We start from the raw sequence: 144,179 nt of genomic DNA on the forward strand, positions 1-144,179 counted from the left end.
AGGACTTCACCAGACCCAGCCAGTACAGTTAATTTAGAAATAAAATATTTATTCTTTATTATCATTATTTGTTTATTGTCTACAAATTACTATTATCTCCAGTTTAGGAATATACATTTTAGGAGATACATCTTTCATGGAAAGCTTTCTACAATGGTCGCACCAGATGATAGTCGGCCACATAATATTTTCAACTTAAATCAAAGTTGTAAGGACTTACAATTAGACATCTAAACAAAAAAAGCTATCTAGCTACACAAGTAACATTATAATAAAAATATATATTTGTTGGACAAAATTGACCTATTACTGAGCTACAGAAACTAAACTGAGTGATCTGATACTTTGCGGAAAGTCAGAAACCATGTAAAAGCTGTATTTTGTTTGATTTAACTTACCCAGAGTGCATGCCAGTTGGATGTATGTGCCCATATTGTGTATCACTGTATTTAAAATTTGTCACAGCACACCAGGAAAAGTCCTTTGGGAGAGGCATGACTCTTTCTTGTGACTGCAGGCTTTAAGTAAGCCAGATCCTAGCTGACATTGGACGAATGTTGGTGTGTACTGTGTGTAGTATGTACCTAGATGAGTTGCCACCCAATGGCCAGGCACGTACAGCAGAGACAGATAACCCTTTTCACCTTTGCTATGTCCTGATAGCCTGCTTAAAAGTAGAATGTCTTGTCTTGTAATAACTTTGACAGGCACAAACTGTTATGCATTCAAATTTGGCCATAACCTACCAAACCTATAGAACAATCCGGGGCAGCTCACTAATCTCAGTCACCCGGGCAAGCAACACAAGTATTTTAAGGACTCGGTCTATTTGGTATCATGGAGTGAGTTCAGCATGAGGCTCACAGTTGTGTTAGGCTAAGCAGATTAACTCCGCGGCCTCATGCTAGACTTCTATGCGAGCTTGCTTTCCTGCCTCCATTGGTTGGGTCAATGGGAAGCGTGCCTGCAAGTGTGGACAAACACCCCAATGCAGCTGCTCGGGGAGGAGGTCTGCAAATGGCTCGATTCTGCAGAAGTTGTTTTCAGCTTGAAACCTAGGGTACAAAAAAAAAAGTGTTTTCGAGCCATCTGTTTCTCCTTATCTTGAAAGAATCATGTGACTGTCACTACCATTTGAAAACTATATATTATTTGAAACTGCTGAATAATACAGTACATAACACAATTTTTTTATCAGCCTTATGTTCTGTCAGCAGTGACTGTTACTTCTGTTTTCATTTTCATTTAAGGGTATACAACATTTTTGTCCAGTTGAATGGACACTTAGTTAACCAGTGACTAAAGCAAGGTGCACACGTACCAATAATTTAGTCTAATTCTAATGAAATCCAGCAAAGGCATGATTTTGGTATTTCTCTGAAAGATTATCTTGAGCAACTTTACTGTGTTGTGAAGAATGTCAAGATTGAGTTTTCCTCTACTATCAGCTCAGTGAACAGTCTTGGTCAATAATCGCAAATTTTAAACTTGTTCAACAAATACTAAATCCTTATGTGTTCTTTCAACACAGAGTTGGGCCAAACAACGGACTCAAATAATGATTGTGACTTGAAAGAGCAATAGCTATTTTATATTGCTTGCACACTTGTGTTTTGTGTCTCACATGTCATTCACAACAATCACAATGACAAGGAGGAAGTTATGCAAGTGTAATGTTGTTACCACATAAGCCAACAGTTAGCCTACCTTCTTCTAATATTATTACTACTACTACTACTACTACTACTACTACTACTACTACTACTACTACTACTATTACTATTTCTTCTTTGTATTTTTTGGCAGTATGAATGCCCTATGGCACCATGCTGCCATCACAGGTCAGTCTTGGTACTACAGTAGATCTTGTTTGCGGGGCGTGAGACTCGCGATTGTCCATGGAGATATTTTGAGTACACCACACACTATAAGAGCAGTAAACTAGAGCCTTATTTTTTTGATTATTTTTTTGACTTTATTTTTTTGAAAATAAAATGATGGATAAATGGCAACCAGCCATTAAATAAAGTTGTCTACATGATCTGCCCAAACAACACTTCTCTGCATTCACTACATCTTCAGCTGATGTGCAACTGTGAAACCATGAGCTCTTTCATTCTTCTCTTGCGGTAGGTGTTTGCCTCCCGACCCACCGCCCACCACGGCCCTCACCTGTGTGTTGCGGTGCTTCCCTTGTGAGCCGACCTGGGCCGGCAGTCCCTTCTTGCACCGCCCGCCAACCCCGCCCATGGTCAGAATGACGCGCTCCAAGACCTTCCAGGCCTACCTGCCGAGCTGCCACCGGACGTACAGCTGCATCCACTGCCGGGCGCACCTAGCCAACCATGACGAGCTCATCTCCAAGGTAACCGGCGGTTGGTGGCGGCACTTCATTGCATTGACTTCACTCATTTTACTTTTAGATTTAGTTACGGCAAAGTGCGGAGGTGCATTGCAATCACAATGAAGTTTTTTTTTTTTTTATATATATATTTTTTTAAATAGTTCCTCTTCCATTTTTCAGAATATATATATATATATTTTTTTAATCTAATTTTTCAAAATTTTCTTTTTCTGAATAGTTTTTTTTTTTTCTGTTTTTCAGAGCATTTACTTTCTGTTTTTTGGATTTTTTTCCCCCTGTTTTCTGAATAATTATTTCTGTTTTTCTGAAAACAATTTTTCCTGTTTTGTTTTAAAATATTTTTTCCCCTGTTTTTCTGATCCCCCCGTTTTTAGTAAAAAAAAAAAAAACACCAGCTTTTCACATCCCCCCCCCCGTTTTTGTTTTTTTTTTACCCAGTTTTTCATAATTCTTCTGTTTTTCATTACTGTTTCCCCTGTTTTTCTAATGTTTTATTTCCTGTTTTTCAGAATTTTTTTTCAAAATGTTTTTTTTTGTGTATTTTGGCATTTTTATTTATTTTATTTTTTTTGTCATTTGGGATGTTTTGTGTATTTTAAATATATTATTTTAAACGAAAATTGAAAGGAACATGTATTTTTTAAGTAAATCAGAAAAAAATCCGTAAAACAAGAAAAAGAAATATTTAAAAAAAAATAAAATAAAAAAATAAAAGGCCCCCAAAAGTGAATGCAACATGCTTCCGTAGAAAAGAACCTTGAGTTACAGATGTGCTTAATATATTCCAACTCAGATGGCTTCACTTTTACAGGCATTTAAAACAGTAACCATGTTTTAATATTTTTCAATATTTACATTATGATTATACAAGTGAATAGGCAGTTTTAGCCTCTCTACTGTATCTCCTGTGACTGGATTATGTTCTAAGATGGTTAGTGAGTTGTATTATGAATGAATCACTTTTACACGTGCAATGAAAACAGCATTCACCTAGCACACAAAAGACCTTCTGTTTCAGCGGATAAATGACCTGGAGCTGCACGTCTTTGATTGTTTTCATTAATACCTTCTGTGAGAGGCCATTCCAGGGAATTTAAAAAGGTGCATGTGTGTCGCAGCCTACTCATCTTGCTTTTTTCTTGCCTCTGCAGTCGTTCCAGGGCAGCCAGGGCAGAGCCTACCTGTTCAACTCAGTGTGAGTGTCCGTCTTTTGTTCTTTGTTCTCTCCATCTGTTTTCAATTGGCTTAACTTTGGCTGGTCGGAAATAAGCTCCTATGCACGCTACCCTCGGGAGACGAGCAATTTTCCATATGCTGTTATTTCGGGAAGGAAGTTTGCGATGCATATTGTTCCACCAGGTTGGCACATTGTTTTTGTTTTTCGACTGCGGTGTAGACGGCAAGCGTGCCTCCGGGGGCTGTCATTATCAGATGAATTTAGTCAGAAAATAAGGCTGTTCGAGTCAATGCTAGGCAGCCCAGTTCTCTTCTCTGAGAGTGAGTGGGTGGGATTCAGTGACTCACTCACTCTGTGCACATTACACTCTGTATGAAACTGAGCAAGTTAAACTCGCTCCTGTCTGTCTGTCTCTCTGTGAACCCATTCTTGTTCTTGCAGGGTGAACGTGGGGTGTGGTCCTGCAGAGGAGAGAGTTCTGCTCACAGGCCTGCACGCTGTAGCAGATATCTACTGTGAGAACTGCAAGACCACCCTGGGATGGAAATATGTGAGTGCCCTTGGCTTATTTTCAGTACTGCACGCAAACCGCTTCAAAGGTTGTGAGGTGATTAACAGCCACGTCCTAATTTTATTTGCACCTCCTATTATATTTGGACCACCTCCTCATTCGGAATCAGTCAAGCTGCAGGCAGGATTCAGTAATAAGCATCTTTATTTATCTTTGGGGGTGCTGTTCGGCAGGTTGGGAATAAAGTATGACATTTAACTTGAACACACTGATGGCCCTTTAAAAGACACCCCTGCTTTCATAAGAGATTACAACATTTAAAATTATGATTTTCGTATAAAAAAAAAAAAGAAAATTAACTGAAACTACAATTTTATGTTTACAAAACTAACTATAATTATAGTAAAAATGTCATTCGTTTTCGTCGTTGGTAATTAATTTAATGCATGAGCTTTTGGGGATGATTTTAAATGTGATTTTATGTAGATTTATTTTGATATTAACCGGAATAAGGATGACTGAAAATGTGTCACACAGAAGTGATGTCATTAGCAGCAGCCAATAGAAAAGCACCTTCAGATGGCGTCGCTTCCAAGTTTTTTTTTTTTTATATTGCGCACTAGTAATACATATTAAATAAATAAATAAATAAATATTACTGACTAACTAACCAAAACTAGGCATGTATTAAATAACTAAAATTAATACAAACTAACAAACCACCCTAACCTTTTCTTAACTGTCTGTGCCAGGACTGTCCACAAATGTGACATATGTGCCACAAATCACTATATCCAGTATATATTGTTTTTATTATTACTCTGATTGCTGTAGTAACTGGCAGTAGTAGAATCATTATGCCATCCATCCATCCATCCATCCATTTTCTTGACCGCTTATTCCTCACAAGGGGGTTGCTGGCGCCTATCTCAGCTGGCTCTGGGCAGTAGGCGGGGGACACCCTGGACTGGTTGCCAGCCAATCGCAGGGCACACAGAGACGAACAACCATCCACACTCACAAACACACCTAGGGACAATTTGGAGCGTCCAATTAACCTGCCATGCATGTCTTTGGAATGTGGGAGGAGACCGGAGTACCCGGAGAAGACCCACGCGGGCACGGGGAGAACATGCAAACTCCACCCAGGAAGGCCGGAGCCTGGACTCGAACCGGAGTCCTCAGAACTGGGAGGCGGACGTGCTAACCACTCGCCCACCGTGCCGCCCATATATAGTAATAATATAATATAAAATAATAATAGGAAAAAAAATCAAATTTTTTTTTTAAGAAGTGAAAATAGTTACTTTGCCTGGTAATGAATTACTTTTATTTCATTTTATTTTATTTATTTATACCCTTGTCGCTAATTGTTTCAGTTGTCGTGCTAGCTAGCTCCCTAGCTAGCGCCCATGGTGCTCGTTTTTCTGCTATGGAGCTAGCTAGCTAGCTAGCACCAGGGGCTAAAGCTAAACTGTGACAGGGTTTTTACTTTCTGAACCTGGATTTGCCACCTCTGGTTATGAAGTCATTCAGTTACTAACAGTTACTTTTTTGAGCAAGTAATAAGTAACTATAACGAATTACTTTTATAAAGTAACATTTCCAACAGTGAAAGTTAGTGGATTGAAACAGCAACCGAAACCAGTGTTCAAAACTGTGATCGATGAATAAATATTCCCAACTCTCACAGGTGTGCTGGAGCCTATTTGAGCTGACTACCTATGTATGACTAAATACAGTGGTACCTTGACTTCCAGTTCAGTTAATCAAAAATGTGAAAATGCAAATTTATTATCATTTGAATTTGTTATTAAAAAGTATTTTACATAAACATTCTAACTTTTTTATTTGACCACATCTACGAATAACCTGACTCATTAGTTTGTTTTAAAAATCAAATGATTGGTGAGAGAGGTCAGAGATACAATCAAACAAACAGTCAAACTACACATTTTTCGGTCCCATGTCAAGGCTATTTAATGGGCAACGCACGTTATCTGCCTTCATATATCAGCAAAGCTGATTGAGTGCAGTTGTCAGAGGTGAACCCTGTCAGCATGGAGGTGAGAATTTACACTGGAGCTTTCGTGAGCCTATTCCATGGTGGGGACCCGCACAAGCACACAATATCCTTGTTGTTCGGTGCCTGAGAGGGCTCCATTGACCGCCTGCCTGGGCCTCACCTCCAACTGTACCATTCCCATGATAAACATTTTCCTACATCAACCTTATGGGTGGTTATTTTTTCGACCGAGGTTCTATTCCTGTCCCGCCGACCCCACAAGGTGGAGAACACATGGCGGGTGTACACACACACATGAAATAGTACTTAATTGGGGGTTGGGGGCAATGACACACATATCAGTTGCAGCTGTGTCGATTTTCTGCTGTCATCAAAGTTCTGTAGAGAGGCCTTGACCCACTGCCCTTATATACCAGAAATCTGATCATGACACTCCAAATCCACACTGTCAAAAGACAAAACAAGGTAGACAGACTCCAGTCCACAGTGAGACATTTCCGCATCTGGTAACAAGATCTAACACAAGTATAGTATATCCTCGAATTGGAACTTTTGGTTGCCAAACTACAGTTTATTTAGTTTTAGTGTTTAAATGTGGGCTGCACGGTGACTGAGTGGTTAGCACGTTCGCCTCCCAGTTCTGAGGACTTAGGTTTGAGTCCAGGCTCCGGTCTTCCTGGGTGGAGTTTGCATGTTCTCCCCGTGCCTGCGTGGGTCTTCTCCGGGTACTCCGGTCTCCTCCCACATTCCAAAGACATGCATGGCAGGTTGATTGGGCGCTCCGAATTGTCCCTAGGTGTGCTTGTGAGTGTGGATGGTTGTTTGTCTCTGTGTGCCCTGCGATTGGCTGGCAACCAGTCTTGGGAGGAATAAGCAGTCAAGAAAATGGATGGATGTTTAAATGTGGTGGGGATTTGTGACATGGGACTGGATGAAAATGACGCCGGATTAGAAGGCAGCAGTCATTGTGCCTCAGTATAATCACATGACCGGCCACACTTAAGACACATGCTCCAAACTGGCCCCAATTTAAAGGGATACTTGACTCGTTGAACAATTTTCAGCAGTGAAATGTTCATATTTTGTCCATAATTATTTTGATTGCTTCATTATTTTTCATGTACAATTAATACCTTTCAAAGTAATTTTTGTACTTGCTGTTGACTGATGATGACATCACCTGTGCTAAGGAAGTCGGTAACGGCCAATCATGGCTCACCTGTTTTCTGGGCTTGGTCAGTAAACTGGGCCACAATTGGCCGCTTGAAAATGACTTGTTCAAGGCCATATGAATGGCGGCAAATGTTTGTAAACAATTTATCTTGGTCTCATGTTTTTTTTAATCACAAAAACCTACCTTTGAACAGGGGTGTGTATACTTTTTATAGTGCTATATCCTCCTGACTACCAGCTATTCAAATTTGTCCTCTGTAGTGGACCTTTTTAAACCTGAATATCTCCCATCCAGTGCATACGATTGAATTAACTCCCTTTGTGCTCTATAGAGGACATTCAGAGCTTTCCAATGATATCAAATGTGTAGGGGTGGGGCTTCCCTCAGTGCAAGCAATTTTCCGGGAAGAGGAAAAGTAAGTGTATCACACTTTTTATTGAACAAATGTAGGCTTTAAATGTTGTTCGCATGTTTTCTATAAGACTCTTAAGAACACGTTAAAGTATTGTTTGAATTATTTTAACTGTATTTGAGCCTAGCATTTAAGTTTTAAAAAATGTCCTCTGTAGTGGACATGGACACATCATAGCTTGAAAATATAAACAATTTTTTCAAAAATTTCTTTTGCAGTATTCCATTTACTTCACAAAAATTGGGGAATACCAAAAATAAACATGATTGGACAATATTTTTTTTTTCCTGGAAGTCAGGAGGATATAGAAATGTTCCTGTACTGTCTTTGAAAGCGAAATGTCATCCCTTCTGTCCTGTGCCGCACCCTCCAGGAACATGCCTTTGAGAGCAGTCAGAAGTATAAAGAGGGCAAGTTCATCATCGAGCTGGCCCACATGATCAAGGACAACGGCTGGGACTGAGCGACGACGAGCCCGCCAGGACATGAGCGCAGCGGAAGGGGAGAGGGTTGGGTGAATGGACGGGGAGGGCGGGCGGGGGAGGGTGTTAGGGGGTTGTAGTGGGTGAGTGTGTGACTTTGGTTTGGCTGATTTACCATTAACCTCTGTAAGTCCCTGCCCATTCCTCCCCTGCGACGCCTCTTGCACACACCGACACTCACGCATCAGGTCGCTGACATCCAAGCTGGGGAGCTGCGGCAGATGGCCTCTGACTGGCGGATGAGACGCGAGGTCTCCTTTTCTTACCGAAACCCGATTCCGTATCTTTACAGCGTTAGCACAGCACTTGAGCGCGCGCTAGTGTTCTAAAGCAGCTCCGGGGGAAACGCATCCAGCAGTCCGCCTCGCTCGGCTGTTCTGCCACCCACCGTAGCTAGCGATGACCTAAGATGATTATAGCAAATCGACATGATTGGGGCGGTGCCAGCTGGGCCGGTGACGAGGCTTGGCAGGGACGCCCGAGCACAACGGGGGATTGATGCTCACTAAAGACGGAGGGGGAGGGCGAGGGAAAGATCGTGTTCCAGTAATGCGGGAGCTTCGACGGCTTCTGGCTGGGACTCGGTCCAAACTCAGGGCGGCCATATTGAAAGATATAGCTCGACCGTCATCGGCTTCTCTTAGAACTTTGCCGGGTTTTTTTTGTGTGTAAGCACAGGAAAGGTCTCGGCTGGGCCCCAAAGTTTCAGTTGGATGGGGAGCGATCCTGAACTGTGAGCATGAGTTTGAGAAATGGCCAGAGTATGACGAGTTGAAGGGTTTATCGTGTTTCGGATTATTTTCATGACCACATTGAAGTCGACTGTGGATGCTAAAAAAGCTAATGATTCACATAGTGGTGTGCCGTGTCTGTGCAATCTCACTTTAGAGGAAATTACTTCCTTGACCTGGGCTGACTTTAGTGGCATGACTTGTGTTCATCCGCTTCACACACACACACACACATGTACTTGCTATGAATTCCCAGGGCAATGATCAGTATATCATGGCAAATAATTCAACTCGAGTTTTAATACCATGTTGTCTTTTTGTGTTCTCACACTCCAGTGACATTTACATGTTTTCTGTTGCTGTTTAACTGCTGTCACATTGAACTGGTCCTAATGCTCCATCATGAACATACCTGGCTACATGAAGCAGTTTTTCTAGAAAGATCCTCGTGTTATTCTCCATGTTCTTTTTTTCTTTTCTTTTCTGCTTGCGTCTGTCGCCCCGACTCGATATTCCACGCGCAAAAGCGGAGTTCTTATGCTACTCTGATGGAAATGTGCTTTTTTTCAAATGAGAGAATCCATTAGACTTTCCATCATGTGGAATGCACCACAAATATACAGTATGCATGAGCTAAAGTGCCAGTCGGCTTTGAGCCGCCGCTTCGTCCCAGCTGAGACGGTTACTGCCAATGGCACCGTTTCTGATCCATCTGCATCATGTCAAAAACGTAACAGACGTAAATGCAATCCAGATGTAGGGCAGTAGAACGTCTCATCTTCCCGTGCTAGTCTCTTTTGTTGATGCTTGTTCCAACCTCTCCAGTTAGCAGCAGTATATGGTCATATTCAAATCCATCACAACCAAAGAAAGCACCCATCAACATGAACCTGACCAAGCAAAAGGTCCTATTTTGCTCGGGGAACGTTGTGCAAAACGCGGGTGTGTATAGCTGAAAGCCAAGGCTGTTGATAATACTTGTTCGTCATATGTATTTTGCATCTTTTATTTTGTAAACAACAGATCTTAATATATGAATCTATTGTATTGACTGTCTTTGCCATGAGGATTACCATTCATGTCAAACTCCATGTTACAGAATGTAAATAATGTCAAAGTGTCATGTTTTATCGACAAACCCCCCACGATGATGAATGAATTTGATTTGGGTCTTGTCAGGCTTTCTCTCTGGTTGGCTGTACAAAATGAATTTTTTACCCAAAATGTTTCAATTTTAACGTCTTTTGTAAAGAGGGATGCTGATGTTGACTTCATGTTATTGGATCATCATCTAATAAAATGCACCTTGATATCTCTATCGACAACACTGTTTCTTCTCTTACTATACGCGGAAGTAAGAAGTAATTAGTTTTGCTCATGGGCTCCCCCTTAAGGTGTGATGTATAATTGAGTGTTAATGACTTTAACACACAAAGGCGTGCTCGTTCCTAGCTGCGCATGCGCACTTCGAGTGTTTGTAGCATGTAGCTAGCTTCATGTAGTGAGCTTCGGATTCGGCCATTCATCGTTGTAGCTCCACCGAGCTGACCGCGTACTTTGAAAATAGCTGAGACCGGCAAGAGGACATCCGTATGAAGCGAGGCCGGCTGCAGAGACTGATGAACATGATGATGAAGATGAGTTCGGACGTTAGCGACATTTAAGAGGCGTTTCCGAGCAGGAGTGCTAGTAGGATGGTCTTCCGCATGCGCAGTTTTTTAAATGTGACAAATGGATGTTTGGCCTCCACTTTTCGAGAACATAATTTAATCTCCCTTTTAAAGCATTTTAATGCTGGTACAACATCTCCAAATAAAGCCCCCCCCCCAACACACACACACACACCCACACACACACATTTTGGTGGAACCTAACCCTAACCCTTAACCCTAACCCTTAACCCTAACCCTGTCTACCCCCATTCTTTACCCTAACCTCAGCCATAACCCAATTCCAACCTAAACTCTAAAACCAAGTCTTGAAAAGTTACGAATAAACACTGTTTTTTGTCTACTTAATTTTCTAATGAATTGGTAATGTGGCGCAAGTGCCTGAGAAAAAGGGGGTTTTGTTTTCATTCGCGCATGCGCAAATAATACCCCGTGGCATTATGGTAAGGTATGCTAACTTTGTAGCATGTAGCCTACATGTATGTTCGAACATATTTGCGAGTATGTTCGAACGTATTTGCGAGTTTGTTTGAACCTATTTGCGAGTATGTTCGAACGTATTTGCGAGCATGTTTGAGTATGTTCGAACATACTCGCCAGTCGCCAGCCAAAAATGTTTACACCACATTGGCAGCTCTACGCTTCCGTAAGTATTCAACAGATGGGTTAAAACGCATGAATTTTGCGAATTCATATTCCAGTAATTCCATGAATGCAATATTATTCAGAATGCCATGTTTACAGTAGTGAGGGGTGGGGGCACATACAAGATATTGTCAAGAAAATGCTGATGCCATGAAGCCCTGTAAGGCTGAATTTGAAATGTGTCTAATAGAGGTGGGAATCTTGGGGCACCTCACGATTCGATTGCGATTACGATTCAGAGGCTACGATTCGATTATAAAACGATTATTGATTTCCCCCCCAGGCAGCAGAAAAAAAACAATGTATTTTGGTGCTTTTAATGTTTCGTACATTAGTTACAAAAATAGTACAAAAGTCCTCTCAGGCCTACATAAACTACTATTTCAGTATCAAGTTAACAGTTCAAAACAGTAAATAAAATACTCAAGTCCTCATTCTGTAACAACAGCTTTTAAGTATATTCAGTCTTCAACAGAATAAAACATAGCATTGAGCAAAAATATATTATTTTTATCCACTCAAAAGTGCATTGAGGTATAAATGAAAGACAATGTGAACTACTACTTCAATACAAATGCCTAAAAAAAAAAGTGCTTTCCTGCTTTTTAAGTTGTGTAAAGATGAACATGTACATTAAAGTTTCTCAGAGGTACAAAAAAAAAAAAAAAAAAAAACTCAAGTGCTTTTCTGCTTTTTAACTTGTGTAAACATGAACGTGTAAACATTAATGGGATCGTTCGGCTTTTTTAACATGAATCTCGATTTGATCCTCACCTCCCGTGTGTGCGATCAGCACTGACTTCTTTCTGACAGCGTTCGGTGACACCAGTTCTGGTTCGACGTTGGACGAGAAGAAAATAAAAAAGAAAATAGTCCAGCAAGCTGGCTGGGGTCTCGGAAATAAAGCGTTTTTCTTCTAAAAACTTTTGGTTTTCAAAAGCGTGATACATTTCCACCACAATACTCTTTTCTGAATAAAGTCAGACGCCATTACCGCCAGCCACTACTTTTCTGTTCGTTCGTTCGTATCACTGCGCGGCGCCCTGTAGAACGCTAACCGACGCACTGCAGCCAGCTAGCTGATACTTCCGCCTCAAGTTGTTTGCCTTTTCGGAGCAGGTCTGATGTCATGAAGAGGTGGGTTGGTCAGCTCAGCCATGCTTGTTGTTGTTTTGAATCTCGAGGCGTGAGTTGTGGATGTGTACTCTCGGTCCGTCCCAAAAAGCGTCCCGAAGACCGCGCGCTCCTGCGTTTCAGTTCCGCGTACTTTTCGCTCGTTTCGCTTCCCTTGGCATATTTATATAATCGGAATTTGGACGTTTGTGAATCGTTCTCGATTGTTCCACGGCCGAATCGTGAATAATCTAAGAATCGGAAATTTTGCACACCTCTAGTGTCTAATAAAGAAACCGTCCCATTCCTCAATGCTAATGCAGTCAAAGTTAGATTAGCCAACTGCGCTTCTGATTCTGAAAGCCATGCGCAGATTAGACTGACATGGCAGCACATACAAGTTGAAATCTAAATGGGTGGATACATCAAATGACAGCAGTGAAATGGGGTGGACTTAATCTGACAGAAGATTTGTCATTACAGAATACAGTTAGTGTGTCTTTTCACACTGACTGAACACATGGTTGTGGTTTGTGTGAACTAAGTGCAAAAGTCAACATTAGCACTCAGCTGTGACCCTTGAAGATGATGTTTCCGTGTCTCCATGGAAATGAGAACATCATGAGTTACTATCTGGGGACTTGGGGGGGAAACAACAGACGGCCTAGGTTGTGTTAGTGTACATGAGTGGGCTACTACACGCATATGTGTAGGAGGGCGATATAAGAGTCACACCTGTTAGTCACACGTGAATCAAATTTCATGTTACACTTGTGTGATTGTTCTGCCTCCCACTCCAGTGTCCTCCACACTCCCATTCAGATCCACTCACTTGCTGTGTTGTCTCCCTCCGCTGCATGTCCATCTACTGTAGCTATCTGTTTCCCTGTGTTGTTGTTGTTGTTGCTTCCAATGATTCTCCGGGGCTCTACGTCTCGTTCCGTCCGACTTGGCTAAACCGCCGCAAATCTCACTGCAGCAGATGGTGCAGTGTTTGCATCGGACCAGGTCTCCTAGCAACCCCATCTCTCTTTCTCTCTCGCTGTTTTTTTTTTTTTTTTTTTCAATGAGAAAGCACAGCAGAAGAGAGAGAGGAGTCATGCGCCGCCTGGATGTGCCATGCTCGCCCTGGCCCTGCATCGCACGCTGACCGGCCTGTTGAGGCCTATGTTGTTTACGTCTGCATGTAAAAATCCAGGGCAGGGGGCTGACTGTCTGGCTTGCCTAATGTGTATTGATTCAATGTGACGTGTAAGATGAGCAAAGCAGGACAGAGACAACACGTTCTCCTTTATCCTAAAGGGAAAAAAAGTCATTCGTAACCCGACGTGACCTACATTTTGACAAGTATGGTTGCGTCACGTGCTTTTTAAAGGAAGTCCCACATTTTATGGCACTTGAAGTGGCTGCATTTGGATGTTTATGGAAGTTATTTAATGTCTCTTTCATCACAGCAGGAGGAAACATTCCAGTGCCTTCTTAGCACCCCAGCACATCAGCATGTATGGACATGCAGTCTGCCCTGACTCAAGTAGGCTACTGTATAATAAATGATAAATATTAGTAGTCATCTGGGTCACTCTTCCGCACATATGCCTGCAAACACTTTTTGTCAGGTTATTATTTATTGCATAAATGTTAGGCATCTACTAGCTTAGCTGATTCAATTACCTTTTTTATTTGAGCACATCAGCTCGGTAGCCTAGTGGTTAGAATGTCAAAACACGACATTTTAATATTGCGTTTGTAGAAGATGAATCAGGCAGCAAAAGCCACCCTTTTATTCCCATTTCAGGAGGGGCCATTTTGCCACTTGCTCATTGCTCATGCTGTATTTGAGGGAGGTTGGGTGTCGGACCTTTTGATCTCCAACCAGGAAAAGTGCACTGGAAAGACCCTTTGAATTAGCATGTCCGAGTTATGGAGTCAGAAAACAAACTCTTCATCGATCTGCCTCAATCTGACTTCATGACAATGGCAACCCTCATGGAGACACAGAATGTGAATCACAAAACATCATTTGTAAGATTCTAAACATATATTTATCGGTTTATTTATTATTACATTAATTTAGTTGTTCGAAATAACTTCACGACAGTGACTCAAGATTTGTACCAACTGTGTGAATATATATATACCGTTTACTTTCTACATAAAGTTATTTGGTGAAATGTTTTCAACATAAGATATTCCTTTATTTACATAAATAAAAGAAATTATGAATGAAGGTTTGCTGGAGGTCAAAATAGGTTGTGATGAACCAGGACAACGAACAATTTATCGGAATCAGCCTTATTTTTGGTATTTACGTTTGCCTCGAACATTTTGAGGTCGGAACAGCGACAATCCGATTGGGATAATTCTGACTTCCCACCTTCCTCAAATGCAGCATAAGGTAACGGCCAATCACGGCTCACCTGATTTCTGAGTTTGTAAACTGAGCTGTGTTTGGTGAGCATCTGTGATGTCATTTTCAGTCAACAAGAAGTGGCAAAATGGCCACCTATGAGCTAGATTATAAACAGCTGTTTAATGCTTGTTTAGAGTAATGCTGCTGCATAGAAAGAAAAGTTTTGACTTGACTTCCCCTTTAATATTTGGACATGCCATACAAGCATCTATTTTTTTCTTTTTTTAAAGTTCACAAGTCGTTTTATCAATCATTCTACATAGAAGAAGAAACAGACTTTTAGCTAAGGAGCACAAGTTCATAACACAAGACTAAAATTACTTATTACTGTAGGGTAAATTCATCCCAAGAAATGATTCATAATTAATAATGTGATCTTCCTTGAACATAGCCTTCGATTGTGATCAAATTATCATATGACTTGCGCTGGTTGACTCACTTTTGTTTTGCAACCGAGGGAGAGACTGAAAATAGGTAAATTAACTTTCTCAGATAAATTATGAAACAGACTTCTCATCTACAGCCTATCTAAAAATAATTACATTATACAAGCTTCGTTTCGTAATGCTTGTGTCTCATTGAATACAGTGGTTATTATGTTTGTCGTAATCAATTTTCAGCATCTGCTATTCCTGTCAAATCTAATTATGTCATGGACGTAAGCGTGTCAAGTTGAACTTTCCGGCATAAGGCCAACTGCATCGCAAGCATCACCGCCTAGTTCAGTTTTGCCCAAATTTCACAACTAGTATCACCAACCAGTTCTGACACGAACCTCGGAAGGAATGAAAGCGGTTGCAGTGAATAGAAAATGTCGGATTACTTCCCAAGGAGTCATCACGAGCGAAGGCCTTTGAATGCGTCATTAAGTTGTCACTGCAGACCCTAACCTGACAAATCTGGCAGATAGACTGCGGACAGAAAAAAGAACCCCCCCAACTCTGCTGATGCGTGCAGGTACAAACAAACTACAAAAAGACAGCACTTTGCTTCCCCCAGAGGAAAACGATTCCTTTCATAGAAGAGATGGAGCTTTCATCCGCTGCAGGGCCTTCTATTGATTAGCAATGTCTGGAAATAGAGTTACTTGGGTGCACAAAATGAAAAACAGAAAAAAAAGAAAAAAAAAGAAACAAAGGTGGAGAACTGAAACCTGCTGCTAATTTACACCATAGAAAAAGTATGTGTCATGTGCAGAGAGAACATTAAAACAATCAATCAAGAGAAATTCAATCATTACGTTTGTTTTTCTTCCTACTTTAATCATGCAACCAATTGCAGCTGTAAGTATGACCAGCGTGAATTATGATGCTATAAAACATGATTTCAAACATGTGGCTCGTGGGCCAGAACGGACCTGAGGATAAAACTGCAATTTTTCAATTCCATTAACGGGTGTTGTCTGGCAAGCACTTAAATGACATTCTGAAACTGACTGTTACTCAGGATTTTGACATCTGATATGGATGTGCTTGTGATGGCGACAAGATGCCAAGTTTCAGGAGAAAAGTAAGCATATTTCATGTGAAATGCTGTGCATTTCTTTGAAAATAAAAACCTCTAGTAGAAATAGTTTAAAACACGGCATATTACAAAATATCAGTTAATTGCTCAAAAGTTCAAAAGAGGTTAGTTTGAGGGGAATCTGTAAAAAAAATATTTTCATGCACTACTTTGTATGGAAGCATTGGGAAAAAAACTCCTGTTTTTCTGAGTAATTTTTTTGGGGAACTTTTTTTTTTTTTTTTTTTTTTTTTTTATGTTTTTCTGATTTTTTTTTTCTGTTTCACTGAATATTTTTTTCTGTCATAAAAAACTATATATTCCAAATTGTTCCAAAAAACAGAAAAAAAAATATTCCAAAAAACAGAGCACCAACTTTTGTTTTTCGGAGTATTTTTTTTTTTTTTTTTTTTTTGGACCGCTGAACTCCAAGTAACTTGTTTCAGACCACTGACCTGTAAATATGACTGGATAGCCCATCGCCCATACATGCTAGTGCAATCCGTTTAAGTCACAGTGCGGCCATCTTGTTACTCCCACCTCACAAGCAGACTACTGTGTAAAGTTTTAAACTATACAGTATACATACAGATGAGACATATGCAGCTCGTAGGCAGTTAGTATAATGCCGGAGGCGGGGTGGGTGTTCCGTTTTTTTGTTTTTTTTTCCTTGTTAAAAAAAATAGTGACCGCCCGGCACAAACCCTCCACCCCACCTCCGGCCTTTTACTAACTGCCTACGAGCTGTAAATGTCTAATCTGTACGTATACTGTATAGTTTATAGTAATCTGATAGCGACGTGGGAGTAACAAGATGGCCGCCCTGTGACTTCAACGGCTTGCACTGGTGTGTATGGGCTAGAGGCTATCTAGTCATGTATACAGGTCAGTGGTCTGCAACAAGCCATTTGGAGTTTTGGAATATTTTTTTCCCCGTTTTTCGGAGGGTTTTTTTTTCGGAATTGTTTTTTTTTTTTTTTTTATTTATTTTTTTACAGAAAAAAATATTCAGTAAAACAGAAAAAAAATATTCAGAAAAACAGAACAAAATTACTCAAAAAAAAAAAAAAGCTCCCCAAAATTAGGCAATGGACATACTGGTCCGACCCACTTTGGCTCACATTCGGGTGAAAGTGGCCCATAAATTAAAATGAGTTTGACACCCCTGTGGACTGTGGTATAGGTTCTATCTGCTGTTTTAGTGTGCAGGTCAACTCATTCATACAGTCTTTTCACAAATATTTCTTGACCTATAGTACAACAGTGCAACTCCATTTAGCAGTTCGGAGCCCTGTGATCACAGCCAGTCTTCATCAACTGCCCCACTCAGTGATTAAGGGCCCCATTTATCAAATGGGATGTTTGCCTGTGATGTGATTGCATACAGCACCAGCACAGTATTCATTCAGGGCTGCTGTTGTGTCACATGGGTGATGTGGTGGGTGGTGCCTGGGAGAAAGACAAGCTGATCTATTTATAGTCTCTGCAGTCATAAGCTGGGCTGCCTAACAGCAGATCCCCTGGAAGAACCACTGAAATAAACAAACGGTTTCTGCTTCACTTTGGGTTTTAGGAGGTGAGGCAGCTGCTCATTCATATTTTATAGACGGGACTTTGAGCTGCTCTCACATACGCAGAATCAGAAGTCAGTTGCATTCAGGTCAAAATGTGACTCACTGACAAGTTAAGTCACACACAGTATGTTCTATCTGATAGTGTCAGAGTTCTTGTCTCGCACCTCTCCTGTGGATATCTAAAAACAACAATAATAATAATAATAATAATAATAATAATAATAATAATAATAGTAATTTTTAAACATTTTATTTATCAGATAATGCATTATTTAAATTATTAAAAATTTAGATTAGATATGCATAATTAAATATTCAAAAAATTTGGCAGAATCCAATTTTTTTTCCCAGACAAAAGGTAGATGAAAAAGCTTAAAATAAAAAAAAATAAAATAAAAAAAAAAAAAGTCCAAAAAGTGACCATACAGTCTTCAAAAAGGAAGACTTTTTTTTTTTTTTAACTAATTTAGTGTACACAAAATTGCAAAAAACAAGTGAGAAAATGTATTTTAAAAGTGGAAAAGAAAGCAGTAATAAAATGTGAAAAATTAACATATATCCATCCATCCATTTTCTTGACCGCTTATTCCTCACAAAGGTCGCGGGGGGTGCTGGCGCCTATCTCAGCTGACTCTGGGCAGTAGGCGGGGGACACCCTGGACTGGTTGGCATCCAATCGCAGGGGACACAGAGACAAACAACCATCCACACTCACACGCACACCTAGGGACAATTCGGAACATCCAATTAACCTGCCATGCATGTCTTTGGAATGTGGGAGGAGACCAGAGTACCCGGAGAAGACCCACGCAGGCAAGGGGAGAACATGCAAACTCCACCCAGGAAGGCCGGAGCCTGGACTCGAACCGGAGTCCTCAGAACTGGGAGGCGGACGTGCTATCCACTCAGTCACCGTGCAGGCCAAAATCACATATAATGTACACAAAATTGAAAACTCATCAAATTTATTTTAAAGGCAGAAAATGTGTTCAACACGTAATTATAAAATGTCCCAAAGCAAAAGAAATCCCCAAAATTGCCATCAAATGTCCACAAAATTGCCAAAAATGTCAGAAAATTGATAGCAAAAAAGGCAATAAAAGTTTTTTTTAAAAAAGAAGCCTTGAAATTTAAAAACTTCAGTAAATATATAGTTTAAAACAAAAACAAAGAAAGGCAGTTATGTCCAAAAAGGTATAAAACCGAAGTCTGATAAATTACAAAAAAAAAAAAAAAAGACAAAAGGTACAAGAAAATGTATTATATATGTGCATATTTTCTGTTATGGTGCAGCTCTTGGGCCCTCCGTACATTAGACTAACACTAACGCACTGTTTCGTTCATCACAATATTCAAAGGTTTTGCGGCTCCAGACAGATTTTTGGTTATTTATTAGGCCTAAAACGGCTCTTTTGACATTAAAGGTTGCTGACCTGATATAGAAAGTGAACACACCACTGTTCAAATACAAAGACCACAACCCACTGAATAACAGCCTATGAAGTAGACAAAGCAGATATTGAACCTGAAGCAAACATTGATGTAATCTCCCCAATGTTTTCTGATTACACAACACTTGAGCAACAGGAAGTCCACAAAGTTGATCTATGTCGCCAATAGAGCTGCATCTTGAGTTCCAAACAAAACAAGCACTTTAAATGAGTCGATGCTTTTAGTGGGAAACTAACTGCACCCCTAAAAAATCAATAAAGGTGCATTAGAATTCAATATTGGGCTACACTTTGATTTGGACGTCAACACAAAAGGCACTGTTGTACACGAATGCAAAATTCCAAAAAAACAGACACACCGGCAATTGTATTAACAAGTTGAAATATTTATTTTTAAAAACTGAAAAAATAAAAACAAACCCACCAACATAGTTTTAGTACACGATACAAAGACACATGTCAATGTCGCTATGCGAGTGAGTAGTTTCTTGAACTACAGTAGTGTGAGGCAGTTTGAAAGGCTGGCTGAGCTGGTACGACGTCGGACCCGAGACAGGTTAAGAAAGGACGTTTGGACAAAAAAAGACAAGCGTTCGTTACTGTTTCAGTTCATCTCCAAAAGATAGATGAATTCATCTCCGTCCATCCCGTTTTTAAAGTATTCCCTCTTGGAATTATTCTCAACAAGTATGTGGTGTGAAGTGACAGATGACCACAACTAAAGCAAGTATTAAACACAGAAACAACAGCACTGCAGTAGCACTTGATGTCATTTAACACTTTTTTTTTTTCCTTCTAAAAACTACAGCATCTGCTGCATGCATATGTTTAAGAATTACCAGCAAATACCGTTTGATCAACTGTGCCCAAATTAGGTTTTCGACACACAAAGATCATCCGTGGTCAGGAGCCTCCTGTTGAATGACAAAATGACATCTACTGCTTTGCATTTCGCTCTTCAAAAGAAATGGAGGCAGACAAATATTGATGCAGCCGAAGGTGTGATGGTGAAAGTTGCTCATTACACACTCTCCACTTACTAACCTGCACTTTCAAAAATGCATTAAAAGGACACCAAAGAAGTTCATGAAATAAAAAATTACCAGATGATGTTCCAATCTTAACAGATTAAACAATGCTGGACTTTGCTCTCCAACGTTACTGCAAGTTGTTGAAGCTCTAGTTTGGCAAAAAAAAAAAATTAAAAATTATTCTCCAGTAAGAGGCAGCTTTATGAAAACAAACATTTTGTTTACAGAATGAATCTCTGCAGACTTGCCGGACAGAAAACGCAGCAGAGCCCAATGAAGTTTAAATTTTTTTTAAAAAAAATCAGTTGCCTGCTACATTTGATGGTTTAGAATAAGGGTTGTGAGCCCCCATCCTGGCAGTTTGGAGCAATTTTCTACGGAAGCAACTATTTAAAAAAAAAAAGAAAAAAAAAAAGGTGGTTCAACATGATTTAACAGTCAGGTTTGTTACAAAGGTGAAAAGAAAGGCAGACAGTCCAGTGACACGTTATGGACTTAACAAGTAGTGACATCCGTCAAACTGACCTCTGCAGCTTGTTAGCGCACTCGATTACGAGTCCTGTTTTTTTGGGGGGGGTTTTCTCCCCCACTGATGTGATTTGTAGACTCAGATCTCATCCTTGCTGTTCCCAGACGTGGAACTTGTGCTCATCATGTCTTGAATGCAACTCCTCAGGTGAGTGTTCGTTTACAAATTTGGAGCAAGGAGCACAGATAATAAATAAGTGATAGGCTGCTCTATACACACACACTCTTTGAGGAGGAGGCGTGACGCTGTGAAGTCGGGTCGTCCTTCCATGCCAGCGTCGTTCCCGGTGGCTGAGCCCTTGGCGCCGTCTGCGTGGAAGACTCCAGACATGGATGTGAAGATGCGGAATTAGAGAGCAAGCACCGTTTCATTTGGCTTGATTAACAAACGAGCGGAAAAACTAGCGAGACAGAGATGGAGAAGAGTGTATAAATACAAGTTTCTTCCAGGCGAAGGCTATGACGGGGGTGGGGTCAACCTGAGCCTGCAGGGAAGGAGAAAACAGCAACGTTTAAGTTTCTTGCGCAATTTTGGAATTCAAACAAAAATGCACCTCTCAAGTTTGAACCGCCACAAAATCTGAAAAAAAATAATTTAAAGTTAAATTTTCAAATGAGTTTGACATAGTGCCCAAAGCATATTGCTAGCTACGACATGCTAGCCAAAGGCTGAGCTGTAGCTAGCGACTACAGCATGCATTTCCTGGCGCTTACCAAATATTGTTTTCCTAATGTGGGAACTTAATTCTTTACTAGCTGTCCACGACTCACCAGTTGAGAATCACTGGTTTAAAGAATGACAAGTAGTCACTATGCTGTTTGGTATCATGGTGATGAAGCAAATAAGCGAATTGTCTCTTATAAAGAAAATCATAGACATTAGCACATTAAAGGTAAAAGGCTACAAGCCCATCGAATGCTCCTTGGCCCAATTCATGTTGGGCAACACTGGCTCAGAAGTTCCACTGTGTAGTGTTCGGCCCTCACCCTCCTCGTCGGCCTCCCAGCCCTCCGCTACCCCCGCCAGCTCGTAGTGTTTCTTCCTCAGCTCCCCGAGACGCTCACGCTCCTTCTGCAGACGCGTCTCTAGCTCCAGCACCAGAACCTGTACAAACACAAACACATGCAAGGGGGAGGATAGACACACTCTTGTCTCAAAGTTTCCCCTAGCAAATAGAGGAAAACCAACAATCCTGAAAGGGTTATTTTTATGAGTCATGTACAGGATATTATGATCCGGCCAGTGTCAAACAGTGAACAAAGAAGTCTTTTTACATCATACAGCCTTAATTCATTTCTTAATTGGGCCTTTTCATATTTTTGTATTACAATTTCTAGAGTTTATCGGCAACCTTGTGACTGCCGAGTGCATAAATGCTCATCTAGAAAACAAATAAGAAATGAAGTAGACTATCAGCAGCTCACTGTATTTTAGAACCTTATTTACACAAGTTAGGTTACTGTAAACACGCTTAATGTACTCTGTCAATAGCAGTTCCCTTTTTAATGTTTGCGTGTGCATGCGTGACAAAGGTCCGGCTACTTTTGTTTTCCTTTCTCTTTATCCTTGTACACACTGCTTTGTGCTATTTGCCAAGCTTTAAGCTCAACTTCCTGTTGGATGAAAAACAATCAAGTGTCAAATGTGGAACAATGAGCGCATTCCTAAACAGGTCTGCTTATCGTTTGACTTTTTGCTCGGTGCATGCATGTTGCATATTGCTGCCAACCTGGGCGTCCATCTCTTGTCGCTTTATTTGTGTCAGCGTCATGCTGGAGAAGTCCATCGTATCTGGAGTGCAATCGGAAACAAAAAAGCCATCAATTGCTTGTATGCGACCAAAAATTAAAATGTCAAACTAATAGTTGTTGTCTGGATCTAAAAACAACCCTTGAGACGCTGAAATGTTCTTACCTTTGTCTTCAATTTGGGATTTCCCAGACTTTGTGGAGGCCACAACAGCAGCGGTAGCCTGGGTGACACCTCGAGATGCCTGCTGCAGGCGCTGCAAGTTGGCACTGTCTTTGTCCGCTTTAACCTGGGGAGGACAACATCAATAAACACGCAGCACATCTCGGATAGCGCCTCTTTTCATGATGAAAGACGACGGCTTTACATTTGACTGCACTCGTGACTCACCTTGGAAGCAGCGACGAGTTGCGCCGTGCTGGCCGCAATTTCACGGGAACACACCATCAGCTCCTCAAACTTCCCTTTGCCCTGCACCACAAGATCGGCCGCGTCCCTGAAATGACAATATAACAGTCAATTACATTTTAATCCTTCATATGAATAATCAAATGAGGTTACAAAATAACTCGAGAATTGTTCCTGTTGAGATCAGCGCTTAAGTCACTTAATTAGAAGATCATTTACTTACACCATGACAGTGGCGCCCCATCCAACCGCCTTAGAAGCAGAAATCAGGCCCTCTGTCCAACGGGAATTCTTGGCATAGAATTCCTTAGTGGATGCTGCACCCTGGTGGACAAAGAAGGAATTTTAACCAAATGAGGGAGGGAGGGGGGGGAAAGAAAAAGAAAAAAAAACTAACCACAGCTGCCAACTGGCTCTGGCCTTATGTTAAATTTGCTGCACTACTTTGTCGGCAAATGAATATTTGGCAATAATGAACGTTACGTTCTGCATCATTTAGTAAAATATCAGCCTCGAGGGCCAGAGTCCTGCAGGTTTTGGAGGTTTTTCCTCTTCCAACACAAGCTGATTCCAATCGACAAGATCATTATCAGGCTTATGCAGAACTTGCTGATCATATATCACCTGCGTTGGAGAAGGGAAACATCCAAAACCCGCAGGACTGCGGCCCTCAAGGACCAAGTTTGCCCACCCCTGATTTAGAGTTACACTTAAGGCACGGCTCGTTAAATTAGACTAAGCATCTTCATTAATGAGACTATAAGAAAAGTTCATTTGTTTCAATGGTTAAATTCAAAAACTAAAAAATTCCTTAAATACATTCAAATACACTTTTCAAAGGCCAATTTCTACCTATATTAAAACTAATTTGACTGTTTTTGATTAATTGTTCAAATTTATTGAGATGATGAATTTTAAGATTTTCTTTACGCTGTAAACTACAAAATAAAATGAGCAATATTTCACTCTGTCTGTGGTGAATCAACATAACTTGACATGATGAATTGGATTACTTAAACGATAATCCAATTTATTTAAATGTACCTGTATTTGCCTGCCATGTGTTACGGCATTTAAAAAAAAAAAAAGAAAAAAAAAAGGTTTGTTTTGTAGAAAGATCTTATAGTGCTTAGTTGTACAAAACTGGAAAAAAAAATCTAATTAAATTTGGATTCACACAAAAAAGCAACAATTTTTCAAAATTGTAACAATATGACTCGTGCATTTTATTCTCTTCCTATAAAATTACATTTTTCCGGCAGTTAACTAACGCTGGAAAAAATGTATGTTCAAAGACATATATTAGATATATATATTAGTTATTATATTACTGAGTTTAGTTTAAGGGATACTTCACTTATTTAAGCCATTATAGAAATAAAAAGTTAATATTTTGTCTATAATTAATTTGATACTTTCATTATTTTTCCAGGTACCTGGTGAATGTCACATGACCAAACCTAGAAAACAGGTGAGCTGTGATTGGTTACCTGAGCCCTTGTGATGTCATTTTCAGTCGACAGCAAGTTGCAAAATGTGTTTTTAGAGGTACTAATTGTATATGAAAAATAATGAAAATATCAAATTTATTATAGGCAAAATAGCAATGTTTGACTGCCAAAAATGGCTAAATAAGTAAAGTATCGCTTTAATTACTTGAATAGCAACTGGACTGGTAGGTCAACATGGGTGAGGTGAGTAAACAACTTCTACAATCAGTCTCCACTCGTCCAAACTGGAGACATAAAGACCAAGAGAACGTACCCTGCCACTCTCTACAATTTCCCTTTGCAGATCCTTGGAGGACAGAACAAGTGCCTTGATGGCCGTCATCAGATCCGTGCACGACGCTAAGATCCTGCAGGGGCCACAGGACACAAATTCAAAGTACAAGATGAGTGAAGAGAGCAAAAATTGCATATAGACAGTCTAAACAAACAACGGTTACTCATATTGTCTCCGACAAAAGCAAAAAAAACAAAACAGCTGGTTGTGTTACATACAGTATAGGGAGGAAGTTAATTAGTTAAATTCCCGCGTTGCAATGGCGTTTCTTAGTTGAAGGCAATACAATGCAATGCGGTCAAGTCTTTTGGGATGCTAAATGGTCATAGCAAAGACTGCTGTTGCTTATTTTTATTGGTTTAAGAAAGTCTGTGTTCTGGTAATAAGGGTATAAATAAATCTGAATGTGAAGTAGACGGTTGATTTTGTTACCTCTCATTGACCTCCATCTTGATGCCTGTATCAACTGCTCGAGACTTGTTGAGCATTTCCTGTTGGGGTGATGGAGCGGAGAATTTTCAAGTCAACACGACTGCAAAGTAAAACGATCAGTTCCCATACTAAAAGATGTGCATATTTGTTATGCGTAGCGACCATACTAAATATACAAACACATCCACACCTCTATCCTTGCTGCAGCAGATTCCACAGCTGCAGACGTGGCTGCCATTTCTTGTTCCACAAGATCTCCCAGCTCTCCTTGCTGCAGCTCCAGACCCCGAGGACGTAATTTCTGAATTCAAAATTGAAGACACCATAAGGCAAACTGTTCATTATTGTGGCCATCATTCAATAACGCCCAAGTGGACAACATTTCAACAGGTACCGACCTCTGCGGAGGCCATAATGGCTTGGAGAGCTTCTTTCAGTTTGCAGTTGTCTACTACTGTTATGTCCTCCTTCTTCTTCATGTGGCCCAGCAAAAGTAGAGCCTCAGCGCCACACGCTTTGACACTTTCTGAAAGAACTGTTACAGGGTGCTCATAAAAAACAAAACAATTTTACTGGATTTAGACTGATTTTGCAAGGCCCACAGTATATTGTGTTCTATTGCTATAAAAACATAGAACCTACCAAAAGAAAGATTAGAGTCTCTTCTTTCATCAGGAAAAAAAAAAAGTAGATTTGTATCCATTTCCGTTATGCAGCAATTAGCATTAGAATATAGCTAAGTGTCATCATTATTCACATTCCTGGTGAAAACACTGACAAAAACAACTTGTTGCAACATGGCCCAGGCTGATCTGTTATACTCTGCTGCCACCTGCTGGCTGTTTTTTTTGTAATAACTGCCATTGCTTTAAGCGACCTCTTCGGGTCAGAAGCTGCATCAAATCCTTCTGTATGCTCTTGCATTAAAAAACAAAACAAAAAAACAAAAACGTAAATATGTTTTTGGGAGTGAAGGACAAAGTATTAAGAACATGTAATCACATTTTTGGGCTGGAATGAGATAAATAATAACACAATAATATTAATTAATAATAATGCTGTCAACATATACTTCCACTTTTAACTAGGCTTCACACGATGAGAATATTTCGGTTATCTATATATATTTTTTTTAATTCGTTGATTGGTGATTGGCCGATCACCGATTCAATCACAAGATGGAGCAATATATCTATTGAAAAAACGTTTAAATTTACTCTTACAGAGGGATATGGACCGACTGGGCCCACAAATAGCAAAGACCCACATATAATTGACGTCAACTGAAATGCCTGGGAGGGGGGGAATATTCATCATAAAAATGCTGATAAACATTAAATATAACATGCAACGCCTTATTTTATGAAGCCGATCAACGCTTGATTGGGCAAATGAAGACATTACAGCCGATCAAATGCTAAATATCATCCGATTCCGATCAGGTCTGTGTAAAGTCTACAAGTACTTTTAATCTAATGATACAAGACATGATTTTTCTAAGGGTCAGCACATACCAAACCAAACAACAAACTGTGACCACAAAACCGAGATGCAAACTAACCCATGGATTAGGTGAACTGTTCCACCCCTTGTCGGGACATTTTTGTTTGGTGATGTATCATGAGTTTTTTTTTTCTAATGTAAAATAAGTGGCTTGTATAAATAAAGATTGGGAAACACAGCTTTTGAGGTGATGGACTACAAATAAGTAAGATGATAGTTTGATGGATAGGCATTTCTAAATATAACATAGTGACCTGGCAAAGCAACTCTAATATCAAAAGGACCTCACAACTACTTGTAGACTAATGTACTGTATATAATGTATCATAACAGGTCCAATAAATAAACATCTTACCATCAGCCTGCTCCACAGGCACCATGTGAGAGGTGGCACTGCCCTGAACAATGATGTCGCCCACTAGGTGGCCACACTGGGTCACCACTTTCAGCAACTGAGACACACCTGTACAATAATAATGGACCACAAAAAGAATTCATCACAATTGCGTATGGGCTTTACATACAGGAAGTATGCAATGCATTAACAGGCTGCATACCTGTATCATCAGCTAAAAAGGCGTCTCTGGCAGGATGGAGCTGCTCCACACAGTCTAAGGACGCTTGACATCTGGATGCCAGGTAGTCTGCAGCGGTAGGCATTATTGGACATTACTATCCACACACTGTCACACTAATGAGCACCTCACAGCGGAGGGATGCACAGCAACCTGCTGAGCTGGTGCAGCTGACGTGAGCTGGGTCATCGATCTGGGCCAGTGAGTCTTGGATGATTTTCTCCGCCTCTTCAACAGCTCCCTGCAAACTGGACCAGCGGGCTGCTACTAGCTGGCTCTCTAATGCCTGCTCCCTGCTCTCCTACAGACACACACGATATGCGTTCTCCAATTTATTACACAAATCTGATTTGAATCCCTTTTGCTTACAGAAGAAGCAAATGACAATGACATAATTCAAAACATTTTTTTAGAATAAATACTACATCTAAATACAATAGTGTTCCCTCATTTATCGCGGGTGTTACGTTGCAAAAATTAACCGTGTTTGTTTTTGTTTTTTTTAAATTCCTGTTAAATATATTTTTGTTTATTATATATGCTTGTTCATTTTGGTAGGATTTTTACTTTTTTCATTTACACCAATTTTTTTTCCATTAAAAGTATGTTGTTGTTTTTTTTTTTTTTGTTTTTTTTTACTTATACAGCACAGTATATATATATATATTTTTTTTTCATTTATTATTTGTTTTGGAATGATTTTTAGTTTATTATGAATGCTTTTTCATTCACATTTTTTTTTCTATTAAAATAAAAGATTTTTTAATTTAAGCACAGAAGTATAATTTTTTCATTTATTATGTTTTTTTTTGTTTTGGTATGATTTTTATTTTATTATGAATGCGTTTTCATTCATTATTTATGTCTTTTTACAGTCATTTTCTTCTATTAAAAGTATATATATTTTAAAGTATATATATTTTTTAATTTACTTATACAACACAGTATATATATTTTTTTCATTTATTATGTTTTTTCATTTTGTTATGATTTTTAGTTTATTACGAATGCTTTTTCATTCATTATTTGTTTTTTTTCATTTACAGTCATTTCATTCTATTAAAAGCATATATATCTTTTTTCATTTACTTATTATACAGCACAGTATATATTTTCTACCTCCGGAATGCAATGTTGTGGAGCAACGGGACAGACGCCGTTGGAAAGGTCTCGTCGAGATGAATCCGCGGATGCCCATATGTCCCCGGTCGGACGCAGGGTTCGAGAGATATGGCCGCACAAAGACCAAAAAAATAAATAAACCAAAAGCACGCTGTAAAATATCCACGAAACAGTGAGGCTGCGAAAGATGAACCCGCGATAAACGAGGGAACACTGTATTACAACAGTCATAGCAAACACACACACAAAAAAATACAATAAGCTGGGCCATGTAGATTTCATCTTCAAGTGTTTGACCTTTCACCTTGTCATTGAGCTGATTTTGCAGGCTTTCGGCTGCCTTCACGCCACTCTCCCTTTCACTCGCCAACGAACTTTGCACCCGCTCGAGCTCCTCCCCTTGAACGGCCAGCTCGGCTTCCACTTTGGACAAGGACTCGACGAGTGCCGCCTTCTGAGATTCCATGGCAGCTAGTTGAGTGCTGAGCGCCTCACTGGACTGCAAAACAAAGAAAAATAAATAATGTGTTACAGAACACAAACAAAATGGGACAATATGAGGTTGTGAACATGTTGTACTTTATGATACAAGTGCCCTCTCGACCTAAACACAGATTGTAACACCACTGCTTCTTTTTTTTTTTTTTATAGATTGTGGCTTGGCACATAGCCTCCATGGAGCGTTGAGTGGCGGACGGTTAAGTCAAATCAAAGAAAAAGTAGGAAGTTGTGGTTTGGAAACTTGGCAAAACAAACTATGACAACAGACTCAAGTTTCATCAGATCCTGCATGTTAAGCTTGTGTGTGTCTGAGGGGGCTTGTGAACTGGCTTTGTTGGAATAAGGTCATTAAAAAAAATATGAAAGTGAGTTACAGCATGAACAAATGGTCAGATGGTAGTAAGTGAAGAGTGGATGGGAAATAAAAAGTTGGCATAAGGGCACAACGTAATGAAAGCAAGGGTGGGTCTGTGGCAGTTACCTCACTCAGAAAATCTGGTTGGCGACAAATAGTAAGGTAAGTTACTGTTTGTTAGTCCCTTGTAGGCATTCATGCGTTTTTCCCTTTGTATTTTGTGACGCGAGGAAGGGTGGGGTGGTTTTAGGGTGCTCCACTTTAATGCTATTCTGTCTCTCTCTATATGTATGCGTGTTAATCCCACCATCCCCGATTGAATATTGACATACAGTATGTATGGGTTAGCATGCATTGCTTTAAAAGAGTCATTGCTTTAAAATGGAAAGGGCAGCATTTTTTGTTGTTGATATAATGATGAATAACACCAGACCTGTTGTGAGGAGGCCATGGTGGTCTTGAGGGAATCCAGCTCGGCCCTGCTGGACACCACCTCTCTCTTCAATTCTTCAACATGCTCCCGCTGCGCTCGTTCCTGGGTTAATAAAATGTCACTTTTCTAATAAAATGGCACACCTGATTATCTCTAATACATACAGTGGGAATCACTGCTGAAAATAAATTACACAAAACAATTTATGAACTTAAATAAAGAGTAAATAAATACAAAACAAGCAAAGTCAAGCTGACTTTGACGCCCACCTGTCTGTCTGCACAATCTTGGGCCGCCTTCACCTTGTCCTGCATCTCTTTCCTCACTGCGTCTATTTCATCCTGAGCTGCCCGAGCTAACGTCATCTGCCGGGTCACCTCCGCATTCTGCACAAACATACAAACATACACTTAGGGCAGTGGTTCTTAACTTGGGTTCAAACGAACCCCAGGCGTTCAGTGAGTCAGTCTCAGCGGTTCGGTGGAGGTCAAGACACACACCCAACACAAATGATTTGTGATGGTCCACAGATGATCACACTACATTGCTTGGCCTATCTGTGCTGCAGATAATTTGGTGCACTAACTAGTCGACTTGTGATGGTACATCGTGTGGTTTCTGTATTATTGTAATCCCTTCATACTAACTAAGTTGAGCAAAAACAAAAAAAGTGGTCGGACGAATAAGTGCAATATGAATTCACATGTATAACCGGAAGTATGGTGTTCTACAGGGTTCAATTTTGGGGCCTCTACTATTTTCATTGTATCTGCTGCCCCTGGGCTCCATCTTAAAAAAAAAAAAAACAGTGGTGTTTCTTTTAAAGTGCTCTCTTGAGTGATGGGAGTCTGCATCCTAACTGCATGATTTGCAATGCCAAGTTGAGCAATTTTATTCCAGCAGAACTATATGTCTAGCAAAACTAAAGGAATACTTCTTTAAGTTGCACAAAGATGGGGAATACAACAACGCTTTCTGAATTCAAGGGGAAGAGAGCTGGATTTGATAAAAATGCTTTTCTCCCTGTTCATTTTTTTCCCCAGCACGCCGGTCTTGAATTTGGAAGGCCAAAAAAAAAAAAAAGAAAAGAAAAAGAAAGACGTTTTATTTTTTAATCAAGAAAGGTTCGGTGAATGCGCATAGGAAACTGGCTGTGTTCAGAACCTTCAACAAGGTTTAGAACGACTGACAGACGGTGACACTGAAAGCGTTTTCAATATGAACAAAGGTGTTTTTCTCACCTTCCTCAGCAATTCGGCATGGCCTTGTACCAGCTCGCTGTACTTCTCCTTCAGCTTGGTATAGCGCTGCTCATTGGCCTGAGCTTTTTCTGTAAAACAACCGAGGATACAAAAAAGCAACAACAGCATTAGCCACCTTTCTGGATGGACCTTGACCTATTAATTTTACACGTGATAAACAAGTTACTGGTACATAATCCAATAGCTTTTTTTTTCTTTTCTTTTTTTCTTTTTATACAGAGTGCATGTACGTACACATAAAATGCACAGACTAATTATGTGTATTGGAACGCCTGTAAAAACAATAAATTAAGCACTTTATTTTTTTTTAGTTGTTCCAATTGTTTCCAGCTGAAATATTTTTACACTCAAAAGTGGTCTAACAAATTTATTTTTGTTTATGCCTTATTTTTCCATTTCTAGGTACTTTAGGCCTCTTTGGTCCAAAGAAATACTGTAGGTATTTGTCTAACTTTACATTTGTTTAAAAGGTGAATTGAAAAAATGTTTTATTTTTCAAAAATCTGCATCCATTTTGTCGACATACTGTAAAATTTTCACATATTTATTTTAATTGACAGGCCCCGAAATATAGTACATGCAAGAAAAGGAAATGGAATAACATGGAATTATTGTTGTGTACTAGGTGATACTATGCTCTCTGATATGAACTCTTTCCAACTGCCTCTTTTTTAATTTTTTTTTACACTATTTTGTTTCTTATTCAGAAACCTTCTTTGAGTGTGTAACATACTTCACAAGTACATTTTTCAACAGTTAGAAGCTATTTTGCTCCATTTAATATTTTCCTCCACACTATTGGGTAAAAAAAAACAAAAAAAAACTAAAGACAAAAAACCCTGATATATGAGAAAGCGGACTTACTCTCTATCTCTGTCAGACTCCGCTGCTCTTTCTCTGTGTCCTCCCTGACCCTCCTCAGGTCGTCAAGCTCAGCCTTCAAGAACTCGCTTTCCCCTGCTGCCTGCAGCCTCAAGTGGCTCTGTTCTGCTAGCTCTGCCTCCAGCTCATTGACACGGCCCCTCAAAGCCTGACATAATCGCCCACTCTGGCAGATGGAGAGAAGGGGGAGGAAAATAATGACATTACATTTGCTTGATCAAGGAAATTATGAGTAGATTCATTTATCGTGTACTTGGATTAAATTATGGATTGGGGAGGATTTTTACCTCCAGTCGGAATGATTCCAACTCGTCCTTAAGGGCCTGGATCTCCCTTGTCAGCTGTTCAATCAGTCGGTCTCTGGCGGATAGAGAAAGACGTGGCTGACAATCAAAAGCTCCAACCATATTTCTTTCGAAATTTGGGTTTTACATTGAGAACGCATTTATCATTAATTTACTTATTCACTCCCAGCCATTTTCACTTAAGCAGCCCTCTTTGTTTCCGGCTGTTTTGTATGATTTTGACTGATTTTGCAAGGCCCACAGAATATAAAATGCTATAAAAACATGGAACACACCAAAAGAAAGATTAGTCTCTGACTTGTGATATTCACATTCCTGGTAAAAACACTGACAAAAAGAGCTTGTTGCAACATGGCCCTGGCTGATCGCTTATACTCTGCTGCCACCTGCTGGCTGCAATAACTGCCAATGCTTTAAGCCACCTCTTCATGTCAGAAACGGCATCAGAGCCTTCTGTATACTCTTGCAGAAAAAAAACCCAAAAAAACAAAAAACAAAAAACAAACAAAAAAAACGTATAAACACATTTTTGGGAGGGAAGGACAAAGTGTTAAATAACGTTTTTGGGATTGAATGAGTTAATGTACCAAAGAGCTCCAGTCATCTGGAAAGAGTTAGTATTTGGATAAACATTATCTTATACTGTGCTAATGACAAGTGAGTAACCAAATGAAATGATATTTCCAATTTATATACAATTTCTTCAAGACATACTTTTCATCCTTGCGCATCCCATTCTGATTGTTGAAGTTGAAGGGGTCAATTGTAGCGGAGGTGCCAAACAGGTCATCAAATTTTGTCTCCACTGGCGCCTAAGAAGTTAAAACCACAAGATATGAAAAAGGTAAAGATCCAAATTAATTCATTTAAACACAAAAATAATTTCTTCAAACCTGGGATTTAAAAAAAAAATTTTTTTTTACTCCTTTTGATTGGCGACTGAACTAAAAAATAAAATGTGAATAAATTCTGCTATGTGGATAATCAATTTTCAGACTAAACATTTATATTAAATCTAGTTTTAAATTCTTATCTGAAAACAAAATTCAGAGCTGCTTGTTCAAACTGTGATTGATTACTTCAGTATCCAATGTTATTGTTCACTGCATAATTGTAAACTCTATTCAGCGATCTTAATTGAGACACTTGTCCTGTATGTACCGGAAGGACGGGGAGGTCCGTGTCCACCAGGTCATCAGTTTCCACCATGTGTTCCGATTCCGGGGAAGACGACTCGGCGGGGATCACGACCACAGGGCTGATGTGCTCCGACAGGGCAGATGCACGCAGGAAGTTTGGAGGATTCTGCGAGGAAACGTTTCATTCATTTAAAAGTAGTATTTTGCATTTGTATTATTCAAGAAAATGAAAGCTAATTGCACACTGCCATAGGCAAACATGAACATTTCACATTCCATGGCCACCTTAGAATAAATCTGGCACTTTTCAACAAAGACAAAAAAGAACAGGCTTTTTTTTCCTTTTCTTTTTTATAAATTTAAGTGAACTATCAATATAGACTTTCGGCTGAAAATTGATTAAAATCCTTGGCAATTTGATACTACCATAAGCATAGAGGGGTAAAATATGGATGTGTTTAATAGACTTTCTGGACAGACCTTTTAATTTATAAATCAGTCTGAGTGGGACTGAGTGACCCATTAGCGCCTACTGAATCCGTTTTTAACTATTCTATGCCTAAAATTAGAACAGTTTTGCAAGTCCATTTTGGGTCTATCATAAGAACAAAGGGACATTTCACTGTATTGTAGTAGTGCAATTGTCATGTTTTCAGCTAATGGAGAGATTTGGGTCAATCATCACCTCTGGCAACTGTGGGATTTGAATCAACCGCTTGAAGTACTGCAAGTTACTGGAGCGATAAAACAGACTCTTCAACCTGCAGTAAGACAAAATCAAGGAGTTGAAGAGTGACATTTGAACAGGGCAGTCAGCTCTTAGTTGTATGCAAGCAGTGACAATGTGACCAAAAAGGTTCGGCAACTTTGGGTTTAAGCAGCAGTGGCCATTCATACTTCTTAAACTGTTCCTGGAAGCGATCTCGGTGGCCTTGGAGGGTGTCTGCTGGAAGGCCTGCATTTGAAAATACAAAATAGACAACACATCAAACCTTCAAATCACAAATAAGATGACCTTCTTGTTGTCAGATTAGAAGACTTTCAGAAAATATGGGGAGAATTTAAAGGATATGATGCACAGGAAAGTTTGAATGTCATTAAAACATTCCACATTTTTCACAAACATCATATAGACTTTCATTCAGCTCACTGCAGCTTACACTCTGGTGGCAGATGGATTCATATTTTCTCATTTGTTCAAATCATGCTGTACAACATCACTTCCACATTTGCCTCTGTCCATGTGCATCAACTGACCTTGCTGGCTCTTTCACCAAATAAACATAATCTCATGTTTAGGGAGTTTGACAGACTTTGTGACGTTTCAGATTAAATCTTAAAACAATAACTACTTCTTTTATAGTGACTTTTTATTTTACTTTAAGTTAATCATATTTCTAAATCACCAAAATTGCTGTAAAAAGCATGAAATCAATAGAAATAAGTGAATGAATAAATTGAGTCTTTTTTTTTTTTAATTGATTGAGCAACAGAGTTGTGCGTCACTCACATGAGTGCAGCTTAAATAGCAGCTTGACAGTGTAGTCGTACAGGTGGCTGCAGTCCAAGATGACTTGGATAAGCGGAGCCAGACGACATTGGCCTGCTGCAGTCACTGACACCGACCGAGACATATCCAGCGAGCTGAATACTGGGAGAAAGGGACACGCACGCACACACACAGACACTGTTGTTCAGCGGCTCGAATTGATTTTACAATGCATGTCAGCTTTACAATTACTTGTTTATTAAATAAAATCCATTCATAGGCCATAGACAGCAATTGTTTTCATGTTAGTTACATCCCGAACTGTAAATGTTAACCCAAATCTGAAAAAGAATTTAGACATTCAGCGTTGTTTATGAGTTTCAATAAGACACACGTGGGCAACAAAACACATCTGAAAGTCACATGTTCCAATTCTTTTGCTCTCATAACAAATGGGTGGATTCAAGTACTCAAGACTTTTTTCTTTCTTTCATAAAGTAAGGGTCATTACATTATGCTACTTTTCGAAGGCTAATTTTCCAGGTATCCCTGTTTAGTCTGACTCATTACAGAGTCCCGCCTCTGTAAAAAGGTAGGAAAAAATAGTCTAAACGAGAGGCACCTGCAATGTCGACACTAACAGGTTTGTCACTCTCGCTCCCTCAATCGTTAAACCTCTCTTGCCCATGCCCTGAGAACTTTGCAGAAGTGTGGTTTCCTGACAGAATCAATATTATTTTATTTTTACAAAAACACAGACATATTTGGCTTGCCTCTTAAACACTGAATGATGAAACTCTTTGGAAATAGATCAGAAGTGAGAATGAAGGCTTGAGCTACACTACTGACTAAACTAAAATGGAGCAGCACAAGTTAAACACTAGAGCTGCAAGCAGCTATAAGGGCCCTCGCAGCCCGGGGCACTTTCGGATGCTTGCACGTTGGAGTACTGGAACGCTCGAAGCAGTATTTCTTTGAAAATGGCATAATAAACCTTTACATATGTGTGAATGCTCAATGAGTTTTGGTTAATGATAAGACCCTCAAAAATCAGCATACTTTTAAATTTTTGGCAATGAGTTTACCCAGTTGGCATTTTTTAAAGTGTATAATATACACATCAGCCTGATGTACATATATATACACACATTGTCGTTAGTTTTACTCATAGCACAATATTGCTTTTATTGTCCATAAAGGGCATCAAAAATAAATTAATTAAACTTGCATATGTATGGATAGGTCTCATGCCACTGAACATTTTGAGTGCTTGAAAGTGAAGAAATATTCATAATTTAGTTATCACACTTACAAAGAGTATCTATATTTTGGAAAAAATACCGTATGTTTTTTATTTCACCCCAAGAGCTGCATTAATAACTACACGGAGGCGCTTCAAGATGTTCTTGTGTTTCAAGTACAGGGGCCAGACATGGCCGTCAAAGAGGCCGGGGGGGTCTGGCACCGTGTAGTTCCACCGTGGCGCTGCATTCATAACCGACTATTGTCATTGAGAGACCTTCAGGTCATGACTATAACCATACAAGTGAAGTTTGGGATTTTTTTTTTTTTTTTTTTTTTTTAGCATGTAATGGGGAGTTATTAAGCATTTCCTCTTTCATGGTGAAGGAAATATGAAACACAAAATATGATGCCGCGCCCCCGTCATATAGTGTTTTGAAGACTCAAGATTTTCCCCCCGTTTTTGGCCCAGGTCTTGACTTGGCCAAGTTTGAAGTCAATCGGATGAAACATGTAAGAGGCTAAAAAAAGTGAATTGTATGAAATACTATGCACAGGATGCAGACTGAAGGCCATGATAAAAAAGAAAATTCGAATGTAATTTCCTTCGATTCATTTATGAGTGGACGAAAGCAGCTTTTGCACCATTTCCTCTCGCACACATCACATCCCAGCAGCCTATTTTTAGCCATGTCCATATACTGCGAGACACATGCACCTTCGATGACTCACCCCGACAACAACAAGAGTCTGTAACCACTCAATCAGACGCATCACTGGTCCGATGGTAAAAGTGTCTATTTTTGTACAGCATTAGAACTCTATCACTCAGCCCTCCTGTCTGGCCAAGTAGGAACTTTGCGCCCGAGTGAATGTGTGCTCACAGCCGATTTTCCCATCAGTCCAAAAGAGCTTACCACCAAGGAAGAGGTTGAGTTCACACTCCAGGTAATCAAACATCTCCACTGTTAACTGAAAGCTGGGGAGCAGACACAAAGAGAAGCACATTTCACACTTTAGCGTACACCAAATGATTCTGCTTTGCTATTTTTATGTAAAATATATGTATTACATACAACACATTTGGCTAAAACGAGGCCTGTGCAAGAATTGATAGTAACTCGCAAAATGAATGCAGAATCAGAAGTTTTGGATTCAAGTGAAAATCAATCGTTTACTCGATTAATTGATGGAATAATCAATTTTTAAAAACATTTCATAGTTGGCAGCACTAAAGTACAGTGTTTATATAAATTCTATGTCTGGCTTATAAGATTTGTCTGTCTTGCTGATTTGGAAAACAGACTTGAGGAAGTGGGGTAATTTAAATCCTGACTCATAGTTACAAATTTCAATATTTTTTGTGCATCTTTAAACACATCAGTAATTGTAGCACAACATATGCTATGCAGGCTCTGTGCCCATCTCAATAGAAAATAAACTTTAGTTCTCTGTTTCACTGGAGATGTTTTATCACTGTACAGTTGCGTTTGACAGTTTACATACCCTAGGGAGGTGGTTCTCAACCTTTTTTCAGTGGATGTACCTCCTGTGAAATATTTTATTTTTGTACCCCTTAACCAATGAAAAACAGTTTGGTTGAGGGGGAAAAAAAAACACAAGTTGTGCCATAGTTATCTGATATATTAAACTCTGGAACTTCGTTTAGTCCCTCTTGAACTATTTGGAAATCAAAAGACTAAAAAAAAAAAAAAAAAAAAAAAAAAAAAAAAACCCAAAAAAAACCTTAAAAGTAAAATAAAATAATTAACTTAATTACAAATAAAGATTTGTGCATAGAAAAACTCCCACCATTAAGTGTCCTCTTTTAAGACCTTAATAAAAATAAATCATTAAACTTAATTTTTTGGGTCGAGCCATTCGGGTTTGAGGAGACTGGGTGACAATGAAATTAAATAGCCTACTGAATAAAAAAATTATTTTATTAACTTGGATTTTAAGTATTTACAGTACATTAATGTAATAATTATTTTTAAAGTATAATAATACTGTTGCAATTGTTTTTATATTTTCACAGGTTGAAGTTGACATGAGTAGAGATGCGCATGTGAATTTTGGTGACGATTCATCGCATTTTTGTGTCATTTAGCAAAATCTAGCTTTTGTACAGTTGTGCGTATGCAAACTTTCAAGCACAACAGTATGTTGTAGTTTTGTAATGGCAAAAAATGCCACCCCTTACTGATTAATTGTAATAACATTCATTCAAATGGGGAACATTTGAACAAATCAAAAGTCAACTTGTGACTCCTGTCTTTCGGGGTCCAGGATGTAAATGAAGTGACAGCTTTGCCTTGCTTACAAGTTGTTGACGTCATTCTCTCCAGCCTCTTCAAGCTGTCTGTTTGACATCTGCAGGTTGCCGGGGAACCGAGGGTTCTGAATGAGAGGACAACACAAGAAAGGTGGAAGCTCAAATAACATGAGTGGCGCACGTGGTCTACCTATGATACAATATGTTGTACATGTTACTAATAGAATGACATTTATTTTGTTTAGATTACTGAAGTGATCATTCTATGTTACAAATTAAATCTCTCTGCAGCCTTTTGAGGTTGCTATACAGTACTGCATTTTAAAAAAAAAGAAAGAAAATCAGGCTATAATCAGGACTTTCTGTTTATGTACGACTTGCCATTAAAAGAACCTTCATTTAAGATGCTTGAGAAGCTATTAGCATCACAGCCGGAATGTTCTACGAGGACCCACCCATGCCCCCGCAGAGAAACGATGGCATAAAAAAAAAAAAAAAAAAAGAGACTTCAGGCACAGATAATAAGTGATGAGGGAGTCTCGCTGGGTTTTATAGGCCATGCCGACTCACTTTGATGTGAAACTCCATTTTGGTGATGAGCAGTTTGAGGTAGATGCTGCAGAGCTTCCCGTAGCCTTCACTCAGGTGACCCTGCAGGCACAAAAGACTGAATCGCAAACGGAGACATGGCCGAGGGTAGAGTATCTCGCCTGCTTTAGACCCGCATGTTGGCTGCTTAAGGAACACTGGGAAATTCGAGATGACACATTTGCCCGAGGCGGCGTTTAATTAAGATTCAAAGTGTGAGCAACTTCCTCTGGTGGAGCAGAACTACAACCATTAATAAAGACAAAAGCAGTCCATCCGCCTGCTTTACTGGAGGATCAGTTAACTTTGTAGCTGGTTAAGTTGGTTCTCATATACAAGAGCATATTTTCACTCTGAGAATGGGGACAAAGATAAATACTGTACTACAACTACACTCATTACTTCACCAGTCGGTGGTGATTACACAACAAGAAGAAGAGATTTTGTATTTCCCTTGAGCAACGTAATAAACACTGCAGAATAAAGTAGAACAGTATCATGCAAGATGATACAGTTCTGCCTATTCATGACAGATGATCACTGAAGTTGGATCAACACCAAACTGTACACCTTTATTTGGCTTAAATCTAGTAAGATTTCAAAGTCACAAATGGGGGAAAATAGCTCTAATAAAATGGAATAACTTCCTTCGTGGCCCATACAAACTCCCCTGAGCAAAATTTTGCAGTTAAATTGTAAAGTTAAGTTGGTAAGGTTACATTGGTTAAGTGGTTAATGAGTGAGACTGACACAGTAAATTCTGTAGAGTCAGTTTGACTCTATTTAGATAGGGACCAAATAGACTCAGTTTTAGAGTAATATTTACACTTGCAAGAGAGCAAAATAAAGAAATGGAAAAAAAACTAAAAATAAAAATCACTCAACGTAGGAACGAACTCACGACCTTCAGCTTGGGAGACAGCCGATCTACTCCCTGAGCCACGCAACTCCTGCTTTCTTGCTAGAATATCACTCATGTCAGCTGCAGCTGATTCCATGATTGCATGCATTCTTCTTAACTCCAACAGACCAAAAACGATCTTTGGTCTTTTGGAGAAAAGCAATCAGTAGGGGGAGCATAGCTCAGGTGGGGTAGTCTGGCAGTCTCCCAAGCTGAAGGTTGTGAGTTTGAACCTTAATCCTTGAGTAAGTTTTATTTATTTTTAAAATTTTTTATTTTACTCCCTTCCTAGTGTAAATGTTAGTTTACTCTAAAACTGAGTCTATTTAGTCCCTATCTAAATAGAGTCAAAATTTACTCCAATAGAGTCAAATTTACACTACAGAATTTACTGTGTAGTTAACAATGACAATGAAGATCTCTCTGGCAGAGCAAATGTACTTTATTTCTTATAATATCCCATACAGTAGCGGTATGTGGTGCTGGAGTCCTCAAATGCATCTTATTGATTTATTTTTTATTTTTTCAAATAACCCAACTCCCATTATTGATCAGAATGGCTGCATTGTTTTATTGGCTCAAAATCTCATTGTGAGCGTACTGTATAAGCCATAGCATGAGTCTCTGTGTGTGATGTGAGTACGGACACATGCTGCAGAGTCTGTCACTTTGCACATAAAGTACTAAATACTACAGTTAATTAGATTTTTGGAGTAGTCAGGTGAATTACACCCAAAAGGCATTCGGTTCTTCAACCTTTTACACGTTGCTCTTTTAGTCACAACCCAGGTAGAGTCAAGCACTCCAAACTGGACATATTTCTATTTACAGTATTTGTGGTTTCAGACTTTTCATTTACCTTTGAAAGGTCCCATTTGGCACCCAAGTGACTCAAGTATTTCCCCAATTCATGGTTGCTATGTGCCCACTCAATTCAGGAAAAATGACTGATGGTGACAATGCACAATGTCTAAAACAGTTGCCTATGTCAGAGTTGAGGATTAAACCACTTGAACTTGGATCAACTACCAAGCATTTGGAACCAGGATTGTGCTTTTTTTTTGGCGTACAGTATATCATGAAGGATGGCTTTGTCAACTTGAACGTCATTACGAATAACCAGTATTTTTCATGTGTTTCAGATGGCTTCTAATTGTGAAGATATATTAATAATTCTGATTCTAACGTAGGTTTTTTTTTTATCTTATTGTAGCATAAATTGAGATCCAGTTGGGTAATTGGCTTTGTGTGCTGCTCATTCCCCATCTATTTTGTTAATATTGAGTAAACGCACCATGCAAATTCCCAGTCATTTCTGACCAACCAAAATATCTTCTAAAAAGGGTATCCTGCTCATTTCCAACCAAAATTATCTTACCAACACAATTAAAGAATATCAAAGATCATAAAACAAGATTAAAAGCTAAAAGGGACCTTAAAAGATGCAAACAATTTCACATTCACAACACCGCCTATATTTTGATCATTTATTAATACTGATTTCATAAAGTCACCAGTATCTGCATGCTATTGTGTGAACAGACAGTCGTGTGTTCTTGCTTACCCACATCCTGCTCATATCCGTCAAATCAGCTTTACTCCTCATAGAGTCCTTTATCACCTGGAATGGTGGCAACAGCCAGAGGAAATTAAGAAAGAAAAAAAAAACAAGAGTTCATACAAATCAAAAGGGTGAGTATGGATAATTGGAGAGGGAATCGTGGGCAATGATAATTCAATTCTTAATTAAAAATGTAGTTGTGGAAAGTGATGCTGTCTTTACGTACGTTTGGATGTCCATCTCGTAGTAGTTTGTGGAAGACGTGACAGAACTTCCAGCAAAGGACCGCATTGCTGGAGAGAGGAAGCCGGTTGACCGCTGCCCAGAAAGTGTGGGCACCTTTCTCATGATGAGTCCCCAAAATGCAGGGTGACAATGTCAAGGACCAATAGCTTCAACTGCAGAGTCATTTCTCTAAAGCTTTGATTTCCAACCAAGAGATCATCAGGAGTGTTGCGGGAAATTGTCCAATCGCACTTAACGTGTCTGAAAATTATTATTTATTAATCACAGATATCTTAATTTCTCTATGAGATTTTGTAACAGGAAGAACAAGTATATGTTCTTCCATTAGATGCCGGTGCAATAAAATGGCTTCCTCCAGTTTTGTGTTCAAACAAACAAGCCTAGATTTCACTTTGCATAAATTAATAAATTTGTGAATAGATTATGCCATGATAATCATGGATTTCAGTATTTTAATGATAATAGATATACTGTATGACGGTGCCATGTATGAAGCGGCTGCTTTGGCTTATGATAGTTTTTCCTAACTAGGACTAAATAGCATCAAAATCAGTTGGGCCTGTAACAACAGCTCAGTCAAACATTGCTTAATCTGAGACCGGCAGTTTGTGTTGTCACTGCTTTTGGGTCAGTAAACAGTGAAGTGTGACAAATTCTAGTACTAATTGCTAGAGCTGAGTATCGATTCTCCGTTCCTCAATCGATTCGATTTCGATTCACAAGAGTTCAATTCAATCCGATATTGAGTAATTATGGAACATCATTTCTTCTTAAATATGAAGGACGTGATAAAACCCCCACAAACATCCAATTCCAAATTCAATTTTGCACAGGCAGTAACTGGTTAAATGATTAAGTACGGTAACATGTTACTTAAGTGTTACACAAACACTGACATCAGCAAAGATGAGATGAAAATATTGTCATAATTCCAATTCAATAAATGTAAATATATTTAAAAAAAAAGAAAAAAGAAAAAAAAAGATTCTGCTTGTCTTAAAGGCCCATGACGCAGGATTCTGAGTTTTTGCACATTTGCGACCCCTCTGGCGAATGGTGGAATGGATGCCAGGATCATAAGCATGACGTCATGCTCAGAGCAAAAGTTAAAGTTTCCGGCCTGACCGCGCCAACATTATTTCACTTTAGAGGAAAATAGGGGCAATCGTCATTGTGCCACAGTAGTGCCTCCTGTCCATTATACAATTCTTAAAACATGTGCGGGTGAAAAATATGATTATTTTAACACTTCAATTTGAGCCTTAAGTTGCATCATGCCCCTTTAAAAATGTAATTAATTCAGGTCTTTCGGAAATGTAAGTAAATACAGGTACTTTTAAATTCACATGAACAGTAAATTTCAAGAAAACAATAAGATACAAAAAAAATTGGCCTTTAAAATTCTATTTCTTATGAATTTACAGGAAAAAATATATATTAAAATAATCAATTCATAATTTTATGAATCAACATCAGGCTCAAAAAGGGAAAAAAAAAATCTATTCATTACTGATTATTCAATTTTTTTAAACCCAGCCCTACTACCATTGCGATGTTGGTCGGACTCAGTGACCCACTAAGCAGTAAATGTTTGTTTTACAGACTGCACTGACACAGTAACTGTGCTTAGCTGTTGGCTATTAACTGTACTGTATTTTTAAGATACAGTGATCTAAAAGTGTTTGAAATGCTATTAAAGTGTTTTGAGGTTATAGTTTGTGGTATTTTCATGGTTTAAACTATCAATATAGGCAATTATAATCACTTTTAGGGGAATGTCAATTATTCATAGGAATTCGTTATTCCGCTCAGTTAGTTTCCCCTGCAAATAGCGGGGGTCCACTCTACTGACTGATGATTGCAGTACTTGGTTCCCTGTTATTTGTTTGGGACACAACACAAACAAGAAAATAGTTCCTGGAAAAAATCCAAGAACTTTCATTTTGTCCATCTGTTCACCCAAACAGACAATAACGTTAGAATCTATTTCACTAACTTGAATCTTAAGAGGCTCTACATGACTGTAAAGGAAATACAGAACTGTGCCGACTGTCTCGCTTTCTATTTTGTATCCCATAGGATTAAATTAGCTTCAGCACAGATGAGGCTACCCTTAGTTACTTGTTTTGATCTTGCACTAACATAACCTCAACTGGAGAACACACGTCACATGGGAATGGCAATTTCACACGCAAAAACACACGCACTTATGTCTACAGACAAAATATGAGGATATTCCTGGCATGCTTCTCTTTGACAGCAACCTCCTGTGTGTTGATGGCCTTGTTGATGCTGACTGCCTGTAAGGAAGAGGAACGGAAATAAAAAATCAGCCAAGATATATATATATATATTTTTTCAAACATTTCAAAGTGTTTTATTTCACTACTTGACACACTTCACAAAAGTGTTTCCCCTTTTCAAGCTGCCCAGCGAATGAGAGCCAGTCAAGTTTGAGTGAAGGTGATTGACCTATTTTCTGTCCAGTTGGTATTCACGGGAGCAGCTGAGAGGCCCGACTGAGCTCTTCTCTTTATTTGATGATTATGGGAGGCTGACAGCAAACAGTCTAAACATATGAGACAGTTAACCCGACTCAATCGTACAGTAGTAGCTGTCTAAAATAAGATATAAGATCAAAAAACATTCAATTTAGTATGGTGAGCCCACACATATAATTCCATGCAAGTTTCTGGTCTCTCGACAAGATTTTTTTTTTTTAAAGACTGCAAAATGACAAGTGAAAATAAATCACAAATGGCATTCTGTCAATTTACATTTAGTTGGGGTCAGGAGAGCACGGGAGGCTTGTTTCATAATCTCGCTTCCCACAGATGTCCTGAGTCTGCCTGTGCCAGTATGCGAGCAGTCAGATCAGGAAGTTAACCACAATGATCACAAGTGGAGGAGCAAGCTCAGTACACCATCAGCTTATACACAAATACCTTCTATTACTACTTGAGATTTCATGTCTTTTGCATGTTTCAATTCTGAATACATGTTCATCTCCTATTTAAAATCCCGCTGCAACTGCTTCCCACAAGAGGATGACCCAGTTAGTCCACAGTGACACTTTGTACTTTGGGTTGAAAGAGAGGGGCAGCTGCCCAGGACTCCTTGAATTGGCTGAGGACGCTAGCTGGCATCAATAGTCAATTAGCTCCTCACATTGAAAGCGACTGACAAATCCGAGAGAGAGAGAGAGAGCGAGAGAGAGAGAGAGAGAGAGAGAGAGAGAGAGAGTGAGAGAGAGAGTGAGAGAGAGAGAGAGAGAGAGAGAGCGAGAGAGAGAGAGTGAGAGAGAGAGAGAGAGAGAGAGAGAGAGAGCGAGAGAGAGAGAGAGAGAGAGAGAGAGAGAGAGAGAGAGAGAGACAGTCAGAGGTAGGTCTGCTCGATTATGGAAAAAAATAATCACGAATATTTTGGTAATAATTGAAATCACGATTATTCAAAACGATTATTTTGTTTAAAACAAGAAAATATGTTCAAACATTTGAAAATATTAAGACAAATAAAACTAATATTAAATAAGCTCATTTTGGACCAAAGAGAATATAGAATAATAGATATTATTTATATTAACAAAAATTTGCAAGCGAGTTTTGACAGGGGTGGTTGGTGAAAGAACTTGTGTAGGCGTGCCTAAAAACAACTCAAAAACTAATATTATTAGGGCTGCAGCTAGGGATGCACGATAATATCGGTGGCTGATAAATATCGGGAATTATCGACCAATTTGATGTCAAACAGATAAACCAGATAATAGAGAAATCTTCCGATAATTATCGGCAATTTGATTTCATACAGAAAATAAAGAAATCCAGCAATAATTATAGTTGGTCCATCTATTGTGGTTGTGGCTCATGTCAATAAATTTCAGCTTCATGGTGCTTTACATACATTGAAACATTGTGCAAAGTTTATACAATGTTTCAATGTATTTGTTAGACTTATAGTAAGACTCTAAAGTATATTTGTATTTAAGTTAATTTTGCACTTTAAATTATTGGTTTATCGGTATCGGTTGAAAATAGCATTATTGTGCATCCGTAGTTGCAGCTATCAAATGTTTTGGTATTCGGATATCCTACTGAAAATTCTAGCAAATAATCAGGTATTTGGATAGAAATAAATACATACTGTATCTGTACAGTATATAGCCTACTTTCTTGGCTAAAGAACAAGTATAAATACAGAAGACAAAAAACACATTTGCATGCAATAACATTAACAACCAACTGGTTTTAATTTTTGTATAATCAACTAATCAACAAGCTTGTCAGCAAACTACTTTCCTCTGAAACAGTGAGATTTTGGACAAATCTCTCCCCATACATTTTATTCAATGGAACTAAAGTGACGCCAGGCCCACAACAGCGATTTTTGTCGGCTAAATAAATAGCACATTTGAGTAAGCCTGGTTTGTTAATAAGTGATCAGTAGGAACGGCAAATTAGTCAGGCTGTCAGCATCAAAGTGTGCACAGTCAATCAATACATTTCTGAACTGCTGATCCACACGAGGTCACAAGTACGTTGGAGCCTACAGCTGTCTACGGGCTGTAGTATTTACGCCTGAAAAGTAATCGGACGGCTGGAGCACTTTACCGTTGCGAGCTAGCGCGGCTAGCTTGCTGCTGTTAGCTAGCAGTAACCGCTAAACACTGGCAACAGGTGCCGTACAATACAATGCCAGCATAATTATGTCTTCGCGCTCTTACTTGGAGCTTGAACGTGACTGCAGGACTAAGTTGTGTTACTGACGTCTGGCCCAACAGTTTGGTGCATTTATATTGCCGTTGTTCACAAATTCCAAAAAGAGGAACATGACGTCAGCCCTTAGTACCAGCGATGACACGCTTCCGGGAACAACTTCAAAATAAATGCGTCACAATGCATTGATCTACATATACTACTTTGTAATATAAGGTTTATTTTGAAATTTGGTTTCTCACAGCCCCGTGTACTGTCACGCATACTGCCGTTAGCGTGACTAGGACTATCTCAACGGGTATCCAGGCAGAAATGACGAGGACTCGTTTCAGTCCAGTCAGAGGTGAGGTTTTTGGTGATGAAGAGAGAGGATATACTGTGGTTAACTTAGTTTATCTACATTCTTTTAAGACTCCAGCATGCCTTCATTTTTTTCCTTACACATTTGAAAAACTAACTCAAGAATTACAAAAATGATACAAATGACTTTCTAAGTGACGTCACATCTTTTACATTATTTTTTCAAATCACATTTGTAGAACCAACTGTTTAAGGCATGTTAACTTGGCTCTAGCAAGACTTGATTGAGCATAAAAAAGCAGGGCATTGATATGCTGTAGGCTAGCTGTACTGGGAGGAAGCATCTTCTGCCTACTTAAACAACTCAGTAGCCATCTTTTATAGGAATGCCACAGAATATTTTGTAGAATTTCAAAGGGATAGAAGTGTTTTCAGGTGCATGGCATGAAAATATATATATATAAAATATATAAAATATATAAAATATATATATATATATATATATATATATATATATATAGCACAGATTGGCACTACGTTTCTTACCAAGTGTGTCACCAAGCTACAGTAATTAATATCAAAAGTAGCAATAATTTACTGTATCTACATTATACCTTGTCTGCACAAAATAACATCATGAAGCGTAAAACAGACCACAAGTGTTACTTGTCATGGCAACAAAGCATGATGGGAAAGCCTCCTCCGATTACTGCTGCTGTGTGGCGATCATATAGTTTGCGTGAGTAGTTCACTGGAAGCGGTGTAAATAGGTTTCAAAATAAGAGCACAAACAGGAAATGGAGTGGACTGGAGCTGCCTTAATCTTGCTGTCTTAACATTTGCTAAATCTGCCTTGTTTAGTAGAAAATGTCTTACCCCAGATTTGTGATCAAATTCAGTCTATTTTAGACTGATATACTAATAAGGATTAAATTGTCCATCTTAATTAAAACATTGTGAAGTAATGTGGGCCGGTCTCGGCCCTGAAACTCCAGTCTGAAAATGAGTACCACTGACTGGAGGTGTGGACAATTGCCCTCCAGGTAAAGTCCAGAATCTAGATAAGTGGGAAGATAAATAACTGCAGTTAAGATGTTCAAAAGTCTCTTCTTTCCCTCAAAATCAGTCTATTGTGCAATTGTGATGACTGATTCAAACCATGGGAAATTGATATCCTCAAATACTAACAATGATTGTGGATAAACAACAGCTCACTGGAATATTTTAGTTGCTATTGAATCTTAAAAAAAACAAAAAAAACTACAATTTTAGTGACAGTGGCAAATTGAATAAAAATGAAAAGGAAAATTTGGCAATCCTAGATTTAGAACCATGTGATTAACAAATGTGGTTAGGCTCCAGTCCAGCTCACCTGCAACCCTAATGACAATAAGAGGTATACAAAATGAATGGATAAACAGTAGATGGATGATTATGAAGGTGCATGATGCATTCTTGAGTGATTCATATTGTGTAAATGCACAAATTAAATTATAGTGCTATAGAGGCAACCAATGAACTGCCTTGAGGTGAACTTGAGCTATACACATCTTCAACAAATGACACCAATTCTGACTTTTTCGAATCAGCTGTTTTGGATCTGGTAACAAACAAATGGTAGTCAAAAGGTTTTGCAAGTGCTCTGTCATGCTTCCTGTCTTGGCACACCCAGAACAGCCTATTTCCTGTTGAGCTTCTGCTGAAAAATACACTGCTCCACTTCCCAAGCTAAAAAGTGTGTTAAATCCCCCCAGACAGTGGCAGGATCAGCAGAGTGAAACACTGTATTCCTTCTATCCCTCTCACACTGCTTGCAGATGCTTCAGGTGGGTACCAAAGTATTAACTGAATATCATTAAATATACCATACAAAAAAGGGCGAATAGCTTTGCAAAACTGCACAAAGATTTGTTTCATAAAACATTGTATAAACAACATAAACATGGACATTGCTTTAAAAATGTCCTCTGTAAAACAACATGAGCAATTCTGTATCTCCTTTATACTACAATCAAATTAGACCAAAACTAAATTTGGCAGGCTGTCTTAAAATTAAAGCCATTCTTTTTAAAACATAACACACCCATCTCCCTGTTACAACATGCATGGCCATTAAAACCTCGCAGAATATGACTCTCAAAAACATGCGTCATCGTCAAAAGTTTACAACAGCAACTAAAAGAGTTACAAAAACATAAGAAAAATAAATAAATAGAAAAATCAATGTGTGACTGAGGTGCATTTCCAAATTCAACACCACTCCATTTAAAAGTCATTCCTCTGAACAAGAATCCACTGTGTTGCCTGTGTAAGGACCATTTTACTTGTTGCATCCGACACAAACATCCGTTCTTCTCGAACGTCACTCCACACCTCTTGAAAGGCTGCCACTGAGGAGAGGAAGGTAGTGGAAAAACCGTCAGCTTCACCAAACTGAATTGAGCTTGCAAAAACTCACCACTCTCTGTGGCCATTATTAACAGGAAAGTCTGTATACATCAGGAACTAACATGCTATGTTGATTTAGACCTTATCACAACGTAAATTCTAGCCTGGCTAACGTGAAGTCTGGAGGGAATTATCTACTGGGAGCTCACGTAACCCGTTTAAAAATCTGGCTATGCAGGGGCACAGTGGATTACAAATGTCTCTTAAAAGCCTATTAAAAAGGCATGAAAACATTTAAAGGAAGTCAAATGTGGGAAACAGAAGTTGAAGATAGAAGCATAAGCTAGTTAAAGATAGATAAACGTGCTGAAGGCCGGAATCCGGCATAATTAAACCCTTAAACCGACACCCCCATGGCATGTTTACAAGCCCCTCCTTACGGGATGTCTTTCCTCAGCCTCGAGTAAAGCCTCGGCTCTTAAAGCTCTACTACTGGGAGTACTGCTGATGTCATGTGGACACATCATAAAAACGAACATCTGTGCAGCTCAATGAAGCTGCTCAGGCCACTTTGTCAATGCACCCGCCACTCATCACGTGCGGCCATCCATCACAGACTCCCAGTGTGGGTGTGTCTTCCCGCAGGAAATGATTGGAATTATTTTGTGACCAATTACCACCCAGCAAGTGTGAAAGATATGATGTAACATCGATAAAACTAGTGCTGTGACTATCGAACATTTTTAGAATTGATTAATCAATCGATTAATCGACTAACCAGATTAATTTTAATTTTGCATTAAAGTGTATTACACAAGCATTTTTTTCCCTCTGGTAACTGTTGATTAACCAGCGATTGGTGTTTATTTTGGACTTCATATAGTGATTTCAAGAAGAAAAAAAAAAAGGGGGGGGGGGGGGGTGTTGATGTTACCGGGGTCGGTCATTGTTTTCCAAAATAAAAGCGGTTACAGTGTTCCCTCGTTTATCACGGATAGTAATGGAAATCAGCGCTATTTTTTATTTTTTTAATTCCTGTTAATTATATATATATTTTTTGTTTTTTTTTCCTGTTTTTGTATGATTTTTACTTTATTATAAATCCTTTTTCATTCATCATATGTTCTTTTTTTATTTACATTAATTTTTCCCATTAAAAGTATGCTTTTTGTTATTTACTTATAGTATATAGCACAGTATATATTTTGATTTAATATATATATATATTAGGGGTGCTAAAAAAAAATCGATTCGGCGATATATCGCGATACTACATCGCGCGATTCTCGAATCGATTCAATAATCGGCAGAATCGATTTTTTTATTTATTTTTTTTTTATTTATTTTTTTTATTTTTATTTTTATTTTTTATTTATTTATTTTTTTTTATTTTTTTTTTAGGATTCACACCTTGAGCATGGAAGAATGTTATATGAACGGCACATTAAGCCTTAATATTTTTATTTTAATGCTGTTCAAATGTGAAACAGATTGCAAACTGTTTGTGTACAGTGGCTCACGGTTATAAGCCTCAAGTTTTAGATAAATATATTCATACAAATCTTACAGTGTACATGTACAAATTTACTGATAGTATTTTCTAAATTTGAATGGAAAAAAATCGCAACAATCGACTTATAAATTCGTATCGGGATTAATCGGTATCGAATCGTGACCATTCGTATCGGGATTAATCGGTATCGAATCGAATCGTGACCTGTGAATCGTGATACGAATCGAATCGTCAGGTACTAGGCAATTCACACCCCTAATATATATGTTTTTTTTCATTTTGATATGATTTTTAGTTTATTATTATGAATGCTTTTTAATTCATCATGTTTTTCATTAAAAGTATGTTTTTTATTTATTTATTTATTTCAGTATACAGCACACTATACATTTTTAGCATTTATGTTTTTTTTTGTTTCGTATGATTGTTACAGTACTTTATTAAGAATGCTTTTTCATTCATGATGTATGGTTTCTTATTAATTTACAGTAGTTTTTTTCCCATTAAAAGTACTTTTTTTTTTTTTTTTTACTTGTTATACAGCACAGTATATATTCTCTATCTCCGGAAGGCAAAGTCGTGGAGCGATGTGGCAGACACCGTTGGAAAGGTCTCGTCGAGACGAAGCCGCGGGTGCCAGTATGTCCCCAGTCGGACAAAGGGTTCAAGAGACATGGCTGCGCAAAGACCAACAAATAAAAAATAACCCCCCCAAAAAAGCACGTTGTTAAAATAAATGAAAAAGCACGCTGTAAAAAAAAAAATAAAAAAAATAAAAAATCTGCTATAAATGAGAGAAGACTGCATTTGCAAATATTTTATTTTTGTTAACTTAGAAGATAATCAGTCATCTTTCATGAAGGACTCATTGGCAAACAATTACTGTTGATAGGCTGAAATCAGAGGATTTAGACAATTTTAAATAAAAGAAAAATGGCTCCAAACGATTACTCAATAGTTGTCGATTAATTTGATAATCGATTACTTGTTGATTTAACTTTAACAGCTCTAGATAAAACCTGTAATGAATTAGCACTTCTGTGAAAATACTATTCCGGAATACTAATGTGTAGGTTCACCAGCTGAGTTTGTTTAGGAAAAAAAACTCCCAACAGCCCATAGCAATTCACCGTCACGACATCAACAGCATGCATGGTGGGGAGCAAGGAAAGCCTGGTGGGCCGCTGGACTAATAAAATGCTGGGGTTAAGCCTGCCGTGATGATGGAGCTGCATTGGGCCCCGGTGAGTCGTGGCAGAGAAGGCTGAGAAAGTTCCTAAGACTGCAGGTGGATCACTACAAAGGGGAATACTTGTACTTCGGATATAAATCATTTGTGACACCAGTCCTGGAAACTTTCGGACTCTTCGTACTTGGTGTTGACTATATATTCATCCAAGTGAAGACATTGACCAATGTTCATGATTTTTCACAACAATTATGAACAATGATTTAATAGGAAGGAACAGATTAATATGAATATTACAGTGTGTCTCATTGTTGGTGAGCTATTTTTAGAGTAGGCCCACAGGTTACTCAGGTGGTCCTTAGGGGCTACCTGTTTCCCGAGGGCACCATGTTGATGACCCCCATGCCAAAACCAAACGGGAGTTGCGAACACAGCTTGTAGCATGTGCAACAACTATTTGTTGGGCTTGTTTTCATTCCACACCATCTCTAGACAAGCTCAACAAGCTCAACACAGATAATCACAAGGAACAACCTTGAGAATTGCAGTAGATTGACTAAACTCTTTCCCAATAACTACAATCGCCATCACAGGAGACGGGCGTGTTTCACACTTCATATTGTCACTAAAGGTTTAGCCCGCAAAACTATTTTTTTAATTAGCTATCAAATTAACCCCTTCGGACCATAGAAGATTACAGTTGAGTTGAAATTTGCACGTCTAAACATAATTTGGATGATGTCAACACTCCTGGTTCATGATTAGATCCGAGCTAACCAATCACAATCGCAAGTTGATTTCTATGACGTTCATGTTAAAAATGTTACATAAAATAAGCTTGGTAAGTTTGCATGTTACAGCCATACTATCCTGGCGTCCAATATAACAAAAACATGAAATAACCCCAAAATGTTTTTCCATGTTCTTATGTGGGAAAAAAACCAAACAAGTCAAAATCAGGTAAAGCAAAAATGCTGCCCAGCAGGAAAAAAATCATCAACAACAACAACGGGTCTGAAAGGCTTAAGCATGATGTTACTTTTCAAATTTGAACTCTTATCATCTGCTCAGCTACATTAGCAATAACCCTCTTTGACAAGGATAAAGAAGGTGTGTTCTAGGTGTATGTTCACCTCCCCCACTCCTACAAGTGCATATCCAAGACATGCTTCCAATGAAAGGCCGGTCTTGTTTCTTCCATGCACCTGCTCCAGTGTATTCGGACCACGGCCTACTTGTCTCCATCGCATCATTTACTGACACGAATCATGGAAGTCAGTCTTTTTTTGTGTGTGTGAATAGTGCACCACATCTTCAAATTACAATGCATTATTTTGTACGTAATAGCATGCTTTATTTTTCTTAAGCTTACACTAAAATGCTATTCTGAACTGCTGTAGGGAACTCAAAGAATTTGATTGCTTAATAAAGCCGCTATTTCTGCAGTAAAAATCTTGAATCTATCTGGTGTATCGTTGTGGAATATTTAAACCAGCACATACAGCATGATAGTTCTAGATTAGTCTTAAAACAAGTTAGAACTTGTCGGCACTTAAGGTGTTGATTTTCCTAATCACATACTGTACTCAAAATAAATCATTTGCTGTACTATTCTGTCCATTACTTTGTAGTTGTGACAGGATCGGTCCTCACATCAAAAGCTGGACACTTTAAGCAAATGTATTTGACTCTTTTCCCCAAAACAGTTCAATAAGCAAAAGAAGATCATAATAATGCGTTAATAACAAAGGTTGCTCTGTGCTGCTGTTTGGCTCATGATTGTAATGATGTGATGATTTTTGCAGTGGGTCAACCTTCCATGATAAACACCCCCATGCCTTTCCTCCCATAATCAAAATACAGTACACAACTTCTCATTGGGACATTTAGCCACACGTAGACAACAAGTCACTACTTGCAATGAAAATACCTTCTACGACTTCTTCCACACCAGCCCACCAACCCCTAAAACAACGCCGTTCTATTGCAGCTTATAATATCATGAAAATGCATGTAGGCTACCTTTGAGCACTTACAATTTTACTGAGATCCATGGTCCTTTCCCTCCCTACAGCGGTGGGCCGAAGATCCGCTGGCTTGATCCAAACGCGAGGAGCGGGGAGGCAACAAATGTGTTTGGGAGAAGAAGGGGGGAGGTGGAGGAGCGCGACGTTAGCTCAACATGTGTCCCGTTTTGGTATTAAAATGCCTCCCGGTCCCCACTTCCTTCCTTCCTTCCTTCGGCGTTCCTGCTCGCTCTCGCTCTCCGCGAGCTCCACGCAACATGCGACCGCGGAGAAACTGAAGTGTCCGCGACTGGAGGACCGCCGCTAAAACAAGCAAATTTCACATCCCGCTCGCCAACATGTCTCGACACAGCTTGCAGCGAGGCTCTTGTGTTAGCTTTATTTTGCAAATAGTCCGCTTCTATTTGAGACAATAGCAGCACAGGAGACTGCGGAGTAGGATGGCTCAAACCCGGAGGTTCTCAAACGGGGTTCCGGGGCCCACCAGGGGTCCTGCAAAGAATTGAGGGGGTGAGGGGACGGAGGGGGGTAAGTTTCCTTCCAAAACAAGCTTCCGGAGAAAGAATGATCCTCCTCCTCCTTACCTGTAGACTGTAAACTGTCCCAGAAAGATATACAACATCTCCTAATCCTCACAAAAATGTGAACTCAAAAGGCTGTTGTTGAGCATAAATGTGATTTCTGCACGCATTTTTTTTTTATTTTTTTTTTAAAGGCAGCCCAAAAGTATGAGGTCTGTAACGGGAATGTTAGCAGGGATGACATATCTGTCTGTGTGTTGGATGGTTGTTTGTGTAGAAGAACAAGCTTTGGGAACAAAAAACTCAATTCATAGCATCAATTTAGAGCAACTCTTGGTAACTGATGCCCCCATCTGGATTCTCTGAGATCCTCAACTTGGAAAAAATGCCATGGTATTTTTTCCCCAGGGCAAATAAGTGCGTAATCTCTGTTTGCTGGGCCTAACTGGTTTAATCAAAAGTCAAATGTAATGGCCAAGCACATTTTCAAACTCCATTTTAGCCTGGCCAACTCATAAAAATCCTGAATTTCCACATCATGATTGTTTTAAATAATGATTAAACTTTGAATACATTTTCAGGTTTGCTCACTAGTAAGCGTGCACATCCGCGCACCATACCAGTGCATCACACTCACACTCATTGTGGAAGTTACTTGTTTTATATACATTTTTACTACCCATCGGATGATCCATAGCATGTGGTGCACAGTATCTCTAAGCAACACAACATCAACACCACACTGGTTCAAGACAATGCAGCTTCTTTTCCACTGTCTCTCCTCACTTCCTGGTACGACGAGGGGCCTTCACCAAGGGCATTTCCACTGACCATTTTTGCCATATAAAGTACATGATCTGCTGAACCTCACAAGGTCAGTTTATCCATTAGACTTGATTTACTTATGCGTTTTCCTTACTTTTGGCTTTTTTTTTTTGCAAGACACAAACGGCCAAGCCTCAATAAGGGGTACACATTTGTTTGCTTAACACACCTGTTTGACAGTTCGATTCCCGATAGATGTTTTCCACAATTAGTCCTCATTTGATTAGTCGATAAATATGTTAAAATATTATTTAAAACATGCCTTTACAGACCTGCCAAATATGGCTTTCCTTATAACTGGTGACGTGGCTGTGTTCAGAATTAATTCAACCCATGTTAAATGGGAGTCAGCACACAACCTGCCACTATTTAAACACCTCTGATTAAGCCCCGAAAAGATCACATGTTCTAGTATTTTCCTGACACTTTTTGTTGTTTCTTTTGCTTTCTTGTCAAAGCCTGATGGTTTTGTTTTAACACTGACTGATTGCTATTTCAAACTGTTCATTACCCCCCCCCCCCCCCCCTCTCAGAGAAAAACAGCCCAAAATCCACCAAAACTGCCCCACTGTAGGTATGATATTCTTTTGGCGATAAGCAATGTTGTATGTGCCAGACATGATTTTCAGAATGAGGGCCAAAAGGTTCAACCTTGGTTTCATCGGATTGCAACACATTTTCCCACATTGGCTTGGGATATTTCAAGTATGTTTTTGCAAAATAGAGCCAGACTTGCATATTTTATTTTTAAGATTGGCTTCCATTTTGCCGCCAAACTCCGTAGCCTAGCCATATTAAAAAGGTGGGAGATTGTTTTCACATGGACAAAACAGTTGATATTTGCCAGTAGCCTAATTCTTGCAGCTACTTCAATGTTGCTGTCTGCCTTTTGGCAGTCTTAATGACCATTTTTTCCCCTCATCTTTTTATCAGTTTTGAAGGGATATCCAGTTCTTGTTAGGGTCTCAACATTGTGATATACTTTCTCCACTTGATAATGACTCTCTTCACTGTGTTACATATTTTATTTAATGTCTTGGAAATTTATATTTGAATGTGAATTTACCCTCTTGAAAAGTTTAATTATTTTTGTACTGAATTGTATAAGTTATAATTCTCATGATTGGACATTCTTGAAATGATTTATCATGGTCTAACTGTGGTCTACCAGGCATTTGCGCAGGGGTGTGTAGACTTTTAAAATACACTGTATATTCCTACACAGAGAGATGTTTTCCCTCAACTATCGCTCCCTATCAGCACTGAAGCAAAGTCCAACAATAGTGACAACAAATACTAAATAGTAACATGATTTTAACATTACAGTCAAAGGTATCAGGCAGAATCCACAGAAGGAAAAATAAGACAAGCTGTCCAAGAACATTATTGTTGATGTCAGTTTTTTTTTTTTAGATAGCATGATTCACAAGAAAGAAATAAAGAACAAATGAAAAGATGTCTTTGATAAAATCAAATAAAAATACTTAAACGCTTTTAGCCAGGCTGCCAAACCAAAATAGCATATGTTGTGCCTGCCTACAATAAACCCAGTGGATTGTGAAGTCCTCTGACAAACACTTGGCAGGAAGTAAACTATTCCAGTTAAATTCACCTTATCTGCAAATAGGTAATAGCAGAGTATTATGATGTGGTTGAGTACTGACAGTCCGTTTGGATATCAGCATAATAATAATAATAATAATAATAATAATAATAATAATAATAATAATAATAATAATAATAATCTTCTAAAGGGCAAATAACTGCTCATCCCAAAAACAATATCAGACAAAGCATCACAGTTTTCTTTTCTCTCTCTTTTTTTTTTTTTTTTTTTTAAATAAATAGATTAATTCATAACTGTCTACCAGTGGCTTACAAACTTTACCTTCAAAGAGATATATACAAAAAAATTGAAGGGATTACTTCACCATTTATTTATTTAACATGCTAAAATCAATTCATTAAAGGAAAAAACGGCTAAACAATTATATATTGTTATATAAATTTATTTAAAAAAGGCTTATAAAAAATAAAAATACAAAAATCTGCCAGTAAATAATAAGAAAAAAAGCTAAGGATTTTTCACAATTTTAAGCTGGCCAGCAGCCCACTACGATAGATCCAACTCTGCACTTAAGAACGACAGAATCCTACCTCTAAATTATAAGACAAAACGAGAGAATTCTGTGCTCGGCTGACCTTTGTGTATTATGTTACCAAATAATCTGCATTGGTTGAAAACAAGGATGTGAGAATCAAGTTCAGACTTTTTTTTTTTCTTAGTTGACACCTAGTGTATAAATTAAGTAAGTACAATGCCGGCAAATGACACGGGCCAGGTCAAATGTTAATATTTATATACATTATGTGCTGCTGCAAATAATTTCCAGGCCATAGCTTGGACACCGATGGTCTATATACTGACTGAACTGAAACTTCGACTGGACAGAACAGAGATGTAGTGTGACCTTTAACTCCTGTTACACATGAGGAAAACATTTGGGACAGGAGTAACTTTCTAGTTTTGTGCTTTACAGTAGTGTCAAGCACAGATGACAAGTACAAACAATAAGCAAGGCAAAGCCATTGTTACTGTCACCAGGGACTCATCAGCGCACTTTGTTGCACAAACTGACCTGCCACTGCCCAACGCTTTTATTCTGTGTCCAGTCAGTGCAATGAGGCCAACATCACTGCTTGCAGTTTCTGCTGTCTCAGTACATTTAGAGTTTGTTCTTTCACGCTCGCTTTCTGCGTGTACATGGGTTATCCATCTGTTACCTTACTGGATTTTGATTTACCGGACATAAACACACGAAGAGTCCAGAGTAGATATTAACTAATATGTGCAAAAATGTTCTTACTCTGCCCATCGTGCAGGTCTACAGCATGCAAAATCACATTCGGATTCATGATGTGCGTGCATCAGCCAATTTTCTCTCAGCACTGTGCATTATGTTAAAAAGTCGGAATTCACTCTAATTGATGGGGTCATGTCCATAATTTTAAATCTGCATAAACCACACCCACAAGAAATTAAACAACTCCTGAAATTGATGTCATTGTGTCAGAGAGGTAGAGGCAAGGAAAACAGCACTTTTACATTTTTGCGTTTCAAGAACCGAACAGGATTCTACTTTTGGCCAGAATATGACGTAGGATGCTAGTTAAGTTTAGCAATTTTCAACAACAAAATACTGTTGTTAAAACAGTGCAAGGTTTTGCCCACCAGAACTTGTTTGCTGCCAGCAACACGTGTGTCCGGAAATTCACTTTGACACCCTAAACTACCACGCTGAGAGAATGCGTGTTCAAAGAGCTAGAGATCAAAGAGATGACATTCATCAGTCACTTGCAGGTAGTTACTGTATTTATTTAATATCTTGCAATAAACTTGAGAAGATGATTTTTTTTTTTTTTTAAGTTTTACTTACATGTTCATATTTTGTCTTGTAAGTGTTAAATTGCAGATTAAATCAAGAAAGTTGGTGAACGGCTGAGAACTGTCCAATTCGTAGGTATTTAGTTATTTCACTACCAAATTTCCTGTTCAGTTACTATGATCGGTACGATTTTTAAATTAATGTAGTGTCATATGTACGCATTGTTGTGAATGAGAAATGAGAGTTATGTTGGGGATATGCTAGATATTTGGAGACCTAAAAATGTTGCTCCCATGGCCTCACAGCCATAACATAGCACCTTACTGTGCTAAAGAGGGAACGGTATGCAGATATCACAACCAGCCAAAGCACACATGCTTATTTACCACAGCAAGTGAGTAACTGCTTGAATAATGAGACTGAGGAGGCTGCTAGTCTAATTTTAAGGCCTTGATTTTGCAACACACAATGTGATGATGTCAGTTAGTGGTTCACACTGCGTACCCCAGCAGCAGAACTCATGTCCCAGAAGAATTTCCACAAGCTTTAATTATGGTTTATGTATCCAAAGATTACTACCTACACTAGTTCCCAAATAAAAAAATAGCTCATGGGGAAATCTACGAGTGACTATAGACAACTCCAGCAAAACAACAAACAAAGCAGTAACAACACATGCCTATACTTACAAACTCACAGACGCAATAGTAAATCCACACTGACCATAAAAATATGTCTGAGACAAACCTCTTTCCGGTTAACATCCAAATACTAAAGTGAAGAGTCAGCTGCCATAATGAGGCCAAACAGGTTGTTAAAATCATGCACTGTGCGCCATCTTGCCACCCTCATCCATTCTTATACCCCATGCGGACACTGGACACATAGTGACAGAGAGGACTTAAAGCACTCACTGGTAGTTTGCCCCGCTTAGTCTAAGTGACAGGAAAGTGGTTCCAAAATTGCACAATTTCATAAATAGCTGTATAAACAAACTTGTAGCCCGGCCGGTGTACAAATTCATAATATTGTATTTAAGTTAAATAAGAAAACAATTTGCTGCACGTCTCAAGTAAGTTTGAATATTTCTATCTTGAGAAAGATCAATCAAGTTAGTTAAGATTGTTAATGCAAATCAAACCATTTTACCTTTCTTTGCTAGAAAAGATAAACAATAACCAATTAATCTAACTTGTGTGACAAAACATGCAAGTCGAAAAGGAAATAGAAATGATTAACAAGGAGCCCAACTGACAGTCAGTCATGACACTGCCAATCCCAGTGTGGGCTTGCACACCAGACAAACAATGCAGAACAGTTTTGTATTTAAATTGATGGACACAAGCAGCTATTGTTCACTATTCTGTCATGTCAACTACAGTTCAAATGCCTATGCTGTATATCAAACAATAGTTGTGATTTGGACCTGTTAAAATTTGACTATGTTTCTTCCATGTAGAGAATTTGTAAGCAATGAGAAACTCTTCATAAAATCACCATGCTTCCTCCAATGGCAGGCAACGCAGAGCTCTAAACCACACAGATTTATTTGGTTTACAACAAAAGAGGTTAAATCGACTACACAACAGATTTAGGCGGCTTTAGAACAAAACAGATGGATTATCTCTTGTTGATCCTCTGCCAAGAAAAAAAGTGGATTCATTGATTCCTGCCATCACTTGACTCAGCTACCGAGTCAAAAATCAACCAGGAAGCAAAAAATTAAACATGCACATAGGACTGCAGGATTGGGGCCAAAATTATAATCATGATTATTTTTAATCAATATTTTTACCATGTTAGGATGAACATCTGTATTATTACAGCACTATTTTTCAAGAAACAATATATGCAGTTTCCACACAATGAATGGATTATCATTTTAGAATAAATTATTTTTGAAAATGCAATTCACCCAAGAATTTCAAATTGACAAAGAGTTAACTGAATAAACATGCTATTATCTTGTTTAACAGAACGTATCTGAAACATGTGCAGAAAATGGATGCTGATCCCTTTCGAAGAACAGGCTCCTCATCATAATATGCCTCATCCAATTTGTGTTGTACTTTCTTCTCTCACTATGACTCACAGGGTGCACTAGCTTTTTATTTAGGCATCTTGAAGTTTAAGTCAGCCCAAAAATGTTCTTTAAATATGTTCAATGAAGCCCGACTACTCTAAACACGGTATTCTGCTTAATATTTTATCTGTTGAGTATGAATTAAACGGCAATGTCCAGCCATTTTTATCCATCTCAGGAGGCGGCCATTTTGCCGCGGTCGACTGAAAATGACATCACAGTTGCTCAAGGCTCACATAATGACAAATCACGCCTCGGCTGTTTTCTGAAGCTGAACCGTGATTGGTCATTATTGAGAATATGTGCTTAGCATTGTATTTGTCGCACAGTCCCATGTTCTGGGTTCTTCAAACAGTAGTGAAAAACATGTATGTTAGGTTGACTCGAAGTCTGAGAACCGCCCACTGATGTGAATGTTCGTCTATACAGCATGAGCCCTGTTATTGGTGAGTGGTCAGTGCAGCGTGCATCCTGCCTCTCACCCAAAGTTGCGTGGATAGACTGCACCTCACCAATGACCCTAAACATGATACATGGTAGAAAATTAATGTATGGATATACTTCCAAGGAATATGACGTAGGAGCCTGACAGTGACCTAGTGACCATGCGCGGCTTGGAAGTTGGAACACACAATCCTTCTAATCCTGGCTGCTGCTGTCTTTCCTGAGAGAAGTGTGCAAGGGGGTTGTCAACTGCATGACACAGACTATACGCAGGCTAACTAGATAGCTGCTGTTCACATTCAAATGTAATGTCCATAATCGGGACAGCACCATCACAGCAGTTTGGCTGCCTTGATTCATTTGACCTACTTAACCCCCCCTGCCCCCTGTGCCTGGTATGCGCTATGCGGGAGATGGTAGGGTAAGAGGGGGACTGTCAGGCAGGAAACAGCAGGATCCATAACACAACAGCAGCATAATCATGCATGTTCAATGGGAGCATGCGTGATCAAGTCAGATCTTTGTTGTTGCTATGCATCTTCATCCCAACAGCACATGTTCATTCATTGCCCTTATAATAATGCAGGTCTGACTTGGCATGGATCCTTAGTGTAGTGAGGGTGGAAATTCATACACAAAGCTCCTGCATGGTTTGTATCCAGCTGGTAGGCTAAACAGTACAATTATCTGAATTCGAAAGGCCAATGACCTACATTTCAACAGCTCTTTTGTTGTGGGTACTCACTGGTATCTGCTGATCACACACAGTGACTGACAATGAACACAGCGCCGACATGCTTAGTGCAGAAAGTCTGCATAATGTCAATGTCACATATATAAAACATGGGGTCATTTTTGATATAGGTCCTCTCTCATTCAGACACGTTTGTTTTGCCTCTATTACTATACAACACATCTAGCTGCCATGAAAATATGTTGTTTGTTGTATTACATACCTGCCCTCTCTCAAAGTTTTCTTTCTCCAGCTCCAGACTGTTGGCGCCTCCGGTGCGTCGAATCACTTTAGGGATGGCGTTGGGTACTTGCTGCATGGAGTTTTTCACTCGATCCATCGTCTCGGGCTGACCAAACACGCCAAGAGAAAAACGATCGGTTAAGAAACTCGAGTTTAAAAACAAGAAAACTACATTAACTATGGCGGGGGGCAGTCCATTGCTGTACTGGACTCGTCGTTCCGTTCAACGGACCATTTGGCCTCTGTAAATAACACCCCCAGTCAATGACAGCAGCAGTTCAAGTACATCTCCACAGCAGTGAATGAATGCTTCTTCTACCTTGTTATTTCAAAATAAAAACATACATCCATCATTTCGCTTAAGTAAACACTCACTGTCCATTGTTTTACAGCTAGCACAAAAGTAGTGACTGCAATATGATACATGATCATAGCCAAAGAAAAATAAAATATAAATTTTCGTTCGATCGGGTCTATAGTTTAAATGATGCTATTTTAAAACGGTTTTATTTTGTTAGGCCAGACCGACAAAACGGAACTAGTGTGTGTATCCACCTTCTGGTAACTTAACAACTTCCCACATGCGCATTGCATTGCTGCCTGCAGCCAGTAACCCACATGTGTACGACCTCTGATCGCTTCAAAATAAAAAATAAAAAAAATAAATAAATAAATAAACCCAATGTAGATGTACTTATTAGTATACGGTGGAAAATTTAGAACTTTATAAATAAACTCCAAGGAGGCTTGTGTATTTATTGACCAGTGTCGCTCTTGGAATTTTTCCCCTCTAGCAACGGGCAAAAACTCCTCCCAGTCCAAGCGTTGGCAGCTACCAGCTGGAAGCACAACAATTCCCGCCCAAAGGCTCCTCTCATTGGTCAGTATCTTATGGTATCATCAGAATAACATAGTGGGACTGGGAGAGGCAAAAGGTGATGTTTAAACATCCATCCAACCATTTTCTGAACCGCTTACTCCTCACAAGGGTCGCGGGGGGTGCTGGAGCCTATTTCAGCTGGCTATGGGCAGGCAGGGTACACCCTGAACTGGTCGCCAGCCAATCGCAGTGTTTAAACAACAAAACAACATAAATATTTTTAGAACTACAAATGAAGTTGTTTTTTTTGGCCTTTGAAATAGGTAATCTCATCACTTCTCAAAATATCTTCATCACTTAAAGCTGCTTGCTCAATGTAACAATTTGGCCAAAAATATATCTTCCCAAAAAGCCTTTGAATTTGGCCATTTATGAGTTTCATTTTTCATCAACAGGTGGCAGTAGCGACGCAAAATTGCTTTTTCTGCGTTCAGTAGCTTTAAAGCTGTTCTTTGTAACAATTTGACCAAAAATATCTCTACAATTGCTTTTTTTTTTTATTTGACCATTTACTACTGAAACATCGTCTCAGTAGTAGATTAACACCTTAGCTGTTCACAATAGGTACTCCTCCTGCCAACAGTTTTGGTATGAATTTCCCACCCTGATGTGACATGGAGGAGTGGAACCGTGGAGGAGTGGAACCGTCACTTTCCTTTGGCACCGGTTGGCATTGGTTTGATCCTCTGCCTGGGAGACCCATGTGTGGCTTACATGAAGTAAGCTTGTGTGAGTGATTTAAAAAAAAGAAAACAAGTTGGCAGTAGTAATTCAAAATAGAAATTTCTGTGTTCCGTAACTTAAAATGCTTTGTCTACCAGAAAAATTGGCTAGATTCGTTGCCAGTAACATTGTATTTATATAATTTCGAATTTCCTGCCGAAGTTCCTGCTCGTAAAACGACTGCAGGAGGGTCGCCCCGAGTACCGATACCGTAAAGGCCCGGTCTGCCGTTTTCACTCAGGAAAAGGCGCTTTTTAAATACAGGATTTAAACAAACACACTACTTCTCAATTTATAGCTATGGGCTTCTCTTAATGTCTGGTGGTGATTTTTTCCTAAGCCCCCACCCCGTACCGCTGTTTACATATCAAACACAAAATGGCAAAATACAGGCTGGGGGGGTGGGGGTTTAGGAAAAAATCACCACCAGACACTAAGAGAAGCCCATAGCTGTAAATTGAGAAGTAGTTTGTTTGTTTAAATCCTGTTTTTAAAAAGCGCCTTTTCCTGAGTGAAAACGGCAGACCGGGCCTTAACAATAAGACTGGTATTGGCACCGATACTGATACCTGGTATCGGTAGTCGCCCATAGTTAGGATGGTACCGCCTCTGCCTCAATTTGAGCCAGGAAAAACCCTGCGACATTTCCACGTGTGCACGACAGTATTCTAGTTCGCATTGTACTGTACAGCACCACATATTGTGTCAGTTGTTGCCCACTTGGCATCCATTTCAACCTGATCATTCATTCTGGAAGGGGCCCCTTCTCAAGGTTTCTTATTTTTCCCCTGATGGGCTTTTTGGAGTTTTTCCTTGCCCTTTTGTGGTTAAGATCAGGAGGATCATTAATATTTGTCAATTTTGGGTTTTGAGACTCTTTTGCGATTGAGAGGTATAGAAATAAATTTGATATGACTTGACTTTGGGTTGTTTTTCTCCCCTCAATTGTTCTCAGGGTGAATCGTTAAGATGGGGTGTGCACACGTTTGTGCTCAAGTCCTGGTACAACTCACTTGGACAGGAGGTGGACATGAGTCAAGTTGTTGATTGGGATCATCGTTCCTTCTCCTTTCTGACATTTTCTCATCCTCAATCAATTGCATGCTCATTGATTGATTAGCTCGCCCTTAAAGACTTGGAATCTGTGAAATCCTCACAAAGTCAAAGCAAATGACATCATGTGAAGCAAATGGTTCTAAAACTCTGATGTCATTTCTGCCTGACATGTTGAAGCTTTGATGAGTTGGCTTGAACGCAGTTGACATGCTGCCGTTATTTGATGTTATTTTGATTTATTTACTCGGACAGGCTGTCGGGCTCCAGCACCCATGCGACCCTTGGTCGGAAAGTGGATGGATGCTTTATTGTTGCCAATTTGCCCTGCTCCTTCTCCTAGGCCCAGTAGAACACACGAACAGCATCATCAGTTCCTTTTGAAATGCGCGGTGTGTGGGTGTGTCCAGGGGACCTGAGGCGCTGGCGGTACAGTTCAAACGCTTCCCGACACCGGCCGCCGCATCATCCTCGCTTAGATTGTCTGCTGTACAGACGAGTCCAGTTAGCATGAGGGCTTCAGTACCCGCCACACTGCTCGTCATCTTGGACCTGTGTCTGAACAGTGCAGGTGAGCAAATATACAAAGACAATCACATTCTTAGGGAGAACATTTGCGACGTTCTGAGGAAAACCATACTTGGCGATTTCACAAGACCGTACTCTACGTTCTTCCAGCTCTGTCAAGGTGTCCAGGTGGCTGGGTAGAATCCGGTTTGTTCTGTTTCTAGTTTTCAAATTGCAGTGAAAATTGATTTGGTGTCGAGTACGCATGTAGCAACTACGGCTGTTCGATAAATCGATTTTGAACTGTAATCGCTTTTCTAGTTAAAACGGTTTTAAAAACGATCACATCAGCACTTTTGACTTTCAACCCCACACTATTTTTGGTTTATCTAAGCCACCGTAGTTTCCGTGTCATTTCCACTTCCTCCCAAGAGCGCGCAGTCTAAACAACAACAGCTCTGGCCACCCGCCCTCATACAACCTAACTGGAAAGTTTTTTTGTTTTTTCAAATCACCGTAACTTCTGAACCATTTGCACTAGCAACGTAATTCCAACGGCTTCTGAAAGCAAAAGTAGCGGAGCTTTACGCCGATACCAAATACGTTACGGCAGCTGGTGGATTACCATCGTATGGAGTAGGGCTGCACAATATATCGAAAAAATATCGATATCACGATTTTGGCCCTTGCAATATGCATATCGCTAAGGCATGCAATAAGTTTTATACAGAATTTTATGAATTTTATATGAATTTGACCGGTCAGATGTTAACTAAAATGTGCATCGCCATGCAATAGTTGAAAATTATCAAGACATAATTACAATTAATTAACCAAGATTACATGAAGGTTGCTTATTTTGTCGCATGAAAAATGTTGTTCTTTCATTAGATAATAAAAATGTAATTTCTTTAGGTACATGTTAAATATCGCAATAATATCGATATCGCTACGTTCGGCAAGTATATCGCATTTCGCATGTTTTTCCAATATCGTGCAACCCTAGTATGGAGGAGGGCTAATCGGTGTGTCAGATGAGAGTGAAGCAGAAGACAGGTAGTGATGCATGTTTTTCAAATCACCGAACTCCTGAACCGTGTCGGATTCTGAGACCGGAGGAACGGAGCTTTACTTGAGAGAAAAAGCCCAAAAAAAAACAAAAAACAAAAAAAAACAGGCAGTATCTAAAGGGTTTTTAATAAATCAGGCAAAAGTAGATGTGTAGTATGGAAATGGTATGGTTTCAACAAGACGGACAATACTTTTTGTCATTTTTTATTTTACAAAGAAATCATAATCGATATCGTAAAATCGGGTTTGAGAGAAAATAACCGGGATTTTCTTGATAGGCAAAATCGAACAGCCCTAGTAGCAACATTAAACGATCGCTTTGTGTTAGCATGTTGCTATGATGCCGCGATTCGGGGATGCGCCGAGGATTAGTAACAGTCGCTTGTCAGCTTGCGAGCAAGTGATGGTGAAAGACATTGCAGCAAAATCGGGCTCGCTTTGTGTTCTTGGCACTTTGAAGATTGAGAAGAGTTTCGTGGCCGCAAATGGTGCAGTGAAACCAGGTCTCATCCAATAGCGTCCATGGCCACTTCATAACCAAATGTAGAAGTGCATAAACGACAAAAACATTTGCATGTCTTCTAATGTACTCCTTGTAACTGCCCCACTTGTCCTAAGCCCACTCTCTCCTCCCACCTGCTGACCTTGACCAATTAGGAGCCAGTGGTGTGCGCAACTTCCACCAGTCAGATATATTGCTCCTCCCACGACCTTACCTGCAGAAATCCTGCCTAGGTTGCCAAGTTGCTAATAGGAACGCCACTGGCCAATGTGTTTGATGTTTTGTGAGTAAATGGCTTGTGAAAAAGTCTGAATAAAATTAATGACGTCAATTTGAAAAGTGCCCATGCAAACAAATGAGGGAATGAAATAAGACTGAAAGCATTGTCTTAGTGCAGTGGCAGCAGCACCCTCTGGTGGCTTATTGATGCGTGCCACTTGAACTAGACCTATTTTGGCCACGAGTGAAGCCCCCAAGCTCACAAGCAGTCGCAAAGACGTTCGCCAGATACTCACAAACCGTTTTTATGCTTGCAAACAGTATTCCTTGTCGCAAGCAAAATTTGAAAACAATTTGATCAATGTTTTAAATGGCATTCCGTCATTTTTTTTTTTTTAATTGTTTATCCCATCCCACCCCAGAGAACAAAGTATCAAGGCTTATCTTATTATTTATTGCACGACTGATTTCTGTTTCATGTACATCACTTTGTATACAGCAATGCTTGTTTTAAAGTTCTTTATAAATAAAGTTGAGTTCAACTTGAGTCATATTTCAATTACAAGATAAAGTTGTGATTTGAAACTAAAGTGGCGGTCCGTCAATTTGTCTGTAACTATGTTCACTCTACATGGCTCAATACCACCCCCACCAGGAGAGAGATGCCAATGTCATAAATAGACCGAGTTGTGGACTTAATATTTAAAACGTGAGGAACGTATATGTCACTATTGTAATAGTTTCTGATAACTAGACACAATACACTACGTTAAACGAAAAAAAAAAACAAAAAACAATATACACATAATTGTATGGCCGCCATAAACTTAACTTACCAGATGGCGCTCCTGCATGTCTGTCTTTTTGTTTTATTTTATTTTTAAGTATTATTTTTTACATTTTTCATCTGCTGAATATTTTCTGTATATCTGCTTCTAGATTCTACCCCCCAACGGGTGACTGCAGGGTTTATAGCTATAAAATACCACATAACGGTCTTAAGCCTGCTGTTGATACCCAATGCTCTAAAATCTAATGTTATTTTAAGCGTATTCTATGTTGTCACCTGTATGTGACAACGTACTGTAGGCCTACCTCCACTTTCCAGCTGGAAGAAGCAACGATAGCACAAAATCTGTATGTGGCTTTTATTCCTTTTAACTTTTAAGCTGAACATTTGCACTGTCAAATGTTCTTTCTTTTTAACTCTTTCATGTGAGCTGCTTTATGTGGGCTGTCCTTTCTGTACGTTTTTGGTCAAGGGAAATTTATTTTGGTGTTTTTTTTGTTTGTTTGTTTTTTTAAGATAGGGAGTTGAACAAACAGTGTGATACTTCTTTTAATACATTTCCTTTGAAATAATACGAATATAAAATGTATTTCAAATGTATTTCCAAAAATAGAGATATGTTTCAATTTTATTTTGGGCCATTCAATCGCACGTGTTAAACTAATATCAATCCAAGAAAATTATTTGTAATATAAATATTACAAATAAATATACCTATTTATGGCGCTACGCGAACTCAAATGTGACGCCATCACCACCGCCGCATTCTGATAATAAATGTGTGCCTCAATTCATCCATCCATTCTTACTACAAAAATATTGTGGGTCGTACAGTACAGTGAAATGCAGTACTGGCACATGCGAGAAAAGGGAGGGTGTTAAAGAGAGAGTTCATAAGAGATTCTCGCGAGACTACCACATTATAGACGAAGCGGGGGCAAGGCCTGAAGTTTTCTTCATGCATCATTAGATGATTCATATCAGCGTCAAGATGTCGGGACGTTCAGGCCGCGCTGAGACCCGTAGTCGCGCCAAGGACGACATTAAAAAGGTTCTGGCAGCAATCGAGAAAGTTCGCAAATGGTACGTCGGCTGTCTAGTTTACAATATGGAGGAAATGCTTCAGCGGACCGTCGGTCGTTAGCTGCTACGTCGCTCAACTAACTTCAGTCGGGAAAGTTAGATAATTGACATAGCTTGTAGCCAATCGGTGTCCCTGTTTGCGAAAAAGGGCGGGGCTGTCGGATTTTTTTTCCGCCAGGAGCTGTCAATATGGCTGCAGCTCTGCAAAACTAATTACGACTCGATCCAGTTGACGTTTTACAATGACAATAATAAGCACGATCATTTGTATATGACAGTGTGACATTCATTCTAGAGATACGTGCTTTATCTGAGTACACAGAAAACGTGGCCATCTATATCTGCCGAGGATCAAATTGAACCGATTACAGGAGATCAATGTTAGCTTTTGTCTAAATATAGTCAAACTACTTTAATCCCCAGGGAGAAGAAATGGGTGACTGTTGGCGACACATCCTTGCGCATATTCAAGTGGGTGCCCGTGACAGAAACAAAGCAGGTGCCGTTTCAATTATATATTATTTGAGGATTCCCTTTTATATATTATATGTGTGTTTGACTTGGTGTCATTTTTAATATCAGATCTATCGCACCAAATCTACTGGTGGAGAAACCAGAGGGTTAAAAGACGTGGTCCTTGAAAACACTAACTCTTTGCCAGATTTGACTGGTGAGTCTCATGGTGTGATGAGAAGTACAGTATGACCAAACATTATTTAATACACTGAGTGAATAATGTGCTCTTTACACCAGATGAAAACAGCAACCAGAGCTTTCTGTCTGATGTTTACCACCCTAAAATGGATAACAGCAGCAGCAACTCTAGCTCGCAGCAGGTCAGCCCTCCGCATACTTCCAGTCTCCGAACTGAAGACTCCCAACCACCAATGCTTGGACAGGAGAGCGTGGATGGTATGTTGATGACATTTTGACGTACGTGAAAGTGATGTTTGTTTTCTGGGATTTTCTTGATCTATATATTAGTATTACGCAAAAAACAGATTGATGACGATTATGTCCCCTAATGAATCCAGATCCAGTTCACTCTGGACAGGATGGAGCAGATGAGCCTCCAACTCTGATCAAGGAGGATCTTCTGTCATCAGGAAGTGCCAGACGAAGTGCCATACAAACACAGGTTTTATACCACTTTCCTCAAGCGGATTAAAAACAGCATTTTTCTCATTGACATTATGTAAAGGTGATGTTAAGTGTCTATTTTTTCCATTCAACAGGAAGAATTGGATGAATCAGGAGCACCTCCTTTAAAGAAGATTTGCACAAGAGAAAATACCGTTTTAAGATAGTTTTCTATGTGAAGATGTACACATAACCTGCCCACAGTTATTTTCACTTCAGCTAAATGTTGAACATTCAGGTTTTAAGGCTCTGTTGTTTGCTTCACGTGCACTCACCTTGCACTTCACTTGGTACACCTGCACAATCTAATCTGTTCTGTATCAGAGGTCCATCCACAGTTAGTAGTCAAGAAAAATATTTAAATTACTTTTATCCTTTTTTACATTTTAATTTTGACCGGCCAGTGTACTTCTATAATCTATGTATAGATATATTGTTTTTTTTTCTTTTTTCTAAATTGAATATACTTATATTAATTACCACAAGATAGTCTCTGTATACTGTCATATCTTGTTACCTGCACACAGAGCCAATGCATATATATGCAAAAATTGTTTGTCAAGTAAGAAGATTTTATGCAACAGTGTCCCACCCCTTAGTTTTAGTGCTTTATGCATGAGTACCTTCATAATTATGTGGAAGTGGGCAAGTATCTCTCCATCAAATACTCCCAATTTCCAAATTTTTGGCCCACAGCATAAATGGAATCTGCCTGGTTCTCACCAAAGGAGCTATGCTCATACATGCAGCGATCCACTCAAGGTAAAAGTGGTTAGATTAAAAGGAACCACAAATTACGGTATTTTGTTAGACCACATTTTTGATAGTTCAAGACCAGTAAGTGTTTGTATTGTTGATGTGAATTGAACATGCCGGAGTTGTAAAATGAAATGACTTCTGTAGAGGAGTTTCACAACATCTTTGTTTTGCTTGTCTGTCCATTTACTGAAACACAAAATGCAAATGTTAGTTTGAGAGGAGATAATAGCTGACTATGGTTTAATCCGAAAGTAATGTAGCCAGTCTCTGACTGGGCTCAGCGTATAATTATAGTGCGATAAGATCCTATATTACCCATCATGTCAAATTTACAGTATTAATTTACCATAATAGTACAGTATTATTGTGGTTTGCAGCAGTGTTCAGCTGAATTCCATCATAAAAAAGGCAATTGTGATATCTTGGTCATGTAAACTGCACGAGAATATTATTAGAGACACCTCTTTGTGATGAGTGCAGTTTTACACTGCAAATTCCAACCACTATAACCAGCAGTTGCTAAATATGTATTTGGCACTGTCAATAACGAAGCATTTTCTTTGTGAAAACAGAATTTTTGGTGTTAAGATTGTGCAACACCTAATATTGTAGTCGGTGAATGTACATACTACAGCTGTTATATTCATTAATACCATAAGTGACAACGCAACATTCCCTGCTAAACGTTCATATTTTTAAACTGATGAGTATGGACAGTGTGCTGTGTTTGGCATTTCCATATTGTAAAAGACATTTTTTGGAACCTATACCTGTAAGTGTGTCTTTATGCTGTTGACATCTGCCTTTGCATATTTACCAATGATTGTGTATTGCTGTTTTTAATTGCAGTACAGTTTGAAAATTAATTAAATGTGTAGCTTATGCTTTTAGACACAATAGTGATACCATGGATGAGCAGATTTTTTTTTTTTTAGCTATACAAAATTAAAATGCTTTCTTTAAAAAAAAAAATCATATTTATTTTCAATACTGCACTTGTTTATAATGGATGCAATAACCATAATAAACATTACGTTTTAATTTAAACTTAATTTGAATTTGTTCTTAATCAGCCACTGAGACAGTCACTGAATTTATGAATGCTTTGTGAGGCTGCCATTTTATGTAACAAATGTATTTTAATTGTATTCTTATTTCTAACACAAGAACAGTTAAAGTTAGATTAATACTGTATTGTGTTTTTGTGATAGTGATAAAATAATAGAATGATCGTCAAGTTTTCCTTGCAATGTTCCAAATGTTGGGCTGTTCTTGACTAACAATGACATTCAATGGCAGCCAATAGGACGCCACTTCAGGCCAGTTTGACGAGGCCGCCTCGCGAAGAGAGCCAATGGCTGCCAAGAGAGGGCGGGGCTGTGTTGTTACGCCGCTTGCTGCCGGGGAAACGAGTCGAGGGTGTGCGAAATAGTGCCGGTGTTCGAGAAACTCCCGCCATTTAGACACGGAATTAACCTCTTCCCGACATAATTTTCAAGAGCTACCAACATTGGGCTTTTTTTTTCTTCGTGAAACGAAGAAGGACTAGTAGGAAAGTAGAAGAACGACCGAGACCTCGGCTTGTACAGTCGAGTTAACCGAGTGAATTGTTCTTCGCGCCAGACCTCCTGCTGGACTGTGGGCTGTTGCCGCGAATTTGACTTCGGCTTGGATTGCATCCTGACAGGTCAACAGAGAAGATAAAAGTTCGCCAAATATCTCGACACAAGAATAAAACGCTTCTCTGTGTTTGGGGATGCCCTCGGAACCGCTATGGCGTCACCGCTGAAGCAGAGAAGAGGAATTCGATGAGGTGGCGAGGAAGAAGGGACACTGTTTTGTTTTGCAACGCAATAGCAAACCTGGCTAATAACTAGCCCGCTAGCTGCTGCACGTTGAGTTCCAGGCCTACCGGTGAAAACGTGATACATGCTACCAGGCGCTGGGATACAAGCTGACGTCATATTATTTTACACCAGAGTGTTAAAGTATTATTTTATTGCACAGCCGCCATTTGATTTACAATGGCGCCGCTTTTGGGCCGGAAGCCTTACCCATTAGCTAAGCCGTTAGCCGAGCCGCTAGGCCCAGGAGAGGAGGTCTACATCATCGAGCACACCAAGGAGGCCTTCAGGAACAAAGAGTATCCTCTAAACGAGATGCTGATAATCCGATCGACTTGGAACCGTACATCCGTAGCCTTTGGTCATCTGTCCCTTGACGGGGGTGTTACGCCACACATTCCCGTGTACTAATGTGCGCAGCTGCGTATAATGTTAATTTGTTATGATCTGACATTTTCTATCGTTTTAGCTGCTCACCGTGCACTGTTGGCAACGGTGTTAGCTTCTGTACACATTTGCTAAAAACAACAAATTACTAAAAGATGGATTTATCAGTTCAATTTAGGATATATTCCGAAAGCGTCCCTTTTCCTTAGCTTCTGTGAATGGTGTGTCAAAGATAATGGCGAACCCGGTGTTATGTCACCATCGCCCGTTCATATCAGTTAACGCAAAGTCTCAAGTGTGATTTGCAACCCTAAGTTACCACGAGAGGCGTAGAAATGATGACTGAAGATGGTTAAGAATACCTGCATGAAGGACACACGTTGCACTGTTACTTTCCCAGTTAAAATAGATTTTGGCACCGTCTCAGTGATGCTACAGTTGAGCACTTGTAATATTCACACGGTAAAACAATTATTGACAATTCAATGTCAGTCTGACAGACTTAAGTCAGAATTGTTCCTTTTAGGATTGTCATCGTATTTGTTTATAAATTGAACCCCACATTAATTGAAGTGTTTATGAAGTTCGCGCTTCTTTATTTTTATTTTGACTGATATGTTTTGTGACCACATAAATCCTAAATGGCTTATGTATAAAAAGGTTGTCCTTGACAAAATGTCAATAGTGAGTATGAGGCCCGCTTGAAGAGGTATGAAGAGCGCATCTGGACGTGCAAGAGCACTGGAAGCATTCAGCTGACACACAAAGAAGCATGGGAGGAGGAACAAGAAGTCACCGAATTGTAAGTATTGATTCTTGTGTGTGTGTTGTTTTTTGTTTGTTTGTTTGTTTGTTTGTTTGTTTTTAAGGTACCATTCTGTGTGGTAGTACCCATATGATCCATCCGGATTGTTCAAGCAGATGTCATAATGAAACCGTAATGTAAATGACTTGTATGCTGTGTTTCACTTCCTATCCACGCTCCAGTTATCTGTCATCCTAAAATCAATATTGTGGCAGTATTTCATAAGTGTGAAGACAAAGCCATACTCCCAGGCTAGTGAAGGTCATGGGGCTTTCAGCTGTGATGTGATTGGATAAAGCTGGCACTCCACCTCTTTCTATTTTGGAGGATGTGCGTGTGATTGAGTCATCTTAACACTGCTGTGGTCTTAGAAAAGATTGATTATTGCAATCAATGAAATGGAAATATAAAAAAAAAAACGACAAAATTCACAGTATGTCTGTCTACCCTGTCACAAGAACCACGTGCAGCAGATGTGTTATGACTTCTTCCGTAATTGTTGGGAAGTATTTTTTAAAAAATATATTTTAAGCCCCCAATTGTGCAAAAAATAGACTATTGTATATGCATTTGTTGAAAAACTGACTGAGGTGGTTGAAGGCCATAGTTTGTTTCAGAAGAGGCAAGTAAGTTGCTAAGTTTTATGGCTGTTTAAAGACACCCCACTACAGCGAATGTAGGATATACATTAATAGTTTAACTTAGGCGATGTTCAGAATAACGTACTGTAATTAAATCGCATTGCTTTTACAAACGAGGGACCAAAACAACCCCGCCACCCCTCATCCTTCATATTTAAAATCCGTTTTGTTTAATTAAACAGGAACTTTGGGCCAACGAAACTGATGTGGCAGTCACGCTGAGACGAGGAAAGTGTGCTAAACATCGAAGCATCTTATGTCATTGTGTTTGTATAAACATTACCTGGGTGTTCTCTGATATTGCACACTAATACAGGGTGGTCTAGGTTCACAGTATAAATTAAATATATTTTCTCTTGCTGTCAATATAGCATCAAAATGATTTGTAAGCTGTAATTATTTCAGTTTCACACTGTTCCATTGTTTCTGTAAATACATTTTGCTTCCACCTAGAGGCCAAATTCAGTATTGAGGGTAAGGTTGTAAAAAAAATGCCTACAATGTGATAGAAACACATAAGTTGATCAACAGTGTTTATGAAAATATTTCAATAAATGGTGCTTTTTCAAGAGCACCGTTTATATGTATGTAATGTGTGTAATAGTACATATCCTTTTATTTATTTATTTATTTTAAGTTTATTTCTAACTGCAGAAAGGATGTACTATTGTATCTGTACAGGCTTCAAGAGGAATATCCTTACTGGTTTGAGAAGCCCATCTTGGAGATGGTCCACCACAACACAGTGTCTTTAGACAAGCTGGTTGAAATGGCCTGGGTAGAAATCCTCACAAAGTATGCTGTTGGTGAAGAGTGTGACTTCACGGTCAGTTTAATCTGCAGTTATTTCTTGTCTATTTTGTAAGCTATTACCTCTTAAGCATTGGTTAGTATTCTATGCTTAATTACTATTTAATGCTTCCGTTTAAATTCAATAAAGAGATGTGTGATCAAAATCTTGATATTTGTTGTATCGTATGTTATTTTCCATAACACAAGATAATCTCAAACATTTTAATTCAGGTGAGCCAAGACAAAAGTTTACGAGTGAAGGTGGTAAAGACTCATCCCCTTGAGAACCCTGAGGGTGAAGCTGGAGAAAAGAAGCTTGATGGTGCCTGTGATTCTCCATCCAGTGACAAAGAAAATGCCAGTCAAGAAAACCAGAGGAAAGAACCTGCGCACAGGGAGGAGGAGAGCAGGAGAGAGAGTCTCAGTAAGTTTGTGCAATAACATCTTTTATTTTTTATTTTTTATTTTTTGGTTCATTGAAAAGCATTGCTTTTTAGATGTATTCCGCTGCGTTCAGTGTGTAAAAAAAGTGATTGTAGTAAATTAATGTGTGGTATTACATCCACATCCAAGAATTGCAGTGCATGATATACAGGTGGTTTTATGTTAATACTTGCCGCTTTAAATGTCACTGGAATTGTTTTCTTCTTTTTCAGGTGACAGAGCACGGCGTTCACCAAGAAAACTTCCCACTGCCATGAAAGAAGAAAAGAAGAAGTGGGTAATTCCCAAGTTCCTTCCTCATAAGTACGACGTCAAGCTCGTCAGTGAGGACAAGGTTTGTGTGTTTGTTGTTGTTGTTTTTTTTTCTTGAGATTTGTTTTAACTATGCAATAATTGACTCAAATTTATGTGGTATTTAAAATGTTTTGTTGCATACTTAAACACTAAATGAATACAAACCTTTCTGACCTGTCCCACAGGTAATCAGTGATGTACCAGCAGATAGTCTTTTCAGAACAGAGCGCCCGCCAACCAAAGAGATCATCCGTTACTTCATCAGACACTATGCACAGAGGCTGGGCCTGGGCGAGAGTGCACCTTGGGTGGTTGAAGATGAATTAGTGAAAAAGTTTAATCTGCCCAGTAAATTCAGTGACTTTCTTCTCGACCCACATAAGGTATGGCACTGGTCATTTCTTCTTTATATGGTTATGATTGTGAATGATATCAGCTCACACTCTTGTTTAACTAAAGTTTTTAGCTGAAAATCCTTCTGCCAAGCGCAAGAGTTTGACTTCTGAAGGTAAAGCTAGAAAGAGGCAGAAGATACCTGGTACGCCAGGAGAAACCTTGGGAAATGAAAAAGGGGAGAAGAAAGGAAAAAGCAAGAAAGATGCCCTCGGGAAGCCTCTTAGCCCTACCATCTGGGGCCATGTGCAGGTAAAAGATCAGTTGCATGCAAACATTGATACTGTGTAATCAGATAGTTGTGCTGTTTTTAAAGTTTAATGGACTTGTGTCTTTCCCCCCACCCCCACATAGAAAATAAAAATGAATGGTTCGCCATTAAAAGTAAAGAACTCTGGAACACCGAAGAAAGGCGAAGGTACAAGCTCAGGTCTTTCCAGTGCAAAATCTGTTAAAAAATCTGGCGACAAGAAGGATGGAAAGACACCTGGAAAAAATGGTGATAAGAATATTCTGAAAGCTTATAGAAAAGATGCAAAAGCAAGTGCCAAGTCACCAAAGATGAAGCAGATGACCCTGCTGCATCTCGCTAAGAGCCCTGCTGCAAGCAGCCCCAAAAAACGAGCCCGCAGTAGTAGCACAGGCACACCCAAACTAGGGAAGCCGTTACATCCAATGGCTCTCCACCTTCTTCGTTACTATAAGGAGAACAAGGGCAAAGAGGACAAAAAGAATTTCCTGTCTGTCCTCCTCTCAAAGGCTGCAAAGGCCTTGTCACCAGATGACCGTGACAGACTACCCGATGAGCTGAAAGAGCTGGTTGAGAAACGCTGGGAGAGATTAGAGCAAAAGAGACGCTGGGCGGCCATGAGCGAAGAGGAGAAGCAAGAAGAAATGAAGAAGCGGCGTAATGATCTCAAAGAAAAACTTCGAGAAAAAGCCAAAGAACGTCGCGAGAAGGAGATGCAACTCCGTCTTGAGCAGTCGCGCAGATACGAGGACCAGGAAATCAAAGGCGGCAAGGCTTTGCCGACATTTAAGCTTGTTGACATGCCTGAGGGGCTGCCCAACACCCTGTTTGGGGATGTTGCTATGGTTGTGGAATTCCTTCACTGCTACGCCGGCCTGCTAATGCCAGATGACAAATATCCCATCACATCTACTGCTCTGATGGAATCGTTGGCCGGAGTGCGCTCGGGTTTCCACTACCTGAACCGTGTGCTGATGGTGCTACTTCAAACGCTGCTGCAAGATGAACTCGCAGAGGGCTACAGTGAGCTTGATATCCCCTTATCTGAGATCCCCCTTACTTTGCACTCTGTATCAGAGCTGGCCAGGCTGTGTTTGCGTCCTTTTGATGCGCAAGGTGAGGAGAGTGTTCAGGGGTCTGTGGACCTGGCCATGAGTGGCTTCGATGATGTGGTGACCAGCGAGTTCCTGGAGAAGCTTGAAACTGTCGAGGTTTTTGAGCTTGACCCAGAAGAAAAAGTCAGCCTGCTGGTAGCACTGTGCCACCGCATTCTCATGACCTACTCGGTGGAAGACCATGTCGATGGCATGCAGCAACGAACCGCTGAACTGTGGAAGGAGCGCGTCGCAATGCTGAAAGAGGTCAATCGCAAGAAGGCCGAGAAGAAGAAGCAAAAAGAGGTTGAGGGCAAAGGTAATTTGTAAATTATTCTAAAATGTATCTTGTTTATTTTTTGTGCATTCAGTGAAAATATTGGTATTGCTTATGAAACATCACAATGTATTTTTTCATGGCTACAGATGAGAAGAAAAAAAAGGAAGATCCAAAGAAGGGGATCAAGAAAGAAGTAAAAGTAGAGCTGGTGGACTTGATCAGCTCCGTAAAGAGCAGGCAGCTGATGAGTATGCAGGCCAAGAGAGAAAGAGAGGAGTTGGACAAACAGAACAAAGGTGCTTCTTGCTTTCCTTGATTCCCTTTGAATCAGTCAAGTAGGCAATCATGATTGACTTTGGGGACTTATTTGTTTCTAAATTATTATCCCATAGAACGCATGGAAGTAGCAGCTGAAGAAGAACGACTACGCAGACAAAGAGTGACTGTGGAAAAGAATTTTCAAGAGGGTATAACAAAAGCCAAACTGGTCCTGCGTAGAACTCCTTTGGGTACAGACAGAAATCATAACAGGTCAGTGAAATTGTTCTAACCATAAAATAAAGGAGTGTCAATTAACTGAAAAAATAAAAAGGCAAAAAGATTAATACATGGTTGATTGTCCAGATATTGGTTTTTCTCTGATGTTATCCCTGGGCTGTACATCGAGAAAGGATGGGTGCATGACAGTATAGACTACAGCTGCACACCTCCTCTTGAGGAAAAAGCAACTGAGCCTGATGTGGACGATGAAGATGATGGTAAGATTGCTGTGACACAAAAAAGAAAACATTTTTCTAGTCATAAGTATGTGCAAGTGTTCATGTTATTTTTCCAATGAGAATTAGATAAAATGTTTTGAGATTATAAAACTTATTTGATCAAAATGTTTTTGTAGATGCAGATGATAATGGAAGTACTGATGGTACTAATAATGACGGAGCCCTGCTGGGGGCAACAACAGACGTCTGTATAGAAACTACATGTCCGAAGCAGGGGCAGAATCTCTGGTTCGTGTTTTACATTTAACTTTCTTTTTGCCTTTTGGTTTGAGTATTTTTACATTGTTTGCACAGCCAGATGTGCTTAGTAATCTCCTAATATTGCCAGGTTCATATGCGACACTCCTGCTGAACTAGAGGAATTGGTGGACAGTCTTCATCCTCATGGAGTAAGAGAAAGTGAACTGAAGGCAAAGATAGAAAGCAGGTGAACAAATGAATGCTCAAGATGGATAGTTACTAGGGGTGTTAAAAAAAATCGATTCGGCAATATATCGCGATATTACATTGCGCAATTCTTGAATTGATTCAATAGGCGGCCGAATCGGATTTTTAAACATCAATTTTTGATAGAAAAATATTCACCAAAACGTCTTAGGGTTCACACCTTAAGCATGAAATAATGTTATATGAATGGAACATTAAGCCTCAATATTTTATTTCAATGCTGTTCAAACATGAAACAGATTACAACCTGTATAAGACTGAAGTTTCAGATAAATAAATACATTTTCATACAAATCTTACACTGTACAAGTTTATTGATTAGTATTTTCTAAATTTGATTTAAAAAAATCGCAACAATCGACTTATAAATTCATATCGGGATTAATCGGTATTGAATCGAATCGTGACCTATGAATCGTGATACGAATCGAATCGTCAGGTACTAGGCAATTCACACCCCTAATAGTTACATATTTTATTTCTGTTTTGTTTGTCTCTGCCTTGGCCCATTTATATCCCTAATTTCTATATAAGTTCATGCCATTTACCATTTTAGATCGTAACGGAAAAGTAACAACAATTAAAAGTAAATATGTTTCACTTGTTCTTTTACAGTTACCAGGACATCCTACACTCCATCAATTTAACCCCAAAGGACAAAGTTGGTCTCGGAGTCCCTGATGAGGACACAGATCTTCTGAAATTTCTACAAGGTGATATTCAGGAAATCGCCTCACGCCTCCTAAAGGGTGGCTTGGGATACTTTGATGATGACATGGACATAGAAGATCAGGTGAGCAGGCTATCTGTGTCTTGTAACCTGCAACAGTTTGCACTGGCTTTTACTGAAGACTGACATAACTGTGTGCTGTCGTTTTTCTAATTTAGTGCAACACTCCATATTTCAACTCTAATGGAAAATGAATTTGTTTTCGTTGTGGTTGTCAAATTTTGCACAAACTGCCTGTTATCGATTTGTCTGTCTATTTCATTATCTGTACACAGCTGGAAAAAATTGATAACTTGAAAGAATTAGGCGAGTCGATCATCAGCATTCAGGCATGTGTGATTAAGAAGTTCTTGCAAGGATTCATGGCTCCCAAGCAGAAAATAAAGAAAAAGTCTGGCGGGGAAGAGAACAAAGTTGAAGAGGTGGATGAGGAAAAGAAAATGGCAGAGGAGGCCAAGGTGAGTGAAAAGAAGGAAGAAAAATATGAGTATGGATTAGAACACTCCCCAATTGACTGAACCTGGCTGTAGTTGTCAAGTGTCAACACCTGGCACGAGCATTGTCTTGTACTGCTGTTTGTTGTTGTACTACCCTACAATAAGTCAGGCTCATATGATGCCACAAAAAAAAACAGCAGTCAGTATGCACCGACACACACACGGGGCTGAATATACATTTTACATCAAAATTTATATAATGACTGTGAATTACATTTTGCACATATTAACTAGCAATGCACCAAAATTTCGGCTGTGGAAAATGGCAAAAAAAAAAAAAAAAAAAGTGTTTTCGCTTTTCGGCCAAAAGACAATTAAAACCGGGAAAACAAAACAAAGCAGGATACAAGTACAGTATAATACCAGGACTGGTCGAACCATTATTTTATTTCAAATGCATCTCCTCAGGTGGCAACAGCAATAGAGAAGTGGAGGACAGCTATCCGTGAGGCCCAAACCTTCTCCCGCATGCATGTGCTGCTGGGAATGTTGGATGCCTGCATAAAGTGGGACATGTCTGCAGAGAATGCCCGTTGCAAAGTTTGTCGGAAAAAAGGTAAAAACAATAACCGGTCTTTAAAAAATGTTTATTGTAAGTGTAAATTAGCAATGCAGCACATAACATTACAAAACTGAGTCAATTATTAAAGTGGTCTTATTTAAAAGATAAAACTTTGAATCCTGCTCAGGTGATGATGAGAAACTTATCCTCTGTGACGAATGCAACAAGGCCTTCCATCTTTTCTGCCTGAGACCAGTGCTGCACCGCATTCCCGAAGGCGAGTGGTTGTGCACGGCCTGTCAGCCCACAGTGGCCAGACGGGGCACTCGCTCGAGGTAAGTGTTCATTTCAGTGAGTAGTGACTAGTGCCACTTAAATGCAGCAGTGAAATTGTCAACAATAAAGTTGTGTTCTTCAGGAACTACAAACAAGACAGCGATGAAGAAGATGAGGATGAGGAGGAATCTGAAGAGGAAGACTCTGATGGTGAGGAAGATGATGAGGAAGAGTCTGAATACAAGGCCATGGGCCACAGCTGTGAGTATCGCAAAGAGAAACACTTTATCTTCGCTTTGTTCCAAACTGAGGAGGGATGTAACGATATCCAAACGTCACGATATGATATGAAGGTCACGATACAATAACTATCACGATATTGTGGGGAGGTTGGCGATACAAAAAAAGCTCACAATAATGTAAAAAAAAAAAAAGCTCATACTAAAAAAACCAAATACACAATACTGTGGTTTTATACAAACAACCTATAACCTCTAATAACACATCATTAATAACACTAATATTGAGGCACTTACTTATTATGCAAACGCATTGAGTTCCTCCACATATTGACTCTGTTCAAAAGCATATTACGTGCCCTTTCATATGACCATTAGTGTGGATTTGAATTATAAGGGACAAAATATGCCTTGTGAAAATTAAACTGCACTTAAAAAAAAAAAAAAGAAAAACTAGTCACCAGAGGGTGCTAGAACTGCACAAATAGAAAACAGCCTGACTTTTTTTTAAACAGATGTGCTGCTTTTAACATCGTGACATGATGATGATGATGATGATATATTGTGGCAGTTTTAATCTCGCGATATCACGATATTCGTGATATCGTTACATCCCTAAAACTGAGTGGACTAAAAAGGCAGCCATTTTTTTTTAACCCTTACCTTAGTACTTTTTTCCCTGCCATGTTGCGCTGTACAGAGCTGGATTGTCAATTGAATCTGTTTCCGTAGAGTTGCAAAACATCCCCCAGCACCAAAAAATAAGTTTTGTGAATTATTTTTTTATATATTTTTTTATTTATTTATTTTTTTTGGAGTAAAAGTTAGGAGAGACAACATTGAGTGGCACACAGTCTCCTTGCCCTCCTCCTCTATTTCACAGTGAACTAAGATGTTTTTTTTTCCATCCTAATATCAAGCAACTATTTACATGGCATAGTCAAAGAGATTACATCTCTGCAGTTTTTAATTATCTGCATCATTTTCTCAATAGTGTTTCATGTCATAATTGCCTCTTATTTTTGTTTGACAGTGAGGCCAAGAAAAAAAGCTAAGCAGTCTTCAGCCGTGCAGAAAAGTAAACACAAGAAGAAATCGTCCTCTACTAGTCAGAGTGGCAAGCAGAGGACTGGCCCCAGTCACCCTGCTGACATCGATGAATTGGTGCGAAAGCAGATCAATTCTAATACTCACTTTCACCTGAATTGTAGACACAGTCAAAATATTGGTGTGACGTTCTAAAAATGTTGCTGATGTGTAATTTCTGAAGGTGCGTAAGAGCTCCCAGACAGGAGTGCGCAGACAAACACTGGAGCTGGAGAAGTGTGAGGAAATCCTTAAAAAAGTGACTAAGTTCCGATACAGCTGGCCCTTCAGGTAAGTGGACATTATTAGATTCAATAAAAGGCAATAATGGAGACTTCATACCGACCTTGCTGTGTGTAATCTTGAATGCTCTTACTCCCCTCAGGGAACCCGTGTCCACAGAGGAAGCAGAGGATTATCTGGACATCATTTCGCAGCCCATGGATTTCCAGACCATGCAAAGCAAGTTCAGCCAAGGCTCGTATCGCCACGCCAGCGACTTCTTGGAGGACATGAAGCTGGTCTTCTCCAATGCTGAGGAGTATAATGAGCAGGGCAGCACCGTGCTCTCCTGCATGACGAAGACAGAGACAGTCTTCATGGAGCTGCTCCAGAAGATGCTACCCGGCCTCGGCTACTTGCGGCGACGCTCACGCAAGCGAGTCAGTCGAGCGCCTGCCTCGTCAGAGGAGGATGAAGAAGAAGAAGAAGAAGAGGAGGAGGACGAGGAAGAAGAAGAAGAGGAGGAGGAGGAAAATCAGACACCGCCACGGAAAAGAATTCAGAATGGCAAGTCAAACGCAAAGAAAAGCAGAAACAGACGGGGAGCACATGATGAGGAGAGTGAGGAGGAAGAGGACAGCGGCAAGCGGAGAAGTAAGAGGACCGCTTCCAAAGCAGCCGGGAAGGATTACAGGGAGCAGGATTGCGACAGTGAGCGCGACACTCGTAGAACTCGGCAGCGGCGGGGCCGGACGGAGACCGATGGTGAGAGCAGCGATGACGAAAGGCCAGGCCGGCAGCGACATTCCAAGAGACAGAAACACTCATGAAGCTTTTGATGTTGTCATCCTTTGATTTCTTCGTTCTTGTCAAAGTGATCAGACTCCTTTTCCATCAGCCAGCAGGGAATCAAACCTCACACAATGACTCTTTGTCTTATTGAATTTCTGTTCATATTTTTCAAAAAAGGATTTATATTTGTAACATACATTTATTGGTGTGTTTTATCTTTTCTTTGCCTTTTTTTGGGAAAAAAAAAAGGACATTCATTTAGAGAGGTCCTCACAGCCCTTCAACATTTTTTTTTTTATGCGTGCGTTCCTCTCAAATACCGCTGGAACGTAATCAGGCCGGACTTGATGTGAGAAGAGAAGCACATGAAGCCTTGTCACATTCTCGGGGCTTGTCAGTGGTGCACCTATTCCCCCCCCCCCCCCCCCCCCCCCCCCCCCTCTCCCGCTCCAAACAAGGGGAGACGACTAAGAGTACCATGTTAGGTGTTCATGCAGCTAAGACCCCCTATGCATACCATGAACACTTTAAATAATGTACAATGTGACGGATGACAAAATTGTAGGTATATCTGCAGGAGGCCCCTGTCAAATGCAAGTTTTGTACAGTAAACTTGGTTTCTTCAGTTGTCAGACCCTCTGGTCACATGCTGTGTTGTCCATTACTGCCATACTGAGAGTATTGAACCAGCAACCTGACCAATACGTGTCATCATTTGGATCTTTTGTTCTATAGTGGCCTGCCACTTTAAACAAAGCGGTACCTCAAGGTTCTGTCAAGTGCACTACTTTGTGTAAATTGTACCAAACAAACCAGCAGCTGCAGGACCACTTTGTTAAAGTTATGTGCATAAACATTTGTACAACAATAACTGTTTATCAATATGGGTATTTTTGAAGAGTTAATATTTTTTGCACATTTCATTTGGGTTTTGTAAGTCACGTCTGCATAAATGTTAAATCAGGGCGCCTCTACTTGTACAGAGAACTTTTTTTTTTTTTTTTTTTTTTTAAACTCATTTATCCTGGTAAAAATGGCCGATTTTGTCGTGCGGTTTTTGTAAAGAACACCTCAACAACGATTTACAATCAAAAAGCAGCTCCTCGGTGGATGTCTTCACTGAGTCACCAGGTGGCGCTCCTCTCCTATTTTCTACCGGACTCAGTGACAGATCTGCTTTGGGCAGACCTTTGTAGCCACTTTTTGTTCTTAACGTCATACAGGGAAGGAAAACTGTCTCACATCACTTGAATATTTTCCTGTGTAGGTTTTCTGTCACATGACCAGACTAGATGCTGGTCTGTAACCCGCCTATGTTCATTCTGTAAAGTATTTGTCGTGTTCTTTTCTCATGCCTTAATGTTTGGATGTTAGTTTCTGCTTTACTCCACAACCAATGAGTGAAATTGGACTGCCCTTCTCAAGATGAGACTTGACTGTATTTTACACACCCCTTTTCTATGTATATTTATAGTTTAGGCAGGTTTAAGGAGTAATTATGTGTAAAGGTTTTCCAATAAAGGCTTATGAGCAAGAGTTGTCCTTGTTTTGTATAGTTCCCATTCTGGTTATACTTTTTGCCAAATCATTTGTCAATTGCTGCTTATAGTGGGAGCATATTAATGATTATTTCAGCAAGATGAAAGAAGTTACCATATATGTTAATGTGGCTTTGTGCATGTTAACTTTTTTTTTTTAGGAGAAGATGACACTTTGGACATGCGTCCAGCTATAATTAATGAAACTTTGAGTCAGCAAGCCATCTGTATTTGTTAACAGGTGAATATGCTGCAAAGGATGAGTGAAAGGGAAATTCTTGGAAATTGACCTAATGGGTGATGCGGCTTCATCCCTCGAAAACCAGATTTCAATCAAGTTCCTTTCTATGGTGAAGACCGAATGGAGATGAAGCCTCCCAAAAAAATCATTTTCACTTGACTGAACTTAATTTCAGTAATTTTGCTTCGGTTTGAATCCTAATAGTGGACAAGGCACACGCAACTGTTTAAATGTGATTATCAATTAGTGAGGTCCAAAATTCAGTCTGTGTAATTTGTTAAAGAACAACCGTTGACATGTTCCAATTCATTGGAAGGCATGGACAGCAATGAGTGCAGTTTTCAGGTTTCTCTTTACAGAGAGAGAAAGAAAAAAAAAACAGGTTGTGCTCAGATTGACCTTTGAACTCTGCACAAACTGACAAGTGGGGTGAGCGGTTGTGGAGGGGCAAGTCACCCAGCAAATATTTACCTGAGGTCAAAGTCAGTCACGGGGGTGCGACTGGAGAGGAACAAGTGTGTGTTGGCTTGCCAGGCATGATGCCAAATGTATTGAAGTCCAATCTAGCTTCTTATATTTTGTGTATAATAGATACACAGCATAAAGTACACGACTGGCCACAACAGTATGACCACATGCCCACTCTAAAATTCAATACAACCATGGTATAAAAAAATGTATTTTCAAAGATAATGGCTCATTTTAATTGACCGAAGGTATGATAGACTGACTTGGTCAAGCACCAAGCTACACAGCTACAATAATAATAAAGAAATTGATTAATTCATAAAAATATGACATCTGTCATCTATTGTTGTGGCTGCTTGGTGTCTACAGTGGATGTAAAATATCTACACTCCCATGCCCTTTGTTTAAATGATAAATAAGACCAAAATATCATGTGACATACAACCTGTACAACGCAACTGAAAATAAAAATCTTTTACAGAGGGGAAGTAAAAATAAGCAAGTGCGCACAGCCGTTATAACTGGGGATGTGTTCAGAATTAACTAAGCACATTCATACTCAAGTCCAATTTAACCTCAGCTTGCAGGCATCTCTTATCTCTGTGGCTTCCGGCAGCAGACGTCACAAAGTTCTTATCTGCTATGATTCAGTTCAAGTTTACCCTATTTGGTTAATAAATCCATTAGGGGTGTTAAAAAAAAAATCGATTCGGCGATATATCGCGATACTACATCGCGCGATTCTCGAATCGATTCAATAATCGGCAGAATCGATTTTTTTTTTTTTTTTTTTTTTTTTTTTTTTTTTTAGGATTCACACCTTGAGCATGGAAGAATGTTATATGAACGGCACATTAAGCCTTAATATTTTTATTTTAATGCTGTTCAAATGTGAAACAGATTGCAAACTGTTTGTGTACAGTGGCTCACGGTTATAAGCCTCAAGTTTTAGATAAATATATTCATACAAATCTTACAGTGTACATGTACAAATTTACTGATAGTATTTTCTAAATTTGAATGGAAAAAAATCGCAACAATCGACTTATAAATTCGTATCGGGATTAATCGGTATCGAATCGTGACCATTCGTATCGGGATTAATCGGTATCGAATCGAATCGTGACCTGTGAATCGTGATACGAATCGAATCGTCAGGTACTAGGCAATTCACACCCCTAAAATCCATTATAGTGAAAATCTTTGGTCAACACTTTGTGATCTCTCTACAGTATGTGATCACCAGTGATGGACACTTTCTATCACGCCAATCTCATCATTAAACCAGAACATCCTTTTTTTTGTCTCTCTTTGAAATAACCACGCATGCGAAGAAATACAAATCAGGGTGACAATGTGGCCTTTTTGGTGCATCTTGACACCTGTCCCACCGATCCCATTTCAAAAAGCAACATTGAGAGTCAAGCTCCATGGAGCTGTGAGCGTAAATGTGATTTATGTCGTATCAAGGCGCACTTCAGACCGAGCTCAGTCAACAGCGTGCCAAAAAAAGAAGTCACACATTCCCTTACAGAGCTTAAAGGTGCCCTGAAAATCATGTGTCATCTTACATGACCGAGAAGTGAAATGCTCTAAATTTCTCTCCCTTTTGCTCGCAAGCGTGAGTTATTATTAATGCATTATGAAAAGAAAAAAAACTCAGTCTTCTCCCTCAATTTTCTCCACTGATGTGCTTCCTCTTGCTTTGATGATATAACCAAAATATGAGGGAAGAAAAGTGGGTGAGTGCAGAAACGGAGGAGTTCAGAGGATGCCATTTTCTCTCGGGAGTTTTCTTCCCAAAAGGGATCCGGCGCTCATCTGAAAGAAGTCTTCTCATAGACCGAACTCCCCCAAACAGAATATTTGCATATCAGTCATTTATCCTCTCAACCACACGCGTCAACAGTACGATGCACGCTCCTTGATATGCCATGTCTGGCCTCTCATCAAACAACTAGTGTATGTGTAAGGTATTGCTGTTCACATCTTCATCAGTCCTACTGAAACATGTTGATAAAATAAGCACATAAGCAAAAGGAACTGGGAGAATAAACCCAGTCACCCGAGGATTTCTTTGAACTCGGGGATCCAGATACGGTAGCGGAAACAATTGGATGAGCGTGCTGTGGGGGAGATGAAAGGCAGTCAGACTTGTCGATGTAATAAGTGGGATGAGGCCTTTTATGATTCATTCTAAGGCTTCATCTTCCTGCTCAGTCGAGCTCCAAAATATATCTCGCAATTCTTTGTAAAGCTTAGCAAAATGTAATTAACTTCCTCCAACGGTTGTGTGCTTCAGTTCCCTTTCACAACACGTGCCTCTCAGACAGATCACGCTGTTATTCTCTTTTATTCTATTATTTATTTATTTATTTTGTAATTAGGAAATATGGGCTATGGATGTTTGATGTAAGAGAAAGGAAAAATAAATAGGCCTCTGTAGCTTGAAGTCGATTAGCTTAGCATGATAAAAGTGAAGTGAAATATGGATCACTATATCCTCCTATCAGCTAGAACTAACTCAATAACAATCATGTAGTACATAGAGGACGAGGTCATATGATGACTGACATATGATATAAGGATTCATATTTGTAAATTTAAAGCTCTACACTAGTATATTTATGTTTAGTTAACAGACTTCTCTATTTCAATTTGTATTTCGGTGGATAAACTAGCTATAGTTTAGCTAGCTAAACTCATGTTTTGAAAGCTGCAGCTATTTTTTTTTTTTTTTTTTTTTTTTTAAGAGCTCAGAATTGTTCATTCGGTAGTCTTACCGATTCAACGTCTTGTCATCATTGCTCTTTTTTTTTTTTTTTTTTTTTTTTTTTTGTGTGTGTATGTGTGCGTGCGTTTGCGTGCGTTTGCGTGCGTGCGTTTGCGTGCGTGCGTGCGTTTGCGTGCGTGCGTGTGCGTGCGTGCAAATACGTATAAATTTATACTCATTCATTCACCTAAAACCTTATAAATATCCCATTACCCTTCGCCTTAACCAGGTACTTCAGAATCTTGCCAGAGTCGTGAGATTTAAATGGTCAGGAGACCAGAGAAAAGGTCAGAAAAAAAAAAGAAATAAAGAGAAAAGAAAGGTAAATCAAAGTGACATCCAGCACCGAACAAACACTTCCTGCCTTCCCCATGATTACAAAATCAAAGTCTTACGCCAACCCCGGAAGCCTCCAAATTCCAGCAAATTTAGCGAGATCTCAAGAGCCCAGAGGAAAAACTAAAGAGAGGAAGGAGGGAAGGATCGATAAGGCAGAGTGAGATCAATAGAAGCCAGTACATCCAATCCATCAAAGTGAAGTCCAGCACCAACAAGACCCCTCCTGCGTGGTTACAAAACCAGAGTCTTATGCCAACCCCAGAAATCTCATACTTCTAATAAATTAAGATCTCAAGTGACCAGAGGAAAAACTAAAGAGAGGAAGGAGGGAAGGATAGATAAAGCAAAGTGAGAACCACAGACACCAGCACCAACTGATTCAAGGGGCTGTGGGAGGGAGAGGGTACTTCTGTTGAGTTTCAGTAGATGCTGGTGCGACGGATCTGGCATGCATAAGGACCACCACCAAAGAAAGAAGCCGTCAACCGTGGTCCAGCAAAGCGAGCACCCCCCCCCGGAATCCCCAGGCCGCGGCAGCACCAAGGCCACCCCCAAGCCACCCGAGCGGACACCGGTCGGCGAGCCGACCCAGACACCCGGAACACCCCCGCCCCAGCCCCGGCCCACACCCCCGAGCCCAAGGCCGCAGAACGAGGCCCAGCGGGCCCCCACAGCGCCCCACCGGTCCCCAGCCCCCATCCCCCCACGACCCCCCCGCACCCCACCCAAACCCGACATCCACCACGACCCAGGCCCCACCACCCCCGACCCCCAAACCCCCGAACACACCCCGACCCCCAGCACCCAACCCCCCACCCACCCATACCTCCACCCCCCCCAAACAAGCCGCCCCCCCCCCGACGGCCGCCACCCCCCCCGCGAACCCGGCCCCCCGCGAGAACCCCCCACCCCCCCCGGAAACCGGCACCGGGCAGCAGCGCAGAGAGGGAAGATGTGCCCACCCCACCTCCAGCCGCGCGAGATTTGCACAGCGGCAGGAGGGGGGAAGCAGAGGAGGAAGCACCAGGGGAGAAGGCGGAACACCAGAACACCGAGCCCGGCGGGGAGAGGCCCCGGTCGTCACGCCAGAGTACTAGTGACACCTAACCCTGTTACTGAGTCCGCCAGCTCGCCGACTGGCGAGCTCTACCCTTACACCGTGAATGTGGCCCCACCCAGTGTATATACAAGTGTGTGCGTGTGGTGCATTAAAATTGGGAGCAGGTGAGTCGGAGCAGAGGGAAAAAATTTCCCCTACTCCGACACACCCGTATCCCCCCCAAAAAAATGAATATGTATATGTGTGGTGCATTAAAAAAGGGAATGGAGGGACAAAGTGGTGGGGCAGGGACACAAATGGGGGGGACCACAGCGCTGCCAGGCACTGCAGTCCATCCCCTCTGATGGCTCCCCGCCCCAACTCACCCCTCCCCTTGGACGTGAGGTGCATTAAAATTGGAGGGGAGTTGAAGGGTGAAGACGGTGTTTCCACCCTTCCCCACCCCACCAAGAAATGTGTTGTGTGCCCTATGTGTATATTTACAAAGTGTATAGTGCAAGCTAGTGAAGTGAGTAAGAGGAGCGACCAGCGGGGCCTCACCCAACCCGGCGGGTGTAGGTGGCACGCCCGCCCCCGAGCACCCCCACCCCCACCCGCCCCCCACCTCATCCACCCGGCACCACAATGGGCGGACAGCCAGCGCAGCAGGGCTACCGGACAGCCCACCGGCCACCGGAGCCCGCCCGGGGCGCCAGGAGTTATACCGGAGTGGGGCAGGCCCCAAACCCTCGCCCGGCCCCCGGAGCCCGACGCCCGGGCCGGGGAGGGAGCCCCAGGCCCAGGGAGAGGGAGGGGGAGGGGCCGCAGCTGCAGCTATTAATGCATTGAAAAAGTATATCACGGGCATCTGGCCAAAACCTCCTTTGTCACAATTTGCCACAGATGGCTGAGACAATTTCTCCTTCTTTATTTTATTTTGGCAGTCGACATTCAACTTCTGCGATTGGCTGGCAACTGACACGAAGCGAGGAGGTTGGACTCAGACGCAGAGTGACAGTTGGCCAACAAGGCTGCAGTTTTAATATATCGAAACTCAAAACACCTCTCAAAGAGGGAAAAAAGGCTGAACAAAAAGAGCTCCAAACTGGAGATACAAAAAGGGCACTCAAAAACAGGGACAACTAAAGGCGCTCCACAAGGGAGGAAAACAAGGGGCAAACAAAGGGCGCAAGACAAAGCAAGGCAAGACATCAAACTAGGACTGTGGATCAAGGACTGTGAGGACGCTTCCATGCACTGAGATGTGACACTTCGGCAACGGAGGGGAGAATGCAGGTGGCTTTTATGTCCGGGTTGATTGGGAGCAGGTGGAAACAATCATGGGCGTGGACCGGTGATTACTGTGCAGGAGGAAGGGCAAGTGACCTGAGGTGAGAGGGTGGTTAATGACTTCAAAATAAAACAGGAACCTGACTGTGAAATAAAAGCATGACCCGCCACTCTGGTGGCGGCGTGACAGCAACCAGTCCAGGGTGTACCCTGCCTATTGCCCAAAGCCAGCTGAGATAGGCTCCAGCACCCCCCTCGACCCTTGTGAGGAATGGGTGGTCCAGAAAATGGATGGATGGATGGACATTCAACTTAAGTGGGACAGCGATAACCCATACATGCAGTGTGTTAGTTCATGTTTATAATGTTAGCATAACAATTGCTAGCTAGCTTAAAAGGGATACTTCACTCATTGAGCCATTTTCAAAAGTAAAGAGTATGCCTATAATTAAAATGTGATAACTTCATTATTTTTCATTAACAATTAATACCTTTAAAAACTAGTTTCGCCACTTGCTGTCGACTGAATATGACATCACGTGTGCTGAGGCAGCTGGTAATAATCAATCATGGCTCATTTTGCTGGGCGAACCCAGAAAGCAGGTGAGCCGTGATTGGTCGTTACTGTCAGCACAGGTGATGTCATCTTCAGTCGACAAGTGGCAAAATAATTTTTTAAAGGTATTCATTTACATGAAAAATAATGCAGTTATCAAATTAATTCGGGACAACACATTAACTTTTGCCTGCTGAAAATGGCTCAATGAGTCAAGTATCCCTTTAATTTGAAATCACAGGTGATTTACTTGTACAGTGTAAGTTGAACTTTCGGGATGCTTCATCTCTATTTTGGTGTACATACTTTCGAGTAGTTACTGAACATACATGATGGCCTGCTGTTCTATCATCTCATGTTTCTTAACTCGTATAATGTGTATATGCCTTGTGAGGGGGCGTCTGCAATAAATAGATTAAAGTGTGCAATGGACCACTAACTACTCCTTTGCTGCTCCAGTGGGTGAGTCACTTGAAGAAGAAGAAAAAAAAAAAGCTGCAGCTGTCAGTGCTAACTTCAGTTCACTCTTAATTTTTGGTTGAGTGAAAAAAAGGGAGGTGTGAAAATGTTTACAGCATCAAAGCAAAGAAAGCAACAGAAACAAAAGGGCAACACATCATTACATAGATGTGCTTATTTAAATGGAAGTATGTGTGAGAAGCAGGCAGTGTGTGCGTGCGTGAAGGTGTGCTTGTGTCCTAATAGGAGGCCGTCACAGTGCTGCCGATAGCTCCATAAAGGAGCCTTTGAATGGCTGGCCTCTGCTAAATTCATAGCAGATGTGAGGGAAAGAATATCCAGCCGGGTTGAGTGGCCCTTCACTGTAAAGGCGACAGGCGTCCAATTCGGGGGAGGCAGACGGATGGCAGACGGGGCCCACAAACGGCATTCAGCTCTGGCCAGCGCGCCACTTTATTTACTCATATAGTGTGTTTATGTAATCGACTTCACATACAGGATTTATGCCACCTTTCTTGCCTCAGGCTGACGCTGTAGAAAAAGGGGTGGTGAAGGTGGGGGAGGTCTGGGTGCTTGTGGGAGACTGGCGCCTCAACGCCAATTAGCATGCTCTCACACAGAGTGTGGCCAGGTAACACAACATCACATCGAGCTCGGCAGAAGGGCACAAACACAAACACGCAGAACGTACATGTCATAGCACATACAAGGCAAGGGTTGTTTGTTGTTTTCATTGTTTGTATACAAATGGTTGGGCATCTGAGCTTCTCAACTGCTGACATCTATGGCACCAAGGTTATTTTAGTTAAAGACGCAACAATTTGCCCCAAAATATCTTTAATATCGCCTTTTTATTTGACCATTTCTGACTGAAACATCTTCTAATTAGTAGATTAAAACCTTAGCTATTCACAACGGGTACTTCTGCAAGGCTCTGGCCAATAGTTTTCAGACAGGATTCATGTTCAAATTTCCCACCCTCACTGTGCAGATGTGACGTCATATGCGCAATTGTGCATTCTGGACGTGAAGAAGGGTGTGTGCAGTTTCATTTTTCGTCAACAGTGGCTGTAGCAATTCAGAATTAAATTTTCTGTGTTCAGTAGCTTTAATGAAAACTAACAAAATCACTAAAACTAAAAAAACATTTCAACAAAATATAGTAAAAACAAAAATGCTTTGAACCCCCCCCCAAAACTACATTTTAGGTTTGCATATCGTACACAGTACAAACGGGTTTAATACTTCTCAACAGGAACTCAAGCCACAAATTCAATTTAAATGTTGAAAACCAGGCAAACGAGATGGAAAGCGAAACCATCCTTGCTTTATTTAAGATGTTTGGGTTGATGTTTTTATTTCTTTCATTTTTATTTTTTATTTTTTTTTAAATTTTACACAGAAGAAACTCACAAAACCCTAAACTCCAAAACTCATACTAAAACTAATACAAACTAAACTAAAATGAAGCATTGAAAAATTAAACTAATAAAAGCTAACAAGCACACTCTGAAAACTAAACCAATAATCCATCCATCCATTTTCTTGACCGCTTACTCATCACAAGGGTCTCGGGGTTGCTGGAGCCCCCAGCCGGCTTTGGGCAATAGGCGGGTTACACCTTGAACCAGTGCCAGCCAATCCAGGTAAACCAATAATAATAATAATAATAATAATAATAATAATAATAATAATAATAATAATAATAATAATAATAATAATAATAATAATAATAGTAAATCTTAAAACAAAATAAAAACTAACTGTAATGAAAATTCCTAAACTATTATAATCTACATTATAATTTAGTTGCAAAGTCAGGACCCTCTTTTGAAGAAGTAATGGGGAGAACATGCAAAGAGCACACAGGAAGTCCAGATGTTTGGAGCTCCCAATATCAGAACTGTGATGCAGACGCTAACCACTCACCCAGTGAAGTCCTTTATTCTATAAATTTAAGATATTCTAAAAATGTTGTTTTTGCACTCTCATTACAGGGTCCTTGTTAGCTTGAGTGATTTAATACGAGAAGGATATCCAGCATGATTGAGCAAATCTGTGGCAACCATGTGAAAGTTTGCGATGTGAACCACAACAGTGACAAATATGAAAACAATTCAAGGGAGTCCAAATATATTCTCAGTGTTGCAAAGATACGTTAAAAAAATAAATAAATAAAAATACTACACTGGGCTTCAGAGACACATTTACTGTACCCGAGCCAATCACAACTGATAGATGGGAGGTTTGGTTTTTACTACCTGTGTTGCTATAAACACAGAGTAGATACAGTGTTCTTTTTTTAGTGAAACATGATGACGGAATCCATGTGCCAGATCATAAATGTGGCCTAGTGCTTGTATCCTGAGGCAATACATAACATGAGCTCATTCGTGAACTACTGCTCTCACTGTAACCGCAATGCAGTATACAGTATTATAACACGAGGAAAAATTATTCTAAAGGGGATTCGTTTTTTGACACACATTTAGCACATTGCAATTGTACTCTGTGTTGGCTAAACTACTACACTTTTTATCTCAATGTGTCAAAGAATTTGATACAAAGTATCTTGTTTCTGATTAAAGACAGGGAAGAATGGCAGTGGGGTGTAAAATGTCAACACATTACAATTTTCTTGAATTTATTTGTTACATTTTGTCAAAATCATGTAATCTAACTGCAAAAACATATTTCACCTCAATCTTAAAGGGGAAGTCGACCCAGAAAATGGCTTCATAATGCTCTATGTGCCCCGACTAGTCTAAAATTGACATTCGGATTTATTATGTGCTTGTGGGCTTTCAATTAAGCAGTCCTTCTAAGAGGGCAGCCATTTTGACACTTGCTATCAACTGAAAATTATATCACAGTTCTTCAGGGCTCAGGTAACGACCAATCACGTCTCATCTTACAAACGTCACATGAACCAAACTCAGAAAACATATGAAACGTACTTGGTCGTTACTTCAACCCTGGGCATCAATGATGTCATTTTCAGTCAACAGTAAGTAGCAAAATAGCCGCCCCCGAGATGGATAAAAACGGCTGGATTTTGCTGCTTAATTCATATTCCACAAACACAATATTAATTGTTGGAATGCCATATTAAGAATAGTGAGAGTGCATACAACATAATGTCATAAACTTTCTGGGTCAAAATCAACTTTAACTAGTCAATATGTACATCAACAAAATGGCTGAAAAGGCAAACATGTTTTTTTAGTTTTTTTTTATTTTTTTTTTTACCAAAATAGTTGTTCGTTCAATGGTTGTTAGTTGTTGGGTTCAGTTCAGCTGTTTGTGCCGATAACACTTCTACAGCAAAGGGTACTTTGTATTTGCTTCCCCGCCACTGTGACCAGCTGAGACACATTTTTACAGATTTCCAATTATATAAGACCCAAGAGGACAAGCAGTTTGTAAAAGAGTGTGACGAGTGCCTGGCATGCATGTTTTTGTTTGAAGAGGGATCATTTCGACAACATCATCTGGATGTTAATTTGGTATCCAAAAGCGTGAAGGGAAAACCTTTTTTTCACTTGACAAATGTCGCATACTGAGCACCTAAAGGTACTCCCCGTATCTTATCTTCTGAATTCCTTTACTGTTTTTTTTTTCTGACTCATTTTCTCTTAACACTTTCGTTCTGCAGTCCATGCTCAGATGGCGCTCAGAGGAGAGACAAATCTGGAGGAGGTTGCCTGGCGGGCATCACTTTTCCCTTTTTAATTAAAACCGCACACCCAAATAAATGTAACACAGTCTCACACCCACTCAAATTCATCTTATGAAAAGAGCCCGCCAGGGTCTGAAGTTTGCCTTAGCGAGGATAAATATCTAAGTGGCAGCTTTCACTGTAAGGGAATCTACTCCTCCGTCCTTTTGTCGGATTAGCCGGGGTAAGGAAAACATGGGGATCGCGTTCCGTGCGTTTCCCACTCTCTGGCTGTTCAGCATAAACACCCAAAGCTCTTGGCTGTCCTCACATCCTCCTCCTCAGCTCCAGCGCCACTCTCCTCAGGGCTCGGGGTTCCAGCGTGGGGTTTGTTTTAGTAGCGCAGCCCCACATGAGTGTTTGGTTGTGTTGCGTGTCACGCCGTGTGAGTGTTTGATTATGTTGAGTGTTACATGGTACGTGCGTGCGTGTTAGCAGGGAGGTGAAGGTCGCTAAATCCTTCCTTGCTTTGTCCTCTGCTGCCCTGCTTGTTATGTTCTGGGGTTGGATGCCAAACACGCAGACACAAATAAGATTTTAACTATTTATTCACATCGAGAGGCGTAGAACAAACTTGGCTAGACGAGAAACAACGAGAGTTGCATAGAGGAACAGAGGTAATAATCCAACAAACACACACATTTCTCAGACAGGCTTAAACAGACAGTGAATCGATCTGATTGGTTGTGGCTCTAGACATGTGGGTAACAGGACTGACATGGAATTATCTGATTGGCTGTTGACTAGATAAAACGATTAAAGATTCATGACATCACATAGTTACATGCTGATAAAGATTCCTGACATCACATAGCGTATTACCGGTTGAAACTAGATGCCGATTACATCAGTTCAAAACAGACACTTGACCTCACGGTCATGACCCAAACATAACCCTTGCATGACCCTAGTCATGACAATTAACATAATCCTTACATGACCCTAGTCACAGTGAGAATAACCCTTGCATGACCCTAGTCATGACGATTAACATAATCCTTACATGACCCTAGTCACAGTGAGCATAACCCTTGCATGACCCTAGTCATGACAATTAACATAATCCTTACATGACCCTAGTCACAGTAAGCATAACCCTTGCATGAACCAAATATAACCCTATCATGCCCTTGCAGGACCCAAACATAACCGTGGCATGGCCCAGTCATGACACTGTTTTGCTTTTTGCGTGAAGAACACTACAGTATGAGAATGTTGTTGCTACATGGCCCCTTTGTCAATATCAGTGTCGACGCATTATGTGTGGAGTTCTCAGTTCTGCATGTTTACCGTTTTTAACCGCTACATTACAAAAACATGCCGTTAGATTCTTTGAAGACTCAAAATTGACCATAGGTGTGAATGTGAATTGTTGTTTGTCCATGTGTCCTGCTACTAGCTAGCAACCAGTTCAGGGTACAGCCCACCTCTCACCCAAAGTCAGCTGGGAGGTGCTCCAGCACCCGCGACCCTAATGATGACAAGCACTATAGAAAATGGAAGGACTTGCGTCATTCTAACTTTTGAGCATACACGGCTAGGAAGGACAAAAATAAACACACATATTAATGTCAACATGCACTGTTGCTGTGCCTTAGCTGGCCGCTGTGTTGTCGTCCAAAGTCTCCGTTTGCTACAGCGGTTTGTTTTTGTGCTCGCCAACACACGTCTACGTACATTTTAAATTTTGTAATTATTACGTTACCATATTTGGTTTGAACATTGGCTGTTTTAGTCAGGAGATACTTAGGGGTCCTCGCAGGTCTGTCAGAAAATGCCTTCATTGGAGATGGCAGGGTTATGTTGTGTCTCATGTTTTCGCAGGTTAGTGATGATTATTTACAAAAGGGCTTCATGTAAATGTCGTCCCTTCTCAAATGGTGTGGTCATGTTTTGTCTCATGTTTTTGCAGTGACAACACAATTCCACTCACTCAAGTTGCTTCTTCCAGCCTAATGTTACATAGAAAGAACTACAGGAGGTCCCTTTTTCTCCTCTATTGTTTTTTAGTTTAGTGCATCTAATTTCAACTGACGTGTTCAATAAGATGCGAGTTTCACAAGGAAGCAACGACATAAAATAGTAGAAGGGTACCCTTCTACTCAAAACTTATTACCTAAGGTGAATGCTCACTCTAAGGAAGAAGTTTCCTCATAATAAGGATGAATGGACTCAAATTGCTTAGTCATATTTTCAATGTGAAGCATGAGCCATCACTTCTATTGGGTTTGACTTCATCTTCTATAAACCACCTGTAAATATTCACAGGGGATCCACATTTAGTAACCTGTGGCTAAATATAGCCCCCAACAAATGTATGATTCACTGCTTTGTCCTGCTGTTTCAGGAAATAATTTGAATTTTAAAACAGAAACTATACAGCTGGGACTGTCAGTAAAGTTCAGGCTGTTCTGCTTGGTTTGGAAATATGACATAAAGAGGAATGGACGCTATAGTAACGTATCCAGTAGACTCATGTTGGTTTTGGTTCATTCATAAGGTTTATTGAATATATTAAAAAGGAGCAGAGAGCTAGAAAAAAAAAACCTTAATGCCATGCAGTATGATCAAGGGGATTTTCATAATCACCGTTTTGTAAACCAGTTGTAGCATTACAACACCCAGCCCAGTTGGGTTCTGGTTTGTAGCTGCAAGCCAGTCCTGCTAATAGGCTTCGAGCCCCCAACATCCGCCGAGGTGCACTTAATGAGCCTCTACCCGGCTAGTAAACAAGCCCAGATGCAAACCCTTTAACACAACCACAGGAAATGTCCCGTGCCGTAACGACACAAGGCTGCTCCGGCGTGATGGGGTGCGAACAGGAAGGCTGATCCCTGCAGGTCGTCTCCCTCTGCTTGACTAGCACTTCTTATCCCGAGGGCAAGGGCCGCACGCGGTGCTGCCGTTCCAGGTCCTGCTTTGCGTGCCAATTCTTTCCTGGCCGCCAAGATCATCACAGACTGCTGCCTGTGCTCCTTTTCCACAGCCTACGCTTACACAATGTACACAAACCACACTTTATTCAGCACTGTGTTGGACTTGGTGTGTCAGCTTTGACACGCCACAAAAGGAACAATATCTGCCTCCGCACAGAGTATCTCTCGTGCAACAAGGTTTATATTTGACTTGCAAGGGAGCTGACTTTTTGACAAAAGGTCCAGTGTTTGAGTGTGAGTGGCCCCAGCTGGTTCCTTTTACCACACAGACTGGCTAATGTACAGTGATCAGCCTGAGTCAACAGTCCTGGCCGGGAAAAGAACTTCATTGATGATGGGAAATTTATGCGCCAAATGTGTTTGAACTGCCCCAAAGTGTCCTATTGAATTTTTTGTCTCATTTGCTCCACAAAAGACAAACAGCACTGGGCAACCTCACTGGTTGCTTGCAAAATGTCCAGAAGTAAGCTCATTAACATTTTCATTTGCACCAACCAACAGTTGCTCCCGGCCATACAATGAGGACCCCCATTCTTAGCCACCGCCACCTAATTAGCTCTCAACATCCTGGTGCTCATTCACAAAAGACTTTTATATGGCTCAGACGGTGCATGTGTTTGACTATAATGTATCAGTTGTATAAAATGTCTGACAGATATTCATGTAATTTAGTTCAATTTTCAAAGGCAAATGTTTGGATCACTGGCAAAAGATAATTAAATATGTTAGATGAGAGGACTGTTAGCACTGCAATCTCTAGTACATGAAACATCCATCCATCCATTTTCTTGACCGCTTATTCCTCACAAGGGTCGCGGAGTACATGAAACAGTTGATCTTTTATGAGTAAAAATGAAACACAGAGACCTGCTATATGGAGCAATTTGTTCTTCACTATAGCCTATATTATTATTAGGGGTGTCAAAATTATTGCACTAATTTTGAGTTAATTTAAAGTTCCTTTAACGCCACTATTTTCTTTTTAACGCACGATTAAGGCCCAAATGCATATTTGTGGAGACTAAGGTCTAGTTGTATTTTACAATTTCAAAAATGTGCAAACATTCACAAGTTACTTCATGTTAAAGATTGGATAGCTATTAATATGAAAAGAAAAATGCACTGAGCTGTCACCGTCTTACAAATGAAATTATGCCATCTAGTGGCAGAAAAATGACCTCAACACAAATCAATATCACACTTTTTTTTTACAATACAGTACAGCTTTTTAATTTTAACTCAATTTTATGAATTCTTATGAGATTACTGTATCATTACTAAAAGATGTAGCCGTAGTTCTATTACGTTAACATTTCCCCCACTTTTATGTTAAAAAGAGTATAAGAACAAAAAAAAATTGTACAATGCATTTAGAACAGACAAAATTTGCAATTAATCTTGAGTTAACTATTGAAGTTATGCGATTAATTACGATTGAAAATTGTAATCGCCTGACACCCCTAATTATTATTTTACTTTATTTTTTGGGGGCAAAATTATTAAGTGATTTTTTTCATAGTTAACTTTGTCATCTAATAATTTTGTGCTTTATGTGAGAGTAAAAAATGCTGATATAGCTCAACATAGCATCTAAAAAAAAAAAAAATCTTATACAGTAAAATACTCACTGTAATGGATTTTTCTGTGTAAATTTTAAGTCTGTTTAATGTTATTTTCATCACCTTTCGTATGCTTGTATTCACTTGAACTTTTGATCATACCCAATCAAAGTGCATGTTGTCTTTTTTTCATCAGAATTTATACGTACGATTAAACTATCAAATAGTTCAATCACCAAAGCCTGCCGCACACTGGAGCTATCCGTTTAGAAAAAAGTAACTGGAGACATTTGCGCAGTAGATTACTTGCTGTGTGCATCTCAAGACGTTTGATATTTTTAATCTCACTGTGAAAAACTTGATTCACTTGATGATTTCAAGATGGCTACATCCTAAAGTGGAAATCAACCCCGACATTTTCTTGACAATATGTTCTAGGCATCCCCAGGTCTGAACATGTCATTCTGATTAATTTAGCATTTGTGAAATATGAATTAAGTGGCATCTCAGTGGGTGGCCATTTTGCCACTTGCTGTCGACTGAACCAATGAGCAAGAAATAAACAACCAAGCCAGGAATTAATCAGCAGCAGCCATGTCTTCAGACTGAGCGGAAGTTTTGTATCTATTTAACACAGTTGTTATGGTTGGAGTTTAGTTTTCAATTACTAATTTTCCTCTTTCTATTGAACCTATAAATTTTCACTTATTTTTCTGTGAACAAAGGACTTCGATTTGGATGTTCTGTGACTGGTGTCTTAGATCGCCATTGATACTTGGGTGCAAAAGGAAATGATAGAGCACTGGCAATGAAGTTGTTCTTATGTTAATTACGTTCTACGTCCTCCCACAACATAAGAGAAAGAATTTAGAAGTGTTCCTCTCATCTGAAACTCAAGACTTTTTGCAAAATGTGAAACTATTCCTTATTAAAAGCTCCGTTTACTGTCAGTGTTAACAAGACAAGAGTTGATGATTAAAAGCAGTCAAGTGATTTAAAGCGACATGGGAGCCAACAGTGCGGCAGCACCAAGTTGGAGCGTCGTCTCCAAACTTCAGGAAGAAAGCCACTCAAAATGAAACGGAACCAAGTCAAAAAGTGGGGGAAAAGGCAGACAAGAAGAAAAAGTTGAAAACTCCAAATCAAAGACTATGCAAGGGAGAATATCACATCAATGCAGTGTGCAGGATTGTGTCTCTTCCGTCAGAACACAGAGCCCACGGGTGAGCCTTTGATGACAGCGTGTGACAAGAGCACATTTGCAGGATGGGCTGCAGTGCCAGCAGACGCATTTCACAGACAAGCCAGCCCCAAATCGGAGTTCTTCTCATCCATTTTACTTCCTGCTTACCAACCACTTAAACTGTCATTCTTCATGGTAGTGTTTAGTCCAAGCCTGAGGATAATTTCCATGTACTGTATTCACAAAAGTCGTAGGGCTGTCTTTGGTGGCAGTTCATTTAATGTGACCACCTCACTTTTATTTGACAAATAATTAGACATGTCAATAAATTTTAATATCGTGGAATGTTCAATTTACTTTAAGTGTTCAGTTCAAAATATGAAACTGATTTACGCATTTAGATGACTATACTGTACCTTACAACTAATGAAAACGCACAATTCACAATCTCAAACAAACAATCACAATGTTTTTTGTTTTTTGTTTTTTTTTAATAGGAATGGGTGAGTAGTAATACCGATACCAGGTAGGCTATTGGTTCTGTTGGTATCGGGCTTTATTTCAAGGTATCAGTACTCAAGATGGCAGCCAATAGTGGTATCTTCAATTTATTTAGTTAAAATTCATTCAAATTGTGTGTTCTATACAAACAATATACAGGGTGATTCAAAAAGAATGACCCTATTTCATGATCAAATAGTCTATGAAGGAAAAATAGCAAAAAATAACACTCATAATAAAAGTATTCTACTAACAGTCAAGTTTTATTTCACATGTTACAAGTGAGCAATATGGCCTCCCCTTGCAGCACGAAAAACATCAATAAAATATGAAAATTCTTCCCAAACACGTTGAAGCACATCGGGATCAATTAAACTGATCGCTATTGTTATTCGATGTTTTAAGTTTTCCAGGTCAGTTGGTAATGGCGGAACAAAGAATTTATCTTTTACAGACCCCCAGGAGAAAAAAAAAGAATCACAAACTGTTAGGTCAGGAGTATGGTAAATTGTCATATGTTATTTATTTATTTATTTATTTATTTATTTATTTATGTTATGTGTTAGGGTTGGATCCCAAACACGCAGACACAAATAAGATTTTAACTCTTTATTTGCATAACATCGAGAGGCATAGAACAAACTTGACTAGACGAGAAACAACGAGAATGTATCAAGACTCACGAGACGCTAAGCTAACTTGGGCCATGGAGTTGCACAGAGGAACAGAGGTACTAATCCGATACAAACACACACTTCTCAGACAGTCTTATATAGACAGTGAATCGATCTGATTGGTTGTGGCTAGACATGTGGGTGACAGGACTGACACAGAATTATCTGATTGGCTGTTGACCAGATAAAGAGATTAAAGATTCCTGACATCACATAGCTTCTGACATCACATAGCATCTTACCAGTTGAAACTAAATGCTGGTTACATCAGTTCAAAACAGTCACTTGACCTCACAGTCATGACCCAAACATAGCCCTTGCATGATCCTAGTCCTGACAGTAAACATAACCCTTACATGACCCTAGTCACAACAGTAAGCATAACCCTTGCATGACCCCAGTCACGACAGTAAACATAACCATGGCATGACCCTATTCATGACAATTTACTCAATTTAATTATTTTACCTATCAGAAGTACTAGGGGTATCAGTACTTGGCATCGGTATCAGTGACCACCCAAGAGATGAGTACACGTACTGATCTTAGTCTGAATAAAAGCATTATCGAACATCCCTGCTTTTTAACATATATATTGACCTTCTGAAAAGTATTTTTCAAAGTGTTTAAAGCTGCACTTTGTAACAATTTGCCCCCAAATATCTTTACAATAGCCTTTTTTTTTTTTTTTAGAGCATTTATGACTGATTTTTTTTTAATTAGTAGTAGCTGTTCATAATGGATGGATGACTGGTTAGCACGTCCACCTGCCTGTACTGAGGACTCCGGAGGTTCCGGCCTTCCTAGGTGGAGTTTGCATGTTCTCCCCGTGCCTGAGTGGGTCTTCTCCGGGTACTGCGGTCTCCTCCCACATTCCAAAGACATGCATGGCAGGTTAATTGGGTGCTCCGAATTGTCCCTAGGTGTGCTTGTTAGTGTGGATGGTTGTTCGTCTCTGTGTGCCCTGCGATTGGCTGGCAACCAGTTCAAGGTGTACCCCGCCTACTGCCCAAAGCCAGCTAAGATAGGCTCCAGCACCCCCCGCAACCCTTGTGTGGAGCAAGTGGTTCAGAAAATGGATGGATGGATGGATGTTCATAAGGGAAACTCCTGTAAATCTCTGGCCAATAAATTTCAGACTGGATTCGGGTTTTAATTTTTCGTCCTCTGCTTGTGTACGTGCAGTTTTGTTTTTTGGCTACAGGTCACAGCAGTGATTCGAAATTCAATTTTCTGCCTTCAATAGATTTAGTAAATCTGAAACTTTTATTTATTTATTTATTTTTTATTAAACTACTGACTGGCCCGACCTGACTCATGCCTAACATGTAGTTCTGCCACTGATGTTTATTGATGACAGTATGCTGTATATTCAAACTGGATTAACGGACTGGTCCCTCTAAATTGTGGGCCAGTCTTTTGGGGTAAAATGTAGGAAAATAATAATTAAAAACGGAGTGCATCGGCCCCAAAAGAGGCCGGCCCACCGGGCATCTGCCCTGTATGCCGGATGACCAATCCAGGTCTGTATCTGTCCCAAAATTAAACTCAAAGGAAGTGGTGTTGCCTTAAACTGTAGTATGTATCAGAACGTTTTTCTTTTTTTTTCTTTTTTGTTTTTTTAAGAAAGCGATTACAAACGAACATTGTGGCGATGCTATTAGTTGTTTAGTCAGTGTTGGCATTGAGAAAACAAAAAGTGTTTTAATGCGGCCCAAGAGAGCCAGAGCAAGTTTGGAACTCCCACATCCTGTCCTCTTTTGAGAGTCCCTAAAAGCGGTCCTTGCATTGGGTTTGCGTTCTTTGTTGATGCTGTTTTCACATTTTTTTTGTCCTTTTTAACTCCTGCTCCATCGTTTTTTCTTCTCTGGGGAGACACTCTTTGGAACAAGAGATTAGAGCTGGTGCTGCCTAGCAACTGAATAAAAATGGCAGTAACAAAAGGGGCGCTCTCACTCTCAAATGTCTGACCTACATAATCCCAAAGCTCTGATCATACAACACAACAACATGATGAAAGGCCTGCTGTGATTTAACCCTCAAACAAACACTCGCCATCGCTGACCCCCCCACCTCGCCTGCTGCTCCACACCAAAGCGTGACTTGTGAAATCTTGACGGTGCCTAATTAGAAAGGAAGAAGAGGCAGAGAATACTTTTTGGAAACGAGATGAATGCATTTGGGGAGATGGCAACGGAGTGGCAAAGGAGATTAACAATGATCACAGTAATGCTGTGGGCTTCAGAGAGCAGAATCGTACGCTTCAGCCACGGGCAACCAGCACAGGGGCGAGAAGAGAAGGATGTTCTCTGTTTTCTGCTTACTGATCAAAGGACATGAAAGAAAAGAAACACTACAAAAAACATACAGTGAATTGCTAAAAACATGTTTTATCGCAAAACTTTTCTCTTTCTTTATAACACATTAAGTTGAGTAACACTCCAAAAACAAAATCCTAATGACACTACCCAAATATAGGTGCATATCGGGCAAATGCTAATCCATTTTCTACCGCTTATCCGGGGTCGGGTCGTGTGGACTTGTGGAGGTCTTCCAGGTATTCTCCCCACCAACTGACAACATCCCAAATCAGTCAGCAACAATCCACTATATACTTTGTTGATGGTGCCAGTAATAATTTTGTCGTAAAAATTTTTTCGTCATAAATTATGTCACGGAATTTTTTTGTCAGACGAAAATTAAACGAAAACCAAAATAGAAGCCATTCATTGAGACTATAACTAAAATTGACCGAGACACATGCATTGACCTTACGAAGTGTGTAGTCTGTTCTACTGCCCATAGCCAGCTGGGATAGGCTCCAGCATCCCCCGCGACCCTTGTGAGGAGCAAGCGATTCAGAAAATGGATGGATGGATGAAAATGTCAATTACAAAGAAAACTTATCATGGCACACATTTCTTAATTTACCAAATACTCTATATTTTGTTTAGAAATGTACTAGATTGTGTTGAATGAAAAAAGAGCTGTTTTTATTTGGACAAAAATAGTAATGGACTCAAATAAAAATCTGTAATCGTCATGACTGGGTCATGCAAGGGTTATGTTTGGGTCATGACGTGTCTGTTTTGAACTGAGGTCAAGTGTCTGTTTTGAACTGATGTAACAATATCTGGTTTCAACTGGTATAACGCTATGTGATGTCAGGAGTCTGTCATCTCTTTATCTGGTCAACAGCCAATCAGATAATTCCATGTCAGTCCTGTTACCCACATGTCTAGCCACAACCAATCAGATCGACTCACTGTCTATATAAGCCTTCTGAGAAGTGTGTGTTTTCGTCGGATTATTACCTCGGTTCCTCTGTGCTACTCTCGTTGTTTCTTGTCTTGTTTCTTGTCAGGTTTGTTCCACGCCTCTCGATGTGAATAAATAGTTAAAGTCTTATTTGTGTTTGCGTTTTTGGGATCCAACCTCAGAACATAACATTAATAGAGTGAATCCGCAATTAGTGAACAGCGAAGTGAGGGACCTCAGTACTTTGATAATAATTGAACCACATATTTTCAATTCATTATCCCAGTTATTCCACAAGTTTATACCTTTAACAAAAAAAAACAAGTGACTTAATTGGGTAACCAAAATATTAGAAACATCTCTATATGTTGCAGAGGAGGTTTTTTTTCTATTAGTGCAACCACAAAAATAAACATTGTGCTTGTCATTATTTTCTTGCAGTATTTTTCAGTCATCTTTATTTATATAGTGCTTTCAAACAGCCTTAGCTGTCACAAAGCGCTTTACAGAAACACAACATAAAACAAACATAACATAAAACATTACAAACAATACAATCACAACCACCGTTGTATTGGATCTTATACGTTTTCGTTTGTAAGTTCGACTTGCGAGAAGTTGCATGTGTTTGATATTCAGCAAGAAGTGGATTCTGCATCAACTAACTCTCTTGCAGTCGTCATCACGACTTCTTCAGATCAAGATGAAAGGCTTGAGTCTGGTGCGCAAAAACTTCAAATCAGATCAAGTGCAGTTACATAAATCAGAATATTTTCTCTGAAAAATTGTTTGGAGTATGTTTATTCTTTCAAAACAAATAATGAAAGTGAATAATGATAGTGATGGGATCGTTGTTTGGACGTTTGATCCAAAGCTGGCAAAATTGTTTCAAACCTTATGATATTTTTAGACAGCATATAAAATGAGAGGACTTCAACCAACAACATGGATTTATGCATCAACTTCAACTGATAGAAATGTCACTGCTAATTACAACATATGCTTTTCAACAGATTAAAGGCCTTTCATCTGATTCCAAGATACTCAACAAACTTTCCATATTTGTGTGCTTTCGTTACATGGACTTGACAACTTCTCAAACAAACATTTTGATCTTCTCTTGATATTTTATCCTTATTTGAGAAAAATCTATGTCAAGCCAAATTCTTGTCAGTGTGCTTTCACCCTGGATTCACCTCTGAGATGACTGCGTCACAGGGTTTGCGTGTGCTAAATCATGAGAGTCAGTGTGTGACGTGTGTGTTTGGGGTGGATGTTATGTCTCGGTGTAGCAGCAATGGCAGACCGGGTGTCTAATTATTAGAGTCCAGTTGCGCTGAGTGGCGAGCTGTGTGAACTCGGGTGTTCTCCGACTGGCGCATTTTCATGGTAAGCATCTCTTTGGGGGCCCGCAGGTTTTCAATGGGCTCATTTGCACATCAAAACAAGCCAGGAAAGGGATAGTGCTCAAGGAGGGGGAAGGGCTGCAGAGGGAGGGAGGGCAGGCCAATGAAGGATGCTTTATTTTCTCGTTTTTTTTCCCCCCTCAGGGGGCAAGGGGATGAAGTCTACGAGAGAGGCACTATTGATGCCATAATGATCGACTTTAATCAGACCCATGACCAGATGGACGGATTTCTCATGTGCAGACAATAACATGGTGTCAGCAGATAAACTGCTGAGGTGTTTTAAGGCTTTTCAGGAAAACAAATGGAATAATCCTCTGCAAATAATCTCATTCTGCATTTCTATCATATCAATAAATACAGTTTTAAGCCCTTTGTAGACAGAATGAAACATTCCCTGACAGACCTACAGTATGAGGGAGAGTGCCCCCTTTTGTGGGAGTAGTTTAACTTTTGGCCCAGACAAATGAGCTGCCCGGTGCGACTGCCGCTACACTATTAAGCCTCCTGCGTGAGCCAGAGAAGGAAAAGAAAAACAGCGCGGAGCCTCAGCCAAAATAAATTTGCGATCGAGACTGAGCTTACTTTACTCCTGAAAGTGGACATTGCTCGAGAATGGGGTGGGGTCTTCTCTAGAATGGGCTGAGTGATGATTGGATGGCTCCGTTCCCAAATGCAGGCCTCAGGTGTGTGTGCGTGCTCGTGCGTGTGTGCGAGTTGTGAAGGTGTTCCCGGCAGACACGTCCCTGGCGCCAAAGTAGCCACAGCTCAAACAAACTCTGTTTTTGGACTGAACCTTCCCTTTTGCTTCTATCTGAAACGCTGTGCTGTGTGTGATTTCTCTTCCTTTGGTCAAATAAGAAGCCAAATTTAGCTGCTAATGAGCTGGAACTGCAGTATGTGCTGATAGAGAACATATTTGTGGAAAAAGAAACAATAACATCCTGCTCATTTAATTGTTGTTACAGTAATTAAAGAAAGGGAGCAGTAGCTCACTAGATGGCGCTGTTTCTTTTGAATTGTTCACGTTTTATATTCAATACAGAGCAGTCATTCAATTGTGAAATGAATGCACCAATCGAACTGGATAGCCAATAGCCCATACACGCCCGTGCAAGCCATTGAAGTTACAGGGCGGCCATCTTGCTCCTCCCACCTCGCGAGCAGACTACTGTAAACTATACGATACACGTACACATGAGACATCTACAGCTCGTAGGCAGTTAGTACAAGGCCGGAGGCGGAGTGGGGGTGGTTTGTGCCGGTGCGGTCACTATTTTTTAACAAGTAAAAAAACAAAACAATAACTAGAGCTGCGAGCAGCTATAAAGGGCCCTCGCAGCCCGGGCCACGTTGGGGTACTTGCACGTTGGGGTACTTGCACATTGGGGTACTGGCACATTGGAAGCAGAATTTCTTTGAAAATGGCATGATAAACATGTGGATTTATTTTTTTTTGCCAGGTGTGATGAGTGTGTCAAGCTCAATGGGTTGTGGTGATTGTTAAGATCTGCAAAAATCAGCGTCTTTTTTTATTTTTAGGCAATGAGTTGCCCTGATTGGTATTTTTTGTAAAAGTATATATACACACATCATTGCTCGTACTCATTGCACAATGTTGCTTTTTTGTCCATAGAGGCGATCAAAGAAAATGAAACTAAATTTAAAAAGTACATATGTTTGGATCGGTCTGATGCCAGTGAACACATTGAGTGGTGGAAAGTAAAAGAATATTCATAAATGACTTAGTTATCACACTTAAAATGAGTTTCCAATTTTTGCAAAAATACCGTAAGTGAGGCATTTTTTTTTTTTAATGCCTTAAGGACTAGGTGTCGCTGTATTTATAACTGAATTTTGTCATAGAGATACCTTCAGGCCTTGACTATAAATATACATTTCAAGTATGGGATTTTTTGGAGCATGTACCTGGGAGTTATTAAGCATAGCCTTCATTCACGATATTGCTTTTAATGTCCATAGAGGCCATCAAAAATACATAAAACTAAATAACAAAAATATGTATGTTTGGTTAGGTCTGATGCCAGTGAACATTTTGAGTGGTGGAAAGTAAAAGAATATTCAGAAATGACTTCGTGATCACAATGAGAATGAGTTTACAATTTTTGTAAAAATACCGTAAGTGGGGTATTTTTTTTTCATGCCTCAAGGGCTAGGTGGCGCTGCATATATAACTGAATGTTGTCATAGAGATAGCTTCAGGCCTTGACTATAAACATACATGTCAATTTTGGGATTTTTTGGAGCATGTACCGGGGAGTTATTAAGCATATCCTTTTTCAGTGCGAAACACAAATTTTGATGCCCCGCCTTCATCATATAGTATTTCGAAAGGTCAAGATTTTTCCCCCTGTCGTTGGCTCAGGTCTTGACATGGTCCAGGTCAAGTCTTAACTCAGTCAGATGAAACGTGTAGGAGAAGTGGGCAAAAGTATGCCCCCTGTAAATGTGCTAAAATCGTAAAAAATGGGACATTCAAAAATTCGTAGCTCACTTCCTGTTCATTTTAGCATATGGGTCCAAGAGACTTTTTTGTAGGTCTTGGGCTCCCTCATACACCTAAAAATTTTCGTAGATCTTGCTTAAACGTACAACCGGGGCTGCTTCATTAAAATTTTCTAGGGGGCGCTATTGAGTCATTTCTGTAAAAATAGCACAATCCAGGATAAAATATCGCTCATTTTGCCAGGCCATGTGTGTGCCAAGTTTCATGCGTTTCTGTGCCGGTTTAGGCCCTCAAAATTGGTGTTGTTTTCTTGGCGAACAGCGCTTAGCCACGCCCACAGCGATTAGCGAAAACTCACAAACTTCGTGTTGTGACATCATGAAGACCGAAACCCTCATCTGAGCAAATATGAGGTAGGTGCAGTTAATGTGGTTGGAGAAAAACATTTAAGAAAAATCGTAAGAAAAAAAATTGCCAGACGGTGGCGCTAACAGTAAGATGAAATATAAGTTCGTAGATGTCTTAAGGGCTGGACTCTCATCAAATGTGTGAAATTTTGAGAAGATAGGATTACCTGGATCAAGTAAAAGCAGCTTTTATTGCCACGAAAAATTACCAGACTTTGCGGCACCGTAGCGGCCACGCCCTTTGGCGAAAAGTTACAATATTCGGTGTGGGGCATGATCAACATCTTAAGGCTTGTCTGACCAATTTTCAACTGGATCCCTTCAAAGAGCTTGGCACAGTAGCTAAAAACGTAAAGTATGACATTTATTGTCACCACTAGGTGGCGCTATATATATAACAGAATTGTATCATATAGATGTTTTCAGGCCGTGACTATGAAGTTGCATGAGAAGTTTGAGATTTTTTGGAGCTTGTTCATGGGAGTTATTCAGCATTTTGTCTTTCTGGACAAATTAAATTTTAAAGGCAATATTTGATGCCCCGCCCCTGTCATATAGTATTTCGAAAAGTCAAGATATTTTGCCCAGTTGTTGTCTTGGGTCTTGAGATGACACATGGCAAGTTTGAAGTCAACTGGCTGAAAAATATTTGCAAAGGGGGAAAAAGTATGACCACAGTGAATGGGCCAAAATGGGCCAAAATTGGACATTCAAAAATTCATAGCTCACTTTCTGTACATTTTAGGAAATGGCTTCCACTGACTTTTTTGTGCGTCTCGGGGTGCTACACGTGCCTAGCAATTTTCGTAGCTCTAGGTCTGTTTGGTCCAAAACTTAATTATAGTGTTTCTTTTTTTTTTTTTTTTAATTTGGTCCCAATATTTTTAAACGCTTAAACATTTTCTTGTTTTGTGCCAAAACATAAATAACCGTTTGAATAATCGTGATTTCAACTCTTGCCAAAATAATCCTGATTATTATTTTTCCCCATAATCTAGCAGCCCTACGTCAAAGATCCATTTTTACTGGGCTGGCAGTGAATGAGTTAATACATTTAAAACACCATAAATCATGCTTTTTCTACTAATTACAGTCTCAAATATTCTCCAGTTTCGATACTGTAAAGGTATAGGATCGTATGCCGAGAAACATTTCTTGAGAGGTGCAATAGCGACTTCAAAATCCAGTCATATATTCAGATCAGTGAATGAATGTTTATTAAATTGACATATTTATCAATCCTTGATTTACCAATCCAGTGTGGGTCAAGAATAAGATGTTTAGGTGCCAAGTGTGGTGTGCTCGCAAAGGACAATGAGAAAATACTGTACTTTAACTGGTATAGTGATAGTCATGTGCCTTGATTTGGACAAGTTTCAGAAACATATTATTTATGATTATTTACTGCTTTTTACATTTGCTTAGCAGCCAAATCTCGTCACTTCACCTGTTCCTGTGGCCAAAGTTTCCAGGGACGTTATCTGCTGTTCATGGCTAGCTTGGATATTGTCCAACTGAGCTTCTAGATGTCCAGTTGATGCTCTAAATTCTGTGGAGAGTAATGTTCTGTGCTTTTTTAGCATAGCCTTTAGAATATCAATGACAGGCTGGTTAGCAGCGTCAATGTCCCCATTCCTTTACCTGATTCCTCATAGTTCTGCTGGTCATTTTGATAGGTCTATTGAAGTTCAAGGAAATATTAGCCATATTCTAACACTACGATGGTTATAGATAGTGAGTAAATAACAAAGTAGAAGTTATGAAGTCAGGAGCGCCAAGAAGAGCGACAAGTGCCGTCAGACAGGAAGTACCTTAATACCTACTAATTTTCAAAGAAAGTATTACATAATTCCACAAAACTATGCAACACTGCCAAAACAACAAATTACAAATAACAATAATTTGAATAGGCCTTTTTTTTTTTTGTCTTGGCACAATCAAAAAAATTCTTTTTGGTTTAGCAAAAGCCAGTTGCAAAACAGCACCTAAATTTATCAACATGTCAAACAGTCACTATCGGCCCTCCTGATACAGAATGTGTTGACCTGGCCTACTTCTAGAAGATGTCGTTTTGGACCAATAATATTAATTCTTCTATTTATTGTCTTGCCCGAAAAGAAAACAAACGGAATCCCAAATATAAATAATCCTAATTTAACAGGTAATTAAAATATACATAATTGGTTTTAAATTGTGAAACAACAGGATACAGCTAGAAAATAAAATAAAATTGTGAATGCATGTGTGGGTGTATGTGCACAGTATAATGGGGCAGAACGGTCAACAATTCAAACGAGCCACAGTAACCATTTGAACACTGTGAATTACTATATACACCAATAATAATATTTGTTATTGATTTGGCTCAGTTTGCTTAGACTGTTTAAATGCCACGATAATTTGTGATAGGTTCTTTTATTTTCTATTTCATTTTCTTTCCCTTTTTTTTTTTTTTTTCAACATATGGCTGCTAGCCAGAAACCAATTTGAACTGTGTTTGTTTACAGATTCGACATGTAGCTAGAGCGCAAGGCATGTATATTCATTACCACTAGCTCATGTCTGTGTGGGAGCCATATCATAGCCAGATTATGTCACATGGATTTGGTTATTATCATTTTTCTATGGATGCTTTTCAGAAATTGTTGAAAAGTTTCCGCAAGGCATGTAAAATTATGTGGAGAGCCAGATGTGGCCAATGGTCCTTAAGTTTGACGCATTTTATGTACTCACAGTGCTGTGTTTGACGACTGTATTTTTATAAAAAAAAGAAAAAAAGAAAAAAGACACCTGTTATAATACTAAGGTTGTTTACCAATAGGAGGGTTAAAGTAGAAGTCAACCTTAAACATTTCTTGACAATAATGTGTATGTGACCTCACTCGTCTAAACATGATATTCTGATGAATATTACATTTGTGAAATATGAGTTATGAAGAAAAATCCAGCCATTTTTATCCATCTCAGGGGGCGACCATTTTGCCACTTGCTATTGACTGAAGATGACATCAATGTTGCTCACAGCTCACCTGTTTTGATTGGTTGTTGCCTGAGACCTGAGGAACTGTGATGTCATTTTCACACGACAGCAAGTGGCAAAATGGCCGCCCCCTGCTTTTGCCGATTAACTCATATCCCACTAACGCAATATTAACCAGAATACCCTATTTAGTTAGACCGGTGAGGCTGCATAGAACATTATTATTGTAAAAAAAAAAAAAAAAGTTGGGTTGAATTCCCCATTTAAAAAAAGAAGTAAAAGCAAAAAAAGACATGATAAGAAGGTAAAGTAAGTTCATGTGGGAGATTTGTAATTTGTGGCTTCAGCTGGAAAAAAGTTAACTGAGGAAGTGAATACAAACCCACACGTGTTAAGCGTCTGCAGTCTTATCTGAAGTGCTGGTTGCAGGTGGAACAAGCTGCTTTGTGTCTCACACAGCAAGTGTTTGGCCTCTCTGGGTCATGTCAGTGGAGTGTAATCTTGGGACGAAGCACGCGCCCCCGTTCAGGCATCCATGAAGTGGAACATGCGGCTTAAACACCACCAGCCGAGTCTCTGGCTGTGAACTCCCTCCAAGCAAAACACCTCTTTTTTAATAGTTAAATGTGATCTGCACAGTACCAGAGTCCAAACCGTGGACCGCCGTCTGCAATGGCCCGGTAATAAAAACACAATGGATGATAGCCTACCCCCACCCCCCTCCCATCTTGTTCTGGAGAAAGTAATTGAGGCTAACTCAAGCATGGCACACATCCACAAAACACGGCACCTAGTCGACATGTTTTTGATTTATAACTAAGAGCTTAGAATTCATTAACACATGAACTCAAATGTGCACAGAACAATCCGTCATACAAGACTGATACTTCTTCTTTGGAATGAAAATGCTCCACTCCCGCTTCCAACTTTGGAGGCTGTGTTCTTAGAATTGTGCTGCACATCAAAATAATGTCCTGGTTATCATGTTTTTCCATGCTATCACTCTAATACGCTACACACACATTAAACAATCAGTCCCACTGCTGTCAAAGACGCTTAGTCTCCGCTGTTTTACAATGACTTGCACTGTGTGGCTGCTATTCACATTGGCTGTTAAATTGTTTAAATCCCGTGATGTAAAAGCAATTTACGTGCGAACACGGAGGTACTCGTGTGTAATAAAATTGGCTTCATTACCGAGATGTAATTTCTACGACCCAAATTGGGCTATTTATGTGATGAAAACAACGCTATGCGTAGCTTTTCTTAGATTCGGCCGGTGATTATTTCAACGTGAGAATAAAAGGTGCATTGTTTTGTTTTGTTTGGTCAAATAAAGATAATGCCTTCCAGTTTATGTGGAAATTCAGTCCCTGCTCAGTAGCTTCAGCACAATCAACATGACCGATTGACCACAAACCACATATAAATGTGAATCTTACATCTGCTTGCTGAAATCACACAAATCTGAGAGCTGGTGCCAAATTGTGCCAGGCAACGAGGGTGAAATGTGCCTGTGATGTGTCCTGCTAGATCAAAGTGCTTTCGCGGGCTCAAGCAGAGCAGCAAAGAGCAACAGCAGTGATTAAACCGGCTATTAATTAAACATATTCTTACGTGCGCTGCTTCTGCATTTTAAAGACGCGTGATGCAAACGTTCATTCTTGCCACAGTCTGTCCCTCTTTTCATCAGCAAGTCTCTTTGAGGATTATCTTTGGAGACGCCTCTGGGACGCATTTGGAGAGGAGACCCGCTGCAGAGACATTCCCAGAGAGGGAAATCGGGAAAACAAGACATGAGCAGCCGCTTGTGACATATTAATTCTCTCATTCAACTCTTTAAAGGCTGAAATATTCATCACAGGAGGAGGTGAAATTGTTTCCAAAATGACAACAAGCCAGACGCGCCAAGTTGAACTTAAGTTCTACAAATTTATTGTCATCCAAAAATAAAAGGTCAAGAGCCAGTGTTCTTACAAAAGGCACTTAATCTCTTTTGAATAAATGCATCCAAACACAACATCTGGTGAGAGCAAAGACGAACTTAAATTAAATATATTTACAATAAATAAACATTTGTACAGATTTATACATCGAATTGTGCTGCTTTGTAGAAGAAAAATCCCACAATTGCTTCCAACATCAGTCCACTGCACAGAACAATATGGCTAATAACAATACTGAACATTACGTGGAACTAAACATTTTTCATTGGCAAATATGGTTAAATGTATTTGCAAGTATGTTCGAACATATTTATTTATTTATTTATTTTTAAAGCATACATTTATAATATCTGCTCTATGCAGTCCCACTAGTCTGGTTAATATTGTCTTAGTGGAATCTGAGTTAAGCAGAAAAAAAATCCAGCAATTTTTAATCAATATCAGTCGAGTGAAAATGTCATCACAATTGCACTGGTCTCAGCTAACAAATTACAACCAATCACAGCTCAGCTTCAGAAAACAGGTGAGCTGAGATTGGTCATTGAGCAACTGTGATGTCATCTTCAGTCGGCAGCAAGTGGCAAAATTGCCGCCCTTCGAGATGGATAAAAATAGCTGGATTTTGCTGCCTAACTCATATTGCACAAATGTAATATTAATTAGGATGTCATGTTTAGACTAGTGAGGTCACATAAAACATATTATTGGTAAGTAATATTTATGGTTGACTTCCCCTTTAAGTAATCAACATTGTTTATTATTATTATTATTATTATGTCTGCAGTGCATGAGTTCTGTTCAGCATTCCATTCACAAAAAATAAAAATGACAGCAAAACAATGTTTACTTAATTTTCAAACATATTTTTGTAATTTAGATCAAATGCTAAAAAAAAAGCACATTTTTTACTTGAGCGTGGCTTTATGGGAAAAAAAGCTTTTAGCATTTAGCATCAAACATATTTGTAAATACATTTGAACGTACTTGCAACTATTTTTCAACATACTTATGAATACGTTCGAACGTATTTTCCAGTCAAAAATGCTTACTCCACATTGGTAGTTCTTCTGTAGAACATGTCCCTTTTTGCGCTGAATCCTGTTAGTGGGCCATCTTAACCTCAAACCCCCCAAAGGTGTCTTTTTAGCAGCTCCTTACGTGACACTGGCATGCTTGCATCAGACGTGAGTGGGACTGTCTGTGTGCAGGTCCGTCTTGGCCATGTGCAGAACCACGGCGGGCGATTTGTAATGGCAGTGGGTGCTGCCGCAGCTGACCCCGCTACACGGCTTTCTGCCGCTAGTTCGCTCCGTCAGCTTCCTGCTGCACAAGCCCTGCCACGTCTGCAAGGTCTTGGAGCTCCACACCCACACGCCGCTGGTGATGCCCACCACCAGAGACATGAAGATCTTCAGCATGAAGACGGCCACGGTGGGCACGGAGGCCTGCAGGGAGCAGTCGCCGCCATTGGCATCGAAGGAGCCGCACGTGGCCTGCAGGCCTCTCAGCTTCCAGTAGTCCATGTTGAGCCTCTCGTAGAAGTAGCAGACGATGACGCACGTGGCGGGCACCGTGTAGAGGATGGAGTAGATGCCGATTTTCACCATCAGCTTCTCCAACTTCTCCGTGTTGGTGCCCTCGGTTTTCATCACCTTGCGGATGTGGAAGAGCGCCACGAAGCCGGTGAGGATGAAGGACGTGCCGATGACCAGGTAGCACGAGAGGGGGATGAGGACGAACCCGGTGAGCGCCCCCGAGTCCATGCTGCCCACGTAGCACATGCCCGTCAGCTCGTCTCCGGCCACCTTCCTCATGGTGAGGATGACGATGGTCTTCAGCGCCGGGACGCCCCATGCCGCCATGTGAAAGTAGTTGCTGTGCGCCTCGATGGCCTCGTGACCCCATTTCTTCCCCGCCGCCAGGAACCAGGTGAGGGTGAGGATGACCCACCAGATGGAGGAGGCCATGCCGAAGTAGTAGAGGATGAGGAAGACGATGGTGCAGCCCGTGGACTCCAACCCCTCCTGGATGATGTATAGCTCGCCGTGCTCACGGTCGCAGGCGATATTCTCGGCGCCCGCCACCGAGCGGATGATGAACGCCACCGAGTAAACGTTGTAGCACATGGAGAGGAAGATGATGGGCCTTTCTGGGTACTGGAAGCGGTGCGGCTCCAGGAGGAAGGTGAGCACGGTGAAAGCGGTGGACACAAAGCACAGGATGGACCACACTGTCATCCAAATGAAGGCAAAGTCTTTGTCTCGCCTGGACCAGAACACGTCCACGGCGGGGGAGCAGCGCGGCGCACACGACTGACTCTTCTCCACGAACTGGAACTTGTCAGGGTTCTCGCATGAGCCGCCGCCGCCCCCCGAGGAGCGCCCGCCGCTGGCGCCGGCCTGCCGGGGGCGAGGGGGCACGGGGAGCATGCCCTCACCTTTCTTGCCCTCCGTTCTGGTCTCGTTCTCGGGGGCTTCCATGCACAGGGCGTTGGGGTCGTTCTTGGTGGGCAGCTTGGAGCAGTCGAGCGAGTCGGGCCAAGTGTAGCTGAACTTCTTCATGATGGGGGCGCATCTCTCCCGCGCCTGCTCGCACATGGGTCTGCAGGCAGGGATGGAGGTGGACACTTTGTCCGTGCACATGGGTGCGTAAAGGGAGCACAGGAAGAAGCGGAGATGCACGTCGCAGCCGTATGCCACCAGAGGGGCGAACTCATTCAGCTTGATGGCAGCCTCCTTCTGGTCGTCGTGGTCCATGAAGTTGGGCATGCGCGTCAGGTTGTAGCCGATGCCCTCACACATGGGGATGGTGATGGGCTCGCACTTGGCCGGTTTTCCTCGCTCCAGCTCGTACGAGCCGATCTCGAAGCTGGAGCCAGAAATCACCAGCAGGCACCACAGGAAAATCGCCACCTTCAGCGGACTACCATCCATGCTCATCGCGGAGGTCAAAAACAGAGTTCGGGTCATGTATACATGAATATATGAATGTAGCTGGATCCCCGTTATTCCCACTCCCCCATGCCGAAAGCTGGTCAGCCCGTTCAAGAAACACTAAATCACACAAACTCTTTCAAACGGAAAGTCACTTTAAAAAAAAGAACGAAGCAAAACGAGTCAAAATAAGTGAAGGGGAGTCCTTCACATGACCGTCAGCTCGGCAGCGCGAGGGGAGAAGAAGAAGGAGCAGCGGTCCGGGCTTCGGTAGCTTGTGCTGCCGCTTCCAGGCTCCCGCACACTGAGACCGGAGAGCCGCTGTGGAGGGCTCGTGTCTTGGGGGGGGGGGGGGGGCGGGGGAGTAGAGGAGGGGAGGGGGCGGGGGAGTAGTAGGACAGGGGAGGGGGCGTGAGTCGCTGCGTGCCTCTCACGTTTCAGCCGTGGCACCCCACGCGGGGGAAGACTGCACAGATGGCTGAAGGCGCTCAAATACTTCTGCTGTGACAATACTGTACACTGGCTAAATGAATATCTCAATTTTTACTATATATCTATCTATCTATCTATCTATCTATCTATCTATCTATCTATCTATCTATGATAATGATGTCTTATATCAATTGAAAAATAATTTCTCAAAATACACTTACAAGCTAACCAGCCCAGGGTGTCCCCCGCCTACTGCCCAGAGCCCGCTGAGAAGGGCGCCAGCTCTCCCCGCGACCCTTGTGAGGAATAAGCGGTCAAGAAGATGGATGGATATGGCACTTACAAGCCATAGAGAAGCAACATGGTGAAGAGCAGAGGACTATTGTTTCCATCTAGTGGTTGAATATGCAAAGCATGCATATGTCGCAGCTGTTGCAAGGAGCATTTGATCTTTCCTCAAACAGAGCAGGAACTCAAGGATTTTGGCCTCTTGCCCTGCAGCACTGAATTGACTGTCAAGTTCAGACTGTCTCTATTAGAACTCGGACTGTTTGCGGCAGTTTGACATGACACTGACTTATTGGTAGCATTTCATCAGCTGTGTTTTAGATAACTTTGAGGCTAAAGGCCACTGTTACTGTATGTGTAAGACCTGCGATACAGTTCTACTTCTTTCAAAGTTGTTGAGCTTATAGTTAATAGGGGGGAAATCACAACGTAACTTGTAAGAATGTCCTTAAAAGACACCCTTTGACTCCCAGAGATCAATAAAGTATTCTGATTGCATTCATTTTTGTACGTTTAACTTAAAATCAAGTTAAAACAAAAATACAATATAGTAATATGATCTATGCATCCCTACTAGTCTAAACACGGCATTTTGATTATTGCATTTGAATTAAGAAGCAAAATCCACCTGCTTTTTTATTTTTTATTTATTTATTTTTTTAATACATCTCAGGGGGTGGCCATTTTGCCACTTGCTGTCAACCGAAAATGACATCACAGTTGCTCAGGGCTCAACCAATCACGGCTCAGCTTGCGAATGTCACATGACCAAACGCAGAAAACCGGTGAGCCTTTAGAGTGAAGGTGCATCGAATATGATATTGTAAAGAATATGTTTGGGCTGACTTGAAAAAAATGTGGTTAAAAAATTATGTGGTTACCTGGAAACACAAAGTATTGTATATTTTAAAAAAAAAAAAAAAGCATGAAACTGTTTCTTAGAATCTCTTTCTAAGGGATAATGTGTCATTGGTTGTATAATACTCGACTATATTTAAGATGATGAGAGAGGGAATTAGTCTTATGAAGTGCAAACTGTTCTTGGGTTTTCTAGATAACAATTTGAGGGTGTGCTATTAATCGGCTATGGCATCGGGGAAGGGGGGGATTTTGATTCAAGTCTGATGCAGTCAAATCTGAAGTGAGTTCCCAACTTTGAGATGATATCTTTTTGTATGCTGGTGCAGAGACTTTTTGAAAATCAATTGAAACGGCTTTGACTGAATTTCCACAACAGCTCTGCAACTTTTTAAGAGTGCCTGTCAAAGATAAGAAGACATTTGAGAGTGCCATGCAGGAGACACCTGAGAGTATCCTTAAAAGGTCTCAGATCGTTATCGGGGTGTAATCAAATGCATGCTGTGAAACACATATCATGATTCATTAACATCCTAGCATTATTTGACTTTTTATTCATTGTATTGTTTGACTGCTGAAGCTGTTTTCGAGCTTTAGTTTCAGTCAGTCAGGAATGGACTGAGAGGGGTTGAAATGTCTGCAAAATTTAGGGCCCTATTTTTCGTGCCCAGCGCAAAACTATTGCTAACTGTGCACGTGGGTGGAGTTTTCTTTCTTTAGAGGTTTTGTAAAATTTGCCAACTTTGATTAGTCACAAAGTAACATGTTTTATCCTTGAATAGTAACTTTATTCAGACTACTGTAGCAATAAGTCAAATTAAAATGGCAACCATTATTAATGCATTGCAGGCACCACTGCTCCCCAGTTATGAAACAACATGGTTTTATCCTTTTTCCCGTCATCAGTGTAAACAGCTCAAAAGTCAGCTGGATTGGTCTCCAACCCCACGTTACCCTGCCCAGGAATGTAAAAAAAAAAAAAAAAAAAAAAAAAATGCTATAAGAAATGGATTGCTGTATAGATGTGTTGGACCATTTTTGTGTGTGCACCAAATTCCAACAGTCCTGTCATCAGTATGATGTCGCCCAGCTGAGCGAACCACTACAAGTTCTACTTTCTGTTTCCCTTTGTTTCCAGACGTGTAACTGTAATGCCAAACTAAGCTAACCGTTGTAAGGTCATCTGACCACAGAAGTGAGAGTGGCATTGATTTTGTGCGTTTGAGCACATTTTCCCAAACAAAAATAATCTCTGAATATGTAGTGATGGCCAAATGAACAACCGAGTTATTCTCTGTGTTCCAGAGGTAACAACCATTAAAAAAAGAAATCACTGACACCATGTGGCTGATTAGTTAGAGAGACACGAGGTCTGACCGCACGACATTCTGATCCTGGAGGTCCATTGTGATTTTTTCCCCACTTAATTGTATTATTTCTTATTGACCTTAACAGTATAAATGGGTAAAAGGAAATGAATAGCAACTAAATGTTTTGATTTAGTCCTTCTTTCTGGCTTGATTTTCTTTTTTCAAGGTCAATTCTATTTAGTTTGCTCTCCAGCGGAGGTAATAGTATAGTATAATGGTTGAATATGCACTACTTTGTTTTCCGACTCTTTCGCTCTATTATAATACAGCCGCATGTAAAGTCTTTGTATGTTTTGTAATAACCGCCTTCCACGTAGAACCGGCATCTTTAATTTCACACATTCATCAAACGAGCCGATGAAGTGTGGGCCTTGTAATTACAGTACTACCTCTTACTTATTGCTTATCATATATCAGGAACAAAGCTATAAACATCCAATGGAAAACAATGCATGAGAATACGATCTCAGTCTGAGATTGTTTTGGATGTAATGAGAGAGCAATTCATCACAAGCGGCGCAGTGCCTGTGGTGAACTGCCGAGGCTTGGATCACACATTTCGGTCTTTGCTCATGTTGTGTTGGGATAATCTGTAAATTATGCGGTGCCACGGGAGCGTGTAAATCAGCAGCTGTTTATTCTAATTATGACTGGGGCCCGTAGAGTTTAGTCAAGTCATTCAACTCGATTTGAATTTGCAAGCAGCAAACTAAACTTCTTGTCTGACATTCCCTCTTATATAATTTTGTTGCACTATTAGGAGAATGGCAGCAAATCATTCCCTTTGCTCACCTATGTTCATCGTCCAGGAAATAACACCATTTAGAGCTTGTGTTTGGTCATTTAAACATGATGAAGTTAGTGAATTAATGTGCACATTGATACTTGACTCAAAATGACACTGGTGCCAGAAATGGTAGAGCCTGTTAATTTAAACTGGGGGGAAAAGGGGAAAAAAAAAGTGAAATATGGCTTCAACATCTGGAAAATCACAATAAAATCAAAGCATCATTGTAAAACAAATTGACAAGTGACTACTGGGTGACGATATAAAATAAGCATAAAATTGTGAAAAAATATGCAACTCAAAAAAAAAAAAGCTACACTGCAAGCTCTATGTTACATTACCTGCACAGTCATTGAGCTGCATCACAATTAAACAACCAACAAATTTGTAAAGCGATAGTTACTCACACATGGGAAGTGTGAAATTCATATATACATCGTACAACAACTTGCTGAAAATAGACATTAAATGGTGGGCAAAGGTTGTGTACTACCAGACCTTTCCTAAAGCTCCATCCATTTTTTTATACAGCGTACACAGAGAACCGCACTGCACCACAGTGCTGCGTGCAAGATCTAATATTTTGAATCTCTTTGTAGCTAAATGAGGAAACTAAAATACTAGCTACAGTTGGCAGGGCAAGGCAAGTTTATATGTATTTGCACATCATAGCAAACACACAATTCAAAAACAGAATACAATGACAAAGGGGAGAAGAAACACAACAAGAACATTTTAAAGGGAACAATATTACCAACAAAAGTAGTAGAACTCACAGGAGCTGTAAAATAAGGAGTAAAAGTAGCAAAAGTTGAAGTTCAGAGTTGGAGTGAAAACGGTGTTCTAATCAAAGGCAGCAGTAAACAGGTGCGTCTTCATCCTTGATTTAAAAGAACTTGCTTAGACTCTTAGTTATTTTATCCTGGACTACACACGGTTTCTGATGTAAAGTATTTTTGGGCCGAAACCCTTCTGGGCATTTTGAAATACTTGAAGTATCTCAAAATCAGTTCTCAGAGACGGGGATCCACTGCGAAGAGAACTGGGGGATGTGGTTCCCTTTCTTGAACTTAGTGAGGACTCGACCAGTAAATCAGCTACAGTTGCCTGACTGACTTTAGAAAGAGCAGTAAAAATACTGTTACAGTAGTTAGCTTGTCTAAAGGGTAAATTCAGGTCGTGCTGCACTATTAGTTCTTTCATCCTAGAAATCTTCATAAGATGAAAATGAGGTGGGTTTATAATTTTTTAATTGTGGTTTTTAAAGTTCAGGTCTGAATCCGTAACAACATGCAGATTTCTGTCCTGATTTGAGGTTATCACCTTTAACGATAGAGTTTTAATTCCTCAATGGGTCCAATAACAACTACTGCAGTTCTTTTTCTGTATAACTGAAGAAAATTAAGTCACATCCACTCGGTAATTTGTTCGAAACATTCACACACTGCTTGTGCCATGATCTCTTGAGAAGATTGAAATGTGCCTTTTGTATTGTTATAGTAATTTATTTGGTTATCTGAGCATGTGGATGTTAAACAGAAAAAGGCCCCAGGATGGAGCCTTGAGGTATTCCTAATATAATTTTGGCAAACTCAGATTTAAAGCTACCTATTGTCAGTACAGTGCAGTTCAGTTCATTCAAAGAGACTTAGCCTGAAATGTCAAAGCTATTATAAATTCATACTGGCCTCATTCCAGTGAAATGGCAGTTTATCGTTTCACCAACCTGATGGTCATAGTTTATCCGGCAAACCAAATGTTTGTCTGACTACTTCTTTAAGTGCAGATCAACCCCCCCCCCCCCCCGGTAGCCTACTTCTAACAGACCTTATTTAATTCAACTGTACCCAGAGCAGTGCCATGTCTCAACTGCAGGATGTTTATTCATACTTGGGAATATGAAAACTGAATGTCAACACTTTCTCTCGTTCAGCTGAACCTCACAAGTATTCACTGTAAATTGGTCCTGGATGTTAGGTGCCGATGAGAGCAACACATTCCTCTGACTTTGCCCCAAAATAAATGAGCTCTACTCCTGCGTGGCTGACAATTTTCTTCAGAGGATGCATTTGGTCAAAGGTCATAAGGCTAATTCAATCACGGCATGATATGTGATATACTGTAAAGATTTTCTTGTGAGTGTTTGCAGCAGTTATCATCTCCCCTTTGTTTTTAAATGTCTCTGACTAAAATGTAGTCGTCTCTCGCGTGTCCTTTGGGAGCAATACCGCTGAAAGCAATACGGCTGCATGGTCATGGATCCATATTGGAGAGGGGCGGAGCTGTTTTGAATGGCTGAAGATTTGTGCTGAGGGGAAGAAAGGTCAGATAATGTGGAAAGATTTAAAGTGTTTTACTGAAAGAGAGCCGAGACGATGAAAGCTTAAATTGTTGCATGACAGAAAATAAAGTTTCGTATAACGGAGAGCTAAGAAAATGTTCTTTTCCACTATTTCAGAATGTAAATCCTCTGCAGGTGTTGTGCAAACTTAAATGGTTGTATTTCATTGTATGTTGGAGCAAATCTAGTGAATGATTCTGAGCCAGGGTGAGAATGACGACAGTTGGAATGAGGTAGGACGTTGCGAGCGACGTTGACATGTTTAAAGGATTGGACACAGCAGTTGCTGTTGTCATTGTGCCTTTCCAAGACATTTCAATCAGTTCATGCGGGCTGCACAATGTCAGAACAGCGTAACTGGAGTTCCACCCAAATTTTTAAATGTTTCGCTGGTGAGCTCTTTTTCAAATCAGCACAATAATATGTTATATGCAGCTCCACTTGTCTAAATGTGGTATTTTGGTTAATATTGTGTTCGTGAAATATGAGTTAAGCAACAAAATTCAGCCATTTTTATCCATCTGAGGGGGTGGCCATTTTGCCACTTGCTGTCGACTGATGATGACATCAATGTTGCTTAGGTCAGGTAACAACCAATCACAGAGCAGTTTCAGAAAACAGGTGAGCTGTGATTGGTCGTTGCCTGAGCCCTGAGGAACTGTGATGTCATTTTCATTCAACAGCAAGTGTGACAAAATGGCCGCCCCCCGAGATGGATAAAAATGGCTGGATTTTTGCTTCATAATTCATATTCCACAAATGTAATCAGAATGTCATGTTTAGACTCGTGAGGTCACATAGAACATATTATTATCAAGAAAATATTTAGGTTGATGATTGTTAAAAGTGTAAGCATGTCCATGGTAATGGTAATCTTTTTTTTTTCTTTTTTTTTTAATCAAGTTTATGCTGTGGGTGAATCTTCTTTAAAAATGCAAAGAAAAAAACAACAACTTCAAAATGTGCTCCAAATCAGACGGGATTAGGCACCAAAACCTCCTACGAGTCTGTCTAAACAGGATTATTTGTTTTGGGTTGATTTCAGTCGTATGAAGGTAAAACTCCTGAAAACTCCACAGATTGGACTTCTTTACCTTATTCTGACTCTGAGGCAGCACTGCTAATCACTGTGCTGTCTATACACGTCTGCGATCAGCTGGCAACCAGTCCGGGGTGTCCCCCGCCTACTGCCCAGAGCCAGCTGAGATAGGCGCCAGCACCCCCCGCGGCCCTTGTGAGGAATAAGCGGTCAAGAAAATGGATGGATGGATGGATGGATGTCTATACACCTTGACATGTTCCATAAAAGTCCAGTTTCAGTTTAAAGTCTGCATAACATTTTGTGTAACTCTAACTACGCAGTAAATAAATGAACAGTATTATTTGGAACTTTTATAAATACATTTGGGAAATGTTCCGCCATATGACAGGATTGATATCGCTGGTATATCTCAATGGTGACTTTCTGTGAAGCTGGAGCCAGTATGTATGAGGTTTATCACTGGGAGTGACAGCTGATGTTTGCGGTCTCTTTGCCAGCTGGCATCTACACCTTGTCATCCTTCATTTGAGAGGGAATATGTTCACGGTTGTAGATTTTATACAACCAGGATTTGGGGGAGCTATCACCCCTCAACGAGTTTAAATAACCCCATCACTGATCACCGATCCAATCAAAAGATGGAGCAATCTTTTATGCAACACAAACAACAAAAGTGCATCGAGAGACCTGTAATACTAACGAGAAAGCCATTACACCTGCTGAAGTGCTGTGGGGGATTGATACTGTTTGAGCTGACAATGTCTCTGATACCACTGAGATTGGTTGTCAAACTTAAACATCAATACGTTTGATACTTGGGGTTGACATAAAGTAGGTAGTCTAACTAAAATCTAGTCTACCTTTGGTCAGTAGAATATGTCGGAATGCCTATTAAGGCTTAACGTGATCTACTAAATTCCCAAACACAGTAAACTGGACTTGCCCTAGCGCGAAAATGAAGATGAACCATTTTTTATGCCAAGTGCATGGGCGCTTGTCTACAAAAATAGGGCCCAAGTGTATATGCAGACGTGGTACCTTCCGTCAGTGACGATGCCCACCTTTCGTCGAGTGCTAAACGACGCAAAGTCTTGAAAAAAATAACATACTGAGTACTGACTGAAGTGAGTACAGAAAGTACATCTCTCATTCCACATTTGTGTGGATCTGGTCTTAGCGTATAAAATACCATGGGATACCATGGGAACAGCTTGCTTGCTGGTCCTCCACAAGCCAGGCAAGACAGCTGTGCAGTCTTGAGTCCATATCTGAGGAGCCGCCTTGAAAGAGGTCAGCTCTTTCAATCTCACACTGGCTGCTAAATCAATCACATGTCACGCCCACGAATAGCAGGCCAATAAGATCAATTAACACTGAAATAGTCCAAATCTGTGCCCTTCTACTGCTCGTCACCACCTCCCGGGACATGGCCCTCGCTTGTGTGAGACATGAGACGACACCGCCAGCCGCATAGAACCCCTATCAATCTATAGCTGCATAACTTCAGCCTGCACTCACGCACACAAACAGCTTAGTGCCTATTTATACATCACATCCTGGCAACGCACATGAGAAAACAAGCCCCCTGCACTATCAGCGTATCCAGTGTTGTCTGGCCCTCACCGCTCTGTCCCCGTCTGATGTCGGAGAGGGCAGGAACATAAGATAGCTGCTTAGGATAGCTGAAAGATGGCTGCTTTAGATAGCTGGAGATACCAAAACAACTTGATTATGCGTTTGGCGGCAGGGAGCAGTTGTTCATATTCCAGACGTTGTGTTCCCTGAAGACATTCCACTGCGTGTAATTCTGCCTGTTAGTGTTGTGTTATCAAATCGTTATCTATGTGAGATAGGGACAATGGAGTCTGTTTCCACTCTGCCTTGAATGGGTGGTGCTTCACTGTAAAATAAAAATTAAATGCTTTTGTTTTTTTGGTTTGTGCTGTGTTTACAACCGTGTGACTCCCCAAATAACAATTTTTCCATATGAAATGGGCTCTTTGAACAGCTCGACTACTTCCTGAACTTCACAAAACTCCTTTGTTTCCTGTCTTTCATGATTGGATGAACTGATTAATCCAGGTGTGTCTGCCATTGTCGTTGTGGTTACTGAGGGTCAGGCACACCTGGATTAATCAGCTTGTCCACTCATAAAGACAGGAAATGAAGGAGTGGTATTGAGTTCAGGAAGTAGTGGATTTGTGCAAAGAGCCCATTATTCCAAATATGACATTTTGCACTGCACTATTATTACTGTAAAAAAAAAAAAAAAAAGTGTAATATTGACCTTCAACTTGGGAGACAGCCACTCTACCACATGAGCCATGCCACTCTTGCTGTTTGCCATTATATTGCATTGCTTGAGTGTCTAAAATGTGACCCAAAAATGGGCTCTTGGAGGTATAAGGATTCCACCTGACACCACCATTAAACTAACACGCAGTGCAAAAAGTCACAGTGTCTGTCACCCAACCTGCAGGTTGTGGGTTTGTTCTTTTGTTTTGTGTGCTTTTATTTTTTAAATAAATTGGTAAAATGTACTTGGAATTTTGGAATAAAAAAAAAAAAAATCCTTTACTATGTTGTTGTTTTTTCTCCAAGTAAATATTACAGGTACAATTTTTTTCTTTTTCTTTCTTTTTTTTTTTAAACAGTGTACAGCAATGAAGGTTAATCTAATTAGGTAAATTTAATTAGTGTTGAAAAAAAAAGAAGAACAAAATAATAGCTAAATGTGACCCAAGAGGAGGGTGATCACATGTATGATGAAAATTTAATTTTGAGTAATTACTTTAAAAAAATAATAATTTCATTTTCTATAATATTATTTATACTGTTGTTTATATGGATGCTGATGTCAACATGTTTTTGTTGTTGCCTTAATATGGTAGGAATATATATTTTTTGTAATTTAAGATAAGGAGGAAGTAGTTGGTTTAGCACTTCCAGGTCAGGACATGTGCAGAGGCGGAACGTTGCTACCGTTCTTCAGACAAAATCTGGGTAGAGAGCAAGGCACATCGTCTTCACTTGTCTCTGTTTTCTACCTGCAAATACAGGTGACCTTTTTGTTACTGTGGTACACATTCCTGGACCCGTAACAAAAACATGCGAGTGGTGTTCATGTTTGTGATCTCGCCAGAAAGTTTGGTTTATCTAACTCTACCATTGCACTGTTGTTGTAATAATAATAATAATAATAATAATAATAATGACGACAACAACAACAACAACAACAATAATAATAATAATAATAAATCACATTTGTTTCCTCAACATCCAAAGAAACTTGACACTGGTGCACCAAAATAACGGAGTAGTCGCGGGGGCAGCGAAGAAGTCAGGAGTCCCCCACTGTCCTTTTGTAAAGTTGACATTGGTGTTTACAGCACCAAAAGAGAGGTGAGTTTCAACTTCAGCCAGAGTACAAGAGTATGCAGTTGATAGTGAGGCTAGTGTTGTTAGTGAGGCTTTGTGGTCGTAATATTTCCCCAGTAAATGCTCACGATCCCTTCTGTGCATTTTATCTTGCTGTCTTTTACTATGCGTGACTACACATCCTTGTTGACATTCACTATGGATCTAAGTTAACATTGTCAAAGCATGCAATACTATTTGAGAAATGCTAAGATAATTCACAGCTATTTGCAGGCCAACAGTTTTATTTCTTAATAAAGTGTGTTTCACTTATAGTATTGTACTGTATTTAACCACACATTAATCAAAACAAAACAAAGACAACTTTGATCTGGAACAGATAAATTACATTTCCACTCCAATGTTTGTGAACCTTGTCACGAATGAAATTCAAATTGTGAACCCATGTTCCACTGTAGTGCCAAAGCCAAGCGAGTCCTTGATCGAGCTGGTACCTCACATGCTCACAGACTAACGTTTTAATCAAAAGAAAATAAATCATCTCTGAAAAGGAAACACAAAGGAGTCAAATGACAAAATCATTAGGACAAAGAAAAGACTGACTCTGTTTTAAAGCATTGCCTCAACAAGTTGGCACCGCCAATTTTAGCCCCCTTGGTTCAAGGAGGGAGCCCCCACCGACGTGGGGTCATGTTACAACAAGACATCTGTGAAGTTCACTCGCTCTCTCGCATGCTTTCCTGTCTTGTTAGCACTGTAACTTTTTGCTTTATAATTGTGCGTGGCACCGTACTGCATCCTCATGTTTATATTGTGGTTACCTAGATTATATGAGAGTCAAAATTAATATGAGTAGGTCTCAGTATGATGCAATACAGTTGTTCAAACAGTGTACTTGATTAATCTCAAAACATACAAAATCAACAAGGTCCAAAACAACATTCAATGTAACAATTAACTACTCAAGACAGCCATACGACATGGAATGGATAAAGAATTGACAAGGACTAAATGAAAGCAGGGAATTAAATACACACAAGATGAAGAGACATGGAGACACCTAGACAAGATCGGCATGAAAAGCACAGGTGGACACGATAAAAATTGACGAGATGGACAATGACAACAGAGACACAAGGAAGACGTGACTGAAACCTAAGCAAAAGAAAAAGCAACAAACGCGGACCATGACACAACACACTGCCATCAACATAAAATACAGATGTGATCTATTTTTGGGAAGTGAAGACTTTCAGCATTTTTGCTTAGATGTTTTGTTTCTTGTGTGACATTGTTATTGTTTTGGTTTATTGGTATTTTGGTCATTGTTTTGGCCAAGTGCTCCTTCTAATTCTAATCTGTAGAACAGGATATGGAAGCGGTCTCATGTTGTCACAGTTGACACTGTTGAGTGTTGATCAGTTGCAGATCTGTGCCCGACATGTTACCTTCCTCCTTATCTTGATTCCTGTGTTATCTCTTGTTTTATTAACACCGTCGGCCTCCAGCATGGCAACAGGAAGTTGTAGCCTGCAGGCGTGTTTAGACCAGAGCGAGATCTTGCACACACGCACACACACTGAGCAAAAAATGACAGTGTTTGACTCTTGTTGGGCTTCAAATCAATTTGTTCATCTGCATTTCATCTTATGATTGTCCTTTAATCCCGCTAATCTGCATATCCACTTTCTTGGGGACTCTGTTGGGAAATGGAACATGTGCAGGCCAAGCAGTCATTATTCTTTTTTTTTTTTTTTTTTTAACACATTGACTCATTTAGCAAGCCAGCCAAGTGTGTATATCTTTCCAGGAGAAGTGAGAGACTATCGCAGTCAGCCTGATGATGAAGCACAAATATCTCCAAGCATTTGCCACGTGTCTGATTACAGACTGGCAGCCCAACTCCATCGGAACACCCCCCCGTCCATTTGTCATGTTTTCATGTGTTTTACAATTTCGATTACATACTGCCAGCTGTAGAGAAGTGGAGATAGGGAGTGTGTGAGCGAATGTCGTAGAGAGTGACATATGTTCCGCAGGGTTGAGTGAAGGAGAACACATGCTGTCCTTAGAGAGATCTTACAATGAAGTGCATGTGAAACAAAGCTGGGAAGGCCCAAGCACACAATGAGAGGAGATATATTCAGAGTGGGTAGTTAGAGGACAAGTGGAGGAATATCAACTATCTTTGACCCTGCATTGCCCTCTGACAAACACTGCCCACCCTGTAAGCACCCTCACTGTAAGTCCGACAAGTCCTATTTATAAGCTGTGGATGGATGAGCAAATCAGGTGGAAAGAGTCCCCATTGGAAGGGTGAGCGCATGTGTTAATGTGTGTTTACTTCGATCTTTGTGGAGACCGTTTCGACTCCTTAGTCCTACAAACAGCCAGGGGCCTCATTTATAAAGCTTGCGTACGATCAAAATGAGGGCAAAACTCCACGTACGAACATTTCTGCGCCAAAGGTGGTATTTATAGAAAACAAACTGAACGTGAAACTTTACGCACTGCCACGTCAAGTCTGGACCTACCGTACGCAATCCGCACATTCTGTAGACATGGGAAAACAGTGACACAATCAGTTTTGTGGTGCATTTCTATTCCTCAAACGACATGTATGCTGGATGTTGGGTCACATATATTGTTTGTTTTGCTCCAGAGTTGCTCGGATGTCACAAGCGCGCAGTGGGGTGGAAAGCTGCATGCGAATGAACATTTTAAATGCTCGTTTTCTCTCATTGATCACCTATCTTGAAAAAGCCTCATGCAACAAATCATATTAATGACAACTATGTAGACACATACTGCACGCATTACATCATCGCGCCGCGCAAATATGCCCCAATAGTAACTTCACCCGCCCGCGCCGCGCAATTGCCATTAAAGGCTGAATAAAACGCACAAGACACAAGACAATAAGGATTGAAAAAATAGCTAGAAAAATAGTCTGGTGCAAGCATCTTTGCTAGGGGACACTTAGCCATTTTCAACAGTAAGAACATATTTTGTCTAGAATTCTGTGATAACTTCATTATTCTTCATGAACAATTAATACATTTAAAAAAACTAATTTTGCCACTTGCTGTCGACTGAAGATGACATCGCCTGTGCTGAGGAAACAGGAAATGACCAATCATGGCTCTGTTTGCTGACCAAACCCCCCCAAAAAGGTGAGCCGTGATTGGTCACTACCGATTTACTCAGTACAGGTGATGTCTCGACAGTAAGTGGAAAATGTGTTTTTAAAGGTATTGTACATGAGAAACAATGAAGTTATCAAATTAATTCTGGACAAAATGTTACATTTTTACTGTGGAAAATGACTCAATGAGTCAAGTATCCATTTTAAAGACACTAAAACAATCTGTGGTTAACGGGAGGTAAATTGTCCTGTTTTAGTTACAGTACTCATTTCCATTGACAATAGCATTTGATGAGTAAATTGCCCCCACAATAGGTCTCAAAATGGTTGTTTATAAATCATTACAACTCTACGTGAAGGCCAGAAGCATGCACAAGTATGTTACAATTAGGGATGTTCAATACCACTTTTTTTCAGACCGATACCGATACTCAGACCCTCAGTACTCACCGATACCGATACCAACTGCCGATACCAGTAGTACATTTTGACAAATAAAAAAAAGCACTAAAAGATATTTTTAAACAAATATATTTCCTTTAATTTTGACAAAAAAAAAAAAGAACAGCACAGTCCCTCTTCAATAGTCTTAACGCTCAAAATAAAACACAAAAAATGCTCTTTTAGTTTAAGATTCAGAATTTTGAAGTATTTCCAAACCGGTGAAGTTTTGGTGAAAAACTGCTGCAAGCTAGCGCCAGTTCCAGGCAAGGAGGACTCACTTAACGTCTTCCCCCTCTGCCATCGGTCGCTTGTACTCGTCTGCGTCACGAGTACTCGAGTACTTGAAAAAAGGCAGGTATCGGCCCGATACCACTCGCCCATCCCTCGTTACAATTATTCATGAATGGCATACATTATAGGCAAACATTTTTGAATATGTTAAGACTTAGGTCCAAGTTAGTTTTTTTTTTCTTTTTTTCTGTGGGAGTGGAAGTGGGGTGGCGTTCATAAGTCTCATCCAGTACATATAATGACACTGGTAGAGACGGTTAGTGTATTTCAAATGTATATAATATAGTGATGTCCTCAAGGTTACTGCAGTAAACATGACCAAGCCAAACCTATCAATGGTTGCTCTCTCATGGCAAGAGAGGGTGAGGAGGATGTTTGCACTAGTGTGTGTACCCCCAAGAATGTTCCCCAAGAATGACTAAGCCTCTGTGTAAATGTTTTTGCTACCACACACCCACCATGCGAACGTCACACTTCATCTTCCTATGCCATACAGGAAGTATTGTGTCAGATTAACATTCAGGATGTGACCCCTAAAATTCAGTCTGGAATAGAAAATGTGATTTTTGTTTCTGAGTTTGCATTCATGTACAACTTGCTGACTACAGATTTTTGATAAGTAGGTGAACGTTATGCTTCCAAGGACATTTCCCATAATTGTTTGACGATTCAACACTCACACTCATCATTATGATGTAAGACCTGACACGGGAGGGTTGCATTATTTCAATACAATTACTAGTAGTTACCTGCAAAACAAACAAAAAAACAAACAAACAAACAAACAAACAAACTAGATAGATAGATAGATAGATAGATACTTCGTCCCATGACGGAAAACTAAATGTACATTGAAACACTGTGGGATGAAGTAATAGATGTAGGACAAGACAACATCAGTAAGCTAAGCTAATGTTCGACAGCTAATATGCTCATCCATCATGACACAGTATTGTCTTTCGGCCCAGGCACACTCACACTTTCAGGCTTTTCTCTCTTTATTATTCTAAGTGAACAAGGGAGCCCTTCATAAGTTATCCAGCGTCTCGTTTCGGAATAAAAAAAAAAAAAAAAGACCACAAACAAAGCAAAAAGAGCACGAAGGTCATTGTGGTTTGTAAACCTCACGCCTTGCGAAGAGGCCCGAATGTGCAACCAAGGCCAATGGGTCATGACGAGGCCCGTTTCAGTCCTGGCTCGCTTTTGACACTGCAAAAACACAGATCCGTCAGAGGGCCCATTTACAAATGCCTGCATTCCTACACTTTGTTCCTCTTTTACTCATTTCCTCGCTTATACTTGCAGAATATTTTGCTGTAATGGCTTTGAAATCCTATAACACCATAAACTTTTGGATGCATGCATACTTGTTCAGACTGGTGGGCGTAAAGAGGGCTTCATTTTTCTTAGGTAAACTTTAAGAGAGATAAAACACTAAAATTTTGCCCATTTGTGCCACTTTGTTTGTCACTGTGGGTACATCTTCAGGCAGAGTGAACAGTTGGCTGTCCAAGACGTTACTTGAAATATTTGCCAGCCCGTGTCTCTGTCACGTTTTCTATAATTATGCAACATCCGGAAAATTGCTCTGGGAGAAGCTAACATCCATGTCACCATGCACTTAAATGAGGAAAATGCAGTTGTCTTTGTGTCATATGGCATGACTCCTTCTTGTGATTACTGCCATGAAATCAATCAAAAGCACAAAAATTGCATTACTGAAGAAACGATAAGATAAGACAATAGTATAATTCCTTCCTGATTTGAGGTCATGCTTGAACTCTGAAGTTCTGTGGGACTTAGATCTTACCCAAATTCCTAATCAAAGTTTAAGACTTCAGTGGTTTTAAAATTGTTCCATTGTAATATTGCTTGTTTTTCCTCTCAGACTCACAGTCAACTTTATGGTACAAGACATCTTTGTCCTGGTCCTAAAGGAAGCCAGAAGTCTGTGTTTTCCTAAAAATATAAAAATCATAAAAATCCCAGGTTCATAATGTGTGTCGCTCAAAGAGTCTTTCTTTTTCTCTCCTGCTCTCCGTTCACTTCTCGTCCCGCCAGCCTCACAGTCTCCAACCTTTTCCTGCCTGGGCCAGGAGCAATGGGGGCTTTCTCTTGTTTCCTGGTGCTGGTACTGCTGGATAAACACACAAGCTGCCCCTCATATAAAGGCTCAATTCTTCTCCATCATGTTTAAATATGGATACAAAGAGAAACTTGTATGATAATTTCTGGCATATGGTAGCAGGGGTTGCCTTTTGAGGGGGAAGGACTGTGTGCATAAGGGGTTGGGGGCACTGGACAGACAGACGTGGGCCTTGTTCTGATTCGTTTCTGAGATTTGGAGGTTTTGTTTTATAAAAGCGAGGGCCAATTTCATCTGACAGCGTGACTGAGTGAAAATGTGAGATGTGACAAACGATTGGCTGCCTGAAGTTGCGTGCCTGGCATTCGAAAGCGCTGGCATTGGCCAGGACTGTTGAGGCATAAAGCGCCGCTGTCATGGAACTTGGTGGCATGTGGAAACAGCCTGGGATTAAACCAAAATACTTACTTGAAGGAGATCACTTGTCCGCAAGCGAGCGCGTGCCATTAACGTTCACCTTTGATTTGAAGAGGCAGTCATGGAAAGGCGACGGAATCTGGCCCCTGGCTCGGAACATGCCAGAGGTGTCACAGATAGCCCGGATGATACCGATGGCCTGCAGACAGCCCGCAGATCACCTTACTGTCCTGCTGCCATCAGCAATACGAGTGCACACGGTACATGATGTCAAACTCTGTGGAGACTTCAAAGGCTGCAATGGGCTCCGGTAACAAAGAGAGTTGCCGCTATGTTTAAAAACACTTTGAAGTACTGGTAGATTCAGATTAGGATGTACTATGAATTGATAGTAATGTATTGATTACAACTACAGTACAAGTATATTGCCTAGAATAAATTTTACTATAAAATGGGGTCAATTTGGTCCCACTCTAATCAGAGTACAATTTACACTTGGATGAGAGTAAAATATTACTCTAATAAATTTAGTAAATTTATTCTAATAAATTGTACTCAAAGTATTTTTAGTGTGTACGAGAGAATTTGCTTATCTCATGAAAACCTTATTAAAGATTTGTTTTTCACTCATAAATTTTCAATAAATTTTGCAAGGAGAGATTTTGACTAAATTTTAGTATTTTATGTTATTTAATTATTATTACATAAGGGTTTAGGAACAAACTCACAACCTTCAATTTGGGAGACAGGCACTCTACCACATGAACTATGCCACTCCTACTGTTTGATGTTTCTGGTCTCTCTGAGGTACGAAGATTCCAGCTGTCACGAGAGATATACTAAATGGCATGGCTCAGGTGGTAGAGTGCCAGTCTCCCAAGCTGAAGGTTGTGTTCCTCAACCCTTATGTACCTTTAAAAAATAAATTAATCAAAATAAACTAATAAGATTTAGTCAAAATCTCTATTTAATTAATTTACTGAGAATTTTGGAGTAAAAAAAATAAATCCTTTTTTTCCCCCATGGGATAGGCAAATTCTCTCGCACACACAAAAAATACATTTGAGTAAAATTTACTCTGAATATTTTACTCTGTTCAGTTGTTTTAGTTTGACTCTATTTAAGTAAAATTTACTCTCCAGATTGTACTGTGTAGGAACCTTTTCATTGACTGTTAACCGTGAGGGCCCGTAAGCATAATGGGTAAGTGGTTAGTAACATCGGCCTCACTGTTGAGAGGTTCTGGGTTCTTGGCTCAAGCACATCTGAGTTCTCCAAATGTTATTGACAAATTTCACATTTGTGTTTATGTAAATGTACGGCAACTGAAAAAAAAATCACAAAGAAGAACCGAAGTTATTAGCTAAAGAAGATTGTGTTGATTTCTGATTCATTCACTTTCATGTTTGAATCAGAAAGGTGATGTTTAAATTCCCAGGTGAGGTGCAAAAGATATGCAAACTTTACACACCAAATAAACTTTCTGTGCATTGTAGTCAAACCAAGCCTGGTCCTATCAGACCAACAATGAATTTCTATTCACAAGGAACGATATAAAACCTAATACATGTCTGCTCCTTTTTGCCTAAGGGATAGCTGTGATGACTGGCAGCCCACAGCAGAAGCAATAAAGCAGCTCATTCTTCTGTCTGACAGCGCATAGAGCGCACATTCACCGGGCGCCAGCAGACACAGACTGCTTCGCTTTTCTCGGGCGAAGACGTATAACATGATGTTTCTTTTGTACTTTACAGCTTACCTTACCTTCAAGGATGTGGAAAAACAGCACATTATGTTGAAATCAGGCACTCTGTTTTCTACTTTGACTCACTCCAGTGGAAATGTTTTAATATATTGTGAAAGGACTCTTGCGTTCATAGCCCATGTATCTTTTACCTAATAGGAGTAAATGCCAACTCGAATTTGAACGTTTGGAGTCTTCTTGATCTTGATTGATGGTTACACCTAGAAAAAAAAATGTGTATGGTGGACGAGAGATCAGATCAGAAAACTGGTGAATGGCACAAAAGAGGCGTGGCCATTTTTTACTTTTTTTTTTTATTCAGAGTGAGTGAATGAGACTTACTGTCTGTGGTGACCTTGCATCAATTTTTGTGCATGTGAAACAAATACGCTCTTGAAAACACCAGCAGAGCCTTGCGAGGCATACAAACAAACTGAACATGCTCTGACATGGAGTGGCTACACTAACTATCGAGTTGGTGATAAAGTTCAACACCACAGTTATGCCCTTTGTTTGTGAGCGTGCGTGCATGTGTCTTCATCTTGCATGCGGGGAGATTTGAAGCCTGTAGGGATGTTGATGTGAGATAGAGAACCCCTATGCCAAACTGCATCGGAAAACCGATTTGAAAGATAATAAAAATATAAAACTGATGTTGAAGTTTCCGGCCTGTAATTGTGCCCCCTAACATCCTCCTCAGTACTGCAATGATGACAGAACAACCTTGAATGAATTCGACATGCGGTCCACACACGAGCCTGGAAGCATATCCTTGTATTTTTTTTATTTTTTAATTTTTTTAGTGTGGTGATGCTGTGTCAACATTGTTTGGAAAAGTTAAAATCTACATTTGCCAACCAACACGTTTAAAAAAAAAAATGTAAATCTGGCATTTCCAAGTTACACAATCAGGATCATTTGTCATAATGTGATCATTTGGGACAGTTAAGGTTTTGAATAGTTACTGTCATGACTAGGGTCATGCAAGGGTTATGTTTGGGTCATGACTGTGAGGTCAAGTGTCTGTTTTTGAACTGATGTAACCAACTTCTAGTTTCAACTGGTAAGACGCTATGTGATGTCAGAAGCTATGTGATGTCAGGAATCTTTAATGTCTTTATTTGGTCAACAGCCAATCAGATAATGCCATGTCAGTCCTGTTACCCTTACGTCTAGCCACAACCAATCAGATCGATTTGCTGTCTATATAAACCTGTCTGAGAAGTATGTGATTTTGTCGGATTATTACCTCAGTGCACCTCCACAACCCAAGTTAGCTTGGCGTCTCGTGATTCTCAATACATTCTCGTTGTTTCTCGTCCAGTCAACTTTGTTCTACGCCTCTTGATGTTATGCGAATAAAGAGTTAAAATCTTATTTGTGTCTGCGTTTTTGGGATCCAACTCCAGAACATAACAAAAAAGGTGAAGTATAGCTACCTGAAAAATCTAGTAATTAAGTACAGTGTTCCCTCACCTCGCATTTCACTTATTGCGCATTCACTCTATCGTGGATTTTTACTTGGGTCCATTCATGTTGCTATTTTTGTCCCTTTTTGTAATGTTTGTGTAAATAATAATGACCCTTTCTTTTATTCAACACAATCTAATTACATCTTTACACAAAATATAGAATATTTGGTAAATCAAGAAACGTGTACCATAAGTTTGAAAAACTGTTGGCATTTACTTCTTTTAATTCTTTTTAGCAAGTCAGTGTCCCATCACTGGTAAATTACTCATACATGCTGGTAATAGTGTGTCTCATTGTCTCAGTAATTGAAGGCAATTAACTTCAATGACACCATCCACTTGTTTACTCCAAAGCTCATTAAGGTGACAGACAGTATCAGTGGTTATAATGTGACTTGCTGATGAACTGCCAACCAAGGTAGCATTTAGCATGATCAAAAGTAATAACACAACCGGTCACCAGCGATTAAATTTTATTAGAATTACTTCCTGGTGAGAATTTATTGTGTATTTGATTTTGTTACGGTTTTAAGTTTGAAAATCTGGTCACCCCACTGCAGTTTTCACGTCATTGCTTACTTGAATGCCTCCTCTTTGAACTCATTGTGCACAAGGTTGAGTATATTTCATCCTAAATGGAAAACAAAAGTATGAGCGTAGCTGGTCATGCAGAAGAATAACTCAGTTCATAGAAGGTCATTTTATTTGGCAGTTTGTCTTTTACACGCTGAACGCTCACTCCTTTTAAGATCTATGTGTGCAGATGCACTTCAAGTAGACGTGAGTTATGGTAAGATGTCATTGTTCTGGCTGCTGGATTTACACGATTTACATTTGTGAACTGTTTTGCCTGCCACAAGAGAATCCGACTGAGGCGCTCTCGGGCCAATCAGGGCCAGCCTGCTCCAAGTTTGCGATTCACAGAGGCCCCGTAACTCAGTGTGTGTCATGTCACATCATTGAAGACTTAAAGCAACATGATGGTTGCCGCAAATATTTTTAATATGATCATATATTTGGAAACTTAAGATTTATTGTTTTGGGCAGTAAGAGGATTTACTTTTCATTTTTAAAGGGAAAAACGTCAGGCATTCTCTCTGACATGAGTCAACTCACCAAACACTTCATTAGGTACACCTGCACGATTGAACATAATAAATCTCTGCCTTTATGATAACAATACCATGTTTTAACACTGTCAGGTGGAGTTAGTGCACTACGGAATTGTGAGTGTATTTTATCCAATTACAGGGTTTTTCCTGTGTACAAAATTCAGAGGCAGCCACCTCCACCTAATTGCTTGCCACCTCCAACCTGAGCCACTGATATCGCTCAACACAGCGCTCCAGCTGTTGTTGTGTTTCTGTAAAGCGCTTTGTGACAGCTAAGGCTGTTTGAAAGCGCTATATAAATAAAGATGACTTGACTTGACCTGACTTGACATGACTTGATTGAGGTAGGCGAGAACACATTTTAACTACAGTTGCAGTGTTATGCCATTATGGAGGCGCTATATCAACGGAAAGACCTAAAGCAACAACCGAAGAAGAACCATCTTTTTTTTTTCTCTTCTTCTTCTTCTTCTTTTTTTTTTCTTTCTTTAATGTATCGAAGAAGAAACAGATGATGGAGCAACCGTTGCACACGGACATTTCCTGGTTGCGAGGCAGAGATGGCGCGTTCCAGCCATTGCCAAAGTCATAAAAACAGTATGTACAATAAACATAATAGTGTTTTACAACAACGCTGAACTATTTTTACAATTAATATGTACTAGTGGTTGAATTTGTAATGATTGTAGTTAAAAAATGCCAAAAATGAATGATTAATTTCTAGTCCCTGATACGGCCCATAAAGGTAACAGTCACCGCTGCAAGTACAGATACCTTAAAAGAGGACTGGTATTGGCACCGATACCGACACCTGGTATCGGTAGTCACCCATAATAGTCCATGTGATACCACCTCTGCCTCAATTTGAGCCAGGAAAAAAAACATAAAAACTGCAATTATAATTAGTAATTGGTTGTAGAATGTAATCAGAAAAGTTAGGTCACTCTACCTGGCATATTTAAGTATTTCATAATTACTAAATTAATGTGCTATCTTACGGAACTGTGCACATATGTTCGAACATGCTCGCAAATACTTTCGAACTTACTTACAAATATGTTTGAACATATTCGCAAATATGTTCGCACGTACATGTAGGCTACATGCTACAAAGTTAGCATAGCTTCCCATAATGCCACGGGGTATTATTATTGAATCTTAGGCAGAGAGGACCCCTGCTGTCCTTACACATTTTGGAAACTTGGAAGATTTTACCGTTCCCAGAGGCTCAAAGCCACGAGCCATGCTTCATTAATAGGAACAGGAACACTTGGCTGATGTAGTCTCATGTATTTAGTCATCGTGAAGTCAAATCCCAATCCGCCCCAGCGTTTTTCAATGCCAGCTGTGTCATCTGCAAATGTGCTGTGACAGAAGCGGACAGCGGAATCACGGAGCGTGTCTGAGGCCGTCAGTACAGCTGTCCGTACAGCCAGCTGAAAGAGAGTGTTTTTGCCAGCTCCAGTGATATCTGTAGGCCACGCTTCACACTGCATTTTATGATGTCAGTCCATACGTGTAACTGTGAAGGGGAGCGCAGCAGGAGCTGACAGGTAACTGTTTGTGCTCCAGCTCCTCTTCGGCGCCAATTCAAACCAAGTCACTGAGCTACAGTCACACAGCTGCCAAAAGAAACAAGAAGACAGTTAGTAGAGGGAGGATTTCAATCCACTAAGGCTGGAATTCTATATATGATACATTTCACCTTTCAGAAGCATATTTTGAAATGATTCGTAAAAGTTGTTGTTTTTCATGTAAGAACTCATGGGACCTGACTAAGTATGAGCTTCTGTAGAGGGAAGTACACATACTGTAATTGTGGGATGCTGAAAGCATCCCACATATGTTGTTTCTAACCTTTATTATTATTATACTTATACTTAAACTTATTGTGGGATGCTGAAAGCATCCCACATATGTTGTTTCTAACCTTTATTATTATTATACTTATACTTAAACTTATTATTGTGGGATGCTGAAAGCATCCCACATATGTTGTTTCTAACCTTTATTATTATTATACTTATACTTAAACTTATTATTATTATTATAGCATTTTATTCTCAACACTTTTTGCAATCAAACTACTCCTACATTATACTTCCGATTTACACCGTTCAAATTTCAACTTGCTGACAAAATTCACGCCTTTCGGGCTATTTATCGTTTGACTTCATATTACTTACAGTACTCGCATAATTTAATGTTAAAAATCTACTTTTCCCCATTCAGTTTTAATGGGACTGACACTGAATTTTTTCTAAGTCCCATTTTCCACGCCCACTTCCATACATACAACAGACCATCTTGACTTGCTTTCAGATATTGCTTCGTGGCGCAGTTGGGAGAGTGCATGTACAGTAAGCAGGAGGTCGCAGGTTCAAAGCCCACCGCCGACTGTACATTGCACATATGTCTGTGGCAATTACATAAACAGATATTAAGTATACCAACTGACTATCACACCAGGAAATGCGTTATACTGACATGATCAAACACATGTGTCCCAAATCAGCGCTGATGACTTTCAGCGTCAGGTGACACTTTGAACTACAAATACGCCAATTCGCTCTGCTGCTCACAGGTCGGGTGGCTCACTGGCTTAAGCGCTTGCATAGCAAAGACATCCCTACGAGTGGTTCGCTGGTTCAAACCTCGGATGGAGCAACTTTTGGACATGGACATACTTCTTTTTTTTTTTTAGTTAAAACTAAAACTTTCTTCTTTTCATTTATAATTCAACCATAATTTCTCATTTGTAATTTACAACCAATTTATCTTTCTTTATTTAACATACATTTTATTGCATGTTCAGACACATTCGCTGCTTCCATTTCACAACACTTCAGTGATGCCACCAAGTCTTCTGTGGGTCAGTGGATAGATTGGCAGTGCAGTAGCTCATTGAACAGTAAACAGGAGGTGAGGGTTCAAATTCAATCTCAGACTGGTTGAATTTAAACTTCAGTCTTTTCATTTATAATTCATTCATAATTTCTCATATGTAATTTACAGCCAATGTATCTTTCTTGATTAATTTAACATACGTTTTATTTAATGCATTCTGGTTCAGCAAGACATCTCTCAATTACATTTCACACTTCAATGATAACAATAGCATTCTGCTATTAGCAGTCAGCTTAGCATTCAGCTATTTGCGTCGGCTTTCAGCATCCCACGCAATTTCTTCAGAAATTGCTTAGTCTAGTTATTATTATAGCATTTTATTCTCAACACTTTTTGCAATCAAACTACTCCTACATTATACTTCCGATTTACACCGTTCAAATTTCAACTTGCTGACAAAATTCACGCCTTTCGGGCTATTTATCGTTTGACTTCATATTACTTACAGTACTCGCATAATTTAATGTTAAAAATCTACTTTTCCCCATTCAGTTTTAATGGGACTGACACTGAATTTTTTCTAAGTCCCATTTTCCACGCCCACTTCCATACATACAACAGACCATCTTGACTTGCTTTCAGATATTGCTTCGTGGCGCAGTTGGGAGAGTGCATGTACAGTAAGCAGGAGGTCGCAGGTTCAAAGCCCACCACCGACTGTACATTGCACATATGTCTGTGGCAATTACATAAACAGATATTAAGTATACCAACTGACTATCACACCAGGAAATGCGTTATACTGACATGATCAAACACATGTGTCCCAAATCAGCGCTGATGACTTTCAGCGTCAGGTGACACTTTGAATTACAAATACGCCAATTCGCTCTGCTGCTCACAGGTCCGGTGGCTCACTGGCTTAAGCGCTTGCATAGCAAAGACAGCCCTACGAATGGTTTACACTTACACAATCAATCCATCCATTTTCCATCTCACATGTCCATATAAGGGTTATGGGTGAGCTGAAGACAACCCCAGATTAATATGGTAACTCGATCTGGTGAAAATTTGAGTTTTATTTTGCGGCTATTCCAAATTATACCTGTATTTTTATGGCACAAACAAAAAAGTATAAGTAGTTTCGATTAGTGTAGACTTGGAGTGGAAAAAAAAAAAGAGTAGCGACATGGTTTGGGTTGGGTTTTTGTTATGTTTTGTCTTTGTTGATCACTTCAGTTGTTTTCCTTGTTTGTCAGTGTCTCGTTTTAGTGTGATCATGTTCACCTGTACTTGTCATTCCACACCCTTGTGTTCAGCCAATCAGTTCCCTCACCCACGTGTGTCTTGTCCAGGTGTCCCTTGTTGTGTAATTAGTTTGTGTATTTAGTCACCTGTTTTCAGTTCAGTTCTTGTTGGTCCATTGTCGATTCCATGTTTTGCAGTTTCTCCCGTCTTGCCTTGCTATTTGAGTTTGCTTCGGTTTAGGACTTTTTTGTTGTTGTTGTCGTTTCCTGTCCGCACCTTGTGCACAACCTTATTTTTATATCAGTAATAAAACCCTTATTTGTTTGGACATTGCCTCGGCCTCCTCGCTCTGCCTCCCCTTACTTGGGTCCGCAACTCCCCGCAAACCCTGATAAGTAGTGCTTGATACAGTATAAAACTATTCTGGCAATAGAGCAATAATCAAACTCTTTAAAAGACATTCAAGCTACATTATAATACCCATATTTTACACAATGAGCATACAAAAACTACCAATCCATTATATACCACTTAGCCTGTTGAGGGTCATGGGCAGCTGCAAGCTTTTTCAACGACAACTTTTCACTGTAAACCCGAACGTTCAAAATAATCAAATGGGTTAAAGGGATACTTCATTTATTTAGCCCATTATAGAAATAGAGTTAATATTTTGTCTATAATTAATTTGATGCTTTCATTATTTTTCACGTACAATGGGTGTCTTACTGAAAACTACTGAAAATGACATCACACCTGTTTTCTAG

General features: G+C 40.0%; 5 protein-coding genes across 6 annotated transcripts in view; 3 read left to right on the forward strand and 2 right to left on the reverse strand.

Moving 5' to 3' along the window:
- Window positions 1-10,203, forward strand: part of ypel2b (yippee-like 2b) — a 17,394-nt gene extending 7,191 nt beyond the window's left edge. Inside the window, exons 2-5 of the mRNA XM_077541597.1 lie at window positions 2,134-2,365; window positions 3,517-3,560; window positions 3,984-4,092; window positions 8,039-10,203. Coding sequence (XP_077397723.1) covers window positions 2,249-2,365; window positions 3,517-3,560; window positions 3,984-4,092; window positions 8,039-8,128 — 360 coding nt within the window. The 5' untranslated portion in view covers window positions 2,134-2,248 and the 3' untranslated portion in view covers window positions 8,129-10,203. The remainder of the gene's footprint in view (window positions 1-2,133; window positions 2,366-3,516; window positions 3,561-3,983; window positions 4,093-8,038) is intronic.
- Window positions 10,204-20,852: 10,649 nt separating this feature from the next.
- hip1 (huntingtin interacting protein 1) lies at window positions 20,853-62,199 on the reverse strand. Of its 2 annotated transcripts, none has more exons than XM_077541147.1 (31): window positions 61,902-62,199; window positions 43,794-43,857; window positions 41,538-41,680; window positions 41,315-41,371; window positions 38,832-38,912; window positions 38,310-38,386; window positions 36,904-36,965; window positions 34,766-34,906; window positions 34,153-34,210; window positions 33,941-34,016; window positions 33,278-33,421; window positions 32,831-32,928; window positions 32,099-32,171; window positions 31,794-31,977; window positions 30,909-30,997; window positions 29,937-30,053; window positions 29,668-29,769; window positions 28,683-28,877; window positions 27,410-27,557; window positions 27,239-27,325; window positions 27,037-27,144; window positions 25,577-25,713; window positions 25,369-25,479; window positions 25,179-25,237; window positions 24,726-24,819; window positions 23,185-23,285; window positions 22,944-23,049; window positions 22,719-22,842; window positions 22,534-22,595; window positions 21,791-21,908; window positions 20,853-21,288 (listed from the first exon to the last, which is right to left on the reverse strand). In XM_077541147.1, the coding sequence occupies exons 1-31, from the start codon at window positions 62,016-62,018 to the stop codon at window positions 21,278-21,280; spliced, it is 3,144 nt and encodes a 1,047-aa protein (XP_077397273.1). In that variant the 5' UTR covers window positions 62,019-62,199; the 3' UTR covers window positions 20,853-21,277. The 2 variants fall into 2 exon arrangements, with proteins under 2 accessions (XP_077397273.1, XP_077397274.1); XM_077541148.1 differs by lacking the exon at window positions 61,902-62,199 and adding an exon at window positions 53,696-54,154.
- Window positions 62,200-68,566: 6,367 nt separating this feature from the next.
- Window positions 68,567-71,700, forward strand: bcl7bb (BAF chromatin remodeling complex subunit BCL7B b). The gene is made up of 6 exons (XM_077541023.1): window positions 68,567-68,749; window positions 69,173-69,248; window positions 69,332-69,419; window positions 69,503-69,661; window positions 69,784-69,887; window positions 69,985-71,700. Exons 1-6 carry the CDS (start codon window positions 68,637-68,639, stop codon window positions 70,054-70,056), a joined length of 612 nt encoding a protein of 203 aa, XP_077397149.1. The 5' UTR covers window positions 68,567-68,636; the 3' UTR covers window positions 70,057-71,700.
- Window positions 71,701-72,055: 355 nt separating this feature from the next.
- baz1b (bromodomain adjacent to zinc finger domain, 1B) lies at window positions 72,056-84,978 on the forward strand. Its single transcript, XM_077541024.1, has 21 exons — window positions 72,056-72,791; window positions 73,565-73,681; window positions 75,007-75,151; window positions 75,349-75,541; window positions 75,774-75,895; window positions 76,041-76,238; window positions 76,315-76,500; window positions 76,603-77,911; window positions 78,019-78,168; window positions 78,265-78,403; window positions 78,497-78,630; window positions 78,768-78,879; window positions 78,980-79,078; window positions 79,714-79,891; window positions 80,104-80,286; window positions 80,734-80,881; window positions 81,015-81,162; window positions 81,246-81,364; window positions 82,376-82,506; window positions 82,613-82,719; window positions 82,814-84,978. Exons 1-21 carry the CDS (start codon window positions 72,673-72,675, stop codon window positions 83,478-83,480), a joined length of 4,704 nt encoding a protein of 1,567 aa, XP_077397150.1. The 5' UTR covers window positions 72,056-72,672; the 3' UTR covers window positions 83,481-84,978.
- Window positions 84,979-115,146: 30,168 nt separating this feature from the next.
- Window positions 115,147-118,433, reverse strand: fzd9b (frizzled class receptor 9b). Its single transcript, XM_077541770.1, has one exon. It carries the CDS (start codon window positions 118,147-118,149, stop codon window positions 116,359-116,361), a length of 1,791 nt encoding a protein of 596 aa, XP_077397896.1. The 5' UTR covers window positions 118,150-118,433; the 3' UTR covers window positions 115,147-116,358.
- Window positions 118,434-144,179: the final 25,746 nt, after the last annotated feature.

This window comes from Festucalex cinctus, chromosome 13 (genome assembly GCF_051991245.1).
Source record: "Festucalex cinctus isolate MCC-2025b chromosome 13, RoL_Fcin_1.0, whole genome shotgun sequence".
NCBI classification, from domain to species: domain Eukaryota; kingdom Metazoa; phylum Chordata; class Actinopteri; order Syngnathiformes; family Syngnathidae; genus Festucalex; species Festucalex cinctus.

What these genes read in the sequence shown, in the direction of transcription:
- bcl7bb (XM_077541023.1), top strand. Translation starts at nt 68,637, where the DNA reads ATGATTCATATCAGCGTCAAGATGTCGGGACGTTCAGGCCGCGCTGAG. An exon ending in CTCTTTGCCAGATTTGACTG is followed by an intron (nt 69,420 to 69,502) that starts GTGAGTCTCATG and finishes TCTTTACACCAG; the next exon opens with ATGAAAACAGCAACCAGAGC. An exon ending in TGGACAGGAGAGCGTGGATG is followed by an intron (nt 69,662 to 69,783) that starts GTATGTTGATGA and finishes TAATGAATCCAG; the next exon opens with ATCCAGTTCACTCTGGACAG.
- fzd9b (XM_077541770.1), bottom strand. Translation starts at nt 118,149, where the DNA reads ATGACCCGAACTCTGTTTTTGACCTCCGCGATGAGCATGGATGGTAGT.
- hip1 (XM_077541147.1), bottom strand. Translation starts at nt 62,018, where the DNA reads ATGGATCGAGTGAAAAACTCCATGCAGCAAGTACCCAACGCCATCCCT. An exon ending in AAAATCAGCTCAATGACAAG is followed by an intron (nt 27,558 to 28,682) that starts GTGAAAGGTCAA and finishes GTGTGTCTGTAG; the next exon opens with GAGAGCAGGGAGCAGGCATT. An exon ending in AAATTGTAGAGAGTGGCAGG is followed by an intron (nt 23,286 to 24,725) that starts GTACGTTCTCTT and finishes TTTGTCCACCAG; the next exon opens with GGTGCAGCATCCACTAAGGA.
- baz1b (XM_077541024.1), top strand. Translation starts at nt 72,673, where the DNA reads ATGGCGCCGCTTTTGGGCCGGAAGCCTTACCCATTAGCTAAGCCGTTA. An exon ending in AAATGGCAGAGGAGGCCAAG is followed by an intron (nt 80,287 to 80,733) that starts GTGAGTGAAAAG and finishes GCATCTCCTCAG; the next exon opens with GTGGCAACAGCAATAGAGAA. An exon ending in CAAGGCCATGGGCCACAGCT is followed by an intron (nt 81,365 to 82,375) that starts GTGAGTATCGCA and finishes TTTGTTTGACAG; the next exon opens with TGAGGCCAAGAAAAAAAGCT.